At 39.5% G+C, this 118,471-nt stretch overlaps 5 protein-coding genes and 1 long non-coding RNA gene across 11 annotated transcripts; 4 read left to right on the forward strand and 2 right to left on the reverse strand.

Annotated features, from left to right (window-relative positions):
• The first annotated feature begins 2,243 nt into the window (after window positions 1–2,243).
• DNAJC9 (DnaJ heat shock protein family (Hsp40) member C9) lies at window positions 2,244–7,254 on the forward strand. The gene is made up of 5 exons (XM_063307474.1): window positions 2,244–2,447; window positions 4,005–4,145; window positions 5,183–5,437; window positions 5,924–6,010; window positions 6,778–7,254. The coding sequence occupies exons 1-5, from the start codon at window positions 2,268–2,270 to the stop codon at window positions 6,886–6,888; spliced, it is 774 nt and encodes a 257-aa protein (XP_063163544.1). The 5' UTR covers window positions 2,244–2,267; the 3' UTR covers window positions 6,889–7,254.
• A 3,786-nt stretch (window positions 7,255–11,040) lies between these two features.
• Window positions 11,041–28,284, reverse strand: FAM149B1 (family with sequence similarity 149 member B1). Of its 2 annotated transcripts, none has more exons than XM_063307484.1 (15): window positions 28,129–28,284; window positions 26,680–26,775; window positions 25,605–25,725; window positions 25,001–25,140; window positions 24,646–24,765; window positions 22,633–22,803; window positions 22,109–22,296; window positions 20,404–20,537; window positions 19,296–19,408; window positions 17,996–18,220; window positions 15,803–15,920; window positions 13,959–14,084; window positions 13,020–13,101; window positions 12,786–12,920; window positions 11,041–12,166 (listed from the first exon to the last, which is right to left on the reverse strand). In XM_063307484.1, the coding sequence occupies exons 1-15, from the start codon at window positions 28,176–28,178 to the stop codon at window positions 12,099–12,101; spliced, it is 1,887 nt and encodes a 628-aa protein (XP_063163554.1). In that variant the 5' UTR covers window positions 28,179–28,284; the 3' UTR covers window positions 11,041–12,098. The 2 variants fall into 2 exon arrangements, with proteins under 2 accessions (XP_063163554.1, XP_063163553.1); XM_063307483.1 differs by having other exon boundaries at window positions 11,041–12,169; window positions 28,129–28,283.
• Window positions 28,285–28,843: 559 nt separating this feature from the next.
• On the forward strand, window positions 28,844–44,181 carry ECD (ecdysoneless cell cycle regulator). Its single transcript, XM_063307482.1, has 13 exons — window positions 28,844–29,082; window positions 29,896–30,013; window positions 30,243–30,330; window positions 30,549–30,727; window positions 31,878–32,070; window positions 33,850–33,978; window positions 35,108–35,233; window positions 36,557–36,642; window positions 37,775–37,881; window positions 40,827–41,007; window positions 42,954–43,021; window positions 43,204–43,424; window positions 43,612–44,181. Exons 1-13 carry the CDS (start codon window positions 28,881–28,883, stop codon window positions 43,834–43,836), a joined length of 1,923 nt encoding a protein of 640 aa, XP_063163552.1. The 5' UTR covers window positions 28,844–28,880; the 3' UTR covers window positions 43,837–44,181.
• An 8,132-nt stretch (window positions 44,182–52,313) lies between these two features.
• NUDT13 (nudix hydrolase 13) lies at window positions 52,314–72,186 on the reverse strand. 3 transcript variants are annotated; one of them, XM_063307475.1, is made up of 9 exons: window positions 72,125–72,186; window positions 71,125–71,227; window positions 69,655–69,794; window positions 68,779–68,886; window positions 64,433–64,539; window positions 61,396–61,521; window positions 55,814–55,925; window positions 53,568–53,722; window positions 52,314–52,673 (listed from the first exon to the last, which is right to left on the reverse strand). In XM_063307475.1, the coding sequence occupies exons 2-9, from the start codon at window positions 71,211–71,213 to the stop codon at window positions 52,479–52,481; spliced, it is 1,032 nt and encodes a 343-aa protein (XP_063163545.1). In that variant the 5' UTR covers window positions 71,214–71,227; window positions 72,125–72,186; the 3' UTR covers window positions 52,314–52,478. The 3 variants fall into 3 exon arrangements, with proteins under 3 accessions (XP_063163545.1, XP_063163546.1, XP_063163547.1); XM_063307476.1 differs by lacking the exon at window positions 61,396–61,521; XM_063307477.1 differs by lacking the exon at window positions 53,568–53,722 and having other exon boundaries at window positions 52,556–52,673.
• A 9,406-nt stretch (window positions 72,187–81,592) lies between these two features.
• Window positions 81,593–82,490, forward strand: LOC134499507 (uncharacterized). Its single transcript, XR_010068156.1, has 2 exons — window positions 81,593–81,720; window positions 82,448–82,490. It is a non-coding gene; the product is annotated as an uncharacterized LOC134499507 (long non-coding RNA).
• Window positions 82,491–84,054: 1,564 nt separating this feature from the next.
• Window positions 84,055–117,699, forward strand: P4HA1 (prolyl 4-hydroxylase subunit alpha 1). 3 transcript variants are annotated; one of them, XM_063307479.1, is made up of 15 exons: window positions 84,055–84,132; window positions 92,471–92,588; window positions 93,980–94,076; window positions 94,563–94,714; window positions 97,098–97,235; window positions 98,007–98,246; window positions 98,863–99,071; window positions 99,172–99,348; window positions 100,630–100,700; window positions 107,020–107,119; window positions 108,528–108,581; window positions 111,903–111,968; window positions 114,384–114,452; window positions 115,640–115,736; window positions 116,372–117,699. In XM_063307479.1, exons 2-15 carry the CDS (start codon window positions 92,501–92,503, stop codon window positions 116,440–116,442), a joined length of 1,629 nt encoding a protein of 542 aa, XP_063163549.1. In that variant the 5' UTR covers window positions 84,055–84,132; window positions 92,471–92,500; the 3' UTR covers window positions 116,443–117,699. The 3 variants fall into 3 exon arrangements, with proteins under 3 accessions (XP_063163549.1, XP_063163548.1, XP_063163551.1); XM_063307478.1 differs by lacking the exon at window positions 100,630–100,700 and adding an exon at window positions 102,118–102,188; XM_063307481.1 differs by lacking the exons at window positions 100,630–100,700; window positions 108,528–108,581 and adding exons at window positions 102,118–102,188; window positions 108,635–108,692 and having other exon boundaries at window positions 111,907–111,968.
• The last annotated feature ends 772 nt before the right edge of the window (window positions 117,700–118,471 follow it).

The raw sequence follows: 118,471 nt of genomic DNA on the forward strand, positions 1-118,471 counted from the left end.
TTCATTCCTGTAATCAAACAACTGGTCTACAAATTTTCAATAGCATTTTCAGTATACATTTTAATGTGTATCTACTAACAGCACATACACATATATTGCAAAGAATACTGTAACAAGCTAAAATGAAAATGAAAGACATCTCATGATAAATAGGCAACTCACCCGCCCCCCGCCCCCCACCCCCCAAAAAGTACAATTTGACTGCATGTTTAATAAAACTCAACCATGAAGTTATCCACAGAAAAATCTGGTCGTCTTTGTTCAGATATTAGGATTTTAGGGCATAGGATGTGGACAAGATTGTCAAATCCAGTCAGCCGCCTATATGGGTAAACCTTCAACCCTCTTGGCTATTGTATCCAGCAGGAATTGGATATTTAGCAGAAACCAACAGTTGAAAGCTTCTAGTTAAGAGGAAGGGTGCAGGGACAGTATCCAAATACTAAAGGCGGGATAAAAGTATTTTAAAAATTAAGTGTTCCTCTTTCATTCAAGCATGGAGCTGGCAGAGGGGTTAGTGCTGGAGTAGCTTGTGTCAGCAGAATGAGTTCCAACATATTCCTCCACTCCAGAATCTTCGAGATGCTGCAACAGATTTGGGATTTGGGCTATTGGGAGGGAAATTCTAATGAATGAAGGACATAAAATTTGAATCTTGCCCATAGGCCTTTACTCAGCCAGGTGGCAGCATTAGTTGTCTACAGTACTAAAAAATGTTGCAGTACTTACTTGTCTGAGCTATTTGGGAGCTGGGATGAAACCCTTCTACGTGACAGGAAAAGTAAAATAGTGCACTACTGAACATGATTTGGAAAAAAAACAGTAAAGTAGGTAGCTTGGGGACAAAAAAATTATAAAACGTTTCACACCAGTAATGTCAGGAAACCATTACAACTATTACGTTGAAAGATTTCTGCTACAGAAGCTGCAGCAGTTATTACTATGTTGAACCTGGAAAAATGCATGAAAGGAATTTTATTTTAAAGCTGGGTGCTGTGCCTGCACCCTTCCTCTTGACTAGAAACTTTCCAACTGAGGCAGTCTAATTTGCATAACTTCTTAGATCTTATTAAACGCAGCCCTCAAGATGACATCCAGGGGCTGAGCTGAAGAAAGCCCAAATGCTTTTGCCTTTCTAAGTCAGGGAAAGCAAACTGGTATGGTAGCATTTTGGACTTTATCTCAGTGGCCTAGGTGGCTGGCCAAGAACAAAGAGTAATTATCCCAAACACCTGGAGTTTACTGGATATCTTGCTCTTACTCTGAGTTATAATCATTTTACTCTTTCTGAATTTGAAACACGAAGTTGCAGCTTTATTAGCTATATTGCAGAAAAACCAGTTATACTCTAAACCAGTATTTCTCAGCCTTGGCAACTTTTAAGATGTGTGGACTTCAACTCCCAGAATTCCCCAGCCAGCATGGCTGGCTGGGGAATTCTAGGAATTGAAGTCCACACATCTTAAAGATGCCAAGTGTGAGAAACGCTGCTCTAAACTGCTTTGCTAGGTGCAGTAGTTGAAGAGGAGCCTGTCGAAGTCGACTGATCAAGAGAGACTGAACCCCAAACCACAGGAAGTTCCCCATAGGTGACCACAGTGATGGATGCAGCCCAAATCATCTTGATTCAGACAAACATTCGCTTGGACTCAGAGTATTTGCTTTGCCTACGTTGCTTTGAGGATAGTTGAACCTTCTCCTTATCAGACTGTAATCATTATTTTGCACTTTAAAGGTCTCGAGGCCGTTTCCAGAAAAACCATTTCTGAATACTTATTTAGGAAATAGCTAAACCACGAAAAGAAAAGCAGCGAGCGAAGCCCCAGGTTGGAAAAAGCCCAGCTGCAATAGGCTGTCCATCAGCTCGGGCAGGCAAACGTTTGGCTCTCACCTAGTGACCGTCCGGGTTTTTTCAAGCACACGCTAGTCTGGTACCCCTAAACTAGGATTGCGCACCACGGTAAGGGCGACAGACCTTTCCTCCCCATTATTGCTTGGAAAACGAAAGCTTCGAGAAAGACTCGGTCCTGGAGCGCATCGCTCCCGATCGACTGGGCAGCTGGCGCGCACCTCCAAACGTTCCTATCTCTACGGTTGCGCCGCAAGTCCCTTGACCTCCTTTGTTTGCGACACCTCCTGACCCACGCCGTAAAGTATAAGAGGGCACGGCTGGGGGGAAACCCGGGTGCGCGCTGCCGAGGGGGGGAGGCGGGGCCGCAGTCGCGCGTGCGCACGAGTGAGTCGAGCTCTGTTTCGCGGGAAGAAAAATGGGTCTGCTCGAGCTGTGCCGGGAGGCCTTCGGCGCTGGCGACCTCTACCAGGTGCTGGGCGTGAGGCGGCAGGCGTCGGCCAATGAGATCCGCCGTGGCTACCACAAGGTCTCCCTCCGGGTGCATCCGGACCGCGCTGACCCGGCTGCTAAGGAGCGCGCCACCCGGCACTTCCAGGTAGAGCCGAGCCGTGGGGACGCTTGGTCTTCCGAATGAGCACCTGGCCTGTTACCGCGGGAAAAAGTTACGTCGGATCAGTACGTGGATGGGAGACCACCAGGAAATCCCAGGGCTGGAAGCTAGACTGGGAAGCTTTAAAAAAAAACATCGTGGAAGAAGCAGGGGCAAACTACTTATACTGCCCCCGAAGAAAGCTGCACGAATGTCTTCATGTGGTCGCCATACGTTGAACTCCAGGGAAGCTTCAGTCTTGCTTAAATAGGCGACAGCCTTGGTTAACCTGAAAGAAAGCTAAGCTGGGTTGGACCTGGTGGTTAGTGAGAAGACTAGATTGGAAAGCGTAATGACTATCCCAGATGTAGGTGATGGCAGGGCACTTCTCATTCTGTACCTTGCCTGAGACAGAGAAATCTGGCAAGTGAACATTTCCAGGCATTGTAGCAGGAAAGGGGTCCCCCTCTCCAAAAAATGGGAGAGAATATAAATTTTGGAGGTCTACCTAGTGTGGCGATTAGCCCTGTAGAGATTCCTGCTTGGCCGCTAAACTGTTAGCAGAGGTTCTCAGGCTAGCTTGGTTTGATGCAATCCCACAGGGCTGGGGTGAAGGAAAAAGTGGGGGGGCGGTGCTTGAGCCTTTGTGCCATTCCAAGCTTATGGCATAGAAGAGAGGAAGGGTGGTGGGGCGGAAATATGCCAGATACGCCCTATTTACGGTGGAACATTTTCTGGCCCATAAGGGCATTCTTACTGTATTTAAGGTTTGAACAGGAATTATGTCAATCCCACCACTAAATTTTAAAGACTAAGGCAGTGTTTCTCAGCCTCAAGAAATTTAAGATGTGGGGACTTCAACTCCCAGAATCCCCCAGCAAGCAATGCTGGCTGGGGAATTCTGGGAGTTGAAGTCCACACACCTTAAACTTGTTGAGGTTGAGAAACACTGGATTAAGGTTTCGGTACTTACCCTGTGTCCTATTTCTGACATCTACCTGTACCCCTGTTAAGAAACACTACGCTATAGTGATTTCCAGGGCTCTTCCCCTCAGTCGTAAGCTAAATGTAAACATTTAAGCCTCTGGACACCCCACCCCATACAAGAAGCAAGGGGAAACATAAATTGGCTTCATTGGGAACTTTTTATAAGATGCTTGTAATGGTCTGGCCTATCTGATTATCACCATCCTGTGGTTTCGGTATTTAACTTTGAATTGTGGGCTGCTTGGAATCAAATTATTGAAGCGGCATAAAAGCACTTGCAGTAAATAAATTAAAATGTATTTTTTTTAAAACTTGTATCAAAAGAAAAAAATAATCTAGGTATTTTGAAGATTCTTCTGTTTTGTTTTTAAAAAGAGTTTAAAAGTTACTACTTTAAATATTGCTTACTTAGAGTGGCCCCAATTTACTTACAAAATGATAAAATATTGGTAAAATATTTATTTGCTGCTAGGAAGAATGATAATATAGCATCCTTTATCCTAAAATGGGTCCTCTGGAAGAGGCAAGGTGAAGGCCATTTACTGGATTATTGAGGTTTCTCTTGTATCCTCCTAGATCCTGGGCAAGGTGTATGCAGTATTAAGTGACAAGGAACAGCGGGCTCTGTATGATCAGCAAGGGATCGTGGATGAGGAATCGACTGTGCTGACCCAAGATCGGAACTGGGAAGAATACTGGCGGCTGCTTTTCAAAAAAGTGGGTGTCTTTACTGGATGCCAGTTATATGACTGAATTGCCAGAATTAATGTTTCCAGGATAGCATTTTGTACATCTTAAAAAGGTAAAGGTTTCCCTTGACGTAAAGTCCAGTCGAGTCCGACTCTAGGGGGCGGTGCTCATCTCCGTTTCTAAGCCTTGGAGCCGGCGTTGTCATAGACCCTTCCGGGTCATGTGGCCAGCATGACGACTCGGAACGCCGTTACCTTCCCACCGAAGCGGTACCTATTGATCTACTCACATTTGCATGTTTTCGAACTGCTAGGTGAGCAGGAGCTGGGACGAGCAACGGGAGCTCACCCCGCCGCGCGGTTTCGAACCGCCGACCTTCCGATCGACAGCTCAGCGGTTTAACCCGCAGCGCCACCACGTCCCTTTTTGTACATCTTACTGTTGTGTAAATTTTGTATAATACGTGCATTCTGTGATGGGCTTTTATCGTAGCTAAAGCAGATTACTGGGTTGTTTTTTTTTTCATTGCTTTATTGTTCCCTGATAAGGCTTAGTTAATGATGGCTATAATTAAAGGGAAGCAGTTCTGATCTTTCTGGAATCATATGTAAGTGGCAGAAATTACTAATTTTTAAACCTGTTTTTGCCAAATTACAAGTAGCTCATTGATTCTGTTCCTTTTGCTCTGTAGAGCCTAGAAATCCTGAACTTACTAGTGGACATGTGTCTTGCATATGAACTTCCCAGGCTTAACATTGGCAACTCCAAATACAGTAGAACTGGAAAATATTCAGCTTGAAGCTCACAGGAGCTGCTTCCAGTCAGTTGGTTACATTACTGAACTAGATAGATTGCTGATTTTACTCCAGACTGTCTTCTCTGGATCCAGAGTCTACATATAGAGGATCTTCTTCTTTCACAAAGGCTTAGTTCAGATGAGCTTGAATAATAGGAAAACGAAAACCTTTTAAATAACACTGAATTTAGGATTGGAAATAAGTATTTCTAACTTGAGCTTGTTAAAAAAAAGTGTTTATGGAATTTTACTTTTTTTTATCAACTAGATAACTGTAAAAGACATTGAAGATTTTGAAAAGAAATACAAAGATTCCACAGAAGAGCTGGAGGACATTAAAGCAGCATATGAAGACTTTAAAGGAGATATGGACAAAATTATGGACTCTGTGCTATGTGTTGATCATACAGATGAGCCAAGAATAAGAAAGATTATTCAACATGCCATTGATTCTGGAGAACTTCCGTCTTATAAATCCTTTGTAACTGAGTCTAAGAGAAAGATAAATGCAAGAAAAAGGAGGGTATGTTTAACTGGTGATAAGATTTATTAATGAGGCTTGTAACAAAAGACATTAAATATAATTCTAAATATATCAGTGTATTTAGCATTCAGCATTTATCTTTACATCATTACCCTCATGTTTTTAAATCAAGGTGGAATTAGTGAGGGTGCTAATCCCCTTTTTGTCCTTTTTCCTAGTGATTTTTAGAAAGTGAAGGCAGAGCATAATGAATCTAAAATTAGTAGTCAATAAATTCTTACATGAACAGAATATAAATGTATGTTTATTTGAAGATTACTAAAACAGCAATTAAGATTTTGGACTTACTCCTCAGGATTCAGGTCCAGGTCCTCACTTTATCATGAGTTCATGTATGAGTTTAGCCACCTTGACTCTCAGAATTGTTGCTATGGGAATATTTCCTTAAATATTAAGTAAACTGCAGCTGATGATTTTGATTAGGAAATAAATGTATAGTTCATTGCAGTATTGTTACTGTTTCAGGCAGAACAAGAAGCTAAAGAGGCAGAAGAATCCAGGGAAAAAATGGGACTTGGTGAAGGAGATGATGACCTGAAAGTACTAATTCAAGTAAGGTTATGGAAAGATGCTTAAAGATCTTCGAAAAAATCTTTTCTAAACAGAGTGAAGAGTTCATAAAATGTCAAAATTTAGTATACAGTGACTCACATTGGGACAATGAAGAATTTTACTTCTTGATATATGGTATGGATTCTGGATTGACCTGTAACCTTCTCATACAGCAACATCTGGTAATCTGCTTCTGACCTTTTTAACATATTTAACTAACAGGCATCTTGATTGCAGTGGCTTATAGGTGTTGTCGTTTCTTCCCTTATAATTCTTGAATAATATTTTTTATTGTTTCAACAATCTTATTTTAATTCTGCATACATTATTTTAAATAATATATATTACGCTATTGTACCGATTCTGAATTATTTTGTTAAAAGTGCGCACCCTCTCCTCATTTAGCGGCTGCAATCTCTTCTATTGACTTTGTCATTAAGTGAAATGGTAGCTAAGGGAACACAGGACTGAGAGAGATGCTGTGAAGATTGTTGGTTGCTGCCGCCTCATTGAGATAAAGTTCTCTTGTGCACTCTGCCAGCATTACTCTCACTCTGGCGTGCATTGTTGTCAGGTGCAAAAATTTGTTTGTAACTGCACATTGGTCAGAAAATTTTTTACTACCATTTCTTACCATCATATTTGTGAATAGTTGCTAAGTGAGGTAGTTGCTAAATGAGGAGTGGCTGTAATATCTTTTATAATGGAAGCTAGTATAATATTTTTTTTAACATATTTAACCAACTTGTTTTTATTCCATTTAACAGAGCAGAACTGATAGTCGAAAAAAGGAAATGGATGATTTTCTGGCTCGGATGGAAGCAAAGTATGGAAACAAATCCAAAAAAGGAGGAAAGAAAACAACAGCTAAAAAATGACTGATTTTATAAATGTTCTTCACTTACCACTAATACACAGCACATTTTCAGCAATTAATTGATGTAAAACAAAAAAATACTATGAAAATGCTGTAGGACTTTAGGTACAATTAATGAATTTCCAGCAAAGTAGCTGTGAACATTTGGAAAAAAAAAAACCTTCTGTACAGAAAACTTGATCAAAACCTTACTATATTTACACAGAATAACATTGTTCATCTGTAGAGCTGAATTTAAATTCCTCTTTAAAATTTAAACAAATGATAAAATTGTTAAATTTTAATGTATTTTTCAGAAGTGAACTAAAAATGTAGGTGAAACAAATATTTGGAAACACTTTTTTGAAATAAAATATTGTTAAGTCAACTTTTCAGACACAGCAAGTAAAACTATTATCAGAACACTATTTTTAGTCCAAAATGTCCATAGTTCAGCGCTATACATAGGGACTATATATTTCAAAAATTTCTGACAACTCTGCAAACCAATTTCATCAGTGCTGCATGAACTGAAATCTTTAATGTTAACATAGCAAGATAGAGATCTGGGGGGAAAGAGTTTCTTAAATGCAATTAGTATTTATTTATCAAATTTGTCGCCACCTATCTCCTCCCACCAGAGGGACTCTGGGCGGTTTACAACAAAAGTAATCAATTAACAGTAAATATAATATACCAATGCAATAGATAAAAATATAAATACCATTAATAAATAACAATAAAAATAGAAGTAAAAATAAAGTCCAAGTGGCAAGATTTAACACAGTCCGTGTATGTGAGGAGCATTCTAGGGTGCCAGCCATCCCCAAGTGGAGCTACTCCCTTCTCTGCCCCAAGCAAGACGGCAGAGCCAAGTCCAGGTTCCTCTGGAAGGCCAGGAGCGATGGGGCCAACTTCACCTCGAGGTAGCGTGTTCCACAGGGCAGGAGCTACTGGACAGAAGGCCTGCTTCCTAGACCCTGCCAAATGGAATTCTCTTGCAGACATGGTCCACAACATGCCCTCTCTACGTGATCGGGTGGGATGGGCTGATGTAATGGGGAAGAGGTAGTCCCTCAGAAAGCCTGGCCCCATGCCATGTAGGGCTTTAAAGGTGATAACCAACACCTTGAATTGGACCCAGAAGCAGACTGGTACCCAGCGCAGCTCGCGTAGTTGAGGTTTTTTGTGTGCCGATCTAGGGGCACCAAAAATGACCCAAGCGGCTATGTTCTGGACCAGCTGTAGCTTCCGGATACTCTTCAAGGGTAGCTCCATGTAGAGCATATTGCAGTAGTCTGTGTGGGAGATAACCAGGGCATGAGTGACTGTTTGGAGGGACTCCCGATTCAGGAAAGGGCGTAACTGGTGCACAACATGAAGTTGGGCAAAGCCTCTCCCAGCCACGGCTGCCACCTGCTCTTCGAGCAGGAGCCATAGTCCAGGAGGAACCCTGATTATGCACCAGGTCTGTCTGGGGCAGTGCAACCCCATCCAGAACCAAAGATGACAAAAGTCCCAGATACGGAACAGCCGTTAATCCGTCTTACCAGGGTTCAGCTGAAGCCTGTTGTTCCCCATCCAGGCTCCCACAGCCCCCAGGCACAGAGAGAGGGTGGTCACAGCATCGCTTACCTCACCCGGGATGGAGATGTACAATTGGGTATCATCCGCATACTGATGATACCTCACCCTGTGGCAAGGGATGATCTCAACTAGCAGTTTCATGTCGATGTTAAAGAGAGGAGAGAGGACCGGACCCTGTGGCACCCCACAAAGGAGGGGCCGCGGGCTGGATCTCTCGCTCCCTATCAACACTGATTGGGACTGGCCCTGGAGGAAGGAGGTGAACCACCGCAGGACCAAGCCGCCCACCCCCAACTCCCTGAGCTGCCCCAATATACAGTTGTATCAGTGTCTGTGAGAGTTCTTTGAATTCTCTGGATATATCTGATATAAAGAAGAATATGCATTTTCATTCTGGTGTATACATGATCACAGATAAGGATCAGGCTGAGAGCAATATAGAGAGATTTGTAAAAGCGTAGAAGGCGGCACTGGCAGGTTGCCTAATCAACCGATCAGCTGCTCAAAATGAAGTCAGCTTTCCAAAATACAGCAAGCCTGAGCATTTGCATTACAGTTCCAATGACAGGTATTGCTTCAAGCATAGAGATTCATCTGATTTTTAAACAGAATTATTAACTGATTAAATTTAATACGGCCACCCAATCTAAAGGACTCTGGGTAGCCCACAACTTAAGAATATATACAATGGCAGCAAAACGTAACAACTCAGACTGAAAAACAACCATAACAATAAAAAAATACAACAAGAACTCCACAAATACGCTAAGCCCAGGCCTGGGAACAGAAGAAATGGAGAGAGGAGTATGGAGTTCCTCCCAGTATGGAGAGGAAAGCAAGAGGGTTTATGGGCATAAATCTGCACAACCTGCAGTCCCAGGGCTGTAACCAATCCGATGGCACTGCTGATTTTCAGTGGCAAGGTCTTCTAACCATCGAGAGACAAGCAGCACAAAAACAGACCTGATATATTCCAAAAACAAAGATGTTCTTCCATTTCTCAGAGCATGTCTGCATCCATGAAATTCCTCAACCAACTGCCTCCTTGCCCCATCCAGAGTAGCTTTTAGCTGAAGAAGTGCAGTGCAATTCATAGGCAGCAAAAGATTTATGGCTTAGTGCATTGCATGAAACCTGGGCTGTCCGACTTCTTCGGAAAGCTACAGCTGAAAGAGTGGCACGGTATTGTGCATAAACTTCGCCATTCTCTTACTGTGCCTTCGTGAAAAAAATACTATCAGCTTCTATTTCTTGATAGGAGAGGCAATTCTGCTTTACCGTGTCATTCAAGCTGTTTTTCCTAAGCAAAGTGATGCATGTTTGTGTGGCTGCTTTGTGGAGGAGTGAGGGAAATCAACATGCACAACTCAGAAAAGGAAAAGCAGTTCAGGGACCAAAATCAGGAAAACTGCAAGCCAGAACTTGGTAAAATCCAAAAAGCACTACCACTAAATAATGTGGTCTGTGACCAATTTTCCTGTTCTGGTCTTGAAGTAAAAGCCTCCAGAAATGCCATAAAATAACCCCCCCCGTTTTGCCTGTAACATTTTCTAACTAGGCTGTGGCAACAGAGGAAGAAGGGAAGGAGAAATAGAGGGGGAAATAGCCTGGGTATTTGCTGTAGAATGCTAATAAAATTACTGTTTTTTTTGGGGGGGGGATAGGCATGACTGGGGAGATCAGGACAGCTACAGTAGATCTGAGTCAGCAGGCTGATCCTGCTGTTTTATTCCATGGGAGGCACAATCCCAAGTGAAAATGCCCTGATGGCTCTAGCAGAAAGTTAGACAATATTGATATAGTTACTAAAGGAACTCCAAGCGGGAGCTGAATTTTGGGAGTTGAAGTCCACACGTCTTCAACTTGCCAAGGTTGGAAAACATTGCATTAGAGAGACAGGAGTATATTTGAGGGGTCACCTCTTCCCAATCACATCTACCCATCCCATCAGGTCCAGCAGGAATAGCATGTTGCAGACCCGGTCCATGAAGGAATGTCATCTGGCGGGTCCCAGGAGGAGAGCCTTTCCTGTCGCAGCAACTGCCCTTTGGAACTTCATTCCCGCTGAGGCCAAACTGGCCCCGACTTTGCTGGCCTTCTGAAAGGGCCTGAAAATGTGGCTTTGCTATCTGGCCTGAGGATCTGGTAATGTGGGCATGGAGCCTGAAGAGTGGCTGTATTGCTAGGGAGACTGAGTGTGCTCTCCTGCAAATTATGGTTTGTTTGTTTGAACAGCTTTTAAAGTTTTTTATAATTTTTGTTATGGTTTTGGTTATTTCGTTGTATTCTGTGTTTTTAACTTTGTACGCTGCTCAGTGTCACATATGTGAGATGGGTGGCTTTATAAATTTACTAAATAAATAAATACTTTTCTGAGGGACCCTGAGCTAGCTGTCTCAGCCTACCCTGTTACACAGGGTTGCCATGAAGTTAAAACTACATAGCACAACTTACCCACCTTAAGCTCTTTTGTGAAAAATAAAATAGAATGAAATATTTAAAAATATTCTGGAAATTAGCTTCAAGAAGTCACCATTTCAAAATCCAGGTGGTAGGCCCCAACCCTGATATTTAATTTCAACTCAAATACAGTCTAGAAAATATTTTTATTTGCATAGAAAAGATACTCCATTTTACAATTTAATAAGACTCTTTCCCTATCTTGGCTCTTTTACATCTCTCACATGGTATCAGGGAAAATGCAAAGTTACCTTTACTTTATATATAGCTTTAGCAGTTAATGGCTGGCACTTACTAGTTCATCTTACTAGTCCGTCTTTGTTGAATTACATTAAAATTATGTTAGACATTAAACACAATATTCAGTGTTGCTATACTTTCTCTATTTCTAAATAACATACCTCACTGGTCTTCTCTCCTACAAAATGTAGAAAGTATTATCTCTTCCCAATGAGAAAACCCTAAATGGTTAGATTTGACTGCGTGTTGAAAAAGTTTCTTATAGGTTTTTACCAAACTTTCTCATTTACTTAAAAGGGACATTACGTATTGAGTACAGTTGAAGAATACACAACTAAAGCAGTTCCCTACAATCTTAGCCAAAGTTAAAGTTAATAAAAATTGGTTAAACATGTATGGATTTAATTGGGAAATAATGGTATCCTGCATTTAAATACATTAATGAATTCAAAGATACTGTGTTTAATCCTGGGCACATTTCAAACATCAGCTTTTTCCGAATATGTGAATACGTGAACTAGCAATGACAACCTTCAACTGTCCAGGGAAACTACTGGAAGTGCAGGCCAAGCAATAATCAAATTTAATACTATTATAAATAATATTGCTAAACATATTGCTCTTAAGTATCAATAACTAGCAAGTCATTGAACCTTAACCAGTATTGCCACTGTATCCTTAAGCCAGAGATTTTGCAATAGAACATATCAACAGCATGATACTGGAGGTCAACAGGACACATTTAGTGCTCCATAAAACAGCATGACAGTTCTGCTGGCACAACATTCCAATACAACCATGTGGTCTTTGGCAGATGTTATACAAAAATAAGACTCTTGTAAAGAAAGATTTCAAATTCTTCTGTAAACGAATTTGATATTGCTGTAGTTGAATGCTGCTTTTAAAAGCTTCAGTAGATTCTCCCTCATCTTGTAGATGGATGGTTTACAATCCCTGTCTACTTCTTGATCCAGCTTCGCTGTGAGTTCTTACCGAACCATATGACTGAAGACCTACTAAGCAAGAATGAGATACGGCTTGAAAGCAACTATACGACTCAAGTCTACTTTGCACCTGTAAAAAACTTCATTACTGCCTGCAAGACATCGAGACAATAAGCCTGTTGTAGATTCTTCAAGAATGCATCTGTATCAACTTCTTGTGTGAACCAAATCAGAGTGGAAAATCATGTAGGTTCCTCTGCAAAATTACATGTTTGCGTTTTGTCAGGAATTAAAACCAGAACCAGTTGTGTTTGAATAAGAATCATTTCAGATATTAAGGTTCTACTGATTGAGCTCATTCTACCTATCGTCTGTCTGTGGGTTTATTCTTTCTCACGCGGCATAACCCAGCGGGATGGGTTACGATTTGTCTTTCTGAAATCACTGTGATAGGATTTGGCTGCTATCGTTTCTTGTTAGACTGAGTGAATAAATTGAGTTGGAGCAAACCCTGGGGTGTATCCTGAATGATCAAAATGGTAAAATAAGATTTAAAATGTTATTCCAGATTAATAAATAAACCTTAGGCAAAAATGACAAAACACATTTCAAAAAAGATGCCAAATATTTTATGACTTGCAACCAAACAGATGATGTACATTTCCAAATCTGTTTCTTTACTTCTTACCCAGTGGAGGATGATCTTCTTTGTCCTCCTCATCTTCATCAAGAAAATGACCAAGAGGCTGGTGGTGGAAAGAATTAATATAGGAAGAGCTAGATACCCCTAAACTGGCTCCCATTACACCTACGTTTGCAGGATCTGTAGAATAATAAAGATTTCAATATTAAAGTGGCTGTGTGTTAGTTGCTCTGCAGTAAACAGTCATTTTAAACACTTAGTATTCAATTATCAACATACCTGTACCAGCAGATCCTTTACTATTTCGTGGCTGATTTGCATAATCAATAACAGTGCAAGAACGACGATATTGTGATTCTGGCTAAAAAGGTCAAATAAAATTATTATGTCCTGGATCAAATCATACAAACCCAAAATATTCAGCAGACATAATCACCCCGACTGCTGCAGAACTCAGCAGAATCTTACTGGTTCCCACCCATCCTCACTGCACATAGTGTGCACAGAGGTAGGTCTCCAGGTTATTCTCTTAAGGGAACACATTCTGGTATTTGTTTGGATGCAAGTAAATCTCTCTGCTTGATCTGGGACATTTCCTGGGAAGGTCACATGCAGAGCGAGAACTATTAAGCAGTGGAACAGCTTGCCTCCGGGAGTTGTGGGTGCTCCATCACTGGAGGTTTTCAAGAAAAGATTGGACAAGCATTTGTCCGAGATCGTATGAGGATTCCTGCCTTGAGCAGGGGGTTGGACTAGGACCTCCAAGGTCCCTTCCAACCCTATGATTCTATTATTCTATGATCCCCGGTGGTCAATAGGTTTATAGGAACTGAAAGCCATGCATGCAAAGTTGAATTCAAGCATAAACATTAATCTTTTTTTCTACTTGACATACAAAACCCATGATCTGTAAATCCACTATGACTAAAAGAAACTGCATCCAGCACCAACTTCTGGTGGAAGAAAGCCACAGATCCTTAAACATAGTAATTTTTGTATTATATCAAACATTCTAATTCAACTATAGCCAATCAGTTATAGCAGTCTGGAAATCTGACCTGAACAAATAATGTTTGTACAATTAGAATAGGAAGCGTTTCAGCCAACACATTTTCCCTTCAGACCTCCAACAACCTGTGCATCTTGGTGTTTTCCTGAGAGGTCCCCAAAAGAAGGAATGCTAGATTCTAGCATAGATGCAATTTTGATACACCTTACCCAAAATGCATGTGATGTATTGGGCCTGGAGAAACTTTCAGGTAATACAAATCTCTCATGTACTGGTTGATGGTTAATTTCATCTGCTACTGCACTACGAGCCCGGTTGGCATTTCCCCGGGATTTCTGCAACATAAAGAGAGATAATTGGTTTTATATCCCAAAGAGCTATTGAAAAGTTTGGAGATAAGTATCAAATATATAGAGCAGTTCTAACTTCCAGATGCTTGGCTGAAGAGACGGTGCCCAGGAATATTTTATGCAACTTTCCTACCAGTTCCCTAAGTCTTGATTTAACCTAAAATCTAGAATTTGGGAAACAGGTGTTGTGGTTGTCTGTCTACTACCTTTGCCCAGGTTCAGTGCTGCCTTCAAAGTTCAGAGGGCCTTATTCAAGAGATACTGTATTTCTATATAGGAGGAGGAAAGTTGAAGGTTTCTGTACACATAATGCAAGTGTTTGTCATGAGTCACAGCAATCAGCCTTACTGGACAGTTGAGTTGAACTCCACCTAATTTGCAAACAATATCAACATTGTTCACAGTTTCTAGATCATCTGTTTCCCATAGCATCTCTCAAGGATTATGCATCCCATTATTGTAGGCTTTTATTAGCATATCTCAATGAGTATTTGTAGAAAAAAACTGAAAGCCACTAATGAAAAATTTCCTTCTACAAGTCCATGGAGATGGCTTAGAGAGAAGACAACACTCCATAAAGTCTTACATAATGGGCATTATGCTGGTGGTAGCATCTAACTGTCTTACCCCAGAATCAGTTGCCAACATACTCTGCTCATACAAACATTACTTATATTAAACAAAACTATACTATTCTCTAGGCTCAGATACCTCCTTCCGCCAAATTCTTATTCAGGAAGTCCATAATTTGTTCTTAAGGGGTTAGGATGGGGAGGAAGACCTGACCAGCAGACAACAACTCTGCTGGGAGATGAGTTTTGCCTGCAGAAAGCCACCACCAGTGGCATTCCTCTCAACAATAATGCAGATAATATATGACATTGAAATGGGACTTTCTGGAAATCTGGGGTGAGCTTTCGTTTTGCTGAATTCAAATCTACTTCATTCTACAATAGTCCTGGAGTGAGCACTTTAGCTACGTCACTCTGGAACTATTCTGGCTATTTACTGTGTCCTCCCTCTACTGTTTTCAATGGAGACGTTTTAAAATGGAAAAAAAAAAAGCAAGACTGAAAAATCTGGCAAACCCAGACCTTTTGCCCTGGGTTAAGTAAGCCATCTGGATTTAAGATAAAGCACCCCAAGATCTGTAAGAGCAGTAACCTATGATTTAGATTATTTAGCCTAAACAATTAGAAGAAAGAGCAACCTCTACTCTCCTCTGATCAACCCAATGCTTGCTTGTGTTTCTAGGCCAGCATTTCTCAACCTTGGCAACTTTAAGATGTGTGGACTTCAATTCCCAGAATTTCCCAGCCAACCATGAGAAAATCTGCCTTCTCTCCCAGGCATTAATGTTGTTAATGCAGCCTAGCCTGTGTGTGTTTTATTTTATGCTTTCTGAAGACTTTTTGTCTGTATGTTGTTGGAAATTTTTGCAGGGTGCCTCAACTATGTTTTTAAGTGACGGTTGTTATTACGTGATTTTATTTTTCTATTTGCCACCCAGAGTTACACTGATTGAGGTAAATCGCCACATAAATATGTTTAATAAATAAACACACACACACATACACACACACACACAGATCATTGTTTTGTATTTATATGTGGGGCAGAGTTTTAATTTTAAAATGTTACATTCTAAAGACTTTTTTTAATTGGAGATAAAGCAAGAAACAAAAAAAAGGCAGCTGACTTACCATTTGCTTTTGAGATGCTACATGTTCCGTCCCTTCTATGGTACTAATAGGAGGCAGGAGATTATTTCTGCTTAATGGCATTGGAGAAGGTGATGACAGCTGCTCATTTGCAGCAGAGCTGGCGGAAGAAAAAACAGCAATTACTAAACACTGTCCAGTTCTACTAGAAATGGCAAGGCTGACATGAACTTCGTTAAATGACCAAATTAAATACTGTGTGCACTGCAAATTGAAGCAGTGTTTGCTTGATGGCCTGGGAGCTGATGAGACTAAGCAAGCAGTGAATTCCACATTAGGTGCATTCCAATGGAGATGAGAAATGGAGAGTCTATCATGATTTTATCAAGGTTTCTTTCTAGTATTATATTAAATCGTAATACAAAGTAGCCAAAACCAATTTTCCCCTTACCTTAAGAACAAAATTATATATAAAAAGCATAACAATCATCTACAGCAGTGTTTCTCAACCTTGGCAACTTTGTGTGGAGTTAAAGTCCATGCATCTTAAAGTTGTCAAGGTTGAGAAACACTGATCTATAGGAAACTCCGCACCCTTCATTTTTAATTTCATAACTAAGTAATGACAGGGTTGCTTTTACTTAATTTGATTTCTGTCTTGCCTTTTGTTCAGAAGAGGACATACACAGCTCTTTCTCATCCTAGTTTTCCGCACAATAACAATCCTGTATGATATGTATGCTGAAAAAGAGAGACTGGTCCAAAGTCACCAAGTGAACCGCTGTGGCTAAGGGGAGAATTGACCCTGGATCACCCTAGTACCAATCCCTCTCTTGCAATTCACTTCAGAATGCTACCTTTTTATACTAGCATGTATCTGTTTCAGTCCTACCAAATATTCACAACTAAGCCTATTCAATGAACCGAGATGCAATTCTAACTAGTCATTGCCTGGAAGAAGTACTGTGATCCAGATGCAAGAAATATGCAAACAAAGAAAGTGAGCTATCCTTTGCATCTGAAGTCTACAGCATCACACAATGGAGCTAAACGCCTGACCCATCAAGCATTCAATAAGGTGTTTTCAACTCAGATTGAAACTGATGGGCCCAGAGAGGCTGTTGCAGAAGTTGTATCACCTTCTTTAGCTTTTTGCACTTACCCACCAAGTGAGCAGGTGGTGCATACTCCAGAAATAATCCATCAGTATATCCAAGTTGCAACGGGGACATATATATAGTACTTCTAGATTCATACTTGATTATTGCAAGGGATGATTATTGTACTCCCTGAGGCTGGAGAACAGAAGATAAACAATCTCCAACCATCACATCTCTTAGTTCTATACGGAACTCAAAGAAAGCACTAAACTTTCTAGTCCTCTGCACGTATTTACTGAAGGATGTATCCCTCAATGCCAGAGGTGAAAAAACAAGCTTTAGGGACAAAATGTAGAAGTAAAGAGCAAACAGTATTATGAAGAAAAAAATCAAGATAAAATCAAATCAAATTTTATTCTTAATGGTACTATATTAAAACATGAATAATAATCTAATTCTAATTGCACAATACTCTTAATCTGTGAGAAGACAACAGGTATTTTGCAAATAAATTATCTTACTTTTTTTTTTTTTTTTTTGGTTTCTACATAACTAACTTTGGGAAGTTCTCTTATGCAATTTAATCCTGTTTCTGTACTTAATAATGCCAATTTTCCATGACTACAGATTCACCTTCATTCCTTTTAAAAATATACCCTACTACAGGCATGGCTCAAGTTACAGTCACATTTTTCCCATTTCCTCTCCCCTTTCTTTCCTAGATTTTTAATCTGGTTGCCCAATCAGTAGTTCTTGGAATATGGAAAGCTTTCAATTATTTTGAAATCTTAAATTGGCCTAATAAAGTAATGCCTCAATATTGTTAATTTTTATCCCCAAGGTCAATACAGCTATTATTTTCTCATACTTGACTGTTTGTTCATCTACTCCATTTCTGATTTCCACAAATTTTGGTTCCATAATGGTTTTTAAATGTTTTGTATTGTTTTTAATGCTTTTAAATTATTTTTGTTGCGGTTTTTCGGCTATTTTGTTATATCGTTTTGTGTTTTTTAACTTTCTACGCCACTCAGAGTCATGTATGTGAGATGGTCAGCTATACAAATTTATCAAATCAATCAATAAATAATACTAGGAGAGGAAGGGATTCAACTAATTTTATGTATCAACATACAGTCGAGTTCCCCTGATGACTTCATCTATGGGTCTTGGGGTTCCTGAGCGAGAATGGCTGGCATTGATAGGATGCAAGGTACGTGGCGGTGGGTTACGCCTTCTAGCAGACTGCGCAGAATAGGATAGGGAAGAGGTGCTGAGCTCAAGGGGGCGATTTGGCCGAGCTCTGGTGGACAAGATAGAACTGGATCCTGGCCTCAAAAGCCATCTTTCATCGCTATCTCTAAAACCAAGAGAGGGAGAAAAGGCACAAGAATACAATGAACTATTAATCAACTTTCATACTATTTGGGTAAATTATTTAGATATAGGATGAAAATTGTATATCAGCACAAACAAATCATCTTTCTGCTCCATGAAGCCTACTTGCTTAAACTGCTGACAAATTTTGTTTCTGTTCCAACTAAGGCTGATTTAAAAGCAAAAAGATGTTAATCAGAGCTATTCTGGTTTAGCTACCATGACACTGAACAAATCCACAGCATATTAACTAAGAAATTTAAAATCTCATTGAGTTCAGTGTATACCAAGTCACAAAAGCTACCTGATCTTGGCGGATCTTAAAGCTAAGCAACATCAGACCTAGCTGGAGCTTAGATGGAAGATCACCAAGAAACCCCAAGAGTTATAGACAAGACTGGAAAGTTGAAATAATACCCTAGAAAATAACAGTGATAACTCCCTTCTGTATTATATGGGTACATCCATAGAGCCACCAGGAATCAAGCCCGATGCAAGGGAATCTTTATCTCTACACTATCTGTTACAATTTTATCTTTTTATTTAAATTTTAGCTCCTGTCAGTTATAAAATCTAATTATATTTAATGAACTATCTTCATTAAGGCATATAAATAAGGATCCCAATTCTACAACATAATAGATCATGTGTTTAAACAAAAGCATCTCACATTTTTACTGGTTTAATACAACCTAATACAGTGCTTCTCAACCTCGGCAACTTTAACATGTGTGGACTTCAACTCCCAGAATTCCCCAGCCCGCTATGCCGACTGGGAAATTTTGGGAGTTGAAGTTCACACATCTTAAAGTTGCCAAGGTTGAGAAATACCGATCTAATATAAAAAGTCTTTAAAATTAGACATGTTTTAACTAGTTACCTGACTAATTATTTGCAGAAGTATTCTGTTTCCATAGGATACAAGAAGAAAAAATATTCAAAGGTCAACTCTGAAATTATCTGTCTGAACAAAGATTGAGCCCTGAATACTTCAGATTCATCTTTATAACTGGAAAGCCAGCTTTACACAGAACAAACAAATTCTTGTTAATTCTTACAATATTTTGTCCATCAAGGGCAAGTTCCTTTGATGTAAAGGCATCCCATGAATTATCATCAAGCCATTCAAATTACGTTGTGGGCCAGCACTTGTACCTTGAGAAATATTTACCTGTAGATTACAAGAAATTAAATTAGGTCATAATTAAACAACAACAACAGAAGTTCATTCCCAGTAGTTCATTCCCAGTGGCCATTTCTATTAAAAAGGATAAGAAAAGAGAAAGTTATTTTCTACATTTGTAAAGGAACTGTTCCCAAGTATTATGCAATAAGCCACGAAGATAGATAGAAAATCTATAGAAATCAAATAAATAAATGCTTTAATTTTGGAAGAAATGTTGTTTATTCTATAATAAAACTTCACAAACAAGGTACTAATTGATCTAAAGCAATGAAGTAAATGTAACATAAATGCTTTAAGCTCAGATTTTTATGCCACCTTTGTAAGTAAATATTTATAGTAACATCATTAAATTCTACTCTTTGTAAGTACTGTCAACTCAGTCCCAAGCATGGGCATCTGACAAGCAACTGGGGCTGGCTGTATCTGCCTTTTGAGTACCATACATATGATAAGGTATAATGAAGATTATACAGGAAATGAAAGAGAAAGAAATAAAAAAGGAAAGAAACTGAATTAAACAGATCTAACACAGATTAAACCATGGATAGTATACTATTACAGGATTTACTCACATGCAGAGTATGCACAGCGACAATTAGAATATATTTTAAAAACTAATGTAGGTTAACTTTAAATTAGAGAAATCACATTCCTCTCTGATCTCCATTAAGCTGGGCAGTATCAGAGTTAACATCTCCTATGATTAATCAAAGCTTCACATAGTACTGTACTCTCAAAGAAACTGAATGCTTGTATTCCAGCTCTGTATACTTCAATCTCCTCAAAATATAAAAAAGAACATTTGCAACCCAAGAAAAAGTATTCTAAAAGTTGTGATAACATGTGACAAAAATAACATTTTGGAAGGACAACTGGTCAAGGCATTGCAAATTCTAATTTTCAGGCAATAAGTATGACAACTGTCATTGGCTAGTTTGTATCTCAGCTCTGGTACAAATCATGATACTTATTAAACTTACCACATTTGAAGGGATAGAGGGCATCTTGGTTTGTGGCATTCGAGGTAATACCAAAGGCAAAGGTTCAAACTGCATAAAAGGACTTCCTGAATCTGTCCTGTTTGTTTCTACAGAAATGACATTCTTCTCATCATCTATCAAAATCCCAAACAAACAGGAGGCATTATTTGGGTGAGATCCTTATAAGCAAGATTTTCAGATATTAAGAAAACCTATATCCTGATTTCTGTCATAATTGCTTAAAACACTACAGCAATAATTGACTGATTTAACACCTGATCATTTATTTAATACTTACTTAATACTTGATAATTTAACAAGTATCAATAGATTTTAAACAAATTAAATGTAACATGGTATTCTTGGTAAATTGGAATCAATAATGCAGTAAGTATTTTTACCGTTAGTTTTTTCAAAGCCCACGATTACGAGAAGTTGTAAGAGCCCAGCTGCTTAAAGAATGAAATAATGAGATCTCAGGGGGACAACACAGATTCCTTCTCGTATTTTAAGAACCTAATCCAGCCCTTGGCAGAAACAGCTAGGGGTGTGCACTAAACCGAATCTGCTTTCTTTCAAGTCCCAAACAAACACATCCCATTTCAGAAGTTCTGCTGAAACATTCCAGCTGGGGTACAATTCAGCAGAAACAAAACCCAGACTGTATATGCGTGGTTCTGTTCTTCAGCTGAAGTGCAACCTGCAAGGAACCTGGAATGATTTCTCAAGTGGGTTGGACAAGTCTGGGGTGAGTCACTCCCTCTTTCTCTCCCAGCATATTTCGTCCTCTGATCTCCACGGTGCCTGCCTCCCTCCCTGCTTCACTCAGCTGCCACTATCAAAGCCCCAGCATGGCATGTCCCGCTGGCCTTCCTTTTCCCCTTCCCTATTACATCCCGTGAGCGTACCCACCCCCTTTTCTTCCCAGAGCCTTCCTTTCCCTCCCTCTTCCCTCCCTTCAACTGCCCCCGTCACCAACATCCTTGGCTTTTTCACACTCTTCCCACCCCCAAAACACTTTGGTCCAGAACAACCACATTTTGGTTCAAATCCAGAACAAAACAACCCCATTTCATTTCATATCCAGGCCAAAATTTCATGTTTGGGTTGAGTTGTAAACCACTCAAAAGCAGCTGTTTGATATATGGAGTGATTTGTGCACCAACCATTTAGCCCACCCCTAGAAGCAGCTATTTACTTTCCCAAGAGAACTGTTTCTTGCAGACTGACACTACAAATGTCTTACGTAATTCTGGCAGGGTTAGAACAAGGGTGACAAGAATGTGAAGATAGGCTCTAGTTAGATTTGGCATCAGGGATTTCTAAATGCAACACTACCCTGCCTTATGAGCAGAAACATCTTCAGAGGAAAATACACAGACGGTTCTAGTCCAAAAACAGCTTAGAAGGATGGAATACAAATAAAATGAATTTGTCAAGCATAGCTTAAAACATTAATACTTAGCATTATTAAAGAAAGACCCAAATATAGCATCAAAAAAGCCCAATACTATTTTAACAGCTGTTGAACACTGTTAAGTACCTTCTTAAAATATGATTTACTGTATCAGACTGTATTCAGGCCAGTGCAATATTACAAAAGCACATACTTACTAATGTTCTATTTGTATTAAAAGGACATTTTGGAAAAGAGCTTTGGAAGAGGCATGAATTATACAGATAAAATTGCAGCCTAAAGACAAACCTGAGGTTGGACCTTCCCAGTGTCTGCAGATTAGCTGCTCCATATAGCCTAAGACTTCACTCCACACATCATCAAATACAAAAGAAAGAACGGCATCTCTCATGCAGCATGATGGCGAGATTGGAGGAAACCCTAATTTCCGTCTTTCTGATGAAAGTCCCATTTTCCATTCGTGCAACTCTTCTTCCCTTTGAAAAAAGCATGTAAATATTACAGCTGTACAATACTTAACCTGTTGACTTGCAGTTTCTCAAAGAGTTTCATCTGGTCCCTACGTCCGTTCAGCATCTATACGAAACTGCTAGTGGGTGGTCAACTGGATCTTCAGAGTGGGATGTCATTAGTCAACTGATGACCCTTAATTCTACTGCTGGGGCAGAGTTAAGATGGCGATGGAGCAGCAGCTTCCCTGCTGTGCTCCTTATGGTATTTTATTTGTTTTATCTGTTTTTACAAATAGCTTAGCTACACTTCTTAATTTTTATCTTGTTTTATTTTAAAAAGCACATGTATTCAATACCTACACATCTCTGCGGTCAAACGCTAAGTATTCCTCCATTATTCCTTCAGAGATAATCATTCCATCTTCCTCTTCTTCACTCTCAAACAAATTCATTTCAGAGATTTTTGAAAAGTTTTCTTCTTTACAAATGGGAGAAACAGAAAGGGGAACCTTTTTGCCCCAAATAGTAAACCTGAACAACAAACAAGGCTTTTTAATGGCAATAATCAAGAAAGTTCAGCTTCATTCTCTTCAATTTCAAATGTATAGAGAATCTATTGTTTGTTTGTTTGTTTGTTTGTATTTAAAGTTTTTATATCCTGCTTTTTTGTAGAAAATGGTACTCAAGCAGCTTTCACATTAAAAAAGACTGTCTCCACAAACACTGTGACAATTTCAGGCTTCACACAATGGAAAAAAGGAAGAAAAGCAGACCACTCTATACCGTGTATGTACCTCGATGTGTACACTACTTAATTAGTTTTAAAAATAAACAAAAGATTATAGTTCCATACAGTTTTTAAAACAAAAATCAAGGTACAGGTCATCCTCATTTAGCAATTGCCTTGGATAGTGACCATTCACAAATACAACAGTAATAAAGGGTAATAAAAATTTCATTTTCTGACCAATGCATGCATTTATGACAACAAAAGCCTTCAGTGTGAAAACTGATTTAGATCTGGTCAGTTTCAGGAAGCAGAGCCCAGGGGAGGGTTCTAATCAACTAATTAAGGTCACAGAGCTGAGCTTGTTAACTTGCCATTAGCATTTTTTTTACTGAAGAGCTGCACTGCAGAGAAAAGCAGCTCAGGTAGAGATAGCTTGTTTAAGCAATCTCTCTGTCCTGCAAGGGGGCAAAAATGGGGGCGGGGGGGGACCAGATCAGGCACAGGACATTGTACAGAGAACTTTATCTAAATGAGATGACAGTAAACAGCAATCTTCTCAGCCTTTCTCTCTCTGTTACTTGGTTTGCTTAGTGACCATGTCGCTCAGAGACCATTTCTCTGGCACTAATTGGAGTCACTAAATGAGGACTACCTGTAGACATAAGCTTGCAATATTCTGTTCAAATATATCCTGAATGGGATACAAAGAATGGAATCTGTCGATATTCTTCTCACATATGGAAGATCTTACTTTTTCCCTTCTTAACTGTACTGGAGAGGGAAAGCTTAGATGCAGTCATAATATGAAAGCAGCAAAAAATTATTCATAGCCTTTTTTTGAAAATATTAGGCTTTTGGCCATACAGACTTAATTTGGACAGCTATCACCCTCAAAATGTTCTAACTATCCTTAATCCAACTTTATTCTCTCACTTCTTCAGGAGCAGTTTTCTTAATTTATCCAAACAGCATTTGCCCCCACCCCCCAACCAAGTTTCTGCTGAGATTAAAATGATTATTCTGAAAATACTGGAGTCGGAATAACTGGTAGTTACAATGCTAGACTCTTCATTAATTCATTAGGTTGTATGCACTGTTTCTGTATTACTATGTACATGACATTTGATTATCCATTGGCATGGCAACAACTACCATTCTATCAATATTTAAGTTATTATCATTGTCAGGAGCTCAGATCCAAACAGCAAATCAATTACTAGCCCAGGGCTTTCTGTTTTTTCCCTCTGAGCAGCCCACTTGCAAACAGTAACTAAACTTTTGCTTTTTTTTTTCCATATAGCTTCTAATGAAATTATCTCCAATTTCAAAACCAGCATACCTTCTAATATAGACAGCAGGCAGGCAAAGAAGTTTCCGGATCGTTTGTAGCCAGGCCAATACTGTCAATACTTGTTAGGAATGTGGATCGTACATGGAAGGGATGCACTATTAACAAAAAAACTGGTTTGTACAGAAAACTTCTCAAAAAAGGAATGGTCTGAATAGTTGAATATTCACCTCTTGAAATGAAAACAAGGTTGTGATTTTAAAAAGTTCACTTTCTGCTGCAGATGACAAGGGCTTAGTTGGTCAAAAATAATAACTGCAATCCTTGTGAAGCGTTAGTGATCGCAGGCACTTACTCACTAGGATCTTTCTCTTGCGTGGGACTCACGTCTGATGAAGTTAAAGTGCTGCATGGTGAACTAATATACCATCCATAGCCTTCATCGTTGGGTATCACTACTTGTTTCCCTACAATCCTAAGGTCAAAAAGAAGATCATTAAAATATTAATTGCTTTGAGTAAGCTTATCAAACATTATCTGGTCTAAAAAGAACACCAAAGGCATCCAGCGATTATGCTAAGGCCACAACCCAAAAAAGCTGTTTGCATGTTACGAAGGACACCACCATAAATGTAAACACAGCAGCATCCAATAACTCAACTGTTCTCCAGTATACTGAGGCATCTAGTAATAATTTATATGTGAGATACCTGAGGTGAGGAAACCCTGACATCCATTGCTGGCACTCTTCTTCTAGGCCAACATATAAACATGTGTTTTGTTCATAAAGGATCTCATCAATGTCTCTGAATATTTGCTGAACTTGCCGTGTAGCAGCCTTATCAAATTCCTAGGGGGGGGCAGGAAGGCAAAAAATTTAGTTGAGAAAGATACTGACTTGTTTCTTGGGAAGATGTAAGACATTAATCATGTCCTCAGAAGGCTTTTTTCTTACAATATAAAGATCAAATTAATGTAAAATAAAGTCACCTAAAACAGGTGAGTGCTGGCTGAGAAGATAAACGGAGGCATCAGATGCTCAGCGGAATCTCCCAAGTTTACAGAACTAGAAAAAAACATTTAGAGGGAAACCCAATTGTAAATTGTAATAATAACGATCAAGGTCATTAGATTCTGGTTTTGACTTTTAAAAGGAGCAGAAATATTTCAAAATTCGTAGAGGCTATCTTCCAATCTGGTTTGTGAGCTCATTTATCAGGATCGATGTGTGAAAGCGTACGAAGTTCCTTATGAGAATCTAAACTTAATCAGCCAAATGACTGTTATAATTTAACATCAAAGGACAATACTCACATCATAGCCCCAAGAAAAAACAGAACTGTCTTCAGTGGAGGTGCCTGTGAAGCTCTGACAAGCAGACCATGAGTTTCCATTGTCTACTTGGTAGTTTGACTCTTTTGTACTTTCAGGCTCACTAAAACACATGTTTTGGGGGGAAGAGAAAAAGGGTAAATCAGTTTTAGAGAAAGAAATATGCACATTGATGACTTTAATTTTTTCAAATAAAATAGTATGTGTGTGTGTGTGTGTATATATATTATACTTATGCATAATTTGAAGTCTTGGAAAATATAGTGCATTTCAAATAAAATACATCTACATCTGAAGGCACATTTTCAGGGCATCGTAAATATATAAATGTAGAAAACGCTGTTAATAGTTATTTATTTATTGTAATAATTAGACAATGCATTGATTTATTACCTTTGTGCTATCTTGTTACAGTTATAGCAACTGTAATAATTAATTAGAAACATGTATCTATTTATTAAAGTGAAGTCATATTTTAAATCACTGCAATCCATGATTATAATTAAAAACCAGTGATTTATTAAAACACCATTAAAACAGGAGATCTGCACTTTATGAATAAATAAAATGTTTTATATGAACATTTTTTTAAGAACTGTCGTCTTATCCTGGACCAAGAACAACTCAGTTACAGTTATACAATTAAAAGTTAAAGTCAAAAAAATATTTTAAAAGGTTGATCCTCATATAAATATGTTCTACTCAATGAACTGGATGCAGATGAACAAGGCCTGATCTGGGAACACTGAAAAAAGTTGTACCTCATGCCTTTGCTGTCTAATGATGACAATTTAAAACGTATTTTACTTTATACATATGATCATTGCTGGCTTCCAGAATGGTTGTGCTCTATCATCATGGCTAAAAAATACAGTCCTGATTCATACACCGTGTGGCCTGTTTCTTTTGATTTTAGCATTACGTGCAAACACAACCATTTAACATAGCTTTTGAACAGAGGTGTAGAAAAAGGAAATGGAAGTGGATATAAGAAAGGCTCTTTTATAACCTTCTCTCTCCCAACCCTCCAACACTAATAACTGTACAATCCCAATACCTTGAAATATCTTCTTGACTTTCAGTGGATGGGTAACTGTCGTCCAGTGAGTCTGGCAGGGGATGATGTTCTAAGGTATTTTTTGTAAGTCCTCGACTAAAAATAAATTAAAATGTCATTTGCTTGGTGACACTGAATTTCTTCAAATCAATAAGCAACTAGTATTAAAATTAGTAGAAGGTGTTATAGTATTCTCATTAATTTTAACAGGAAATTCCTGGTTTATTAGCTAGAAACTTTTGCCCAATTCTCTCTTAAAGCACACTTATCAACAACCTAACCACAGTTGATGAACCTGAAACAGCTGAGGTTCACTCCAACTCTGTAGCAAAATCAGTCAGCTTATGCTATCCTGACTATGGAAATTTACTGTAGCCTGGTAAGTTCCTAATTTTCCAGGTGGAAAAATGCCAAAAGTTAATCTTCCTATTAACTTTTGGCATTTTTCCACATCTGATTCATCACCAGAATATGTGAACAACGAATGAATGGATGTCCTAACACTGTTATGTAAACATATATGATGTAGTATTATTACAAGCCTCTCCCCCAGAAGCATATTAAAACCAAAGATCTGGTTGAAACAACATGGGATTTACTCATTTATGATTTAGCATGTTATGTGAACTATTATGGCTTGAAAATCATGCCTGTACAAACCCAGATTAGTAAACTTATGAACTCTCTGCTTCTCATTGCATGTTGTGCAACTCAAGCCCCCTGAGATGTAAGCAATACATCATGCCTAAACAAATCATGCTTTAGTGCCCTGTGTGAACCTAGTTTTATTTTCCCTGAAGTGATAAAGGGAACTCTAAACAGTTTATGCCACTGGAGGTGGGAAATTTGCTGTGCATCTGCATATAAAAATTCCCTGATCATGAAAGTCTATAAAGCTTTTCTGTCTGCTAGGTGTCTTGCGAAGGGTAGTGCTCTATCCATAGGGCAGTGTTTCTCAACCTTGGCAACCTTAAGATGCGCGGACTTCAGCTCCCAGAATTCCCCAGGCAGCGTTTGGGAGTTGAAGTCCGCGCATCTTAAAGATGCCAAGGTTGAGAAACACTGTTACAGGGACATGCAGTCTGATACGGGACAACACAAGCACATCCCAACGAAGCTGCAGAGCTCGCTCCTCTCACAGGCCCCGTGACCCCGAAGACGACTGACCCCCCTCCCGCCCAAGGATGCGCCCGCCTGTCTTTAAAGCAGTTTGCACCAACCCGCGGGTGTCGTGCCGCCTCGAGCCGCTAGGGGGAGCTCTGTGGGAGTGCTCGGGCAAAGAACGTGGGAATAACAGAGAAGGATCAGACGGAGAGGGCAGAGAGAGCCTCGACAGGCCGCGGCGGGGCTCCCTTTGGAAGGCAGGTGGGCTCTCCGGAAGGGCTGGGAGCGCCGGGAAAGGCTCAGAGGGACCCGCGCCTTGGGTTTATCCAGGAGGACGTCACTCACATCCCCTGGGCGTCGGGGGGCACCGGCTTCCGGGTGTATCGCGAGATCATCCTCTCGCCTCAGCGCTTCATCTCGGTCCTCGTCGGCGCAGCCGGCTGGCCGGCTCGGCCCCGGCCGCCATGGCGACGCCCCCTCCTTCCCCTCCCTCTCCGGCCCAGCGGAAGTCTCCTCTCTATGGTGAAGGGGGAGGTGCAAGGCGCGGCGCGCAGCAATGACGTACGAGCAGCCGCTTCGTTGAGGCACGGAGGCGGTGGAGATGGCGGCCCTGTGGTGATTCCATGGTGGTGGGTTGCCCTGGGAGCAGGTCTGGTTCTTCTTGGCGGGTATACATTTTTCCTGTGGAAATTTACATATTGATCTAGAAAGAGGAAGTGGTGTGGATGTTTAATAAAAGTTTCCTTCCTTCTTAGGGCGCTTTGCAAAAACTTAAAGCAACTTGAAACCAATGAAGTAACTATTAATGTAGCTCTTAGTTGAACTGGAAGTAGTGCCTGTGAGGAAATGATAAACAAGGTTTCTTTTTTAAGGATGTTTCATTCAAAGAGTGACAAATCAGTTGGGTAGCAAACAGTTCATTCTAAATCGTGTTAATAGATCTTTCCTTAAGAGCTTATGAAACGAGGGTGGTGTGTCCTCTGTCGAAAAGCTTGATTTGACATAGTTATTGGCATTTTAATATTTGGGCGCTTGCTGCAGTGTGTAGAAATGGCTTTAAAATATTTCTCTTTTAAAAGGGGCCTGTGAGTTGCAGAATGGAGAAGCAGTTAAGTTCTGTGACTGTAGATGATGCAGTCTGTTACCAGTTATTCCTAATACATGAATCAGAAGACCTAGAACATCGTCAAGGCATTCTCCAGCAATATATTGAAAGAATACTAGCACATTTTGCCCCCATCCTGGTTTGCTATATTTGGCAAAATGAACCATTTAATTTAAAGTACAAACCTGCAAAAGGTAAAACTTGAGTTATATCTAATTATGTCTTTATATACACCGGCATCTGCTACTACAATAGTCTCTTTCTCCTTAAGCCCCTATGTAGCAGATGTATTGGAAAATGCAGGGGAGAAAAAAAAATAATTAGTCCCACTGTGCTAGTGGAAGTGTTCTTACACAGCATATTTTTTCAAGAAATAACATGACTATTGCTGTTTTTTCTGCTTCAAATGTAAGATGGCTTGAAACTGTTCAAGATTTGATTGTCATACCAAACATTTTTTAAAAATAGCCTTACAGTAAGTTATTTCATTATATATTTAACTGTTGTTTAAAAAGGTAAAATGAACAAAAAGTCTAAGCCAAAGGTGGTTAAACCATGGACTGCAAACAGTTCCTCAACCCCCATTTTTTCTGTATCCACAGCATCCCCAAATCACATGCCAAAATTGGGTGATGAAAATGCCAACTTTCAGCAGTGCGGTTTTCCACAGCAAGGCACTCATTTTTGGCAGCATTAAAAAATTGAGAAAAACACTTATTTTGACATTACAATAAGATAACCCACTATTGTTTGTTTTGGTATGTATGGATTGAATATGGAATGTTTTAGGCCCAGGCATATACTAAGTTTATTATTATTAATAATAATAATTTAGGTTCTTTGTATTAAGTTTCATTGCTTTTAATCCACTATTCACTGTCCAGAATCACTGTTGTGAGATGGATGGCTATATAAATTGATAAATAAAATATTGATACTAGGGTTGACTGCCAAACGCTTTCTGGAAATAGTCTAATAATAACATGATCTAACTTCTGTTCTTCTAGGAAATATTCCTGCTCATATTGCTGGTCTTACAAAGTTTGGTGATAATATTGAAGATGAATGGTTTATCGTTTACCTCATAAAAGAAATTACAAAAGAATTTCCAGAATTATTAGCTAGGTATTTTATTTGCTGCTTAAATACATGATGATTTTAGCTGTTCCTTGTGAATATAATTTAAGATGTTTATCTTTTCATTTCATTTCAGACACTTTACTGGAATAAAATTGGGGGGAGAGGGAATTTTCTGTGAATTAACAGTGCATTACAGTATGGTAGCCATATGCATTGAATTAAATTCAGATAAAAGAATTCCATGTTTATGAGTGAATACTCTTTATTTGAATAGAGTGGATGATAATGATGGTGAATTCCTTCTGATAGAAGCAGCTGATTATCTTCCAAAGTGGTTGAATCCTGAAAATAGCATCAATCGGGTAAGAGAGGTTTAAGAATGTCAGATATCTAAACAGCTAATTTTTAAGAATATATACTGTAATCTTATTTTAAATTTTTAAAAAATCATTTTATTATATTTATCTGTGAGATTTTGGAAGCCTTTGCCCTTTCAGTGATACAGACTTAATGACGATAATTTCTGGGAGACTGTGTGGAAAACTTTCAGCCTTAATAAATTAATACATATTTTTGTCAGGTATTCTTTCATAGTGGAGAATTATGCATAATTCCATTACCAAAGACTCCTGAAGAGAAGGGATTACTGCCTGCTATAAATCCTACAATTCCCCAAGTGCTGAAATTATTTTCTACCCATTCTGGGCATTTTGTGGCTTCAAAATCTATTAAAGCAGCTGTATATAAACGCATCAATGGGTAAGTAACAATCTGAAAAGATTTTCTTTTTGTTATAGTTGTATATACTTCACATGCTGATTCATACACATTTGTTTATGATAGTTGTTTCTGTTCTGCTGTTCACAATATAGATCCAGCTTGGAAGTAACATTATGCAACATTTTACTGAAATAAAAGTAAATAAAATGTAGCAAATTACCCAATTCTTCTCCCAAAGTATTGGTGATAGTGGCCTCCTAAGAATAAATAGAGGGACATGGTGGCGCTGCAGGTTAAACCGCTGAGCTTGCCAACCGGAAGGTCGGCGGTTTGAATCCCCGTGACGGGGTGAGCTCCCGTTGCTAGTCCCAGCTCCTGCCAACCTAGCAGTTCGAAAACATGCAAATGCGAGTAGATTAATAGGTACCACTTCGGCAGGCAGGTAACGGCGTTCCGTGTCGTCATGCTGGCCACATGACCCGGAAGTGTCTACGGACAAACGCCGGCTCTTCGGCTTTGAAACGGAGATGAGCACCGCCCCCTAGAGTCGGACACGACTGGACTTAATGTCAAGGGAAACCTTTACCTTTACCTAAGAATAAAAGATAGTTTATGTCTCCTTTGCTGGCTTTTCTAACACCTTCCTGCAGGACAGTTCACAGTAGTTGCATTATAGTATAATTGCTATGATAAAAACAGGAGAAAGTTCTGTTGACCTCTCGCTGTAGGCTGCTACTGCCAGATTTCTAGATGAATAATGTTATTAGGGAGATGGAAGTAGTATAACTATTGATATGCAGGCTTTCACTTGATTTTTTTTTCAAAAAGAATAAAATAAAGATCAGTTGAAAATCTGAGAGATTAGATAAAATATGAAAGTAGCACATTCATGATAATAGATTTCAGAGAATAGATTTTTGATACAAACAAGAAAATTTGATTTTTCTTTGGTTTGGGCAAACTTAGAAGGCAACCATCATAAGCAGCTTGAGTTTTCTAGGAAGTGTTCCCCCGTGTATGTATGTAGGTAGGTATGTGTGTATGTTAGCTACCTTAAATTATATAGGGAGTGCACAGGTTTTGATTTTTATATTTTAAAAGGGTGAGAGTAACCTAATATGAACAAACAGTTGCCCAATCAGAATTATGTCTCTTATTTTTTGTATGTTGTTGCAATTTTGTACCATAGGTATCCTGAGAAGATCCAGACCTTTCTTCATCGAGCTCGCTGTTACCTTCCAGCAGGCATTGCGGTAGTTCTGAAGCAACGTCCTGCGTTAGTGGCAGCGGCAGTCCAAGCTTTTTACCTTCGAGATCCCATTGACTTAAAAGCATGCCGCATTTTCAAAATCTTCCCCCCTGAGACATGTGTGATGACATCAGTAAGTGAGGATTAAGCTTCTCAGTTAGTCTTGACAATTAATTCACACCATCATATGTGATTTGCAAATGATTTATTTTTAATTAATTCCTTCCTTTTTGAATACGAGTCTAGCTGAACTTGTCTAATCTCCAGAAGCTAAGCAGGGTTGGACTCGGTTAGTCCTTGGATGGAAGATCACCAGAAAATCTCAAACCTGGAAGCTAGAGTAGAAATCAGAAAAAAATCCCAGAGGAAGGTACGAGTAGTCCTCGAAGTTATGATGGTGCTGAACAAGGACGCTTCCAACTGGTCCTCAAAGTTGCAGCCATTGCAGTGATCACGATTTGGGTGTTTGGCAACCGGCACACAATTACGATGGTCACAGCATCCTGCAGTTATGTGACTGCCATTTGTGACCTTCACTGCAGGCTTCTGACATGCAAAGTGAACGGGGAAGCTGGCAGGAAGCTGCAAGTCATTTAATGACTGCATGATTCGCTTAACAGCCACAACCAGAACTGCCATTGTAAGTTGGCGCAGTCAAGTGATTTTTCACTTTATGGCCATGTTGCGTAGCGACGGAGTTACCGGTCCCAACTTTAACTGAGGACTACCTGTAGTGACAAAGCACTTCTATATGGTTGCCAAGAAGGTAACATGGTTGTATCCAATGTTCCCTCTAAGCTGCCCCAATGCCATTGCATAGGGCTGATCCTTATTGACTCCCAAGCATGGACAGCTAAGCATATTGAGGGGCAGATCCTCACCTCCCCATCCAGTACTAATTCACACACACACAGACACCACTGCTCTTGGCACCCTTCCCTTGCTTCCTTCAAGTACCTTTGATCTGAGAAGCATCCATGCCTGCTGATTACAGAAGACTTGCAGAGGGCCCCTGGCTGAGCCTTCTGGGAAACCTTGGCGTCAGAGCTTGGCTAGAAGTGTGGAGACTGGAAAGGAATAACTGGGCTAAAGCTACCCCTGGCAGTGTCTTCTTCAAGCTGCCCGCTAGCCTAGGATTGCCCTGGCCAACCCAATTGCTGCTCAGAAGACATCATGAGTTGTGCCCTGCTTTCCTGGCTTTGGGGGCATGTGGGCTGTGTCCATGAAAGCACCAGGAGCCAAGGTCCTTTAAGTAGCAGAGATGCAAAACTTTAATTCCCTCAGAGGTTCTGCTGATTATGGTGTTACAGACTAAGGTTTCTAAAGAAATATCCATTGATTTTTTTTAAAAAAAGGGTTTAATAAAATTGTATTTTTAAAATGTGTATATACTGAAACTAAAAACATTAAGTAATCACAGCATTGGATCAAAATAATTGCATATTTGGGAAACCAGTTCTCTCTCTCTCTTGACTGTCTCTTCAAAGGAGCTGCTGGATACAGTATAACATTCCATTATCTCACTGGATTTAGTAGTCCCTCGTGTTGTCCGTAATGTGTTATGGTGTTTTTCCTGATTTCATTTTAATTGACTCTTGTATAATTCTTGAAATAATAGTACAGATACTCCTCATTTAGCATCTACCTCGGACAGCAACCATTCACAACTAACAATGATGAGGAGGAAGTAACTTTGCAACCAATGCCCACTTTTATGACCTTCGCAGGTCTGTAAAGCAAAGGAGAGCTGAAGTAAAATCGTAAAGTTTCACTTAGTAACTGGTTCACTTAATGACAGAGTTGCTGGTTCCAGTTGTGGTCACTAAACAAGGACTACCTGTTATAGGCCAAAGAAGATTCAAATAAGTTTTCAGACAAATTAATCTTTAATAAAGTGTTCTGATATTTTCAGGTTACTTTTACAAAGTGTCTATATGCGCAGCTGATTCAACAGGCATTTGTACCAGACAAACGGAGTGGCTATTTGTTGCCTCCTCGTTCACATCTTCAGTTCAAAGCATATGAACTAGGCATGAAACTGGTAAGTGTTTACCTTGATATTTTCACAAGGTATTAGTTTCAATGTACCAGAGAGAGAGAAGTGCGCGCGCGCGCGCGCACACACAATCACAGACCAGAATCCATACACAAAGTAAATCCATGAAAGAGAATACATATAACAGAATTTGGATAAGGCTTAGATTCTCAAAGCAGTATTCTGCAGTTGCATATGTCATGTTTGGGTTTCTGTCACTCAAAACTTAATACAGAATTTATCCAGGGAGGCAGGCATTTTTGGTCTCAGGACTGTAATAGTCTTACCTGAGTATCAGGATAAACTTACAATGTAAAACCAGGTCTTCTACCAATTTGACTTCCCCTGCTTTGCAAGGAGAAAGGCTTTGTATGGTTGAAAGGGTGTGTCTGCCCTGAGGGTCTGCCATAGGGAAGGCATTAACATGGGCTCTAGAAAAGACCCAGCAGTATTTAAGTAAGTGATTTTAAGTCATTTGCAGGATAATCTCATGACTTTGCACATAAAACATTTTGCTTGTTTCAGAATAAGCTGTTTGTTAGTTAACGTTAAATCAAAACCTTATTAAGATAATGCTTAATTTATCACATTATCCAGCCTCTTTAACTTGACAGAAAACTACATACACACTCTTCTAATATTCTATTTAAATTATTCATTAAAAGAATAAAATAAGAACTATAGGTATTCTCCAGATATAGTGGGACCCCTCCCCTTGCAATCAGTTGGATTATGACTCTAATTCTCCCTGTGAATTTTTACTCTGAATGTTCTTTTAAGATATTTCACCTAAAATTGCCCTCTGGCAGGTGGCAGCACCTAGCTGAGTTTGGTTAATCTTGACAAAATTAAGCAGGGTTGGACCTTGTTAATAGTTGGATGAGAGACCACCAGGCAGTTTTAGGGCTGTAGATTAGATTAGGAATAAAAAAGAAGAAAAAAAGTGATCCCAGAAGACGGCAGCAGAAGACTTCTGTATAGCTGCTAAGCAAAGAACATTGATGTTTCCATACATTGCCCAGGTGTTACGCACAATGCAAAGCAAATTTTGTCTTTACTTTGAACATGTACTGTAACAATTCTTACATTAAGGTGTGAATATTACACAAATGTTTTTTTCCCACATTGCTCACAGGCTCATGGTTTTGAAATTTTATGCTCAAAGTGTAGTTCAGCTTCTCCTGATTCCAAGAAACAAATGTTGAATGTTCCATTATGGGATAGCTTTCTCAGTGCCCTCCAGAAGAACAATTATTTTAAGGTGAGGTATTTATATGAATTGGAGGAAAACAACCTGCTTTAACTGTTCAATGAAATTATCTATTGCCAATCTAATGTCTCCATACTTTAAGCCATAACCTAGATTTACACTTTAAAAGTATAAAGGTATGCACACCACCTTGGGCTGTAAATATGGTGGTGGGATAGAAATCTAATAAATAAAAGATTTATTCACTGCATAATCATAAAGTAATAGTACTTTCATCGTCAGTGTTCAAAATGCAACCTAGCAATTGTCCCAATTGTTAGGACTCATTCTTCTAGACTACTTCTGGGCTTTAAAAGTGTTTATAGGAATCTAACAAGACCATTCAGCTTCATGTAATTAAGCCATTTTTGGACTGCATATTATAAAATGCTTGTTTGCTTCCTGTTGACCATAAACCTATATGCAACGCCTTATACACACATACGCTCACAAACAGAAGGTTGGAGAAGTTCCATCTACTCAAACTTTTGATTGGAGAGTACTTTGGAGTATTTCTTGCTTGTTTTCTAATAGCACGGTTCAGCCCTTGTTTTATCGTTTAATGTTTATGACTACATTCAGTAATCATGTCTTATTTGGATAGATTATATCATCGTGATATTTAGTGCCTTCTGTTACTTTCTTGAAAATGTGACAGTTGGGTTCTAACCTTTAGGCACAAGGAAGCAGTGATTGTTAGGGTTTTGCAAAACTCCCAAGAGCGACTTGATTTTACAAAGCTTTTATGGAAGCTGACATCAAGGCAGATTTGCAGGCAGAAGAACAACTCACTTTGATGGAGTGGAATGAATTGGATGGCTGTGAAGAATTTTACAGTTCTGGTGGCTTTTAATCTGCTGCTTCTGGGGGTTGGTTAGACAATACATAATGCTGGATGTTCACTTTTCTTTTAGAAGAACGCTGCGGGTGGGAAGTGAGGGACAGGCTCTATGACAGTGACAATATAACCAGTCATAAGTTTCATCATCTCAGTAACATTTGCAGCTGTCCAAATTCCTTCGGGGTAGGCGGCTAACATTGCTTTAGGTTTCATTCACTTTCTCATCTCTCAGCCTGTTTAATGTTGCCAGGGACAAGCTTTTCTCTCACTTGTCCTATGAAGGTCTGATTTAATTGCAAACAGAAGAGAATTTGGCTTCCTCAGACCTGTTAGCAGCCAATCAACAACTTTAGTGCTTTTGCAGGAAGTGTTTCACTGTCTTGGTATCATGTATTGTTACTGCAGATTAACAGATTTTAAAGATTATTCTGCATATTTGCTTGTGGATGTCTGACTAAAGAAGAATGCGTTGACTAATAGTTGTTTTTCCAAAGGGTGAAATAGAAGGTTCTGCTCAGTATCTTCATCAGTTGCAAATGGCAGAAAACTATTTTCTACAGACTGTAGCCAACCCAGAAAGGTGAGATAAAGTCAGTTGTGTTTAATTTTCTTGGTTTGGCATTGCTAATTTCTGTGCGTGATTAAATGTGTAAGTATGATATAAATATGTACAGTATTACTCAAGTTGGTGTAATACAATACTTAACAGCTATTTCTAGATTGCATTTCCTGCTCACGTAATCCAATAAATGTGCCTTCCCCAAAGGAAGCTGTGTGGTCTTCTAGAATCAGTATCAATACAGTAAGAAAGCACTGACATTTTATCAGTTTGAGTCAGATGCAGAAAATAGGTATTTTTGGAATTGCCTGGGAGAAAGGCGTATTAAACTCAGTTGGATTTACTTTTGAATAAATATAGAATTAAAATGCATTAAAATGGTAATATATTTAAACCATGTTATAATCTGGTTTATAACAGATTATATGTGCTGAAATAAGGTTTTGAGGGTAGCACTGTACAGTGTTTCATGGATAGATTTCAAATCACCTAGGAGAGAAATGGGTTTACAATTCAGACAAAAAAATTTTTCATTTATAACACTCAACTGGAGAAGTGTCCAATCCCAGTCAAAAGTAAACACTTAACAATAGTTAAACTTACACACAGGCCATAAAATCAATATACATCATGATAGAATTACAATCACAGTAAAAATAACACTTACATAGCTATAAAATCCTAAACCTGCTAACTTTGTTAATAAGATTTACAACAAAACAGCCCTATCATCTACCTTTTCTAACTCCTGTTTTCAACATCTGCTCACAACTACTTCCATCAATCAGTCTTAAGTCTAGTGAATTAGTGAATGCATTATTCCTAAACTATACTTATTAAATTATAAACTATAACAAATGTTATAACAAATGATGGTGCCTGGGCTTGAAGATGATGTTAAGCCAGAACCGAGCAAACCACACTTTTGAAACCATATTGATTGATTTTTTTCCCAGCAGTTTTGGTTTCTGAATAATGCATAATCATAACCTAATATTTAACCATTTGCTTTGTGAAAAGTTTGTTTGCTGGATGGAGGGCAGTTCTTTCTACTAGTGAGATTATGACTGGATCAGTTCTGGAGAAGTAATTCGAAACATTGATGATTCAGTAAATTTAATTCTGTACTTTGGTGTTGTGTTTCTGTTAATAGTTCAGCTGCTGTTAGCCCAGGAGAAGAAATTCAGAAAATATTAAAAACAAATTCCTTTAATTTGGAGGATTTGAGAAAAAACTCAAACATTCTACCTCCAGAGGATGGTAAGTAGTGGGAGAGTTTTAAAAATAATGATCAGAGTTACAGCATCCTGTAGATACATTTATGTGTTGTGTCATTTTATTGTTTTGTGTTTCTGTTATTGTTATTAATTTTGTTATTACTTAATTTTGTTTTTGCTGGTTTTTTTGGCCATCCTAAAGGGATGAAAATGATGTGTGCGTTAAATACCTTAAGGGTATTAAATAATTTTCTTCCTCCTTAGGACGCCATGGGATAATGTTTTAAGTGCTGCTGCTGAAATTAGTAAAATGTATGGGATAGTGATTTTCTTATTAAGTATCTAACTACAATTCCATGTAAGCGTAACCAGAACTGAGTTCAGTACAGGTAGTCCTTGCTTACCCACAGTAATTGGGGCTGGGAACTCCATTGCTAAGCAACATGGTCATAAGGCACACTATCATGTGACTTCACCAACTTATGATGGCAGTTCTGGCAGTCCCAGTTTCTGTCATTAGGTGGATCCTGCACAATTGCAATGCCCTGCGGTCATGTGATCACCATTTGCGACCTCCTGCCAGTTTCCCCATTGACTTTGCTTGTGAGAAGCTAGCAGTGAAGGTCGCAACTGGAGATCATGTGACCGTGGGACGCTGCAACATCGTAATTGTGAGCCAATTGCCAAGCACCCAAACTGCAATCACATGATCGCTGGGGTACTGCGACGGCCACAAATATGAGGACCCATCATAAATCCCCCTTGTTCAGTGCCATTGTAACTTTGAACAGTTGCTGAATGAGTGGACATTAAGCGAGGATCCCTGTAAGATTATTCCCAGATAAGCATGCAGTAAGATTACAGCCTAGATTGTACAACCAGAATCTAATGTACTCCATCTAATTTATTGTGTATTATTTTGATGAGCTTGGCATTCTTAGAAAATATGATACAGGAAGAGAAAGGAAAAGCATACCCTCTCCTCATTTAGCAACCATGTTCTGTTCCAACGACTTGGTCATTAAGCAATGCTAAGTGAACACATGGCACAGAGAGAGAGATGCTGCAAAGATCACTGGTTGCTGCCATCTCATTCAGATAAAAGTTTTGCCTGACCTGGTTTTTTTCTTTTCCTTTTTTTGCCCCCTCGCAAAATTGCTTAAACAAGCTACCTCTTCCTAAGCTGTTTTTCTCCATAGTGCAGCACATCCCTAAAAAGTGCTAACCCCAAGTTAACAAGCTCAGGTCTGTGACCTTAATTACTTGATTAGAACCCCCCAGCCAGCTGGGCTGCTGCCTGAACCTGACTAGACTTTAATCACTTTCACACTGAAGGCTTTTGTTGTCCAGCACACAACATTTGGTCCTAAATGCAGGCATTGGTTTGAAAATAAATTATTTTATTACTGTTGTATTTGTGAATGGTTACTAATTGAGTAGTCACTAAATGAGGAGTGGTATAAATGGAAAAGTACCCTGCTGTTCTTCAGTTACAAAGACAAAGAAAAGCGGAAAGTGAAAGGGAGTTCCTGCACTGTTGGCATGTTTTAAATCAGGTGATCCGTCCCACTCCCATTTTCCCTTCAGCTCACAATGTGAGTGTTATAACTATGGCCCAACACAGATGTGGTATTACCAAATCAAAATGAATTAGCTATTACTCTGCAAGCTGCTTCCTTGTCTTTTCTTCATCTGAACTTAACAACGTATCCTGTTATTTATCTATATTTCAAATTTCTATTACCACCCATCTCTCCCAAAAGGGGGAATCTGGGCGGTTTACAATAAAATCAAAAATTAAAAGGATATAAATACAATATAACGAACCAATAAATAAAGATAAAATAGATATAAAATCCAAGAGGCGAAGGTCTTATTTGTTGGGGAGAGATCTGTGCTACTAGTGACCCCCAAGAAGAACTGTTGCCCCTCCCACCCCAGGCGAGGTGGCAGAACCAGGTTATATACGATCTTTGTTAACACTAGATAAAATAGGCCAGAATAAGCTGTGCTTATCCTTGCCAGATCCAAATTTGATTACGCTGGTAGGAATTCTCTTAGGCTTATTTGAACCAGTGTTTATTAATTGCCTGTTGCAACAGCTAAACTAGAAACTGAATGAAATCTGTATGTAAATCAGAGCAGGCAGTCTTGCAAATATGCTCCTGACCCTTTAACCTGGAATAACATTGCATCAGGCTGTTCATCACGTTTATTACAGCCCTAAGGCCAGACACAATAAAACTATACGATAGCAACAACCTTACATTAATACATGCATAGAAAAACAAAAGCAATTAATATACTACAATCCAAAATTAATTAAGAATGAAAATACTAAAATGAATTGAAATAAAATACTGTTAAGAAATTCAAAATCTAAGTAATGGTGCATCAGGCTGTTGAATTAGGCATACAGCACCGTTTCTATCTTATTTTACGGCGGTAATCCCCCAAGTCAGTTTTAGTGACATTTGAGGATCCAGCAGTAGGGGAACCACTGTGTATTAGCCGGATATGCACGCAAACTCTAGGGGTATTCTGATCATTCTGAATTTGGCCCATAGCAATATGGCTTCATTCAAACACTAGTCGGTTCCATCACATTTTCTGCAGAAGCTAAAAGCATTTTTGGATGGTTCATCTTTTCCTAATATGTAATTTTATCTGCAGATGGATTTCGGGCCAGAGGACGGAGGGAGTGCATTCCACAGAGATAATCATTCTCACAGCCTTGAGAGACAAAGAAAGTTAGAGTAGCCCCACCTTAAGAGTTCCTGAGGTATTTGCCTTTAGGTTAGTTAGAATAGGTTTAGTCTGGCAAGAACAATAAAGAACTAGAGTTGAAATATCAGCTCAGTGTGGTTCTTTGCTCGGTCCCTTGACATCAGCTCTCCCAATATATATGCAGCCGTTTGCAGTTTTCACAGATGTCTGCTTTTTGTACAGTCAGCAGTATTATCCTCACACTACATGCTACTCTTTTAGATGACAGTTGGCTGGAGATTTCTCCAGATGCTCTGGATCAGATTCTTAAGGAGACATCTGGCATGAACAAATCATCTGCTGCTCCAGAGGAAAACCAGAACTATGACTTGACTGAGGTTGCTGAAAGCATGAAGGCTTTTATATCCAAAGTCTCAACGTACAAAGGAGCAGAAATGCCACGGTAGGTAGTCACATAACTGATTGGGGTGTGCTTCCATATAGTGTAATCATTTCTGTATTGATGGATTGTTAATTAAGGTTTTCAAGTAATCTTAGCAAAGTTTGAGAAAAGAACCCTAGGCATTGTATCAAATGTATGTCTATCCAAAATAATTGTTACTTGGAAAATAACTTAAAGCATTTACAAAATTACCTGCTTAAATTGGAAATGCAACTTTTAGTTATTTTAATTTCCTGAAACTGAACTTTATCTGAACTTGCAGACTTCTGCCAGAAAGGAGGTGGTAAACCTCATTATATATAAAATGTATAAAGTCGCCAGAATAACAGAATTTGATATAGATGATTTATAAATCTGCCTGATCCAGGCAAATTGTATAATAACAGTGTATATTTACTGTTGTAAGCTAATTTATCTTTTCTGTATGCAAGTTTGCCCAACCCTATTGCCATGATTAATACTGATGACTAACCCTTATTTTCTAATTGTGGCTTATTTTTTTTTAAACTTTTGTTGCAATATAAAGACACGCCAACAGTATAATCTGATACCTCTCTACTCAAAATGGTTGTCAGGAATTCACAGCTGAAAACATTCAGCAGGACATTTTTACATTTTAGCAGCTCAAGAGGGCTGTATCACAAACCATTTCTTACAATTACAATTTGGGCCTTTTTTCTGCCTTTCTCTGTATGTTCTTGGCTCTCATTCCTGCTATTTAGAGGCTTCTGAATTCCTCTCCACTATATAATTTGAGCTCACCCTTTTCCTGTTATCACAGGGTTGAATTTCCATCTCTGTTACGCCTGTTATATTTCTTTACTCCACCATGCAAGACTGCTCCTAATTTTTTCATTTTTTTTTCTTTGCATGCCTTATCTTGCACTTTTGTGTTGTCACAGGTTAGTGTGCATTCCCTCTTATCCCTTGGATCTTTCTGCAACCAAGGCTCAGCTGTGGATGAAGAAACCCGCTTCCATTTTTTTAACATTCACGTTCAGATGAAAACCTTTTTCCCACTCTGAATCTCATTCCCTCTCTCCTTCGCCCATACCTATTTTCTTTGGACATAATAATAATAATAGGATTTATATGCCACCTAACTCCCAGCAACTCTGGGTAGTTTACAGTTGTTAAAACATTTTTTTTTAAAGAACAATGCAAAAAAAAACACAGACCAGCACAAAACAAAGGAACAATGATGGCAAAGAAAATAAACCCAGAAGGGAACAGAAAGGAAGAAAGGGGTGTCAGTTCTCCGCTCCAAAGGCCTGGGCGACGAGCCAGGTCTTTAAGGCCCTTTGAAATACCAGCAGGGTGGGAGCTGTTCGAATCTCAGGGGGAACCTCATTCCAGAGGGCAGGTGCTACTACAGAGAAGGTGCACTTCTGGGGTCCAGGCAGATGGCATTGTTTAATCAATGGAACCCGGAGCACGCCAACCCTGCCAGATCAAACTCGCCAAGCAGATACTATCGGACACAGGTGGTCCCTCAAATAAGCAAGTCCTACGGCTGGTTATATCTCTTTCCTCTGTTATATTTCCTCTCCATTATTTGAGATAAGAAGATTGCACATGATACATTTTTGTCTCCAGAAGCATTAGTCTGTTTCAGCAGAAGTAAGAGCTAGAATAAATCTTGGAGCGTTTATCTGATAAAGGTTACTTTTGCATATGCTGCAACTCCATGCTGATTTCTTTACTTTCAGTGGGCTTATCTACACATTCAACCAAAAACAAAGGGGATGTTTGCCAAATCCCAGTGCATTTCTACCATCCCCATCTGTTCCAGAAAGCGGGAGAGGCGATGGGGTAAAAAGTCATTCTGTTCACAGAAGCTGTTGCTGATTCTAAGGAGGAAATCATGTCCAAAGTCTTCTGCAGTATATATTTACCTCAAATACAAACAGCAGCATAAAACGTAATTATGAATTCTTAACTTTCAGGTCTTCTGCTGATGCCCCTGTCAGTTTTGATGTTGACTCATTCACAGACGCTTTGGATAAAATACTGGGTGAGTTGCCTGGATGAGGCAAGGGGATTAGCAAAATGAAGTGATTTGAGATAAAGCTTCCTTCTCATCTCTGTGCTGGAGGCACATATATATGAAGGGCACCAGGTTTGGATACCTCATTTTCCTTCTCCCCAAATATCGCCTGTTTTTGGTCTTTTTTTTTGTTTCTGTGTTGCTTCCAGGGCCAAATTCAGAAGAGCTTGACTCTGATGACTTAGAAGAAGAAGAAGAAGAATTTGACTTCTTAGACAGCGATGAAGAATCTGCTTTAAAAGCTGGTACTCAAGGAGATACAGCATCTTGGAATGAAACAGCTGGAGGTCTCCAATCATACATGAAAGAAATGGATCATGAATTAGCGTCCACCACTATTGGCAAAAGCTTTACCAATCAGAAGAAAGGGGTACGTTTAACTTAGCTGCCTTTCTGGTGACTAAGAGGAAGGAAGAGCCATTGGGGTGACTATTTTCCATAAGTCAGCCACAATATGAAATTATGTAGCATGTCATGATTTTTTGTTGTTTGAAAGACATCCGAGTCCAAATGTTAACAAAAATTTCTTATATTTTCGTTGTCCTTATTTAACATAGGCGAGATCCGGTAAAGTATTTTCACATGAAGACCCTAACATAGATTTGGAAGGCCATCTGAGTAAAGAAGACCCTGATGCAACACCTGTGGACATTGACTTGAACCTTGTAACTAACTTGCTGGACTCCTATAATGCACAAGCTGGACTACCAGGACCCGTTTCTAACATTCTGCAGAGCATGGGAGTACATTTGCCAGAAAATGCAGACCACAAACCTCACTAGCGGTTCATTGATGCAATAAACTGGTTCCCTAGTTTAAAGGATACGTTGCTAAGTAAAAGCATTATTCTAAAAGAAACCGTTTTTTAATTAAGTTCTCAGAAGATGCATCATGCAGGCAGATTTAAATCAATGGGAGTATCATCATCAGCTACTTAACCACTCGCGGAATCTTTTCTAAAACAAAAAATAATTGCAAAGTGCTGACAAAATGGACTGCAAATATTTTTGTAAGACGTTTTATATTCTTTAAAATACTTGGAATTTTCTTGCAAATATCTTGGAACTTCTTTTAAAAAAACAGAAGAAACTTTGTCTACACTGTTTAATAAACATTACACAACTTTCTACATTGCGAATATCTTGAAGTGATATAGGACACAGCGAAACAAGTATAAGACAAATAATTTAACGAACACTTAGAGAAGCAAGTGCGTATTTTAAACCTCTGAAACAATGCTCAGCATTGAGAAAGGGAAGGCCTGGATGTAGAGTTAAATATTTTACAGGTGCCTCCAAATTAGCAGGAGGAGAGTATTAATGGTAGCACCATCAGAAAAGACTCCCTTGTGGATCTTAGTGACTGGCAAATTTTGGACACAGAATACTGGTTTAATAGGTACGAAGCAGGCAGCGTTGCTTATAAATAATGAAGCAGCCAAAATGGAACAAATATCTTTTTTTTTTTCAGTCTTTAAATGCTGGTGACATAGTTAATGTAATCTGCTACTGTTGCCATTACTTACTGATACTGCAAAAAAAGGTGTGCTCTTTAATAAGTTTTTTGTCTCTCAATTTCAGAGCTGAAACTGAATTTGCGTGTCAGCATTTAGGCTTCAACTTACATAAGCTTCAGGCCCAGTTTACTAAGGTTTCCAAACTAGATGTTGCATAAAATATTGCCATGAATCCAGTTAATGTGCAAGCACTTCCTTTTCAAATTTTACAAGTCGCCAAAGGATGTTGTAATCTCTCCAGATGACAAAATTCAACAGGAATTCAAATGGCTTTTTACAGATGCTCAGTTAAATGTAAAAAGGCTTGTCCTGTTCAAGTTGTCTTTACATTTATTTATTTAATTTTTATCCCACCTTTATTATTTTTTATAAATAACTGAAGGTGGCAAACATACCTAATACTCCTTCCTCCTCCTCTTTTTCCCACAACAGCAACCCTGTGAGGTGGGTTGGGCTGAGAGAAAGGGACTGGCCCAAGGTCACCCAGCTGGCTTTCATGCCTAAGGCGGGACTAGAAGTCACAGACTCCTGGTTTCTAGCCCAGCCCCCTAACCACTAGACCAAACTGGCTCCCTTTACATATATTCTGAATTGCAATTGTCTAGCACAGGGGTCTCCAAACCCTTCAGCTCATTGACCCCTTCATGAAGATTGTTCATCAACCCCCAAATATTTATTATATGAAAATAATTTAATACTATTTTAACTAATAGTACTATGAATAACAACAATAACAATCAACCCCTTGGATAGTCCCATTGACCCGTGGGGTTGATACCACTTTGTGGAACCCTGATCTAGCATGTCTTTCATTTTCTCAACTCATTTCCATTTGTACTGTTAAGGGAGTTGTCCCATCTATGTTTATTATCTAATCTTAGTCTTTTGGCACTTCTTAAACATTATTCTGACACTGTATATCTGGCTTTCCTTGAGCATTTAGCTGAAAATTTTGAAGATGCATATCTTATGTTGCTATTAATTTAATTGCTGATTCCAGTGAAAAAACAGCTACGACACCCTTTTAATTAATAACATGGCTATTTTTCCACCTAGAAGATCCAGAAATGCCAAAAATCACAACAGCATGTTAACTTTTTTTAATAAATTTAACTACAAAGTTGTTACTGTCAGATGCCAGGTGATATTAATGGAGATTTTATGTATTACTACGCACATGATGGTAGTAAAATTGCCCACTGGTGATTTTATGTACATAGACTTTATGTATGTAGATGGAGATTTTATATATTGCTACATACATGATGGTGCTTAATGTTGTCTCACCAATTTATAACCCTGATGGATTTTTTTAGTTCTTCTTAATGCAGACAGTGATCATCGACCTATTTGGTTATTACTAAGGAGTCACTTTTGCTCAATCATGCTTCCTCTCATGCAAAGCTACCAATATAGGGTGAGAAAAGAATGCGTATTAAACCCTTTTCTTTTAAATTATTTTAGTAATGATTTTATCTGGGAACTATTTGAGGGAGATAGAGTACATTTTTTACTTTATTCTTGCCCTTTTTTCAATTTCATTCTAAAATTTAGTTTAAGAAATATATTTGATTTTGTACAGTATAATATTTTATTTATATTTCAAATTTCAGCACCATCCATCTCACTCAAAGAGCAACTCTGGGCGGTTTACAATAAAACTAAAGTAAATACAGATTAAAATACAATAAAAACAATAGTCTTAAATAAAGATATAAATATAAAATCCAGGTTAGAGATGTTAAAAAGTTCTTAATTTAAATTCATATACTATTTATTGAGCTGTTTTATTTATATATATTAATTAGGATAGGTGTAAAGATGAAAGAGACACTGTTTTATAATGGCTTTTGACTATAACAAAGAACATTTCTTAGCTCAGCTTGCACATCTGAGTAATTATTGTTATACACTGGTACAGTAGGATGCTCAATGTTTAACTTTATTCTTGGAAATTTATTGCCTTGCCATATAAAATTGGAAACCACTGTGAATGTTTAGATGTTAATATGATGTTAATGAAGACTAGTTGTTTAATATCTGTGCACGTAAAATATACATGCTTTAAATAAGGAAATTAACAGAAAACTTCTGTTGAAAGTTTCTCTGTCCTAAAAAGTCCACCTGGAGGGACAGTGGGCCTTCTGAATAAAGGAAGATTGCTGACAAAGAAAGGAACAGAACCACTTTTTCTATGAGCTCTCGTTGGTTATCTTAGGATCTAAGTGATCTGGCATTTTGAAATGCCAAAAGGAATTGCAAACTTGAGATGTGTGGTGGAAGATTTGCTGTGCTATAAAATTAAAGTATTTCATCACCTACATCCCAGTGAAAGACCATGCCCAACACATCAACTTGTGTTTGCTTAAAACCACCAGAAACCTAAGCAGTAGTGAAGTTTCATCTTTTACCTTTCTAAAGCTGTTAAGAGCTAAAATTTCAACATCCATCAATAGCATCAGATTCTATTAAAAATAAGGTTGGATTGATAGAGATAATAGACCTTAAGTTTCTTTCTCAGGAAGTTTCATTTTCCATTTTAGGATTTCCTTTTGTAAACTGGATGAAAGGTGGTTTGGATTGGTCTGATTTAGAGTGAATCGTCTATCTTGAGATTCCCTCCCCATTTTCTTTTTGAATGTTTAGGCAGTCTGTATGTGGAGAACTTATTCTTAATCTGGGAATCAGTAAGTCCCCTATTTTCTTCTGACCTAGAAGGAGTGCAGTCTTCATATAAAATATGTTTCCACAATATAAGGCTACAGACATTCCCCACTATGTTCCAAATACACCCACACTTGGAACACAGCCACAAAAGAGTTATGCGACAAAAAGTAAAATATTAAAGCTCCTTATATTTATTATCAAAAACACTTGAACACCCCTTTTTAACTTTCCTAGGGTTGATCTAACGTAACAATGGTTCTTGCTTATGTCACAGCTGAAACAAACCTTACCCTCTTATTTATCAAGCAATCCTCGTGAATGATGGATAATCGTTTTGGTAGTGGGATCTGTCTCACTTTATAGGAGAGAAACAGAGGTACGGTACAGTATTAATTGAACCTTGTCAAGGAAAGGACAAATGCTGGGTCTTCACATTTTGCCCGGTAAGGAGACTGCTAAATTGTATGTGACCTCAATGCAACAGATTTAGGTTCTATTTAGGTTTCTATTATCTTACAGTATTTTAGAAAATGAAGTTTTGATCTTATTGTAGGAGCTAGAATCAATATTCAATTTTTTACCTGCAGCAAGCTTCACTTTTTTTCTGAAAATCTGGCAACCAGCCAAACCACATTACAGCAATAGCGTGCCATATTTGGATAGAAATACATAGTCATTAAGGAAGCCGTAACTTCACTGAGATTCAGTTTGGTGCAGTGGTTAAGGCACCAGGCCAGAAACTGGGAGACCATGAGTTCTAGTCCCAGCTTAGACATGATGCCAGCTAGATGACTGGCCTAGGAAGAAGGAAAGGGCAAGCCACTTACAAAAATCTTGCCAAGAAAACTGCAGGGAGTTGTCCAGGCAGTTGCCAGGAGTCAACACTGACTCGAAGGCATACGCATAAGAAAACTTCATTGAAGCAAATGAATTATAGTTGGCCATATTAAATGGATCTCTGAAACAGTTGTTGGCTTGGTCTGCAACCTATCAGCTTATGATTAATGCCCCATTTTAACCTTGCAATGAACAAATCTGCTTGAAACACAGACTAGAGAAAAAGAATAGAACTGTATCAACGATGATGAGGCAGCAAGTACAGCTGTTGACTTCTCTTTTCTTTTGCCTGGTAAAGCCGTAGTAACTTTTGTACTTGTTCTTTACAAGATACATTGGCAATCAACAGGTATATATCTCATTTTAGGAGTGTTATGAATTTTTTCTCTTTAATGCCATCCACAACTGTCCACCGAATTCCTGCTGGTGTTATTTAACTCCACCCCTTATTACTGGAAAAGTGAGTATGAAATTAATTCCTAATTAGAGTGCAATACTTGGGAACATCCCATCTCTGTATTCCAACATCATTTTTCTGGAAGAGTTTGGGCTCTTAGAATATCTTTTTTAAGTTCTGAACCAACCTCCTTCATATAGCTACCCATTATAATAGCTGAGTTCCATTTTGGATTTACCCTTCATGTTTATCTAGGATATATGCATGTTTACAATAACTTCAAACTGGAGAGGTAGCTATGCAACAGCATCAATGCGTACCCATGGATTAGAACTTGATCTACCATTCAATGCTTAAGCATCACTTAAACAATGCTGCAAGACCTAGCTGGACTGACTTTGGGGGGAGGGAGGGGGGAGGGAGGGGGGGAGACACTTGATATTTTTTAACATGGTACAATTACAGATGATTTAAATATTTTTTCTACTTTTAAATTGCCCTGAATTTTTAGCCTGAGTCATAAATCTAAAGAAGCAGTTATGTGGCACCCCTTGATACTGAACCATCTATTCCTGTAACTTTATTCTGAGGGCATTTTTGCAGTATTGCCTAAGTCAGACAACTGTTAAACATTCAGCATTGCAAGGACTATACAGGCAACATTCCCAAATGAAAGGAGAAATAAAATTAAATGGGTAGGTTTTTTTCAAATTTGGAATAAAAATCCAGTCCAATATGAGAGCATTCTATCATCCAAAAGTAACACCCAGGACAAGAAACAAAAAGGAGAAACAAAAAACATCAACTTTATTGTCTCAGTTCCTTTAAGATACAAGTGAGTAGCCTGAATCTTAGCTATGGTAACAGCTGAAAATACCATGAGCAACTTTCTAAAGGCAGCTTTAAATCATCTTGACAGACAAACAGAATTTTCATCACACACTATCACAGACGCAGTGAAACACAACTGAGGATCAATGCTTTTTTACTCCAGGAGCTTTATGTAATAATAACTGGAGTTATCAGCTCAGCTATCCACTATGCTGTAAGCTTTGGGAATTTATTATTTGCACAATTGTATCTAGAAAAAAAACTTTACAAAACACATTACTGGGAAAGACTTCAAACTCAGTGCCAGCTGACATAAAAGCATTATTTGAGGAGAATGATTTTTGTAGAGAAAAGTAAATATGAAAATATGTCGTCAAAATGGTAAAATCCATATAGGAATTGGCAGGATTAAGAAAGACTCCTAGACAAAACTCGGATTTGGTTTTATGTCAGACTCGCTTAACAAAAAATGCAAGAATTAAATGACCAGTTAACATCTTCCAACCGTTACATCTACAACTGGTTTATTTATAGTATTTCCATGTTCATCTTTTATTCTGCAAAAGAGCCTCCCCCCTGCTGTCATGCACGTGTATCACAATAACATTTGATCAAAGCAAGTGGGCACAGCAATCCTATGGCGGGGCTGGAAATATCCACAGATGGAGAAACCAGCTTTTGAGTAAAATGAAACTCATACCAGCGGTTTGGAAAAAAAAAACAAAAATGAAGCAGCAGCCCTGGTTTGTTATAGTTTCTATTTTCTTTGCTAATTTCCTTCCCATTGATTCCAAAATGCTTTTGAATGTTTAGAAACCTTGCAGAATGCAAGATCCAAATATTATAAAGAAATATTAAATGAGCAGGAAATAAGTTTGCCAGCACAGAACTGACATATGGTACATTTTCCCTGGTTGGCAGCGTACTTCGGAACTGTAAGAGATCAGAATTTCATAACCTCCCTCAATCTGCCTGTATCTAATTCCGTCATCTGCTGTGTTTTTATAATCCTGATATTGGTGAACCAGCAAAAAGTCAAGAACCATAAAGGTTTCTGGAGAAACAGAATGTCTGCTTTGAGAGCAAAGTTCTCTCCCCACTATCAAACAGGAAGCAGATACTGTTAAGGTGAAGATCATAGAAGGGGCATTCCCCCCGTGTGTGAAAGAAAAGGGTAATCTGGTGCTTATTGGCTACAATTTCTCTTAGAGTGGACAACCATTGGAATCATGTGGGTGTAAATGACATTTTCAGAAAATATTTCCTTCTGCAAAATGGCTGCTGCAGGAAGCACCGCAATTTTACAAAACAGCTGCCAATGAAGGAATGGGACTTGAACCCCAAATATAAAACTACTCCAACTGAGATTTCTGCTTCAACAGATCATACATTTCACAGAAAGGCAAAATGGTGAGACTCAAAAACACTAAAGCATTCAGTCTTCAAAGTAGAAGAGAGAGCTAGAATCTCTACCCCAAAATACAAAAGCGCTCCAGTAGAAGCCATATAACACACTTAACCAATTCTCTGGCTGCATTCACACAACTCAACCTGGTTACTGAATTAAACCATTTATTGTGTTTGTATAAAATACTGAATGACAAGCTACTCAAATGAGCTGCGTTTAACCCCTGCCCACAAACCAAGCCAAAAAGAAATTAACCAAGGTTAAAACAAAGCAGGGTTAGCAGGTTTGCTGAATGCAACCTGTAGGTCTTTAGCTGACTCAGTTAAGCATGTTGGGTAAAAGGTAACCCCCTCCATCCTCAGCCTGTTTTCCTTTCCTTTCCTTTCCATGACTAAGAACTTTTCAAAGATAAAGAATTCATGTAAACTCAAAAAATGCCTTTGAGTTTACATGAATTCTCACTGGAAAACTGAGAAAACAACTCTGGGTGAGGGACATGAATGTTCAGCACACAATTGCATAGTTATTTTCAGAGACAGGAGGCATCTGTTAAAATGGACAAATGCATGAACCCATTCTTCTATGACACTTCAATCACAAAACTCATATCGTAAATATATATGGAAGTCTTCATTCTATAACCTTTTGCTGGCTGAAAGTCACACTTGGGCGAAAGGGGACAGAGATGAGGACCACAACAGATGAGACAATGCATTGTCATCGTCATCAGGTGCATGGGTAGGACTACATTTTTTCATTTTTTCCCCTCAGATTTTTCAATGGATTTAAAGTATTAAGGCTTAAACCACCATTTCCATATATTTTCTGCCTCCAAAGGGAAGGAAATACTACCCTTGTAAGCACATGAATATATACTGAAATATTCCACCCTTGCCGGAGTGGTAGAGTTATGAAACCTCCAGTATGAGAGCATGATATAACAACATCTCTCTCTCTCTAGTCTGAGAGTTCATACAAAGGAGGGTGAAGGCATATACTAATCATAGACTGTCCATGTATCTCCCTTCCTGCCAACCTAGACCAAGGCCACTACATCTCACAAAGCTTGGTGTACTGTATAAAGCACATGAGTTAAATTCCCAGTAGAGGAAGGTCAACCATGTAAGATTTATACTAATGGCTCTGTGTACCTGATGAGTCCCAATAAGGACAAAACTGGTCATACACAGCCTCCTGGTGGTCTATAACACCATCCCCACCACCCCAAATTGGTAGCACGGTCAGGGCAGTTCTAGGAACCATAAGCAAGCAATTCAAGGCACAGGTCTGCCCGCTCTGATATAAATGGCTTCACTAAGAAATCCCAGGAATACTGCCATTTCTTATTAGCCTCCAGAGAGGAGCAGGCGTTTAGTCTGTTTTTGCTACATATTACTACCATATGGGGATACCAACATTCCTCATTCCAAGCCCACTCAGTGATTTCTATAGCCTATAGGCCAGAGTTCCTCAACCTTGGCAACTCTTAAGCTGTGCGGACTTCAACTCCCAGAATTCCCCAGCCAGCTTTGCTGGTTGGGGAATTCTGGGAGTTGAAGTCCGCACAGCTTAGAGTTGCCAAGGTTGATGAACCCTGGCCTATAGCAATGAAATCTCAAGACAACATGCTAGAAGATCTAGTGTGGTTTACCAGTAAATGCTCCACAGAATATGGAGGATCACTGAAAAAAATACATCAGATATAAAGTTACTATCGGCCCCCTGCAGATGTTTTAACACAGAATAATAAATGGGTGAATCGTGTAATCTAAGGAGATTGAGAAGTTTGCTTCTTCACCCATTCCTGGATCAACCGTCGAGCTACAGCTTGTTTAGGTGGCACCCAAAAAGAGGTACAGTCATCCTTTTCTTTGGAAGGCCTTGGTTCCCGTCCAAGTGCCTTCACCACTTCGTCATGGCTGAACCACCTGGCAGATTCAAGTTCCTGAGTATTGACTGTACACTGCAAATGAAATAATGGAAAATCAAAGCAAAATAAAAATGGTTGTGTTCTAGTGAAACTGTATTAGTGCATTAGCTCTAGCTACAGCTGATACTGGGTAGCAACACAACACAGTCTCAGTTCAAATCTCATCTTCATCACAAGTTCAGCACAAGGCAAGACTTGATCGCACCCATCTCCTTCCCCACACATAATGCAAGAACATCCGAAAACCTGCCCTAGAGAAATACTGCAGAGGCTGCAAGGTAAGACACACACATTAAGTGTTCTCTTCAAGCAAGAAGATCCATAATATAATCTAACAGCTATCCATGACGATTACAATCATTTGCTCTGGAGTCCTTGGTGCTCTCTGAGCCTTTTGTTTTCTTGCAGACGTTTCATTGCCGGACTAGGCAACAGCTTCAGTGCGAAGAGGGAGTGGGAGTGGGAAGAGGGAGTGGCAAGGCCCACTCCCTCTTCGCACTGAAGATGTTGCCTAGTCTGGCAATCAAACGTCTGCAAGAAAACAAAAGGCTCAGAGAGCACCAAGGACTCCACAGTTCAACCCTGAGGTATAAACATTCACTTCGATTGGTAATCATATGCTCACCAGGCAGCATGGATAGAAAAGTTGGGTTGGGGAAGGACACGATCCAGAATTGTTTTTCAGCAGTTTCATAAAATGTCAAAGAACCAAGGTGAATAAGCATTATTTGTCAATTATTCTGAATCACAGTGGCCTCAAAATGTATAGAATTATGATATTCAGAAGTCCCAGAAAGTAGTTGGAGTAGTAGTCCAACACATCTGAAATGCACCAAGTCAGGGAAAGCTGAGTTCAAGAAAGGTTACTTTATCATTCCAAAACCAGCATAAAAACAATTCAAGGTAGGATTCAACCAGCATTCTTACTTTGCTCTGTAGGGGATGCACTAATGCATGACAAGCTATCATGAGGGTGCTGTTTGGGAATGGCCAGTGCTGAGATGCAGAGTACCAGAGAGATTTCACCTCTAAGCCTACTTCTTCAGCAACCTCCCGTTGGACTGTCTCTTCTAGGCTCTCACCTGGGAGCAGAAAACATGATGAAGGACATCTTCATACCCAGTATCTTTGCATCTTTCTTTAGCTTTTATGGCATGAGTATAAAAACTCTTCCTGACATATAAAAGTGGAGTATCAGGGTTTTTTTTAATGGAATATAATATACTGAACATAAAGTTGACATGCCATTCTTTTCACCAATAAAATAGTGTCCATATGCCAACGGTCATTCAAAATTCCATGAAACCATGTTTGTGATGATGCTTGAAGAATTAGTCTGCTACCACCTTAGCACTACCTTTTAAATACTGATTTTCATAACTGATAATTACTTTGCTTTATTTCAAAAAATGTATTTCGTTTGCTTTGCTCTTCTTAATGCCACTTAGGCTAGCTCTTGCGTGTCAGCAGAAAAGCCTACTAGAAGAAATCTTAAATGAATTGTTTACATGTGAGCCACCCAGGGTTGTTTTAAGATGGGTGGCTATACAAATGTTTTAAATGTAAGGATTGCCTATTCTAAAACACCATCAGACTCATAAACAGGATCATAAAGATATCTGATTTATTAAAGAATAGTATGCAGGATCACAAAGAAAGCTGAGAATGGAAAAAGCGCGCCAAATGCAAACTAAAAACCCTCGGTGCAAATGAGATCCCTCCCCCCGTAGAATCTTCCCAGGCTCACAATCCCAGGTGCTCCTAACAGCTTCTGATGGTCTGCGGGAAAAGGCCTTGAGCAGAGCACATAACCCAAACACATTCCATTGAAATGAACACAGATACAGAGCTTGGCACAAGGTCTCACAGCAGCTCCCTCCCAACAGAAACGCGCGTCAGCACCATGGCATGTGAAACGTTACGATGTACAGCGCACGTTGAAACAGTGAACATGACATTAAATCAATAAATTTCTAGAAATGTAATCTAATAACACTGCCAGTTACATTCATGATTTAAAAGCCAGGATTTTTTCACAAAAGTACTTGCCTAATTTATTTTTAGAAGTAATGTAAAACCTATTGACTATTGTCTTATTTGTTGTTCTAACAGAAAAAAACTATAAAGATGCTTGATTTGCGTCATCAAAAGGGTTTGCTCAATTGACCAAGCACCTAACTTGAATGCTACGTTCACAAACTTAAACAGGTCAAGTAAAGATCTGGCGGGTATTATGACACAGCATACTAAATTGATCAGGGTTAGATAATGGTTAGATTTTTACTTTAGCAAATTCATTGTATGTGGTTAGTTTATGAGTCAGTAAGTTAAGCATATGGCGCAAGACCGAACAGCATTTCATTCATAGGTCGCCATGAGTCGTAACCGACTCGACGGCAACACGTTAAGCAAAGTCAGAAAATACATTAATTCAGTAACCAAGTTAAATATGTTGGATAAATGCAGGCTGTGTTTAAAAAGTTGAGAATTTAGATAACAATACCTTTAAAGCCATACAGAATGACAGTCACTCCACTGGCTGGTTATTTTCTGGAGAATAATTCTAGTGTTTTGGACCATCGAAAAAGCTGGGTTCATACAACATGCTACACCAGAAATCATGGTTTACAAACCATAAATACTGGGTAGATAAAGCATACTAAGCCAAGACCAAACAACCACATCATGCCGCCTTCCTAGGCTAAATGATTTTATATTAAAAACCAATGACTAAAATAAAACATATTCCCCCAATCTAGTGTCCTGAAGATAGATTGAGACTGACACACTCCAAATGTTGGGATTGAGCTCTCAGAATTCCTAGCCAATTTGCTCTCAGTATGAGAGTGGCAGGTCTAACAAATCTGAAGGGCATCAGGTTGAAGAAGGCTCATCTAACACAAATGTTTCTGATTTTCTTAAGTTCTAAATCTATCAGGGTACTTCAAGAGCTGACTTGATTTTCTCCTTTTCTTAGATTCATTTCGAAGAAATGCAAGTACCCATTAACTTGCTTGGCCAGTCTGAGCATTATGGCAATTACATGCAACGTAATGAGCTGGTTAGTTAAGGCTCCCAAAGCTTACCATATATCATCCCTGCTCTGAGTTGGTTACCCGCTCTGAAGCTAAACTGTAACCTATCATTAAAATACTGTGGACGTGCTATCTTACCCACATCACAGAAGCCAGCCAAAGCACTATACATCCCTTTAGGAAATGACGCTTGCCGTACAAGAAGGCATCGACTCCCATCAGACACCAGCGTAATAACCACTGGAGACATCTAAAGAAGGCACAAAACACATCAAGACAATGATTGTACCAAAATAACACAAGTGTGGAATATGGGACCAGCAAGAGTGATTTCTAGAACAGTGTCCACTTCCATTTACTTGCCTCTTAAAGGCAGATCTAGGAGCAAAATAACGACAGCCAGAACACGTAATCCTGCTATCAGGATCAACCTTAAAGTTTTTGCTAGCCAAAGGGGGGTGGGGTGGGGGGGAAGACTGATGGTCAGAGTAGATGAGATAACTGGGCACGTAGAACTATATCTCAATATATGTTTTTCTAAACCCATCCATGGGGACACAGGTTCTGACCAGAGACTACATCACAATGCAGGAACTAAATCAATCAATCTGGCACCTTTTTCCTCTGGCAAATACACACACGGATACACACATAGTACCCTAATTTGTCCTGACAGCAAAAATGCATCTTCACACAACCCTTACCTGTATGCCCTCTCAGTCAGCACCAACCCTGTTGGTGTTCAGGAAAGCTAACAAGACCTGGCTGTTCTACAAAGCCTTGGGGATTGCTGGGGATTGGTGAGTTCCCACTTTGCAACAGGTAATATTTTCTGCTTGGAACATCTTCCTCGACGTGTCAGTGGTTAGGAAACTGGCCTTTTGGCTATCTTTTTTTCTTTTTTAAATTCTTTTCTATTTTACTTTGTATTATTGTAGGCCTTCAGCAAAGGATCGTTACCTTGCCGTGGTGCTGGAGCTTGAGCACCTCAATGATGCCATGAGCTAAACTGTGAAGGGCCACCCAAGACGGGAAGGTCATGACAGAGAGGTCAGACTAAATGCGATCCCTGGGGAAGGTAATGGCAACCCACCCCAGTATTCTTGCCGTGAAAACTCAATGGATCAGTACAACCAGAGATATGTCGGTATACCATTGGAAGATGAGACCCCCAGGTTGGAAGATGGTCAAAATGCTACTGGGGAGGAACAGAGGATGAGCTCAACTAGCCCCAGACGTGATGACGCAGCTAGCTCAAAGCCAAAAGGAAGGCTAGCAGCTGATGGTGCTGGTGGTGAATGGCGAATCCAATGTTCTAAGGATCAACACACCACTGGAACCTGGAATGTAAGATCTATGAGGCAGGGCAAATTGGATGTGGTTATTGGTGAGATGTCAAGATTAAAGATAGACGTTTTGGGTGTCAGTGAACTGAAATGGACTGGAATGGGCCACTTCACATCAAATGACCACCAGATCTACTACTGTGGACAAGAGGACCACAGAAGAAATGGAGTAGCCTTCATAATTAATAGGAAAGTGGCTAAAGCAGTGCTTGGATACAATCCAAAAAACGATAGAATGATCTCAGTTCGAATTCAGGGCAAGCCATCTAGCATCACAGTGATCCAAATATACGCCCCAACCACAGATGCTGAAGAAGCTGAAGTAGAACAGTTCTATGAGGATCTGCAGCACCTACTGGACAACACGCCTAAAAGAGATGTTATTTTCATCATGGGAGACTGGAATGCTAAGGTGGGCAGTCAAATGATACCTGGAATTACAGGTAAGTATGGCCTGGGTGAACAAAATGAAGCAGGTCATAGGCTGATAGAATTTTGCCAAGACAACTCACTCTGCATAACAAACACTCTCTTCCAACAACCTAAGAGACAGCTTTATACATGGACTTCACCAGACGGACAACACCGAAATCAGATTGACTACATCCTTTGCAGCCAAAGGTGGTGGACATCTATACAGTTGGTAAAAACAAGACCTGGAGCTGACTGTAGTTCAGATCACGAACTTCTTCTTGCACAATTTAGGATCAGACTAAAGAGATTAGGGAAGACCCACAGATCAGCTAGATATGAGCTCACTAATATTCCTAAGGAATATGCAGTGGAGGTGAAGAATAGATTTAAAGGACTGGACTTAGTAGATAGGGTCCCGGAAGAACTATGGACAGAAGTTTGCAGCATTGTTCAGGAGGCGGCAACAAAATACATCCCAAAGAAAGAGAAAACCAAGAAGGCAAAATGGCTGTCTGCTGAGACACTAGAAGTAGCTCAAGAAAGAAGGAAAGCAAAAGGCAACAGTGATAGGGGGAGATATGCCCAATTAAATGCAAAATTCCAGAGGTTAGCCAGAAGAGATAAGGAATTATTTTTAAACAAGCAATGCGCAGAAGTGGAAGAAGACAATAGAATAGGAAGGACAAGAGACCTCTTCCAGAAAATTAGAAATATCGGAGGTAAATTCCAGGCAAAAATGGGTATGATCAAAAACAAAGATGGCAAGGACCGAACAGAAGAAGAAGAGATCAAGAAAAGGTGGCAAGAATATACGGAAGACCTGTATAGGAAGGATAACAATATCGGGAATAGCTTGGACGGTGTGGTCAGTGAGCTAGAGCCAGACATCCTGAAGAGTGAGGTTGAATGGGCCTTAAAAAGCATTGCTAATAACAAGGCAGCAGGAGACGATGGCATCCCAGCTGAACTGTTCAAAATCTTGCAAGATGATGCTGTCAAGGTAATGCATGCTATATGCCAGCAAATTTGGAAAACACAACAATGGCCATCAGACTGGAAAAAATCAACTTATATCCCCATACCAAAAAAGGGAAACACTAAAGAATGTTCAAACTATCGAACAGTGGCACTCATTTCACATGCCAGTAAGGTAATGCTCAAGATCCTGCAAGGTAGATTTCAACAATTCATGGAGTGAGAATTGCCAGATGTACAAGCTGGGTTTAGAAAAGGCAGAGGAACTAGGGACCAAATTGCCAATATCCGCTGGATAATGGAAAAAGCCAGGGAGTTTCAGAAAAACATCTATTTCTGTTTTATTGACTATTCTAAAGCCTTTAACTGTGTGGACCAGAACAAATTGTGGCAAGTTCTTAGTGGTATGGGGATACCAGGTCATCTTGTCTGCCTCCTCAGGAATCTGTATAACGACCAAGTAGCAACAGTAAGAACAGACCACGGAACAACGGACTGGTTTAAGATTGGGAAAGGAGTACGGCAGGGCTGTATACTCTCACCCTACCTATTCAACTTGTACGCAGAACACATCATGCAACATGCTGGGCTTGAGGAATCCAAGGCTGGAGTTAAAATCGCTGGAAGAAACATTAACTATCTCAGATATGCAGATGATACCACTTTGATGGCTGAAAGCGAAGAGGAACTGAGGAGCCTTATGATGAAGGTGAAAGAAGAAAGTGCAAAAGCTGGCTTGCAGCTAAACCTCAAAAAAAACAAGATTATGGCAAACAGCTTGATTGATAACTGGCAAAAAGAGGGAGAAAATGTAGAAGCAGTGAAAGACTTTGTATTTCTAGGTGCAAAGATTACTGCAGATGCTGACTGCAGTCAGGAAATCAAAAGACGCTTAATTGTTGGGAGAAGACCAATGACCAATCTCGATAAAATAGTTAAGAGCAGAGACCTCACACTGACAACAAAGGTCCGCATAGTTAAAGCAATGGTGTTCCCCGCAGTAACATATGGCTGCGAGAGCTGGACCATAAGGAAGGCTGAGAGAAGGAAGATAGATGCTTTGGAATTGTAGTGTTGGAGGAAAATTCTGAGAGTGCCTTGGACTGCAAGAAGATCAAACCAGTCCACCCTCCAGGAAATAAAGCCAGACTGCTCACTTGAGGGAATGATATTCAAGGCAAAACTGAAATACTTTGGCCACATCATGAGAAGACAGGACACCCTGGAGAAGATGCTGATGCTAGGGAGAGTGGAAGGCAAAAGGAAGAGGGGCCAACCAAGGGCAAGATGGATGGATGATATTCTAGAGGTGACGGACTCGTCCCTGGGGGAGCTGGGGGTGTTGACGACCGACAGGAAGCTCTGGCGTGGGCTGGTCCATGGAGTCACAAAGAGTCGGAAGTGACTGAACGAATAAACAACAACAACAACAAATTATTGTAGGCAGCTCAGAGACTTACTGGAACTGAGCAGCCTATAAATTGCAGAAATAAATATATCAATAACATACATTTTTCCAGTTAAGGCAAAAAGCAACTTTCAGTAAGAGACTGAATCGCCAGAAATACTAGTCTAGGCAGTTGAAGCCTTTCTGTCAAGAACTTTTCTCTTCAAACTAGCTCTTAGAAAAGCGTTTGGTTCTAGCTGGCCAAAAAACTCACATTTTTAATACATATTGGGAACAATACCTTAAATTTGCTTCTTCCAAGTTTCGCAGCATGAACCCATCTGCCTAAAGAGCATTACTGAATTATTTTAGAATTTATCTTTGGGTTGGTCTTCCTTTCCTTCTGCAGGTCTTCTTTCACGCAGATGACAAGCAGAAGCTGGGGAAATCAAACTATTTTGTTTCAAAATATTATTTGGGGACCTACACAGAAGGATTTTGCCAATTTGGAGCCAATTTGGATCTAATCTGGATCTAAGAGAGAGTTCATTGCTAACTGGCTTTGAAAGCTAAATGTTGGATATTTTTTTTCTTTAGCTTTACTGTAATTTACTTGAAATAAAAACAAAGCTAATGTTTTCTTTGTAAATTGCTGCTTGGTAGAACCTGTAGGCAAAGGATTTTCCCACTGTTGGGAACCTTTGCCTCAGTACACCACCAGCCTCCTGGTTTCAAGGCAGTCCTCCCACTGATGCATGTTTCAGTGTCCTAGTCATCTAAAACACATATTCACTCATTCATTCACATATTCACTCTCCTTCATTCCAAAGACCACAACAACCACAACAAAGTTACAGAAATCACAACATGCTATTCTTCCATCATCACAGCTCACAGGAACAATTAAACGCACTGGTGGAAAGGTGGCTTGGCAACTTGGCAGTTCCCCTTGGGGGAGAATAGCTAACACTTCATTTCCTTTTCATTTTGGATGGAGTGGGTGAGAGGATTTTTATTACCCTGGCACCACTGAGAGCTTGCGGCAGGGACCAACAATGCTTTATTTGCTCACTAATAGGAACACCAATTGCCTTGTGGAATTCTCTGCGTATATATATTTTTTAATCCATTCAATCATATCCGATTCTCAGAGGCTGTCTGGACAAGTCCCTGCAGTTTTCTTGGCAAGGCTTTTCAGAAGTGGTTTGCCATTGCCTGCTTCCTAGGGCTGAGAGAAAGTGACTAGCCCAAAGTCACCCAGGTGGCTTTGCACCTAAGGCAGGACTAGAACTCCCGGTCTCCCAGTTTCTAACCTTAACCACTACACCAAACTGACTCTCTATTCTCAGTGTTTAGAGATCAGCAGAAGTGATAAATTTGCTTTAGACAGATTGGGGAATGTAGCTAGCAGTGATGTGGAAGTACCCTTAACTTAATGAAAAAAATAATAATTTTCTTTCCTATTCTGCAAGAATCATCCTAAGGATAACGCACAATTAGTGTAAAAAGTGTATTTACAGAAAGGTATGCCTGTGCGTACAAGTCTAGCTAGCTGTCTTTATGGCTCTAGAACACGCCTTTTCCATTCAGATGCCTACCTGTGGATAATAGATGATTCCATTGTTACGACAAATTCGTTTGCTCCCAGCCAAGTTCTTCACTGTGGGCTCTCCAGTTTTGCCACAATATTGGTTATTATCATGCCACCGAAGGAGTGCCTGAGACTTCAAATGTTAATTCAGTGAGTCAGGATATGAAAGGCTCTGATGAAAGCTCGAGAAGAACTGGATCTCTTTCCAGTTCACATTTCCACCATGAAAAGCATATAAATCAACATTTACTTTAAAAATTATCTGATTCAGATCATATATTGTATCTCTACAAGAATCCTACGTTATTTTATCTAGATGAGCAGATTAGGATTTGCCAAGGCTAATTAAGTGAACTTCATAGCAGAGTGGCAATCTTTGATTCTCACAAACTGGCTCTGAATTAAAATTGTGGACTACAGGTAGTCCTCACTTAACAACCATTCATTTAGTGACAGTTCAGACTTACAATGGTGTTGAAAAAAACGACTTACAACTGGTTCTCACACTTACGACTGTTGCAGCGTCCTCACGGTCAAATGATCGTGATTTGGGCAACTGGTTCACATTTATGACCGTTACAGCATCTCGTGGTCATTTGATTGCCATTTTCAACCTTTCCAGCCAGCTTCTGGAAAGCAAAATCAATGGGGAACTGTGTAATTCACTTAACGACATGTGGCTCGCTTAATGGCCACAGTGATTCATTTAATGGCTGCTGCAAAAAAGGTCATAAAATCCGGTTGGATTCACTTAATGACTGCCTTAGTTAGCAACCAAAATTCCAGTCCCAATTGTAGTCGTTAAGTGAGGACTACCTGTACTTTTTTGTTTTCATATTTGTATATTCTCAGCATTTAACTTTTAAAATATCTATGTGAAAAATCCTTAGTTATGGAAGAGCACGACAGTATCCCCAAAGCATCTGGTAAACTGACCCCATGTTGAGAGACCTGGAAAAAATGGACTTATTTCCAACCCCCCACCTTCCATGTGAGTCCATCTATACAATGGCCCAACTGCTGAAAACCAGACTCTGCTTTTATAATCAGATCATTTTAGAGATAAATTCCGATATACTGGATATACCCAGGAGACATTAGATGATGCATTGTCCATGGCCAAAGCAAGAATCTCTCCAAAGAAGCTTGCTTTCATTTAGCCCAAATATTCTATAAACTGAGCTTAGTGTTTAGAAGAGAAACTGGACAGAGGAGGAACAGGAGGAGGGGGTCTGCTTATCCACATACATGCAGGAGATCTGGTTTATCTCTCTACACTCTCTGAAGTCAACTTTGACCATGTGCTGAAACCCAAGATATCAGGCAAACAAGTAGCAAGTAAATACTCTAGCTAGATTGATTCCATTGATTTTACTTGGAATTGTCCGTTTGATTCTTGCTTCCCCTCTTAGATTTCCCCTGTCCCAATAAATTTCCTTTTGTCTTTAGAGATCTGGCTTCATTGACTTAATGAGGGGATTTCTCAGTAAAACCATCTTCTCAGTGCAAGACCGCATGAGTACACAGTTAGCTCTTGTGGTTCAGGACTGGCACAAGATTTGTTAAGTTCTGCCCTTCTGAGTCTCAGACAAGAAAAACCTTTCTGTTTCTCCTAGGGCTGTGCTAAAGAGAGAAGTCCTGGGTAGAAGTGCTAAGAAATCCCCTTCTGGGCCGACTACAGGGTTTCAGAAAGTTTAGCCTATCTGGTAGAAGCCTGTGATGAGTACCTTAAGTGGGAACCCTTGCAAAAAGAGGCTTGCCACTAAGGCTTTAAATTCTCCCCCTTCCTGTTTTTTAGGAAATAAATTATTCCCTAAGAGATTCTTCCCCATTTCTCCAGCACTTATCAGTGCTTCAGAATCATGAATAGCCCATTTCTGGATGCCACATCCACTTGGAAAATATCCAAATCACTATTTGTTATTGCCAGGCCTTCATTGGGCTTGAGCCTGGTTTGCAGCACGGTGATGTCACTTCCACTCAAAAATGTGGTCAACAGCAGCTGTCACCATATCTAAGCAGGACACATTGAAGCTGAAGAGGTGAAATCGTATCTTGAATACCTGACCACATCAAAGTGAAAGGTGTCATGAGTACTGATGGCGAGCAGGAGGGGGCCCCTATCCCGGGGGGAAAACGCATGCGTAGTACTGAGGAGTTAAGCAGCCATTCAAAGAGACACAGATCAGACCTGCCTTAACCTTTGGGGTTTATCTGTCTGGGTTTTTCCCACGCTTCTTCAGTTTGTTAGGATTTTCTGTCTAATGTAGCAGTAATAAAGTACTAGAGACCTATTCCTTGTCTCGGCATGGTTCCTGGCTGTTAGGACAAAAGGTGTCATTATGGTTAAGCTGTAATGATTGTGTTCAAGCACCGCACTTAAGCCATAATGGGATTTGTTTGGTTTTCGCTTTAAAGTCAGCCCCCGCAATTTGCAATCTGTGGTTTATCACTTAGTGTGGTGTGTGAAGCTAGCCACCAGGCCTTATTTAACAAACCACAGTTAAAGGAATAATGGCCGAATACAATGAGCTATTAAACAAAAATAAGAGTCAGTTCTGGTCTTCTTGTGTTCATACGTTCTAGTAAATCAATGGAACAATGCACTAGGTATCTCTGATTTGACATGAATCTCATTGGGGAAGAGCATGACACACTCCAGGTTCTTCAATTAATGAAATTGACCTACTCCAATCAACATCTCTGGATGGTATTGACAAACTGAGCTATTTTGATAAGAAGCCAACAGACCTCCTCAAAGAAGGCCAAAGAAGAGTTAGAAAAGGAGGTGGTTCACAGAATTGAGAGGAAGAAGATGATAAAAAGAGAGAGAGGGAGGGAGGGAGGGAGGGAGGGAGGGAGGGAGGGAGGGAGGGAGGGAGGGAAAGAATAAATTCAGGCAGTCATAAACTGCCAACATCAGAAGCTGAATTTCATAACTTTCTTGGGAAACGCTGCTAATTCTTTACCAGCAAGATTCCAATACTATATACAAGTTCACATACATCATATGCTTTTACAGTATTTTATGCATAAAATCATACCGTGGAAACCAAAGATGCATCTTCCTCCTCTAATTGGAAGAAAGCTTTCTGTAAATCTGCAAAGGATCCATCAAGTTCAGATTCAACAGCAGATCTTGACAAGGATCCTAGAATTCAATAAATCTGTGGGAATCAAACATCTTGATTATTACCCCCTCCCCACACCCTTTCCATGCATTAAACCACCAGTGTTGTAGAGTCAGTATTACTGCTGATACAGCCAACCAATAATCATTACAGAAGTATTCAGGTCAGGGATTCTATAGCAGACCTAAACTGTGGTGTGAGCAAGATTAGTGGCCCTGGCAATTATCTTCTTTATCACAGAAATGGAGATCAATGGCTCACGTTAACAACAAATAGGCAGATGCTGCTCTTCTCCCTACTTTCTGTTACACATCCTGATGTAACCCACAATTATCAGGGTGACAAGCAGAAAAGACAACAGCCAGAATCAGAATCAGCTGTATTTGGTGAAAACACACAAATAATTAGACTGGAAATCAAGTTTGCAAACGTCTCCAAATTATTCAAGACATCGGAAAAATCTCCCTCCTAAGCGAATGAATGAGCATCAGCATTGCACGTGCGATTCAGTGTATACAAGGTTGAAGAGGAAATGTCACATCCACCTTGAACTATTCTGTACAGTTTTGGTCATTTCATTTTAAAAAGGAGAGTGGACTTCTGAATTTCGTTCTTAAAAAAAGTATGACTAAGCAAAGACATGGCGGAGGATTATGAAAGCATAATGAGGGCTTTTTCATCGCTCTTTCAAAATACTGCAAAAATGCAAAATAGCTTTCTTTCAGAGAACCAAATGCACAAGGTCCAGAATACCACAAACTAGTTCCAATGGAGAGGATTTGCCTCCAGAAACCAGGAATGATCTGTTCCCAGATGGACAAATTTGCACATCCCTAGTATGTGAGATTTAGTTTCACACCATCTATAGCAGTGTTTCTCAACCTTGGCAACTTTAAGGTACGTGGACTTCAACTCCCAGAATTGGGAGTTGAAGTCCATACATCTTAAAGTTGCCAAGGTTGAGAAACACTGATCTATAATGTAGCAATGTTTGTTGTTTATTCGTTTAGTCGCTTCCGACTCTTCGTGACTTCATGGACCAGCCCACGCCAGAGCTTCCTGTCGGTCGTCAACACCCCCAGCTCCCCCAGGGACGAGTCCGTCACCTCTAGAATATCATCCATCCATCTTGCCCTTGGTCGGCCCCTCTTCCTTTTGCCTTCCACTCTCCCTAGCATCAGCATCTTCTCCAGGGTGTCCTGTCTTCTCATGATGTGGCCAAAGTATTTCAGTTTTGCCTTTAATATCATTCCCTCAAGTGAGCAGTCTGGCTTTATTTCCTGGAGGATGGACTGGTTGGATCTTCTTGCAGTCCAAGGCACTCTCAGAATTTTCCTCCAACACCACAGTTCAAAAGCATCGATCTTCCTTCGCTCAGCCTTCCTTATGGTCCAGCTCTCGCAGCCATATGTTACTACAGGGAACACCATTGCTTTAACTATGCGGGCCTTTGTTGTCAGTGTGATGTCTCTGCTCTTAACTATTTTATCGAGATTTGTCATTGCTCTTCTCCCAAGGATTAAGCGTCTTCTGATTTCCTGACTGCAGTCAGCATCTGCAGTAATCTTTGCACCTAGGAATACAAAGTCTTTCACTGCTTCTACATTTTCTCCCTCTATTTGCCAGTTATCAATCAAGCTGGTTGCCATAATCTTGGTTTTTTTGAGGTTTAGCTGCAAGCCAGCTTTTGCACTTTCTTCTTTCACCTTCATCATAAGGCTCCTCAGTTCCTCTTCACTTTCAGCCATCAAAGTGGTATCATCTGCATATCTGAGATTGTTAATGTTTCTTCCAGAGATTTTAACTCCAGCCTTGGATTCCTCAAGACCAGCTTGTCGCATGATGTGTTCTGCATACAAGTTGAATAGGTAGGGTGAGAGTATACAGCCCTGCCGTACTCCTTTCCCAATCTTAAACCAGTCCGTTGTTCCATGGTCTGTTCTTACTGTTGCTACTTGGTTGTTATACAGATTCTTCAGGAGGCATACAAGATGACTTGGTATCCCCATACCACTAAGAACTTGCCACAATTTGTTATGGTCCACACAGTCAAAGGCTTTAGAATAGTCAATAAAACAGAAATAGATGTTTTTCTGAAACTCCCTGGCTTTTTCCATTATCCAGCGGATATTGGCAATTTGGTCTCTAGTTCCTCTGCCTTTTCTAAACCCAGCCTGTACATCTGGCAATTCTCGCTCCATGAACTGCTGAAGTCTACCTTGCAGGATCTTGAGCATTACCTTACTGGCATGTGAAATGAGTGCCACTGTTCGATAGTTTGAACATTCTTTAGTGTTTCCCTTTTTTGGTATGGGGATATAAGTTGATTTTTTCCAATCTGATGGCCATTCTTGTGTTTTCCAAATTTGCTGGCATATAGCATGCATTACCTTGACAGCATCATCTTGCAAGATTTTGAACAGTTCAGCTGGGATGCCGTCGTCTCCTGCTGCCTTGTTATTAGCAATGCTTCTTAAGGCCCACTCAACCTCACTCTTCAGGATGTCTGGCTCTAGCTCACTGACCACACCGTCAAAGCTATCCCCGATATTGTTATCCTTCCTATACAGGTCTTCTGTATATTCTTGCCACCTTTTCTTGATCTCTTCTTCTTCTGTTAGGTCCTTGCCATCTTTGTTTTTGATCATACCCATTTTTGCCTGGAATTTACCTCCGATGTTTCTAATTTTCTGGAAGAGGTCTCTTGTCCTTCCTATTCTATTGTCTTCTTCCACTTCCGTGCATTGCTTGTTTAAAAATAATTCCTTATCTCTTCTGGCTAACCTCTGGAATTTTGCATTTAATTGGGCATATCTCCCCCTATCGCTGTTGCCTTTTGCTTTCCTTCTTTCTTGGGCTACTTCTAGTGTCTCAGCAGACAGCCATTTTGCCTTCTTGGTTTTCTCTTTCTTTGGGATGTATTTTGTTGCCGCCTCCTGAACAATGCTGCCAACTTCTGTCCAGAGTTCTTCCGGGACCCTATCTACTAAGTCCAGTCCCTTAAATCTATTCTTCACCTCCACTGCATATTCCTGAGGAATATTCGTGAGCTCATATCTAGCTGATCTGTGGGTCTTCCCTAATCTCTTTAGTCTGATCCTAAATTGTGCAAGAAGAAGTTCATGGTCTGAACTACAGTCAGCTCCAGGCCTAGTTTTTACCGACTGTACAGATGTCCGCCACCTTTGGCTGCAAAGGATGTAATCAATCTGATTTCGGTGTTGTCCATCTGGTGAAGTCCATGTGTAAAGCCGTCTCTTAGGTTGTTGGAAGAGAGTGTTTGTTATGCAGAGTGAATTGTCTTGGCAAAATTCTATCAGCCTATGTCCTGCTTCGTTTTGTTCTCCCAGGCCATACTTACCTGTAATTCGAGGTGTCATTTGACTGCCCACCTTAGCGTTCCAGTCTCCTGTGATGAAAATAACATCTCTTTTAGGCGTATTGTCCAGTAGGTGCTGCAGATCCTCATAGAACTGCTCTACTTCAGCTTCTTCAGCATTTGTGGTTGGGGCGTATATTTGGATCACTGTGATGTTAGATGGCTTGCCCTGAATTCGAATTGAGATCATTCTGTCGTTTTTGGGGTTGTATCCAAGCACTGCTTTAGCCACTTTACTATTAATTATGAAGGCTACTCCATTTCTTCTGTGGTCCTCTTGTCCACAGTAGTAGATCTGGTGGTCATTTGATGTGAAGTGGCCCATTCCAGTCCATTTCAGTTCACTGACGCCCAGAATGTCTATCTTTAATCTTGACATCTCACCAATAACTACATCCAATTTGCCCTGGCTCATAGATCTTACATTCCAGGTTCCAATGGTGTGTTGATCCTTAGAACATCGGATTCGCCGTTCACCACCAGCACCGTCGGCCGCTAACCGTCCTTTCGGCTTTGAGCTAGCTGCGTCATCACGACTGGGGCTAGTTGAGCTCATCCTCTGTTCCTCCCCAGTAGCATTTTGACCATCTTCCGACCTGGGGGTCTCATCTTCCGATGGTATACCGACATATCTCTGGTTGTACTGATCCATTTAGTTTTCACGGCAAGAATACTGGGGTGGGTTGCCATTACCTTCCCCAGGGATCGCATTTAGTCTGACCTCTCTGTCATGACCTTCCCGTCTTGGGTGGCCCTTCACGGTTTAGCTCATGGCATCATTGAGGTGCTCAAGCTCCAGCACCACGACAAGGTAACGATCCTTTGCGGAGATGTAGCAATGAGGGACAGGTTATTAACATCCACGCATAAAAATTCTAACCTAGGTCAAGAGCAAAATATGGGGTGCATTCTTCTGAACAGCCAACCAGCATGGATTCTTCTATCACCTCCTCATTCTGCTGAAACTTTTGCAAAAATCTTTTAATTTCTGAAAAATATTAGAATAAGGGGATGCATTCAAAGATACAATCACAACCACTGCGATTATTCATTGACATATTTACAATCTAGGATAGTAGGCCTAAAAGAAATGCACAGCACAGATGCTTCATCACAAATCTGGATTAATACGAAAGCAATGTTACAATAAAGTTTTTTCCAAAGGAATCCAATGAATTGCAGTTTTACAAGAGCACTGAGATTTAATTTTCTATTAAAGATCTCCAGCTCCCTTCCTGCATCCTCATCGCTTAAATTGCTATCATCCTAGGCTGCTGGCAAGTAGAAAACAAGGGCATCTTTGACATTCTGTAACATTAAGTCTAGGATGCCCCTTCCTGTAACTTAATGTTACAGGATGTTTTTTCTAAGTAGACTCTGATTGCATGGTAGAAAAGTCTTCCTAGCAGTAAGAGAGGCTTAACAGTGGAGCCAGTGATTCAGAGTGGGGAAGGGCTCAGCATCATTGGACATGTTCAACTAGAGGCTACAAAGCCTTGATGGTTTAAATCCCCCTTTCCAAATCTATGATTCCTATAGATATAACGCTGATCAGGAATATCAGCATTAATCTGGTAGAATTATGTCTGATAATGGTGAAAGGTGAAAGGTCCTCTGTGCAAGCACCGAGTCATGTCTGACCCTTTGGGGGGATGCCGCTTTCGCAACGTTTTCTTGGCAGACTAGAGTGGGGTGGTTGGCCATTGCCTTCCCCAGCCGTCACTGTATTATGTCTGATAATACAGAAGCTAAATACCTGCTGCCTTTATCTTTGGGGCTAATAATGCTTTTCCTTTTTGCTGCACAAAGGGAGATAAGTTGTAAAACAGGAAGAAAGTTCCGGAGTTATAGGCTTGCCGACAAGCATCATCATCTTCTTTCAGCTTGAACATGTATCTGTAATTGGGAGAGGATTAGGAGCACCACACAATTAGACCAAACAATCACCTTCCCTGTGTTCATTCAGCTGCTGGCTGAGCTAAACAACGCAATCTAGTCCTGTTAGGTCTGTTCAGAAGCGCAGTCTTGTTCATAAGCTGCTGGCTAGAGCACCAAACCCTCAGCGCAAGCTTTCTTTGCTGTTCTCTGTACGCCCTTGGAACCTGACCCCTTTTTTTTATAGCTGGCCAGTGTGGGAGTGCAAAGAAAATCATGGCAAATCTCAAAGGCCTCTTGGCTTCAGGACAGAAAGAAGAACCCTGAAGAGTTTGAGACAAGATGAGGCAGGACTACCCATCCTGCAGCTCAAGAAGGAATACTGCAAATTATCTTTGCAGTCTTTCTCTGGAGCAGCAGCTGAGCTTCATGGGGCTGCCCTTGAAGACCACCCAGAAGCTTTAGTTGGTCCAGAATGCAGTGGTCTAGGTAGTTAGGAGCGCAGCTCATTATGCCCATGTGACTCCACTACTCCACAAGTTACATGGCTCCCTATAGGTTTTTGGGTACGATGCAAGGTGCTGGATCCCCTTTAAAGCCCTACACACCATAGGATCAGGTTACTTGTGGGATCACCTGCCCCCAAGAACATTTACTCACCCCACACACCCATAGGGAGTGCATGCTCCAGGTTCCCTCCTTTAAATATTGCTGCCTTAGGGAACCTAGGGCGTGTGCCTTCTCAGGCTACCCCTCTGGAATGATCTCCACCCCGAAATATGATAAGCAGCAACTCTGCTTGTCTTTAGAAAACCCACTAACATGTGGCTTTTCCTCCAGGCATTTGGGTCCAGTTGAGTGGAGTCTCCTTTTGGTTGAGTAATTACTGCATTTGGTCACCATTTTATATATTGGATTGTTCTTTTTTAATGCTATATGGGGGGGGGAGTGTTGCTTATTGCTTGTTTCTGTTGTACGTCACTCATAGTTTGAGATGGGTAGCCCTATAAATCCATTAAATCAATAATAAACAAACAAACAAACTTCAGCTTGCAAAGAGCTGCACAGGCTGCACAATGTTGTGGAGACACAAGAGGGCAGCACGGATCATAAATTGGCACACGTGGAAGGGAATGATTATGTTCAGCAGGGTTTTATCTTCTGTATATAAATACAGGAATATAGCCCAAAGCATTCTGTGATAGAATCTACTACCATACCCACAAACTTTGTAAAACTTTACTATAATGTAGGATAATTCTTAATTTATCTCCTTAGCTGATATATTTTGAGAAGACTTGATTTAAGCAGACTATGTCTCAGATTTCTCACGGGCTAAGAACAGACATACCTCATTCGCCTGACGTAGGTTGAATAAATCCGGTAACACAGAGCTGACGTTCTTCTATATCCCACTTGACATGCCAAAGCTATTACCATCTTGCATGCCACAACTGAAAAAAACAGAGCTATAAAACAAGTTGTAAATTACCAGTTTCCTAACCTGATCATGGAAGGAGCAAGCCCATTCATTCATTGGGGAGGAGGATAAGGAGAGAAATACTGCATGCCTTTTGACACTGGAAGACCAGAAGAGGCAGTGAGCAGCTGCTCACAGACACTGAAGCTCAAACTGTTATTATATCTTTCATTACCTTCCACTGTTGTTTAGGTTTTAAGCATTTTTCATTATTACTAAGAACCTTTTAATGACTGAAATATAGTAACAAAAACTAAATAAACTTTTGAATTCTCTCCCTGGAGATTCTACATGAACTTTCCATTTACTATCCATAGTTTTACCTTCCATTTCCAGTCAATAGTTTGAGCGTTTCTCTGAAACAAAACACAAAAACAAAAAGGTCCCCACCACCATTGATTACACCAAACTTTTAAGACCAGCAAAGCAATCCCAACCATTTTCATTCAGGATAAAATCGCAAAAAAAAAATGTAATGCAGTATCTCCGGCTATGTCTTTAGGGCTGCAAAGTTAACCAAGTGAAGACTTCGTTTTTTTCAATTAACTATCATACAGGCTATGAAGATAAACTAACGAAGCAGGCGACGGAAAGCTTTCAGCAGTATGTAATAGTGGAATGGGGGGAAAAAACAGAGGTGGAGATCCTTACTTTGGAAGTAAGGGCTATTAAACATATCAATACCCCCCTAAAGTTTAATCCGCGAAATGCTGAAAAGCGTGGCTCTGTTTTCAAAAGCCAAAAAACACCGAAACGCACAATCACGGCAAGAATGAAAATTTTAAATATAGAGCTGAAAAGGACCAGTCTGATCAATCATTTGGCGCACTGTTTTTATAACAACGATAGTCAAAATACGCCTTTCACTTACTAGCCTTCCACTTCCTACAGCTTCCGTCAGCAGGAAGTATTGCATGGCGGTTCCGCCACGAAGGAAATACTCGGCTGAGTTTCTATGGTACGGCAAACCACATTGCCCATAACGCCTCTCTTTGTCCCAAGACGTGCGAGCGTGTGTGTGTTAAATGCTGGAGATTATATAGGTTGCAAATTTCCTAAAGGGCTGCTTAGCGTCCTCCTAATTTTTCCGTAGGATAGGATTAAAATAGCAAAGAAGGAATTATTAAAATCGTAGAATCAACACTGCAGATCCCGGAGCGTTTGCACGAGATAAAATGCCAAAAAGCAAATGCTGATTCTGTTAGCTGGTTTAAAAACAGGCTGCTTAGGAATGTAAAAGCGAAGTGAGCTGCAAATGGTGATCAAGTCTGACGATGTATTTCCATTGCCACAGACTCCAGCGCTGAACTCTGCTGTACGGGATGCTCCAAATGTTTCCCGGATAAATGGAAGGGCTGTAGCTTCACCCACAGGCTGAATCGCCAAGAGAAGTTGCTGCCAGTCACTGTAGACCACTGTTTCTCAACCTTGACAAGTTTAAGATGTGTGGCCTTCAACTCCCAGAATTCCCCAGCCAGCTGGCTGGGGAATTCTGGGAGTTGAAGGCCACACTTCTTAAACTTGCCAAGGTTGAGAAACACTGCTGTAGACAATACTGATTTAGATGGAAAAGCTAACTCAGTATAAAACAACTTGTCAAGTCTCCATGCTAGAATATGGGATTCTTCTCATGCCAAATCTTTTTTAATCAATGTTAGGTAGGTAAAGGTAAAGGTTTCCCTTGACGTCAAGTCCAGTCGTGTCCGACTCTAGGGGGCGGTGCTCATCTCCGTTTCAAAGCCTTGGAGCCGGCGTTGTCCATAGGACACTATGGAGGTCATGTGGCCAGCATGACTCACGGAACGCCGTTACCTTCCCGCCGAAGCGGTACCTATTGATCTACTCACATTTGCATGTTTTCGAACTGCTAGGTGAGCAGGAGCTGGGACGAGCAACGGGAGCTCACCCCGCCGCGCGGTTTCGAACCGCCGACCTTCCGATCGACAGCTCAGCGGTTTAACCCACAGCGCCACCGCGTCCCCAATGTTAGGTACTAAGCTAATTTAAGAGAAAAATATGCATGCACAGAACAGAATGGAACAATACACTGCACTTTCAAATATAATGGTCATAACAAAAGTATTGTTAGTAATAACACTGAAAGAAAAAGAGGACCCTAGCAAATTATGTTATAAACAACTCCAAAAGCTTTAACCATATTGCCCAAAGTCTTCTTGCTACTTTGTAAAAAAATAAAACCAAACCCCATGTAACCTAATTCAAATATTGGCAGACAATACATATCAACAGTCCATAGCTGCACATCGGGTTTAGCTTTCTTCTTCTTGTGCTGTCTGATAATTCTGTTAGCCAATCCCTATGCCCCAAAATCTGTAGTTCTTCGTATCTTGATAGATTCCAAACAGAATACCAGGAAGAACATATACTAGAGTCTTTGAGATTGTGGCAGTTTATGTATTTCATAGACAAAGAACATAGACATCTTTAACATGCAGCAATCGATACAAACTCATAGTAACAATTCTAACAATGTCATCCCAATCTGTGACAGTAATAGGACAAGACCAAACCATATGAGTTAATATTGCATCTCCAACAGCAAGGCAGTTATAACCAACCCTTAAGTCTTTTTATTGTATTCATATCATTTTTAAGATTGTAGGAACCTAAAATAGTTTCCTTACAAACTGTAAGGATCGCTGTACTCAGATCCCAAATATTGTAGTCTCATACATCTCCATTGTAAAAAAGGAAAGCTCTTTATTTGAACATTGAAGTAAGCATTCCAAGAGAAAGCTGCAACTGTCAAAATTGGCACGCAAAACCTAATTAAAACATCCCCTTCTCAATGAGCGTATGTTCCCCCCCGCAGCTGGCTCAGGCCATTGCAATGACCTTGGTTCCCAGCGCTTCGGCTCCTTTTGGAATTCCCCCCTCCTTCCATCTAGCACAAACAATCTTGACACGTGTCGAGGCTTCTTGGTCTGACTGGCATTGGCAGGAACCAGCAATCAAATGCACTGAGTTCATTTGATTGTACAGTCCTGACACAAATAGTGTGAAGTTGACAGATTTATGGAACAGAATGTATAGCCAAAAAATCCCTGACGAAGAGCACACAAGAAATATACTCAACAATGGTATTCACTACGGGTGCAAAGCACAGTAACATCCTAAATGACAACTATTTATTTTCTCACTTGATACCCTGCTCCATCACCACCACAGTGTTCCGAGTTCAGCTTAAAATAGATGTCACCACCTATTTTGATTGCTTTTTGCTTGGTTGTTTTAGGAATCTGGGATTTAAGTTGGGGGAGTGTGTAATGTTACAGTAGGTAATTTTAATTGTACCATAGACATTACATTGTTGTGATTATAACTCGCCACAATCTCTCAATTGCAGCAGACAGAAAAGTAGGATAACCAAAATAAAGAAATTCTAAGAGAATCTAGAGACTGATGCACTAAGCTTCTATATAGATCAACTAAAAACTGAAATATGTGAATAGTCATAAAAACATAAACTGTGGCAAACCTGGAGTGCCTACAAGTAATTTCCCCAGGTACCTATAAAATTCACTGCTGATGCTTGTGATTCATTCTTATATTTAAATTATGTTTAGCTGGTGGCTAAGGATGCTCTGTAATGAAGTATTGGCCTGTGGCCACCTAACATCTTTATTTTGCAGATACATTTTTAATAAGCAATTCTCAATCTGAAAATCAAATTAAAATGGATTAAATCCATAACATAACATAAAACATAACATGGTATCCATGCTTTGTAATGCTATTCCATGCACCCTCCATTTTCACTGTTAAGAAGCCAGGAGGCTTTGGAATGACTGCAGGAGAGGTGCAATTTGACATCCTGAGATGAAGAAGTCTGGAGCTGGGAATGGGAAGCGTTGCAGGAGGAGCTAAAATACTGGGATGATAAATGAGTGTGTGTGTGAGTGAGAGAGAGAGGGAGAGAGCATGCATGTATTAGGAGGTGATCCTGAACAAGAAAGAAATAGCTGACACAATAAGTTAATATTATGCATCAGGAGTTAAGGATGAAAGAGAGCGTTTGGGACAATTTACCCCCACATCCAACAGCTGCACAAGCACCCTCTGTGTCAGCCGTGTTTCAGAGGGATTCCATGTTGATTGGCTGCATCTTCATAGAATTATGTGGCTCCAAGAAAAACAGGGCTTATTTAGCAGAACATTTCAAAGGCACGTTCTCACATTTACAACTTTTCTAGCTTCCACACCAATTAGGCTACTCCATAGCTTCTAATCAATGAATGTAAGAACATTCTGCAGTTTCAGATGACATTATTTTATTTGTATTAGGGAGATGGTGGATTAACAATCCAGTTAATAGAAGGTAGCTGCTAGCAGGCATTTCTTCATGTATGTGGGATCTCAGTGTTTCAGTTACATACCTGTCAAACTGTAGCCAGTGTTGATCTTAACCAATGAAGGGTCAATTCAACTTGAAAACATAATCATATTCAAGCAAAGACAAGAACAAAAGTAAAGAAGTACTTGTACATAGGTTTTGTTTGACAACCATGCTGAAATAACATTTGTATGCCCAAGCACTCTGACTAAGTGTGTCCATTTGGAGGGGGAGGTTGAAAAAAGACACAATGACAGCTGTGACCATGTGATCAAGGCCCACATCTTTTTTATGTGTTTCACATGCAGTATATGCTACAATTACACATTTGTCGCTGCCCTTTTGACTTTTATACAAAAATAAGTAGGATCTTTTCAAAGTATATTGGTACCATGTCATCCCTTTATGTGTTTTACCTTCCAAGACAGAAATAAATATTGTCAAGCATTTAATTAGAAGGCACATCTTCATAAAGCAATAAGCTATTGAGGCGATATATGACACACTTATTAAAATGATGTACGACACTGCAATAGTTTCTTATGAGCTAACAGGATTAACTGAGACAACCACTCACATTAATCTCTCCTTGGTGAGGAGAAGAGAAGCTAGAGTAATTTCGGTTATAACTGCTATAAAGACTTCCAGCTTGGTTAGCAGAAAGATATTTTCACTTATTAACATATGTATAACCTAACACAGCTAACTTGAAACGATATTTGCTTTTCTCTGGCAACCTGCCAAAGAAAATGATTTTACAAGCCATAATACCAGAATTCAGTCATTAATCGTCAATCAGCTGCACATGAAAAGAGGTAAAGAAAATTTTATATAAAGAGAAAAAACTAAGAGTTTGGTCAATAAATATAAGCTATTGTGAGAAAAGTAAGTTTTCAGATGAAAGGTCCCGTTTAGACCAAATTGAAACATAAAGGTATGTGGCAACAATCTTGGAAGCTATTTTACACCAGCTTCTGCAGCTTTTGCTAACTTTTATCAGGACATTCCTAGAGCATCCAATGAATCCCTGTATTCAAGAAGTTTGCTCCCTCCCTTCTTCCCACTAAGACAATGGTTTTCTTCAGAGTAGATAAGCAGGGCAGAAAGTAACTTGAGATCTATTCCTTATGAATATGTATATACACCTGCATCATCATATGAATATGTATGCTTACATCATTTCCTTTTCTGTAATGTATAAGGATCAATGCATTTCTTTTGTCTGCAGGGGAGGCACCCACCATCTTGGTGAGAACCCCTCCAGCGCGCAGTATATCAATAAACACTGCAGTCAGCCTTGATTATCTTTGCTCTGAGTCCTGTGTTGATTCCACAGAACCTGGTGTGAGAAGTGGGATCCACAAGTTTGAGCTGTGACTGGGGACGACAGCAGGGTGCCCTTTCAGGGTGAGTGTTGTTGTTTGCCTGATCCCATGTCCCCTTCCTGCTGCCACATCAGGACATCATTACAAATGGTGGTCAGGCAGACTGTGAATGGTGCCTGTGTGTTTCCCCTGTATGGGCTGTGAAAGAAAGTGAATGAATGTGTGAGGGATCACAAACAGCTGATCCTCCCCATAGGTGGATCTAAAGGATTGAACTAATCAAAGCAGGGAAAGAAGGAAAAGCCCGCAAAGAGACTTCAGCTCCAGAAGCAGACAGAGATCTTGGCAGATAAGATCTCTGGAGAGTTGAGGAAGGAACCAACAGGAAATCTTCAAACAAAGCATGCTTTGAGAGAAGCTCCGTAGGCGGCTCCTGTAACATTTATGAAACAGAAATTGGGTTCAGAAGTAGTTAAATACATGGAACTCAGTGGTCATACTGCACAGGGCAGTGGAGAAATACACTGGACACCTTTCATGGCAGGACAGGTGGCCGCAGTGGGGCTCTTTTTGACTCGAGACTGCTGGGGGCAGTCTGAGTGCAAATTGAGATGATAGTTCAAAGACTGTGCCTTCCATCCCTTCGCTTGATCTGCCAGCCCCGTCCTACTTCCAAAGGGATGAGGATGACCTGACTCCAGTCTTGTGTCCTCCAGGGAGGAGCCGTGGGAAGAGAATGGGAGTGTGGGGCCCACAATTGTGTGGGTGCTTCCACCTGTAAGACCTCACCCATTGCAGAGGGAGTTGTAATCAGCTCTGACTGAGCAGATCAGGTATTGGAGAGGGGAGTGCATGGGCATGGAGGAGAAGCCTCAGGAGCTTCTCGCTTTGCTAGAAAATCAACTAGACTGCAGACAATGGAATCACAAAAAAGAAAAGAAAAACAACAAAAAAAACCAACATGAAAAGCTAGCACAGCTGAAAGCGGCCGATACCACCAACAAGCTTGTTTAAAGAAAATTCCTGCAGGCTTGGGATGCCAGACACCTCTCGGTTCAATTTGGAATGGGTAAGAACCAAGCTATTTTTCCTTTTGAACAAAACTGGGAGAGATTTTTGGAAGACTAGGTGAACAAAATTGGCCAGAATGGGGGACTTTTGATTGTTGTCAGCTGAAACTTTTAAACTTCTTTTGTGAGAAGAAGAAGATGAAAATAAAACTGAGCTACTGATGTCATTGGGCACAACTTTTGGATAAATCTTGACCCTCCAATTCAGCAGCTGATTGTAACACCGTCTCGAGTCCTTCTCCTTGTAATTTGGCCAAGATACAAAAGTAACTCTATCACGAGTACCTGAAGAAATACCATTGTTCAGAGCTCTGATGAAACTCATGCTACGTTTTATACCAACCACTGAAAGAACTTTGAAACATGCTCAGAAAAAAGATTTTAAAGCTATAGCATTTTTCTTTTTGTGAATTAATTTGCCACTGACTTTTGCAATCAGGTCAAACCTTGCAAGGCCCTTACTTGAAACCATCAAAGATAGTAGAAAATTGGGTACATAGACAGATTAGTACCATGCCATTACAGTCAGAATAATCAGCAACATCCCAAAATATATACTCTTGTTTATTTTGCATTGTTTGTTTGTTTACTTATCAAAATAGTCACCGCCCATCTCCTCCCATCAAAGGGACTCTGGGCATTATATCTCTAAATGAGGATTCTCAACTGTAGGATCACGGAGCAACTCAGAGGGGAGTCACAAATTGTTTAAAAACTTGATCAGCTTTGCAAATGGAGAATGGAAACACCATTTCTGGCCTTGTTCTGTGTTTTCTCTGTACAAGCCCCAGGGGGCAGTTGTGTTCTTGCAAAATTTGAGAACCCCATGAAATATAGGTGAACATTTAATGATTAAAGTTATTAATATATTTATTTTGCTCAACCTAACTATAATTAAATAATTAGTTTTATTCATGGGAGAGTCACAAAAATCAATTTATCATTTTAGGGGGTACCCAAAAGTTTGAGAATTTTGTTTCTAAATGTTTGAGAGACTTGCACCAATTAAAGAATTATCTTTTGATGATGATGAAGTTGTTGATGTGAATACTTCTTTGTGCTTCTCCAAAGCATTCACATATATTGTTGTCACATAAGTTGGTGGTTTTATCTCCTTTACTACATCACCTGGAATGAACACACTTAACCCTAAATGTGGAAAATATTCCATTTTACTTCATCCCAGGCATACTTCTATCTATACTTCATGTGTATATACAGTACTGGCCAAGTATAATTTCTCAGGACCAGGTATTATTTTGGTCCTTAAACAATCATTTTCTAATTCTTTAAACAAAGCACCTGCAGTTTTCTGGCTGCCAGATTTATGTTTATAGGTAGTGTCCATGTAATCTTCAGGGATTTAATGGTACATTTACCTTCTGATGAAATATGACATGTCTGTATACTGAATACAATGTTTTGTATTTATGAGACTTATCTCTTCTTCCTGCTGCTAGCTGAACACTGCACCTTGTTCTTTCTATCTGTATACAAGAAATTTTGTTGTTGTTGTTGTTTATTCGTTTAGTCGCTTCCGACTCTTCGTGACTTCATGGACCAGCCCATGCCAGAGCTTCCTGTCGGTCGTCAACACCCCCAGCTCCCCCAGGGACGAGTCCGTCACCTCTAGAATATCATCCATCCACCTTGCCCTTGGTTGGCCCCTCTTCCTTTTGCCCTCCACTCTCCCTAGCATCAGCATCTTCTCCAGGGTGTTCTGTCTTCTCATTATGTGGCCAAAGTATTTCAGTTTTGCCTTTAATATCGTTCCCTCAAGCGAACAGTCTGGCTTTATTTCCTGGAGGGTGAACTGGTTTGATCTTCTTGCAGTCCAAGGCACTCTCAGAATTTTCCTCCAACACCACAGCTCCAAAGCATCTATCTTCCTTCTCTCAGCCTTCCTTATGGTCCAGCTCTCGCAGCCATATGTTACTACGGGGAACACCATTGCTTTAACAATGCGGACCTTTGTTGTCAGTGTGATGTCTCTGCTCTTAACTATTTTATCGAGATTGGTCATTGCTCTTCTTCCAAGGATTAAGCGTCTTCTGATTTCCTGACTGCAGTCAGCATCTGCAGTAATCTTCGCACCTAGAAATACAAAGTCTTTCACTGCTTCTACATTTTCTCCCTCTATTTGCCAGTTATCAATCAAGCTGGTTGCCATAATCTTGGTTTTTTTGAGGTTTAGCTGCAAGCCAGCTTTTGCACTTCCTTTGTTCACCTTCATCATAAGGCTCCTCAGTTCCTCTTCGCTTTCAGCCATCAAAGTGGTATCATCTGCATATCTGAGATAGTTAATGTTTCTTCCAGCGATTTTAACTCCAGCCTTGGATTCCTCAAGCCCAGCATGTTGCATGATGTGTTCTGCGTACAAGTTGAATAGGTAGGGTGAGAGTATACAGCCCTGCCGTACTCCTTTCCCTATCTTAAACCAGTCCATTGTTCCGTGGTCTGTTCTTACTGTTGCTACTTGGTCGTTATACAGATTCTTCAGGAGGCATACAAGATGACTTGGTATCCCCATACCACTAAGAACTTGCCACAATTTGTTCTTGTCCACACAGTCAAAGGCTTTAGAATAGTCAATAAAACAGAAATAGATGTTTTTCTGAAACTCCCTGGCTTTTTCCATTATCCAGTGGATATTGGCAATTTGGTCCCTAGTTCCTCTGCCTTTTCTAAACCCAGCTTGTACATCTGGCAATTCTCGCTTCATGAGTTGCTGAAGTCTACCTTGCAGGATCTTGAGCATTACCTTACTGGCATGTGAAATGAGTGCCACTGTTCGATAGTTTGAACATTCTTTAGTGTTTCCCTTTTTTGGTATGGGGATATAAGTTGATTTTTTCCAATCTGATGGCCATTCTTGTGTTTTCCAAATTTGCTGGCATATAGCATGCATTACCTTGACAGCATCATCTTGCAAGATTTTGAACAGTTCAGCTGGGATGCCGTCGTCTCCTGCTGCCTTGTTATTAGCAATGCTTCTTAAGGCCCATTCAACCTCACTCTTCAGGATGTCTGGCTCTAGCTCCCTGACCACACCGTCCAAGCTATCCCCGATATTATTATCCTTCCTATACAGGTCTTCTGTATATTCTTGCCACCTTTTCTTGATCTCTTCTTCTTCTGTTAGGTCCTTGCCATCTTTGTTTTTGAGGAACTTTTATAATTATGAGAAAACATTGAATAGAATGGCACTTCTGACTTTTAGATTGCAAGTCTGAGAGTTTCTTGTTTTCTTCTAATTAATTAAACTAAGTCTTCATATTAATGGCCTTACAGCCAAATCCAGACCACTTTGAATTTGGGGCAAGGATAGAATTCTCCCACCCTCTGTTCCTTTGTGTATGTTGGGTGTGATAAAGGTCTCCTACAATGTAAGATAATATGGATCTTTCTCCAAGAAGATCCAATGAACTTGCAAATGCTTGTTCTTCATTTTAAAAGCTGATGACCTCTTTATGGTTAAGTATCATGCCAAGAAGCAACATCTGAAAAACAGGATTACATTGGCTGCACAAATGAAATGGTGAAATTGTTTGCATGGACCCACTATAACAAAAATTCCAAAGAATAATAATTGCAAATCACAATTACAGCAAAATAGCTAGATGTTCTTGCACATGGAAGGCATCTTAGACCCAGGAATGGATGGTCCTTTGAGTTAATCTACACGTGGCATGGAAGAGGATCTGCATCTACAGTACAGGTAGTCCTCATTTACCAACCACAATTGGGATCAGCAACTCAATTGCTAAGTGAGACATCATGTGACCAGGCGAGACTTATAACATCTCTTCTTCCATCATTAAGTGAATCATTGCAGTCGTTAAGCAAGACATCAGATGACTGCAACTTGCGATTTCACTTCTGCATTCTCCATTAATTCTACTTGTTGGAAGTCAGTTGCGAAGCGCCGAATGGCAATCACGTGACTATGGGACGCTATGACAGTCATAAATACAAGGATTGGATGCAAAGCTGCTTTTTTTCCAACTGTTGGAACTTCAGATGATTGCTAAACAAGACAGTCAGTAAGTAAGGACTAGTTGTGGTACAAAAAATATCAGGGGCAGTGAAGTAGGTTGCAAGGATATGTGGTAGCAAGTTACTAATCCTTCCATCTTGCCTGAAAGTTCCATTTTCCCACCCCCAACTACAGAAGGGGACCAACTGTCAGCAGGTACCTGGAAGAAGGATCTGTCAGCCTCACTGTGTAGACCAATCCAAGAAATTAATTGAACTCGAAGACTAAAACTATGTTTATTAATATTGGCTATAGTAATGGAATCTTGCAGGTTGGATTGTGCTTTACTCCACCCACCCACCCCTTATACTCATGTGAATTAGAGAGGTGTCTGCCTGAGTCTTTTGCACATGTCTTCTTCTTGTTTTGGACTTAAGCCATGTTTTTCCCCTTGTCGCTTTGGTAACAGATCTGGCCTATCTCTGTCAAGGTCATCTTCCTAACTCTCTACAGCAGCCTTTCTCAACCTTTTGACCCTGGAGGAAGCCTTGAAATATTTTTCAGGCCTTGGGGAAATTTACATTCAGGCTCAAATATAGGCCAGAAGTTACAAAATTATGATATTTGTTTCATGGGTATATATGCATTAACAGTGTTCTTAAACTCAGAATAAAGAATGAAACTTACCTCTTTAATGTGAAGTTGCCCAAATTTGAAATATTTTTTTAAATAAATCATTATCTCCCAGGGAACCCCTAGTGACCTCTTGTGGAACCCTAGGGTTCCATGGAACCCTGGTTGAGAAACCCTGATCCACAGGATCCAATGTAATGATTTGGTTACAACTGGCCTGGAATGGCAGAATCTCTTCTTGTCTCTCCTCAACCATGGAGGTATTGGGTGACTTAGAACAAGTCATTATCTTTCAGCCCAAAACCTTAACATGACTCCTCTGTATGCCACATTAAGCTCTTAGAAAAGGGGAAAAAATATACAAATAGATATTTTCTTACATGATGCTAATAATGTCATACTTTTAATTCCTTTTTCCTTGAGATGGGTGCTTCAAGCAGCTGATTTGGGGTGCCATGAAAAGACAATAAAATGTTATTGATTAATGTATTACTGTTGCTAGCTTTGCTTCTTTTAACTGCATTGAAGGGGGGTGGGGGGTGTCGTAGATTCCTGCTTCAAAGGACAAAGTAATGATATGACTAATTGTCTGAAGTTTTGGCTTTCTCTGCTTTTCAGACCCAGCCTCAGGACCATTTGCAAAGTTAACATACCCTTCTATAGAATGTTGGGCTACCATGCTATGCATTTCAATTTTTGTCTTCTAGCCAGCTTTGGATAGTCTATGTGGCATGTGTTATTAGCCCAGACCTGCAGTGCCAATGTTAATACTTATTAAATAAAAATAGAGGTCGCGGGTTCTCCACCTCTGGAGGTTTTTAAAAAGAGGCTGGACAGCTACCTCTGATGCAGTGCTTCTCAACCTTGGTGGCTTGAAGACGGGTGGACTTCAACTCCCAGAATTCCCCAGCCAGCAAGTCTACCCATCTTCAAGCCGCCAAGGTTGAGAAACGCTGCTCTCATGGATGGTTTAATGGGTTTTCCCCGCACATTGCAGAGGGTTGGACTAGATCAGAGTTTCTCAACCTTGGCAACTTTAAGACGGGTGAACTTCAACTAGCCAGGCTGGGGAATTCTGGGAGTTGAAGTCCACCGTCTTAAAGTTGCCAAGTTTGAGAAAACTGGACTAGATGATGCTGGTGGTCCCTTCCAATTCTGTACTTCTAACCCCCACTGACTTAGTAGCTTCCCAATTATAAGACTCGCCTGCCGAGAAACCCACCCCAGCCTCACCCCACTTGAGCCCCGCTCCGCCTGCCCCTCCTCTCGCGCGTTTCCTCCGAACGAAGAGGGTCAAGCAGGCGGGGCGGGGGGGACGGAGGCGCCGCTCGCGCGTGCGCAGCTTTGGGGGCGCTGCTGTGTGTGACCGGCCTCACGTAGCGCTCCCGCGGCTTTGCTTGCCGCCGCGTTCCGAGGGCCGCCTCCGGAGGCCGGTGGGCGGGGCCCAGCCCGGAGAAGCATTCCGAGAGGGGCCTGCTGGGGAGCGAGCGGCGCGGGACGGAGCGGCTGCTTTTCTCCGAGGTACGTGGCCGCACTGGCGGCTCTGCCTGCTCCCCGACCCTCGCCTGGCCAGCTGAGTCACAGCGGCGGGCTCCGGCGTGTCGTTCCCCGCTGCCCAGCAGGGCGAAGGCCGCTTGCCTTGTCCCTCCTGCTTCGCCGCGGGGGAAGCCAAGTCGGATGCGGGGCGAGCGCGCGGCTGGGTTCTTCCTTCGCTTCGCCCGCGAGAAACTTCCCCTTGGAGACGGTGCCCCGATTGTTCAGCCCGCCTGCCCGGGGTGTCTTTTTCAGGAGCCTGGGCACGGAAGGTCCCCGGGCTTTCTTCGTCCTCCTTTTCGCGGATGCTCTCGGGCGCTTTCGCTTCCTTTTTTTTTTTCTTTGCAAAGAGCTCCCTTAGTGGGAAGCGCCGGAGATTTGTTCCCCGGAGTTGGTTGGTTGGTTGGTTGGTTGGTTGGTTGGTTGATCGATCGATCGATCGATTGATTGATTGCCATCAAGTCGTTTCGACCTGATCGATAGATGGATTTTCTCTGTGAACCCGGAGTTGGGCCAATACCAGCACAAATGCCGCCGAGGAGCGTGCGAGCCCCCGAGTTATCGTTTCCTGGGAATAACTCCCTGACTTGTCCACTCTTGTCGAGAGCAAGCAGAGACTTTTTTCCCCTCCCTTTATGCCCCGAAGGAGAAAGAAACCTGTGGCTGACGTGGAAGCGGGTCCTTTATATTAACTCCCACCCTGTGCCTGCTCGAACTTTTTTTCAGCCTTCCTTCGAAGTCAACAGTTTAGAGTTCTTCGTTTTCCCAAGAAACTTAACGGTTAAGTGCCCTGCGGGAAGAAATCCGATTCTTCCTAGAATCTCCATCTCTCCTGAGACTCACGGGGGGAAAAAAAAGGTGGATTATCCAGTTCTTAATATTATTGGCATTGCCCTGATATCAGAATGGATGCAAGGCTGAAAAACCGATTTTTAAAAAAAAATCGCTTAGCTGAACTAGATCTGAAAACATTGCTTTCAACATTAGCCAAATCAGTTTAGTAATATGATTCCTTTTTCGAAAAAACAGATTAAATACACCTTCTAGAAAAGGCACTGGACTGGTATTTGCAGAAATTCTTAGCAGACAATTCCTGTGCTGGAGACTGTAGAGTACTGAAAATCGATATTTGGGCAAATAAGGAGGAACAAATGTAAGAATGGATAGAAGAGCTAATAAAAAAGGATGGCTTACATAGTTAAAAAAGTTAACCCTTTCTTGTCCAGCTGTATATTTTTTAGACTTGGCTAAGAAAGAATTTTGAGTCCAAGTGTCCATTGCAGTTCATGATTGGGGAGGGTGAAAGACGTGGCAGTAGCATTTTTCCATCAACCTTTTGCTCACATCAGAAACTTCTGGCAAGAAACTATTTGCCCTGTTACTATTTGCTTGCTAAACATGAATAATATGTACTTTCTTTCCAATGAAAAAATCTATGCTTTCAGAAATGTGTAATTATGTAAAACAATTTTTTTCTTAAATCAGGCTACTTTGGGTAAATCTGGATAGAAAGGTGGGTGTATAAATCCAAATTAAAAATAGGATAAAATCATTTACTGGACTTTCTGTAGTATTTGATTTCCCTCCAGATGTTTCATAATACTTTTCTGATAATGTTGTATTGCATCATACTTGAATGATACCAAACTAAATTGAGTTTTGAGTTACTGAGGATTTGAGTGAGATTTCAAGAACATAGAAGAGTGATACAGTTTATGTCTCATAAAAAGTTGTATGGACAGGGCATCATTGGTTGACTTCTTCACAAATTCCATTAACTCTCAGGTTGATTTAAACTTGAAAGGGCAGATGCAGATTTTTTTTTCTTGCATAAAAGGATCTGAAGATACTATGTAGCTAAGTCATGAAGCATTCAGTGTAATCTTAGTGCTCTTTATCAACCTTGTGACTGTTAATCCAGGGGTGTCCACAGGATCTGTTCAAACGGTTGGGACAAATGTTGGGACTTCAGCTCCCAAAGTTCATTGGCATATGGATTGGACATGCTTGGTGGGAATTTTGAGAACGTTAGGCTCAACACATCTAAAAGGCAACCATTGTGAGAATGCTACTATTTATCTGGGAACTTCTGAGTAAATATATATTGGTCTAGTGGTTAAGGTGCTGGCCTAGAAACCAGGAGACTGAGAGTTCTAGTCCTATCTTATGCATGAAATCCGGCTGGGTGACCTTGGGCCAGCCACTCTCTCTCAGCCCAACTCACCTCACAGGGTTGCTCTTGTGGGGAAAATAGGAGGAAGGAGTATTAGGTATGTTTGCTGCCTTGAGTTAGTTATAAAAAATAATAATGATAAAGGCGGGAGGTAGGTAGGTAGGTAGGTAGGTAGGTAGATAGATAGATAGATAGATAGATAGATAGATAGATAGATAGATAAATAACTTTTGTGTTCCATTTTGGAAGATATTGAAAGTATATAAACCATCTTGGACTATAGAAAGAGAGCAAAGACATTAGAATAATCTAGTTGGACACTTACTCCCCACTCACACACTGTTCTGTTTGAAAGAATAGGAAAAACAGGCAGGCAAGTGAAGAAGACCCCCATGTCTGATGGAGCTAGACTGCTTCCTAGCTCCTCCACTGTCTTGGTGGCCTTGTTGGAAGGTCTTGATGACCAACTGTCTTTTAATACAGTTTTATTTTGACTTCATTAATATTGTCTTTCTTCATTTTTTTTCTAATGAATTCAAATAATTACAGACAAGGTATTTATACTGTGCAATAAATAATAATTAGGATTTTTATTTACAAACTGGTTTTGATTTATTTGGAAGATGAAGAAAGAAAAGGTGCTAACCCAAATGCCGTATTACAAATAGCGTTTGCTCCATTTAGAAAGGCTTAATGCATGACTACGAAGTTGTTTTAAAAAGATGAAACATCCATTGAGTCTAAATTGATTACTGGAGTCTTCATGGATGATATCCGTGTGGTTTTCTTGGCAGCAATCCAGAAATGGCCTGCCAGTGCTTTTTTCCAGGATGTTCTTCAGCTTCCCAGACTAGGCTATAGCTCTCCCATCCAAGTACTAACCATGCTTAAACTGTTCAAGGTGTACTAAAATAAAGAAATAGTACCATTGCAAATACAAATTTTCTTAGGGTATAGATGATATGAACAGATGGATTGCATTGAAGATATAACTAACTTTGAAACTGATGGGCTGGAGCAATAAATAGGTGAATGAATATTTTTCTATTCCATTAAAGGAAGTATCCTGTCCTTTCAAATTGCCCCTTGAAAATACTTAATCCCCGAAAATGGTTTGTTAAAAACCACTACCTTCAAAATGCTTCAGGACTTTCTTCGAGACAGAAAATACCATTGGGAAGTATATTTAAGATTGTAGTAAAATACCGTTCTCTTAATTAGAAACTGAAATATGTTTTCTAGTTTGCTGGCGTGGTAATTGCTTTGAAAGGGCAGATTGTATATGTGATCTGTCTAATTAATTGAAGACTATAAACTTGCCAGTATAGGTAAAATATATATCCAGAGCCCTAGTCTAACTTGACTCTAGGGGCCCATTCTCTCATTATGTCTAGCCCCTGCCCTCAAATGATGTCATCCTCCTGCCAGAGAGTCATTTATTAATTTATCCTGCTGTAGTCTTGCCATTCTCAACTCATGCATTAGTGGTCTCTGCAGGATAAGGGCAGAATATATCGTTATACCTGCATTGGCTTTCATGTGTGGTAGGACCCAATAATGCAGCTTTTCCTTTGCAGGTAGCCGAGCTAAATACATGCAGGAAGCTGTGTCATTTGAGTGGTCAGGCACGCCTTGTGTGGAGCGACCGGATTTAGTAATGTGTGTGTGGGACAGAGTAATAATAGGAGTTTCTCAAACTGTCTTCACCAACCTTGGTGCCCTCAAAATGCATGAGATCACAATACTCAGGACTCCTAGCCAATGTGATCTCCACTGATTAGGAATTCTGAGATTTACGATCCTAATACAGGGGTAGTAAACCTTTCTGATGCCCACAAACTGGGCATAATATTTTGTGGGTCTCCAAGCTGTAGCGGGCAGAATGACAAAAGTGGGCAAGGAGGTTTTTTCTCTTGAGCTTTTTGTGGAAGACTTTGGAGTGGCTTGTTTTATAAATCATGGTAAGCCTATTTTAAGGACATAATACTATGTATTGTGTGTCACCCACTCAAAATCACAGGGAATCATGCCACCATAATTCAGAGAAGGTTTTGTGAACAAGCAAACAAACAAAAGCAGGATTTCAGAGTCTTAACGTTGATTACGATTATACTAACACATCCTGTGTGCACCAGGTTGGAGAAGGTTGACTTTGATGTCCATGTGGCTTCTGTCCAGAAAATATATATTAAGGATAGAGCAGTGGTACTGGTGGCTTAATGAGGAAGCAGAGGGTTAAATGTTTACAGTAAAGAATCCCAGTTGCCATGAGAAAAGACGAGACAAATAGAAAGGTGTACATGAGCATGAAGAAGTCCATGTGGAATGGAGGAAGATAAAGGATGACAGGATGGGGATGATGAAGTGATGGTTGGAAAACTTTAGACTTTGATGTATGTTCTGATTAAAAGTCATTCTGATTGCATCTTTTAAGTTTGCTTAGTAGAATTACTTTTTCCTAACAATAACTTTTCTATACTATACAATATTTTACATTGTATGCCTGGAAAAAGTATTTGGAGAGCTTGGAATAGAAGGAGAAGCATGGCAGGACTGGTCTCATTATCATTAGCTAGTTCAGTGCTATCAATAACTCCACTGATCCTAAACTAATTTTAAGACTGGGTCTGGTGACTAATGAAGTTTAAGTACTCAACTGTGGTCTCAGTAATATTTGAGAACCTGCAGAGGTGAAGAGTTATAGAGTTGTCCCAATGTTGCAGAATATGCTGCAAATTACTTGCAGTTCTGGGTGAAAACACATTGTTATGCTTAGCAAAAAATAGGATTTCAGTGTAAAATTCCATAATAAATTTCTGGGAAAGAAAAGTGTAAAAGTGGTATAAAATCTCAAATGGTGTTGCTGTTGAGAATAGGTGGTCTCTAGTGGACATTAGGCATCATGATTGCATTGTACCAGCGAGTGCCTGTTTTAATGAGGCATCATAAAAGCTCTGGAGCATAATGAAAACATGATTTGCATAAAGTTAATACAGGAAAACTTTGCTTTCTTTTGCCAAACTCATCCTATAATACAATTTTTATTGAAAGTTTTAACAACAATAAGAACTAATACAAACTAAAATAGAACAAAAAAGAGAGAAAGAAAGAAGGGAAAAAAGAAAAGCTAAAAGGGCAGAAAGAAAAGTAGAAGAAAAATAGAAGAAAAATGATATAAAGAAAGATACAAGGAAGTGGCTTCCGATCTTCTTCACAGCAGTTATAAGTACAATTATATTTTAACCTCTCTCTCTAAAGTTACATTCTGACTCTCTTCTTTCTATAATCTATCTTGTCTAATCATCAAAATCATAAATCATAAGTTCATTTTTTTATGCAAAAAGCTAGTCAACAATAAATGTAGGTATTGTCTTTTCTCTAATCAAACAAGTCAATTTAGCCATTTCAGCCAGTTCTTTCATCTTCACCAACCATTCCTCTGTTGTAGGTATTGCCAGATATTTCCATCTTTGTGCATACAACAATCTTCCTACAGTTATATATTAAAACATATTCCGTGGCTCTTTTCTAATTGTTTATCCATCAGTCCCAGGAGAAAAAGTTCTGGTTTCAACTGAATGTTAATCCTTAAAATCCTCTGAATTGCTGTATGCATTTGAGCCCAAAGTTTTCTAGCTTTTTTACACATACAAGCTTGATAAAATGACCCTTCTCATTCACATTTCCAAGATAAATTTGAAGTACCTTTATACATTCTGGATAATTTTTTTTGTATCATATACCAACAGTACATCATTTATAAAAATTCTCATTAAGATTATAACATAATGTAAATTTCAGTGCTTTCAACCACATATTTTCCCATTGTTCCATTTGTATATTATAACAAAAGTTTTTAGCTTACTTTATCATACATTCTTTGACCTGTTCTTCTTATGTTTCAAATTTCAATAAAAGTTTATACATTTTAGAAGTTACATGTTCATCATTTGTACACAATTCCATTTCAAATTCTGTCTTACATTATTCAGTACTATGCATTCTTTTGACTACTTTAAATCTTTCTAATAAGAGAACCATTGCCAACTATATCCCTCTTGATTTTATTTTACATTCCCCTTGACAAAATTCTAGTATCTCATGATAACTTAGCCATTTGTGGTTGCCTATTATTTCTTGTCTATAAAATGCTTGTGCTGAGAGCCACAAAGGTGTTTTTGGGCACAACTGGGTTTGCATCTATTCCATACATATTCTCAGTATGGCATGTCTAACATAATGATTTTTAAAATCTACATTAACCTTGACTTTATTGTATCGCAAGTATCCATGCCATCCAAATTTCATGTCATGTTTTTCTAACTCTAAAAGTCTTTCAAGTGTTCCAAGGCACCCTTTTGTCTAGATTCATAGAACTCTAAAGGATTTTCCTCTCTTTTTTCCTTAGAAAGCAGAGATTTCATCATCAAGAATTAATCTGGTAGTTGTGACACCCAAGAGTTTGTGGACATCTGGTTGAGGCTTTGTCTCTAAGATGCACAGCTTGAGACTCTGAAGATACATGGGATCCCTGAGGAAAAGGGAAAATGATTAAATACTTGACAGGAGAATAATAGCATATTTAAATTTCATTACTGTAAATACAAATGTAAATAAAATAAAATCAGGTTTAGTTCTTGTCTGTCCCTTTGGGAACAATTTTGCTTTTGGTTTGCACCGTTGTTTTCAGCGCCCTGAAATTACCCAAATTGTTTAGGTGTTAGTTGTTGTCCTAACAGCCAGGAAACACGCTGAGACAAGGAACTGGTCTCTAATGTTTATTGCTAGTACATAACAGGAATCCTAACAAACTGAAGAAGCATGGGAAAAACCCAGCCATATAAACCCCAAAGGTTAAGGCGGTCCCGATCTGTGTCTCTTTGAATGGCTGACCAATTCTGCAGTGCTACGCATGCGCTTAACAGTCTGGATGGGAGCCCCCTGCTCGCCATCCTTACTCATGACAGTTGTGGCCAGTTTATATGGATGGGTATAGGTACCCCAGAATCAGAACCCCCTTTTTAACAAGATAACTTTCCCTGCCTTTGCATGGGTTAATAGCTGCATCATTTCTAAATGCCAGAGTAGATAGGACAAAATCAGAGATGCTTTTATAAGAGCTTGATTGAAAGAATGAAAAATGTCTGAAATAATAAGAGAGGAAGCTAAAGAGAGAGAGAGCAAAATATATTGGATGAGCCTTAAATGGTTCTGGAGATAAAACATTTCTTGTGTGTAGGGACTGTGGTATGATTTGATAGGACTGCAGCTGGAATAAGCCATTAGCAGAAAACTTGTCTTTTACAGAAGGTACACAATGCGGTAAAATAAGTAAAGTCCTTACACTGACTTTTCCTAAACCAAGGCCATTTATTTATTTATTTTCTATCCCATCTTTATTATTTTTATAACTAACTCAAGGTGGCAAACATATCAAATACTGCTCTGTCCTTCTATTTTCCCCACAACAGCAACCCTGTGAGGTGAGTTGGGCTGCAAGAGAGTGGCTGGCCCAAAGTCACCCAGCCAGCTTTCAGGCCAAAGGCAGGACTCTCAGTCTCCTGGTTTCTAGCCCGGCACCTTAACCACTAGACCAAACTGGCTCTCCATTTAATAGATTAACTATTTAATTGTTAGCTGATTACAAGGTTGCTTAAATTTGACCATAATAACATTAAATCACCTGTTCTGTTAGAGAGGAGTAGGGAGAAAAAATTGAGTTCCTACCATGTATCTCCAGAAATGTTTAACTGTAGCTTTGATTGATTCATGTGATAGCTTGTTTACTGCATTATTCTGGATTAGATAATCTAATGTACTGAGGGGAGAAGCAGTGCTATGCACAGATAATAGGAGGGCGTATCTAGGAACTGATTATGATCTTTAAGTGTACTCTGTACTACACAAACAAAGCTTGAATTTGGATTTCAAAATATTTATTTTCACCCATGAATTTTACTAATCTTAAACACCAAAGTCTTTAATTACAGAAGGAGGAGGTAGAAGTCCTACCAGTACAAATTTTGAAAGATTGCTCTGGACAAATATTGGTGCTTGATACCTTAATGTGATATATGTGTTTTGTAGAACGAGGGGGAATAGTTGGGATAATCCAGAAATGAACCTTTCATCATAATTATATTTCTTTTTTAGGTGTGTTAAGGCAACACAGTAGTAATAACTATGGCAGTCTCAAGGGAGTGGTGTCTTCTAGTTCTTTGGGTTCTGCTGGCTTCTTCTCAAGCTCATACAGATTTCTTCACTTCAATCGGTAAGTGATGCTTTTAAGCATTTCTAAGTGATTTGGTAATAACAGTACCAAAAGTGTGGTAAATTAATTGCTTTGTTTGTTAGTTATCCACCCCGCTCTCTGCTGAAGGCTAGAACATGATAGTCACAAAATTAAGTGTTGTATAAAAATACCAGCAAATTAAAAAAATGCCATAGGTTTAAGCTCTCAAGAAGCAACAAAAATATATTGGAAGTTCTATTACTAGTTGTTTACTTGAATAATTGCATTTGGTTATATTTTAATATTGCTTCTTCCTTATTTATAAAGGGAGAACTACCTAAGAATCATAACACCTGTGTGTTAAGATCTGTTGGTGACATTTTTGAATTGGTTGAATATATAGTGGTGAATTTGCACTGGCCCACAAAATGGCTGGACGTATAACCCGACTTTATAAATATATGCAGGAAGCATTTTGCCTACAATTAATTTCATTTCAATCGGCAATCGGTAAATTACAAAAAAATCTTAATTTTTGCTTCCTGTGTGTACATGTCACAGTTCTGCTTGTATGGTACTTCTGACATTCACTCTGTTTATAAGAATTAATATTACATCAACATTTAATTTGGGCATATTATTTACGTTAGAATGATTAAGATGACTATACTTTATGGCTGTTTATTTAATAAATGTGTCAGTTGCCTTGTAACTTGAACTTATAAAAACAATATAATTCATCTTTGTCCATTTCTGATAGTAAATGTTAAAGTAGATGTGCTTCAATTGGCTGGCGGCTTTATAGTGGAATATTTGTGGTTTCCTGTTTTACCTGCTAGGGTTGCAGACTTAATATCTAGGATTAACCTGAATGAGTGTGAGGCTGGGAAAGAGTAAAAAGTAAGGTTCTAGCTATGTGCTTACTAGCCAGTATGAAATTCTAAAATCATGTTTCATTGGCTTGCCCATGAAATGACAATATGAGCTACAAAAAGCAAACAGATAATAAGACCTGCAAAACTATCAGTGAAGATTAATATAGTATAAAACTGTCACCAAGAAACTGGCTCGTGCAGAACATTCAAAATCTATAGGGACAGTACGCAGGGGTAATTTAATTTAAGCAGATCAATATGAAATTATTTTTGCAATATTTGCAAGACATGGGTGGCAAAACAGAATGCTGCCTTATACCTTGCATTCAGCTGTAAATTATTGGTGTAATACTCCTCTTACTTAGCAAAATAGGAAAGATTAGTTTAAAGCTTCCATAGTGAAAAGAACAATGCTCCTGACGTTTTTTTTTTTCAAGAACCAAGAGAGAGTAACTGCAAATTTACTTATTTGGGCTGGTTGGGTTTTAAAACTAAAGTGTTAGAACTTCATAATAGTGTTCCTGAACATACTGATTGTATTGATCTGTCTTTTAGGTCATATGACAGACCTGATTCATACAGAGAAGGACCTGGTGACATCACTGAAAGACTATATCAAGGCAGAAGAAAACAAGTTGGAACAGATAAGGAAGTATGTAATTCTTTGAATGCTAATATTTAGCAGCATCCCTCTTCCCAAAGTGAAAAAAATGCTAAATAATTCATGGATTTTTTGAGGGTGAGATTATATCTACCATTTTTGTAAAAGCTCACTGCAAATCTCCAGAGATAAATATATATCGTGAGTAACAGCATATCAGTAAGTCCTCCTGAGGTTCATTCCCTCATTTGTTTCATATCTTAGGAAAAAAATACCAGAGCACTGTTAAAATCACTTGGGTTAGTCAATCTCTCTCAGCTCAACCTTTCTCACAGTGGATAAAATAAAGAGAGATTTTCACAGAAGCCGCTTTGAACTCCTGGATTAAAAATAGGGTATAAATATTAACTCAAAAATGTGTATCTCATGATAATGAGATGGTATTTTTTGTGTCTGTTTGTGTGTGTGTGTGTAAGCATTCATATTATCCATGGCACTGGCGTAACAATTTACTAAGCTTTCATTTTCTCTGCTTAGGTGGGCTGAGAGGTTGGATAAGCTGACAGATACTGCAACAAAAGACCCAGAGGGATTCTTGGGACATCCTGTGAATGCCTTCAAGTTGATGAAGCGACTGAACACAGAGTGGAATGAGCTTGAGAATCTGGTCTTGAAGGACATGTCTGATGGTAGGTTTTTGAAATCCTTTGAAGCAGTCGATCATTAAATGATTGGATAGCCAAGGAAGTCTGGATTTCAATTCATGCCTTAGTGATGAGTTCACTGGGAAGAGTCCCAAGTATGCTTAACTATAAAAACTGATTTGGTATTAGATCCTCCACCCTAAGCAGTGTAACTAACTACAGTTGAATGTATTGTCCAGATGCTGGGAGGAAGGTTACTTCTGGCTGGAAGTGACAGGATGTAACTATAAGTAAATTTAGAACAAACCATGGCAGTGTTCACTGATTAGTTCTGGATGGAAGCCCCTTTCTTCCTGAGAGAGGAATAAAGCAATAAACTCAATATAACAAACAACAATGGCTGGTTTCCTTAGTTAGATGAGATTGGAGTTACATCAAGTATAATACTACAAATTATTGATGAATGTCATCGTCAATAATCTATTTAATTCCTTTGTGGTTAACAGCTCTGGCCTCATAACATTCACAAATTCACAAGAAAAGGAACAACTGAGTACCTTCTTTGCCTACAAATCTAAACATTCTTCTAGTTGGGATGCCTCCTCCTTCCTTCCTTGTGAACCTGCCTTTCCTGGCCAGGAACAGTGTTATGTGCCTCTTTACTGACAAATAAGTGTTCTACATTAAGTATGTTGAATTTAATTTAACTGTTGAATTATATTTCCATAAACAATTCAGTTGTAATAAAGGAATTGTAAATCAATCTCCCTCCCTCCCTCCCTCCCTCCCTCCCTCCCTCCCTCTTTCTTTCTTTCTTTCTTTCTTTCTTTCTTTCTTTCTTTCTTTCTTTCTTTCTTTCTTTCTTTCTTTCTTTCTTTCTTTCTTTCTTTCTTTCTTTCTCCCTGCTTCTGGAACCATCCCTTTTTTCCCCCTGGAAAAGGGTAGTTTATATATTCTGGATGCACTTTGTATATTTTCAGAAGTGACTCGTTCAGGACCAGAAGTAGTTTTGGGGGCTCAAGACATACTTCCGAACAATCCATTTTTGAAAATAACAAGAACCATCTTGGATTCATTGGTCCATTTTGGGAAATACATGGGATATTCCAGCTTGTTCTGAAACAAATGTTTTGTATATACTTGATTATAATTGAATTTTTAGTAATCTAATACTTTATGGCAAAGTCACCTAACTAAACAAATATTTAAATTTAATATAGCAAATATAATTAATTTATGAACATTCCAAAGTATACACTATAGCTTTTATAAACTTGAAAAGAAAAACAGAATGATTTTAAATCTGTTTAAAAAAATTGTTTGCTTTAAAAATCTTCCCCTCCTCCCGGGGAGGAATAGAAACTCACAGAGAATTTTTTTTCCTGGTTTCCAGATTAATAAAAATTGTGCTTCTTTATGTGTATTTATTAAAGATAGAGAGGACTGAAAGCCAGAAATTCCAGTGAAAGCAAAGGAGGTTCATAAGATAAGATAAGATAAGACTAAGATAAGATTAAGGTTAAGGTTAAGGTTAAGGTTAAGGTTAAGGTTAAGGTTAAGGTAAGGTAAGGTACGGTAAGATAAGGATAAGATAAGATAAGATAAGATAAGAGAAAATATTAAGGATATGTAAAACATACTGTTTTCTGGGAACAATGGAATATTCTGTTTTTTCTTCAGATGTGCTTCCAATTCTTGAAGAGTTGCTTCTTAAAAACTGCTGAAACACCCCCGAGAAGGGCCAGATAGACATGGACTGGGGGGGAAACAGGAATGTTGGGTATTCCTCCAAATGTTTTGTCCTTAAAACAGTCTATTTTGTACATCCCTATAAATTTATACCACTCCTCTGTATTGTATCCAGAAATAGCTGAAGAAATTGTTACAGAACTATAACAATATTTTTTTAGTGTTATTACAGTTACGTAAAGTACACATTTGAGCCATAATCCATTTTGTCTTACAAACTAATATTAATAGAATATCTGTAGCTCAAGGTTGAGCTGTGGCATCCTTGGTGCTCTCTGAGCTTGGTTGTTGGCTGGCAGATGTTTTGTTGCTAAATGCTGAAGATGTTGCCTAGTCAGGCAATAAAACATCTGCAGGCAAACAACCAAACTCAGAGAGCACCAAGGACTCCACAAACTAATTTTACTTTCATTATCAAAAAGAAGATGATTTATAACAAGAAGGCTGCATGCATTGCAGTTATCCCCCCCCAAAAGAATCTGGGAGTGGATCCAGATTTAGTCATGCCTAAAGAACCAGTGAGCAAGTCATAAATCTGGAAGCAACCTAAAGGAGGAGGAAGAGGGTAAATTGAGGACAAAGATGGGGAAGAAGGTATACAGATGGGAGACTGGTTGGAATTGCAATCCATGCAGAGGAACTGAAAACTACAAGAACCTCTTTTTATTTTTATTTTTAGGGTTTATTTCCAACATGACTATTCAACGACAGTTTTTCCCTAATGATGAAGATCAGACTGGTGCTGGCAAAGCTCTCTTGCGACTCCAAGATACATATAATTTAGATACTGACACAATCTCAAGGGGAAATCTTCCAGGTAAAGTAAGATACAAGCATTAAGGGGAAATGACAGCTCAGACAACTTTCTTGGGTTTCAGAGGGACAGAGCTCATTCACGTATGTTTTGCAGCTAGAGGGAAGTTCTAAATGGCCTGATAGTTTACTGCCCCTGTTAGGTGCAAATGATGGTCCTCCTGTGATTTGCAACTTGCAGTGATTTTTTTTTCCAGATTTGTTTTGACAGGATTTGCTTCCCTTTGATCTTCTGTTTTTTAAGAGGCCAGTTGCTCTTGCATGATGAAAGGCATATCTAGCCTGTGTGTTAAAAATTCTGTGTGAGAATGCTCTTCTTCCCTTTCTCAAAACCATTAGGTGCTTCTGTCACACTATTCTTTTGGGACAGGTAGAACTTATGAAACAGAAAAGCAATAGAGAGCTTTTAAAAAGTCTTCTGATCATCTAAAATCTATACTAATCAAACATTCAGTAATAGATGCACCACTGAATTATATTTAAGAATATCATGTTAGAAAAATATAACGTTAATGTAAAAGCAAAGAATTACAGAAAAGTTTCCAATTTATAACACTTTATCTGAAGAATTATATTTGAATATATCCAGCTCATCACTGTAAAATGAAAAAATATCAGTAGAGAAAAATAATTAAGTAACTATGGTAGTCTATCTAGTGTCATCAATGAGGAAGTAAGAATTAAACAGTGTAGCTGGAGGAAAAAAGCGTAAGTGCAAAATCACATGATTTCAAGAGGTTTTTAACAGCTGTTTCTGGATTCTTATTCCCATTAGGCGTAAAACATAAGGCACTTCTAACAGTTGAAGACTGCTTTGAGTTGGGAAAGATTGCATACACTGAAGCAGACTACTACCATACTGAATTGTGGATGGAGCAAGCTCTAAAACAGTTGGATGAGGGAGAGGTTTCTTCTATCAACAAAATTTCGGTTCTAGATTACCTGAGTTATGCTGTGTACCAGCAGGGGGATCTGGATGAAGCAATGATGCTCACCAAACGGTTACTTGAACTGGGTAGGTTAATCTTGCTTTTATTTAGCATGTTTGCACCACTTAACTTTCATCCCAGACATTTTCCACTTGGGTGTACAGACTTTTCAAACTGATTGATGCAGTGGAGTGAAGGACAGAATGCTGCTGGGAATCACTGTACTTACAAATGGTTTAAGGAAGCATTAATTATTTTTGCCATGTTTTGCCATCACTTTATGTGTCATTTGCTTCTGTGACTTACTATTTATATATGAAAATGTGCATATATTCCAGCTGACATAAGTGGATTAGAAGCTGAGATATATTTATTTATTTAGCAAATTTATACGGTCGTCCATCTCACAAAAAGTGACTCCAGGCGGCATACAACAATTAAATAAAACAGTACATTTTTAAAAACAAGCTGTATTAAAAATATAAAACAATCAATTATTAAAAATACAAACCAGCAGGCACTGGAGAGAGTAGATATTAACAATGAAGGAGCCATCTTAAAATGTCACCAGTCCCCTGGGATATATTTAGATTTTATCAGGCCTGAGCAGTGACAACTAAACTCAAAAAACAAGTAAAAAAATCTCTTAAAAATAGCCTTCCTCAGTAGAACTAAACAGCCATCTGCATGCTTTTCCAACAGATCCAGAGCATCAGAGAGCAAATGGAAATCTGAAATACTTTGAATACATCATGACTAAAGAAAAAGAAAAAGAAGCAAACAAGTCTGTTGCTGAAACAGATGAGCAGACTGGAAAAGAAGTTAAAACTCAGAGAAGAGGGCCTCCCAAAGATTATCTGCCAGAAAGACAGAAATATGAAATGTTGTGCCGTGGTGAAGGTCTTAAAATGGTAATTCTCCCTTGTATGCAATACCACTATCACAGAATATTTGTTTATGAAAAGTATGCATTGGGTTACTAACGCTTGACACTTCCTTTCAAACTTTTAGACTCCTAGAAGACAAAAGAAACTGTTTTGTCGTTATTATGACGGGAATGGGAACCCGAGGTACATACTAGGACCTGTCAAACAAGAGGATGAGTGGGACCGTCCTCGGATTGTTCGCTTTCTTGAAATAATCTCTGATGAAGAAATAGAAACTGTCAAAGAGCTTTCCAAACCAAGGGTAAAGAATCTAAATTGTCCACACTCTTTAAACCATGCTACCAATGAATGATTCCCTTGCCCCAGTTCTTGCTTCTCGATAGCAGCTGTCTGTGCCATGCTAAATATTCTCTTGCAATCCTAATCTTAATGGCGTCTTCATGTTATTATCTGGTTAGGCAGCAGCAGAATGAATTGACCAATAGTCTGACCTAATTTTCTCTGAACAATTGTTGCTTGTCCAACAGTTACGTTGGGTAAAATCTAGGCATGCCTTGCTTTGGAAGGCTGTTGTGGAAAGCTGTAATGAAAAGCTTAAGGGTTCTTTACTATAGGTGAACTGGCAAATATTACTACCATTCATACTATTTTTAATTTTTGTTATGCTGTCCCTTTGCCAAGACAAATTCTAATAGTAGATTCAGATATACTGTAATTCTAATGATAGTATTAGATAATTATATATGTGAATATACAGTAGTGTATATTCTTATTCCTCTGTGACTAAACCATCATGCAGCGAGTTACTAGAATGTATGTCTGATTGGTCCATACCATATCAGGGAATTTTTCAAAGAGATTCTCATCTACTGAAAGTTTAAGGAAGCCTGGATTTAAGATTCTGAATTGGAAAGCTGTCAGTAAAGTTTTTCTTCTGGTCTCCTGTATCAGATAGGAGTTCTTTTATAATTGAACCCAAGGATTCCCTTTCTTTGGAAAAAGGAAAATTTAGAAATGATGCATTATTTAACTTACGATGCAGCTCCATCCTACTATGCTGAGATTGGCTTCTGACGTGCTTCTCTTTCTTTGTCCATGTCACTCTGTAAGCAGTTTTGTGTATGTGCTGGCTCAGCCAAAGGCAGTCTGTGAGTTTGAAGTTGTGATTTAATTTAGCTGGCTGTCCCCAGTGATACCTGTGGGTGATTTTTCCCTGCTTTTATTTTGGGGCACCAGAAAGGTAAGTAGAGTGTGCAGTGCTCACTTGCACTCTGTAACACTTCCCCACTTCAGAATAAGAGTGCAGCGGCTTGCTGCTTCAAAAAAGGCCCACATTGTTTCCTTCTAGCACACTACAAAAATGTAGCCTTGGCCTGGCAAAAGATTTCAGTATTGTGCTTAGTATTGTTGTTTTTATTTGCTTTATATTCCACATTTCTTGTTTGCTGGTGGCGGTTCTTGTTTCTCAGTGGAAAAGAACCCTCCTGGAATTGGGGCTCCGCCCTCAGGTTCTGAATGGTCGGATTAATGTGATGCAATATATACATTGTAATGCAACTATTTTGATTGGTTCGCTTCACAGCTGAGGCGAGCCACCATTTCAAACCCCGTAACGGGAGTCTTGGAGACCGCACATTACAGAATTAGCAAAAGGTAAGACGTTACTTGCCATACATCCTGTCCTTGTAGCAAGACCTTCTGCGGTGCTCGTTTGTGTAGAAAGTGGCCAGAAAAAGCTGGCTTAAAACTTTTCTGGCCGTTTGTGCTATTCACAGACACTGTAACACTGTGTTACTGCTGAGTTTCTCAGACACTTCTTGTAACCAGAAGTTTTGTTGTTATTTGATTTTTTAGGGCATGTTTCTAGACTATTTCTATATGCCTGGTATAACTTACAAAGAGATTTCACGTTGCCTTCTGCCTTGTAGTTTGAAAGTTTTCCCATCAAAACCTAACTTCTTTTTGTTTTGGAATGATATTTTTCATGATCATATAGGCATGCACAATAATTTGTTTACAGAGTTTTCTACTTTCTGTATACGAAAACCAGTGAGATGCTGTCTTTACAAGGCTGCAAATGGACTTTCTATGTTAAAATATGAAGTGCTTCTGTATATCCATTGTAACATTGTAATATTATTGCCCTTCTTATGGTTAATTCCTGTTTGGTTTTATTGAAGCCATGTATACTGTTAAGTTTAGCTTGGTATACATTTATGTACTGTTTGAATCTCAAAATACCCTATTTGCTTACATGAATTCCTCTTAATACTGCTACTAGTTATTACTCAATTGTTTCTCATGTGACTACTGAAAATGGGGAGCCCCTGCATGTGTTTATACACAATTTGTATAATTTAAATGGTAAAATAATTCTACCCTGCTGTTGTGTGGAGCTCCAGCATATCTTCTATATTGGGAATTGCCAATCTCTCTGGCTAAAATGCAGCTGGTTCTGATCAGACATTGTTATAGAGACAAAATGAAATGTTGTGTTTATGTATCGAGACTTTTTGATTTTGTTAATTCAGTCCATTTATTTATTTCATTTTAAATGCATATCCCACTTTTTATTTGAAAACGTTTTCTTAGTGGGGAGAGAACATTTACAGATATTTATAGTGTATCCTCTGGGCCCATCAATTATTAGAATACCCTTTCAGAAAGTTTCAATATGTAACCTATTTTTTTTTTTTAAAAAAGCTTAACATTGCGCACACATTTTAAGAAAGAATAACTGGAGGCAGTTGAAAAGATGAAGTGCATTTAGCTTCTGGATCCTAAGAAGTTCTCTGTGAAACTTGGCAGATACAAGTGGCTTGCATAAGCTTTCCATTTGGGGAAGAAAAAGTGAAAGGACAATCTAACCAAAATTGATTAAACCAATTGAAATAAATTGAGACTTAGCAGTAGCAGTAGCTGCTGCAGTCCTTTAAGCATTCCTGCTGATCTGAGCATTACATTCCATCCTGACCAATCAGAACCCTCCCAATTGCCTGTGGCTTGGCCCAGAAGCTTGCTACTAGAGTGAGCCCTTGTCCTTTCTCTTTTTTTCTTTTTCTTTCTGTAGCTGAGCCGAGCTACTGTGCATGACCCTCAGACTGGGAAACTGACCACAGCACATTACAGAGTCTCTAAGAGGTAAGGGGAGACTGTGACATCTGAACTACTGTGGGATTTCTCTATCAGTGTTTGGTGTCAAAGGTTGGGAGTGGGGTCCTGTGCCTCATCAGTAGATACAGCCTTAAAATGAATTGCTAGCACTTGTGGCATTGAAAGTTTGGAATGTTTAAAAGACGACACTTTCAGATGTAAGTGCTAATCCAAATTAAGTTGTCAAAGCATGTCCTTCACTCCCTTCCATTGGAATCAGTGGGGCTTTAGCGTTTTTTAAGCCAGTGTATTTAAGCATCCAGCGTATTACTTCCCTGCATGATCCTAATAAAACTAACATATTGAATTGTTTCATCTTAAACACAGTCCATGTGAATTGCCCAATCTGGTGCCCGGACTGGGGAGACTATACTATATACTGTACCATCTGTTTGCTTTTTAGCATGATGTTGCAATATCTGTGTTAATTTTAAGACTTCTTAAGCACATGACAAACAGGAAGCCATATGTGATAATGATAGCTTGACATTCCTAGTTCAGCATCTATTTTTAAAGTGCACCGAATATATGTAATTCTTAGCTACCTTTTTTAAAAATACAACTGCAGAATATTTGCAAGGAGGTATTTTAATAAGCCACTGAATGTGGAGCATGATTTTTTTACTGTTTCATGTTTTTTACTGTTCAGTTTAAATCTGATTTTTTTTGTCATTTTGTGAAATACTATATACATTGAAAAAAATTACAGCAATACATTGAGAGCTAAAGCTTTCCAAAGCAGAAGCTGCATTGGATGCTAGAACAATTCCTTGATTTTTTTAAAAACCCACCCACTAGGAACCCAAAATAACTCCCTCTTTTATTTTTAAGAGAAGCCCACTTTCCTTGCCCAGGCATTCCAGTCAATTTTTCCTAGCTAACAGTTTCCGTATTATAGTATGCCCTTGCTGATGACAGGACTGCTGTTCATTCGGAAGTATGTGGCAGGCTGTATAAATTGGCCCAGCATTCTGAGCCAAGCTATGTGCTGTACCAGAATAATTTAGTCAGTCTAGCCCAAATTTCTGCAAGATGCCACTAAGGATGTATGCTTCTAAGAAATCCAGTTCATTCTCTCCTGAAACTCCTACTTCTCTTTAAGTAAACTTTTTTTACATCTGGGGAGACAGCATTTAGATAATACTGTTGAAGTGTTTTATAAGATCCCTTCTTAGTAATAGAATTTTAGACATTTTCAATAGAATTGTGGATTCTTGAAAAGAGTGAAAAGTAACATTCATAATTGCAGTGACAGAGAAAGGTATACAGGTCTGTTGAATATTGGTTTATTTGAAATTGGAAGAACTGAAACATAGTTATGACTATTTACACTGGACTTTAAATTCAAAACTTTTCAGATGAAATATTTATAGCACATGAAATATATAACAGCACTTGATAATATTTAGCTAGCATTACTTTTTGAAGAGATACGGAGAAGACATTTTACCTTCCAATACTTTGAGCTGAAATGAAATGTGTTGATTTAGTTTTCTGGAGAAGGAAATAGGATATAAAATTGATGAAATGAAGCCATTAAGCAGCTCAAACTTTTAAGATAGGCATTTAAGACTGAACTGTAAGGTTCAGTTCTATAAGATGGGGAGTACATCTTACAGTAACTGTAAGATGGGAAGGAAGGTGACATATACCACCACAGAGAAACAGTGTAATAAACTTATATTTCAAGTAGTTTTTCACTTTCCTTTTGGCCAAAAGAACACTCAAGTTGGCCTGCAACAGGACCTCACAATTTCTGGGGTAATGTAGGTTGAAGCAGTAGTGAGTAAGTGGAGCTAACAAGCTAGTAATAGGGAGGCTTCCTGTGTAACAGCTTTATCAGGAAAGTGTTGTATCATATCCAGATATTCACTGATTGAAGCAGGATTGAAACCAGACTGCTTCCAAATGCACACAGGGAGCATGTGAAGGTTCATATGGGGTAAGGTGCTCTTTGATGTAAGTCAGATCCAGTTATTTAGCACTTTGTGAATGTAATAACCAGTACTTTAAAGTGAGTCTAAAAGCAGGTCAGTAGTCAATGCAATACCAGAGTAATTTAGAAAGCCAGTTCTCTGCTTGGCCTATTGCTCTTCCCCATTGTGCCAGGGCCGTACGTTGAATTACACTCCCGTACAGATATACTGGGAGCAAATCCTATTTAAATGGATGGGACTGACTTTTGAGTATACACTGTGGATGGACAAATTGTAGGTTGCTGATGCCCAACAGAACAGAATAGAATAGAATAGCTTTATTGTCATTCCAGTATGCACTATACACCAAGTGCATAATAAAACAAAATTTCGTTGCAGTTGGCTCACAAACACAATCAGACACTAAAATAAAAATACCATAATTACTATAAAATATACATTCTTTACACATTCCACATTCCACTTAAAGAAAAAACTTGTTGAGTATCCAGGAGTCTAATAGCCTGGGGGACAAAGCTATTACCCAATCTGGCTGTTCTACATTGGATGCAGCGGAACCTTTTCCCAGAGGGTAACAAAGAAAACAGGCCATGATGAGGATGGGAGGAGTCACTGACGATATTTCGAGCTCTGGGCAGACAGCGTGCACATGCTATATCCTGGATGAGAGGCAGTGAGACCCCAAGTATCCTCTCTGCTGCCCTCACCACCCTCTGCACAGACTTCCTGTCCGAGGCACTACAGCCTCCAAACCAGATGGAAATACAATTGCTGGAGCTATCTTATTTTGTTCTCTGTAAGAAAGGAGTAGTGTGAGAAAACATTCATTTTTTAAAGGTTAGTTGCTAGGAGGTATTGAACTATCACCATGATAGATCAACCAGGAGGCCCGAGTACAGTGCACAAGCTGTTCATTGGTTAAACATGGAGTGTACTCCATATTCATTTCTATAAACATCTTGGTTGTTATAAACTTAACGTCCCTCTTTAGGAGATAAATCTTGTTGATAACGCTTGATGTAATTTCATCTTGTTTTGTTGTAGGAAATTCATTTTTTGTCTGCTTTGTTTCATATACTAACAATACACTAACAATGTGCCAGCAGCATACTAACAAGTGCATTAACTGAGCATTTTAAAAAAGTCATTCTATGTTTGGTAAATGTTCAACTACATTTCCTCCATACTCTTGGAGATTCTGTAATCTCTGTTGGATCATACTCTGTTACTCTTGATTAGAGATTTCTTGTGATCCTATGGAAAGGAAGACAGTAGATCCGCTGGAGTAAAGATACGACTTAATTCTTCCAAACCAGCAGAATGTGTTGAATTTCTCCAATGCTTCAGTGGTCGCTGATGACTTGTAAAAGTAACGCTGGGTTCACTTGCAGCTTTGGGTCATTCAGTCTTTTTGAAATGTACACCCCAGAATACATGGTCATTGGTGATACTAGATTATCAGATATAAGGCAACAAACATTGCCATCCCATTTTACATAGGAGTCCTCTGCTTTTAACAGCAATATGCAAGCATACATCTGACAAGTATAGCTTCCACATCTTGAAATATTTTTTTTATCAGTTCCTAGTTGCTGGAGAAGTGCTATAAGCAGAGTAATGAAAAGAAAATACAAACAAAGAACAGCTTCAGTAGCATAAAACCTAGCTTTGAAAAGGGTGATCTGAAACAAGAGCACTTCAGACTAAAACACTTTCTTTTAAAGAAAAGACCCTGCTTTCATCAGAGAAGGCAGTGGTTGGTCAGGAATAAAGACAAACTTTCCACAGAAAGTTCCATATATAGCTGTGATGTCAGTTTTTCCCCATATAAATTAATACTTTTTGTGGACCCTGCTTTTTAAGTAGAGAAGAGACTATATACTTCTCTGCTTAAAACAATATTCCCTGTCATTCTAATCTTAACTATAAATGGAAATCAGTGATTGAATATACATGTATAAATACTGCTACAATCTTAACCACTACCTACAAGTAAGTACAAGTAAAGATCAGTGAAATGGTTTGAGGTGACTGTAGGATGTTCTGCCAAAAGCTCACATCCAAGTCTCTCTGCAATGTGGAACTAAAAAAAAGTAGTTGTTTATTAAAAGTACTCAGCCACTTACAGACATCTCACAAGCACAAAACAGGATTTAGTCAATCCAATCATTGAGGTGGTTGTGAATATTTATATAGGTGTGCAGATACTTTCAGATACTTCTTTCCAGAATGCTTATCTGGGGAGGCATCTTTATTTTCATAGCCAAGGAGAGATGTCTTTATTTTCACAGCTGGTTGAGCAGCTAATCCATATATTTAGTGTTCAAGGAAAAGAAAAAGAAGAGAGAAAAGAAAGTTTGCTTCATAGCTTTCAATAGAGAGGTGGCAATTATGATAAGAATTGGATAAGGAGTAGATAGTTAAGTAATGTTTTTTCCCTTTCCAGTATAGTTCACAGTGAAGATACTGTGTTGTTCAGTAGACTAATGCAACATATGGCATGCAACATATGGGATCCTGGGTTCACTCATTTACTCCATTCATGTTACACCAGAAATCCCATACAGAAAATAATACCTTCATCACAGAATATACTTTCTCCAAAGGGTCACAAAATCCTTTTGCAATGTAGTGGAGATCATGCTATCTAATGCTGGACTCAGAAGGCATTTTTTCTGCTTAATCACGGATGTCCTCTAGCTAAAGGAGACTGAATCACATTAAATGTGAAACAGGGTGCAGAGTTAAAAATACGTCTTGTATATCACATTTAGGTTACATCTTAAAGACTTCTTGCACAATTAAAAATAGTTTCTGATTGGTCATGAAAATTAATACCCGAACCTTACTGTTCAGGAATAATATTCTAATTTCATTTTTAGTGCCTGGCTCTCTGGATATGAAAACCCCGTAGTGGCACGTATAAATGCAAGGATACAGGATCTAACAGGCTTGGATGTTTCCACAGCAGAAGAGCTCCAGGTAAGTTTGTAAAGTAAATAAAAGTATGTGACTTCAAGAAGGATTAAAGAACAAACACCTACATGCCCAATCCCCACACTTTTTGTAAGTTGAGGATCTTGTCTTCATTGTTACATAGCCCTAATCTTGTATTTCATTGGCATTGCCTAAATCAGGGTTTCTCAGAAGCCTGGGGTTCTGCAAGAGGTCACTAGGGAGTCCCTGGGAGATCACTATTTATTTAAAACATTATTTCAAATTTGGGCAACTTCACGTTAAAGAGGTAAGTTTCGTTCTTTATTTTTAGTTTAAGAAGACTGTTAATGCATGCGTGTGTGTGTGTGTGTGTGTGTATAGGCCTACCCATGAAACGAATGTAATAATTTTGTAACTTTTGGCCTATATGTGAGCCTGAATGAGCAGGGGTTCCTTGAGGTCTGGAAAATATTTCAAGGGTTCCTCCAGGGTCAAAAAGTTGAGAAAGGCTGCTCTAAATATATGATACTCATCACAGGGGTTTTTTTAATTGTATGGCATAGCAGTACATGTTCATGCTGCTTTTTTTCTTGCTGGGAAATCCTTGTGAGGTCCAGCAGCCAGATGTGTAGACTATTTAGCCGTGACAAGTCACGTTGCCCGGGGTGCACCATGAGGAGGCTAGTCTACATTGCACCGAATTGGGCAGCCCAAGGTCACCCAGCCGGCTTTCGTGCCTAAGGTGGGACTAGAACTCACAGACTCCTGGTTTCTAGCCCAGCACCTTAACCACTAGACCAGACTGGCTCTCTTCATCACAGGTGAACCTGTTTGACTCATCAGTTTTGTGTTTTTCTTGTTCTTTTCTTAGAGGAAAAAGAAGGCAAAACAGCAAAAATTCATTTTATACTGCCCCTGAAACTTCTCCTAAAGTGATTTTCATTTTTTTTTTTTAAAAATACAGAATTTAGTTGATGCCAACCCTTAAATGTATAATCAAACCCAGTTCAGAATTTGAACTTTATGGTGAGTGAAGTTCAAAGAATAAAAACAAAACCTTCCATATTAAGTGTTTCAGTACTGTAAGTTTGCATCTGTAAAGACAGCTGAAATAAAATGTTCAGATTGTTGTGTTTGTGTGTTATTTGCAAGTCTACTCAAGTCTGCAGCGCTGCTGAATAGAGCATGCTTCAGCTTTTGCAGTCGCCAGTGCATCACTTTCGGGCAGGGTTTCTCAAACTTGGCAACTTTAAGAGGTGTGGACTTCAACTTCCAGAATTCCTGGCTGGCTGAGAAACCAAGGTTGAGAAACCTTGCTTTAGGGAGACTTCTTCACGCTGAAGACTTAACCTGTTCTACTGTCTTTCAGCCAAATTTCCCTCTAAAAATGAAGGAAATGTATGAGATCACACCTTAGATGTTTTACTGGGTCTTTATGCTTCTTCTACTATAGGTAGCCAACTATGGAGTAGGAGGCCAGTACGAGCCTCATTTTGATTTTGGAAGGGTAAGTCTTTGTTTGCCTCTGTGCTTCTTATGTGCTGTGTTTCTTTTTTCCAGGTAGCAAATTATGGAGTGGGAGGACAATATGAGCCCCACTATGACTTTGCTCGGGCAAGTAAAATGATGGGTGAAGAGAAATTTTTGCAAAACTTAGGCTTTTTGGGCACTGGCAAAAAGGTCTTACAGATAGTCCTCGCTTAATGACTATTTGTTTAGCGGTGGTTTGGACTTTCAATGGCACTGAAAAACGACTTAGGGCCAGTCCTTGCACTTACAACCATCACAGCATCTCATGGTCACATGATTGCAATTTGGCTGCTTGGCAACCAGCTCACATTTACGACCGTCGCAGTGTCCTACGGTCACATGATTGCCATTTTCAGCCTTCCCAGCCAGCTTCTGGCAAGCAAAATCAATGGGGAACTGCGTGATTCACTTAGCAACCATGTGGTTCACTTAATGACCATGTGATTTGCTTAATGACCACCGCAAAAATGGTTCTAAAATCGGATCGGATTCGCTTAATGTCTGCATCGCTTAGTGACTGAAATTCCGGTCCCAATTGTAGTCATTAAGTGAGGACTACCTGTACATCTGTGTTAAATTTGGGGAGTTATCTAATCCATCTGAATGGATCAAGCCTCCTAAACCACCATTTGAACAATAAAAATTGCAATTAACTATTAAGTGAAGGAAAGAATTAAAAGTGTCATTTCATAGAAACTGCTTTACAGAAAAAGATGGCTGAACCATTTGGAACAATGATAAAGCAGTTTTATCTTGTAGTATCAGTGGCATGTAGATGAGTGGTGAGCTTTTTTGTTTTTAATTATATTTATTGTATCAAATTTAGCTCATTAAAACAATCACAGTTTGTAATCCTGGTTTAGTGCTTGATCAAAAAAGTCAAATGATTTTGAAGTGTCAGTATATCTGCATTTTTAATGCCTATTTGCATTTTTTTCTTGGTGAAGCTTGGTGAGCTTTCTTTTAATCCAAATGTTGTGGATAAATTCAGATGGTGATTTACTGAGCACTTGTGTAAAGTAACTTTTTCAATTAACATTTTTCTTGAATCAACCTCTCAGAAGTAATTAAAAAATTCTTGCCTTAACACAAGATAAAACTTTGATTCACTCTGTTGCTTAAAAACCTCTGATGTACTTTCCAAATCAACAGTATATTAACTTGCAATACTGTATACTGTACATTTTTGTGTTCATGCATGAATTTAATTTCTGCCCTAATATTTTTGCAGTGCACCTATGAATTTCTACAGTGTTATGTTGTAAATTCCACTATGCTACATAGTGCCCAATTTATTTCATTTTAATATTTTATTTATTTAATGGAATTTTTATTCCAGCCACTAACAGAATTTGTCAGGATTACTTACTGTAAAATAGTGATTCATAAGAAAGAAAACCATAAAATGTAAAGTCAGTGTTAAAACTGGTAGTAGAAGATAAATGTAATAAATCATCATCAGCTGAAATGTCATGAATCAAAAGATACCCCAGCTTCTATACAGGTAGTTGTCGACTTATAACTACAACAGGGACTGAAAAATTTGTCATTAAGTGGTGCAGTCATTAAGCGAGGCATCACATGACCGCACCTGATTTTGCTATATTTTTGCGGCAGTTGTTTAAGCGAACCACATGGTTCTTCAGCGAATCACATGGTTCCCCATTGATTTTGCTTGTTGGAAGCCAACTGGGAAGGTCGCAAATGGCAATCACGTGACCCCGGGATGTTGCAGCTGTCATAAATACGTGGCGGTTGCCAAACACCCAAATTTTGATCATGTGACTGCAGGGACACTGCGAGGGTGATAAGTGCAAGGACTGTCGTAAGTTACTTTTTCCAGCACTGTCGTAACTTTGAACAGTTGCTAAACAAATGGTCATAAGTTGAGGACTACCTCTAGCTTCTAAAACAATTAAAGATTAAGAAATAGTGAATAGAAGGTCTAAGTCTGGTTCCAAACATATTAGAGTGCAGGTGTCAAACCTCCGAGATGAATGTATAATAATAAGCCACCCCTAAAACGTTTCTCTCCCACTAGCGGAGGGCTTCAAATGAAGTTCTGTCCCGGAAAGTATTCATAGAGAAGTGTTTCCTGAAGATGAGGTGGTTCCAAGCCATTTAAAGATAAGATCTGCCATTTAAGTTGAGCATAGGGCTGGAAGTCATTGCATTACTTAATAGTACTTATGGAAGAAGCACTGCAGACTATTTGAAACATGTGCATATGAAAGTAATTAGGTTTCACCAGCATGAAAAAGTTTATCTTGTAATTCTAGGCTGAAAGACATTCTGTTGCATTGGCGTAACTTGCTTAAGCTATCAAGTACAATTTAGGTATTTGGTTGACTTGAATTGTAGTTGGTGGACAGCAAACAATCCCTTGTTGTCTGGATTTCTTTAAATTATTTTTGGATGTAGGAGAGGTTGCTTCATAGGAACTGGCACACTGGAAATGGTTTGTGCACAAAGAGATTCGCATATGCCAGCCCCATTTACTGATTCCTGCTTCTTCGTGGGCTTTCTGAAAAAGCTCCTGTGCTTTAGAGTAGCATTTCTTAGAGTAGTATGCCTGTGGTATTGGAATAGTAGTACCTTAAGTAGACTTCATATCACAGCAACTTTTCTAGTCTGACTGTACATCCAGTCAAATTTGGCAAATTGAACTGGGTTTAACAATGTCAGCAGGCGATGATTAACGATAATTGCATAATGAATTCTCCAAAACACATCAGATCTTGTAAAATAGGAAAATTAGGGTATAACATCTGGTAGAAGATTATCCATGCTCTGTAACAGGCATTAACAGTGTAGTGGCTCAGTATGGCTGGAATTTTATGAGGTTGCCAAAAAGTGAAACATTTCAGTGACCTTGGGCAAAGACAACAAAAATGCATAGGATGTTGCTAAATATCTCTGGCATTGTTGGTTTGGGCATTGTGGGGGGGGGGTCCAAAAAAGTTGCTGGTCAACTTCATGAACACAGGCTCTCTTATCCAACCCTAAAAAGAAGAGAGCTTTCAACAAGTAAGTGGTACACTTAAACAGATTTCCCTAATGTTCAGGAATAACAAAAACATGCTTTGTGCCTTAAGAATTTTGTGTTCTAACTATATCATCCAGCTAGTCAAAAGATTTATTACCTGAATAGAAAAATTTTAACTTCAAGGAGAAAACCCTGCTATGGTTTTTTCTTCCCTTTCATACATTCCAAGAAGAATTATATTCAGAAGTGTTTCTTCTGTGTGCCATTGTTGTTTTACTCATATTATAACACCATCTATGTCTTTGAACACAGAAAGATGAACCAGATGCCTTTAAAGAACTGGGTACAGGCAATAGAATTGCTACGTGGCTATTCTATGTAAGTAAGATAAGACATTAGGATGTCCAAACTCATAATGCAGCCAAGGAATTCATCTCAATGAGAGAGAAAATATGAGTTGCTGAAGAATACACAGAGTTTTTTGTATTTTTCCAATTTAAGTTATGACACCATAGAAGTACAAGTGTTTTATACAGTGCACAGTGAGCAATTTGGGAGAAACATTGTGTATGTTACAGTACATCATGAGTTACATTTTTATAGTAAAAGGAATGGACTGATTTTGTAAAAACTGTGTCCCTAGCTAGACACTCTTTATTGTAAATATCCTGTAAGAACACAGTAGGTGTGCTTGATCAAATCAAAGGTTGTCCCATCCAGCGCAGTGTGTATCAGACTATGCTGGTAGACATATTCTGAGTCAGAGCATTGGTACATTTAATTAAGGCTGTCAACTCTAACTGATAGCATTTCTCCGAAGTCTGTCAAGCAGAAAGCCACATTTTCCACAGTGCAAGACTTCAGTTTTAACTTTTAATTGACGATTTAGAACTTCCTTCTTGTGAAACATTTGGTTTACCATTGTGCTGTGCACTAAGCCATTATTCTGTTAGCATGGTGACCAGCCAAACGCTTCTGGGAAACCCATCAAGGAAGCATGAGCAAAAGATTTCCTCCTGTTGTTGTTTATTCGTTTAGTCGCTTCCGACTCTTCGTGACTTCATGGACCAGCCCACGCCAGAGCTTCCTGTTGGTCGTCAACACCCCCAGCTCCCCCAGGGACGAGTCTGTCACCTCTAGAATATCATCCATCCATCTTGCCCTTGGTCGGCCCCTCTTCCTTTTGCCTTCCACTCTCCCTAGCATCAGCATCTTCTCCAGGGTGTCCTGTCTTCTCATTATGTGGCCAAAGTATTTCAGTTTTGCCTTTAATATCATTCCCTCAAGTGAGCAGTCTGGCTTTATTTCCTGGAGGATGGACTGGTTGGATCTTCTTGCAGTCCAGGGCACTCTCAGAATTTTCCTCCAACACCACAGTTCAAAAGCATCGATCTTCCTTCGCTCAGCCTTCCTTATGGTCCAGCTCTCACAGCCATATGTTACTACAGGGAACACCATTGCTTTAACTATGCGGGCCTTTGTTGTCAGTGTGATGTCTCTGCTCTTAACTATTTTATCGAGATTTGTCATTGCTCTTCTCCCAAGGATTAAGCGTCTTCTGATTTCCTGACTGCAATCAGCATCTGCAGTAATCTTTGCACCTAGGAATACAAAGTCTTTCACTGCTTCTACATTTTCTCCCTCTATTTGCCAGTTATCAATCAAGCTGGTTGCCATAATCTTGGTTTTTTTGAGGTTTAGCTGCAAGCCAGCTTTTGCACTTTCTTCTTTCACCTTCATCATAAGGCTCCTCAGTTCCTCTTCGCTTTCAGCCATCAAAGTGGTATCATCTGCATATCTGAGATTGTTAATGTTTCTTCCAGAGATTTTAACTCCAGCCTTGGATTCCTCAAGCCCAGCTTGTCGCATGATGTGTTCTGCGTACAAGTTGAATAGGTAGGGTGAGAGTATACAGCCCTGCCATACTCCTTTCCCAATCTTAAACCAGTCCGTTGTTCCGTGGTCTGTTCTTACTGTTGCTACTTGGTCGTTATACAGATTATATGTTTTTTTCAGCAAGTAGGTATTGGAAGTCATATTGGCTCTGATATTGGAGGTATTCATAAGAAGGGGCCATTGATAGTCTCATAAGCACTTCCTTTAGCCTGTCCTGAATCTCCTATCACTCAGCTTCATTGGAAGATCTCAGTTCTTGACTTGAGAAAATGGAAAAAATACCTCTTGATTGACTTTCTTTATAACTGTCATGTCCCCTTTCATTCACCTTTGTTCACTTTTTCCTCATTACGTTGTTGTTTCAGACGATTCATTATCATTTTTTGCCCCTTTTGTAGTCTTACAACATTTTTATGCCCATCACAAAAGTGCAAAATACACCAAATCAGGTTATATCATAAACTTTACAAAGACATTGGACCTTGGTGGTTTTCTTTTTTTTTATTCCTTCCCTCCTGATTTCCCCAACATGGAATTTGTCTTCTTTAGAGTAAATGTGCATGGGGCAAACATTTCCTTTGAGTTTTCCATCACAATCTCAGAGGCTTTTTCCTTGGTCAATAACCCAACAATACAGTTTCCATCAGCTGCATATGGTCAGCATATACGGTATGTATCCCTATGGAGACTGAACTATATTTGCCACCTTCCCAAGTGAAGAATTTTTGGAGCCTTTTGCTGTCTTTGAATGTTGTTTTCTTTCAATTAGCATAAATAATTTGGTGCCATCAAAACTCTGCCTACTTGTTTACCAGATCATTGGTGGAACTTGTGGGGTTACTTTCTGATTATGGTCAAAAGAGAGTTGTCAATGGATAGTCTCTTTCTCCTTTTCAGATGAGTGATGTGGCAGCAGGAGGAGCAACCGTATTCCCTGAAGTTGGAGCTAGTGTTTGGCCAAAGAAGGTAAGTAGAAGGTGTGCACATAAGGTGACCATGCCTGACCATTCCATCCACTTACCTCATAAAGGTTCTGGTGTCTTTTCCTTTTGGCTAAGAATCAAGACAGAAAGGTAGAGTTGGGTTTTGGAAGTAACACCTTTAGAGGAAACAGGACAGCTGCAGGCTATTAGGTCTCATTAATGAATGGTGAATGAATGTAGTTATGCCCAGTTCCCGAAGTTACAGTTGTTGCCGCACCCCCGTGGTCACATGATCAACATTCGGGCACTTGGCAGCCCGCCCGCATTTATGATTGCAGGGGCTGTTCAGCTCTCCCCACCCCACCTATCTCCTCCCCATCTGTGCCCTTTTGGCCACCTTGCACTCCGCCGCCTCTGCCAGCCCTGCTGTCCAGCACCTTGCTTCCAAAGCCTCACGAGACAGCCACACACAATTTGGACAAGGTGGCATGTGTCCTCGGGAAGAAGGCCTTGTGCGGCCAGCAGCTGCCTCACTAAGGGCCAGGCCGGGCATGCCTCGTCAGCACGGGAGGAAGAAGATGGTGGAGGTCAGCTGGGGCTGGCAGGATGGCAGGGCCAGTGGAGCCCAGGGAGCACAGGGCTGGCAGAGGTGGTGGAGTACAGGGTGGCCAAAAGGGCAGAAATGGGGGAGAGGTAGGCAGGTGGGGGGAGTTGAAGAGGAGGCAGTCCCAGAGGAAGCCGCCCAGAGTCACTTTTTGAGATGGGCGGCTGTAGAAATCGAATAAACTAAATAAACTAAATAAATAAATAAAGTCCCTTACCTTACTGAGGCTCGGGGCTGGGAGGGACCAAGGCAGGAATGGCTTGAATTGGGGTGGGTCCTTGCCTAACAGCTTGGCGGGATTCGGTTAATGATAGCAATGGGGAGTGCCGGGATTGCCATTGCTAAGCGATGCTGTCACATGATGTCACGCTTTATGACTGCATCGCTTAGCGATGGAAAGTCCGGTCCCAGTTACTGTTGTTAACTGAGGACTACCCATATTTTGCATACCCCCTGAAATGTAGCATTTGAGGAATACTAGAAACCAAGGCAGGGGGTGATGGACGGTGCTTTGCCACATCCTTTTGGCCACTTGGAGAGTATTTACTTTTTGTACGCCCTCTTTTGTCTTGCATTTTTCAGACGTTAACCATGGAATGAATTGCTGCTACTTTGTGTTTTATCAGGGAACGGCGGTATTTTGGTACAATCTTTTTCCAAGTGGTGAAGGAGACTACAGCACCAGGCATGCCGCATGTCCAGTATTAGTTGGAAACAAATGGGGTATGTATGAAATTTGAAAGACAAGATTTTGGTAGTCACGTTTTAAATCCTATATGGAACGTCCTTGAAATGTCCCAAGTAAAAGGACTTACTAAACACTCTACAGGGGGTGGGGGGTTGTCAGAATGGAAACACACTTGCATGCTTTTGTTTTTATTTTGCTTTCTCCCATTGCAAGCAGTGAAGTTGTTTAGTCCACATCTTGTGACGTGGGCTGTGTGGAAATGGATTGGGGGTGGAGTATGACACCTAAGATATGGCCAGAGCTTAGCACCCTAATTCTCCTCATCCCAATAATAAGTATGATACAATTTATCATGATACTTTTATGGTTAGATTGTTCATTAACTATAACCAGGTGTGGATTACCAGTATGGTGAAATGGTTATGGTTTTGGACTAGGACTGGGGAGAACCAGGTTCGTGTCCACCCTCAACCATGAAAGCTCACTATCTAATTTTGGGTCTGCCACCACTTTCAGCCCAACCTACCTCTTTAACTAGTTGCTGTAGGGAAAAGTTGGTGGGGAAAATTGGAGGAACAAATGCTGTACACACTGCCTTGAGCTTCTGAAGAAAAATCAGGATGAAAATTTAATGAACTAATAAATATATCCTTTTCTTCTTTTTTTTTAGTCTCCAATAAATGGATCCATGAGCGTGGGCAAGAGTTTCGAAGACCGTGTGCCTTATCAGAGTCTGAATGATACCAATCCCCTTTTATTTTTTTTAGTGCAAATTACGTTTCCCTTCTTCATTGCCTTGATTAACACTGATAGTTTACACTAATACTCCACACCAACTTTTGTTTCCAGTGCCAATCTATGGACAAATATTTTATCTATGGACAAAGTATTTTTGCAAATATACCCATTTAAATGTTTTTATCGAGAAATATATTTGATTTCTAATGTCCGTCAAATGCCATGGCTAAAAGATCCTTCTGTAGAGACACAAAACTTGTGGAGAAAGCAGGATGGATATATGAACTTTTCATCATCTGTCAAGGACTTTGCTTGGATGGTAAGATATTATATATCACGTCTGCTTCTGTTTCTTCTGTTTTGAATGCCTGACCACTTCTGTAAAACTGTCCTAAGAGCTTATAAGCCTGATCGGATTGACTTCAGAGGTTCTACTCAAAGTTAAGATCCTGGGCCTTAACTTCAAATTGCCTGTTCCTGGCTGGTTTTACCAGTGCCATAAAACTTCAGACACAGATTCCTCCCCAAATGTATTTTTTTCTTACGCCTCACAAATAAATTGAGCTGATTCGAAGAAATGGGCCATTAATTGTGCACACGTAAATGGCTTGAACAGAACTGCGGTTCCTCTTTTTCTGCAGCTGCAGATGCTGGAGGATACCTTTGCGGGGAGGGTGGTAGAAAATGACTTTTTTTTAAAGGTATGACTCATCTTTTAAAATTTCGTTGTGATTCAACATTATAATTTAAAATGTACTGCTGCTTTTTGTTTATAATGAATAATAATCCCCATGAAGGCATGGAAACAAGATCAGTTTTGACTTAAACACCAATTACTGTGCCTTATTTAGGGAGTCTGAATTTGTATGAAATCATTGTATGATAAAACGTATACTTCCATACCAACAATACCAAACTTTATTTTCCAACGGAGGGGCTTTGTGAAAAAGACAATATATTTATAATACTAAATCTTTTGAAAGTTTTTTTGTGGTGTGGAGAATGGTTATGTTGTGAACCCCAGGTGCATGTTGTCTCTGATGCAAGTCTTTAAACTAAGTCTCTGCTCACACAGGATGGTGTCTGAAGTATTTAGCACACATAATTCTGAAAAGCTTATATATATACATACACACAAGCTCTATTTTTCCATTTCAGATTTTATTCAATGTTTTTGTAGAGGCCTCCACTAAGAGTTTTTAGCTCTCTTAATCTTTCTAAGAGTTACAGCTGAATAAAGAGGGATGATTAATAATTTCATGTACATTGATTTTCAGTAGTTGTTAAATCAGTATTTCTAAACAGCAGAAGCTGTTGTGCTGAACCACTGAGAAGAACCTCTTGCTTCACTTGAACTTACTTAGTTCTAAGGCCTTCCAACTTAATCCAAGATTCATCTAGGAGCAGTAAATATGACCTTGGCCCTGTAGCATGACGATCAAATAAGGCTCGCTTTCCCAAATTGCAACAAGCTGCATTTTTAAGTAAAATCATTCAGTGTTGAGTGAAGTTTGAAGGAAAAATGACTCTTATATCCATTAATGCTGCTGCATTTTCATACTTGAAAAATAGCCAGATCAGGTAAAAGACAAACAGAGGTGTTGAGGGGAGGGTGTAAAAAAAAGTCTAGATGGCAACTGTATGATAATGACCACTATCTTGACCTTTTTTACCACCTCCTGCAGATACCTCTGAAAGCAACATATAATACAGATTTTAGCCATGAAGTGAGTTCTCCCATCTTTGTAATTCAGATAATGCACCAAAACATAGTGAAACAAATGCTTTCACAGTTCCTCTTGAGTCCCAGTGGTTCCATTTTCTGTTTCTAAAATAAACTGTATTTATCTGGGTTTTCCACACCCCAGCTGATTAAGCCTTTTTTTAGTGCAAACTGCTTCAGGGATTGGGAGAAGGGAGCTTAGTTCATGACACTGCAAGAACAACAAAGTCCATCAGCCTTTATTTGCTGGAGTTTACTATATATTTGCAGAACATTTTCTGTCTTCTGAGTACAGCCCTAGAGAAGAAT

Source organism: Candoia aspera, chromosome 6 (assembly GCF_035149785.1).
Source record: "Candoia aspera isolate rCanAsp1 chromosome 6, rCanAsp1.hap2, whole genome shotgun sequence".
In the NCBI taxonomy this organism is placed as follows: domain Eukaryota; kingdom Metazoa; phylum Chordata; class Lepidosauria; order Squamata; family Boidae; genus Candoia; species Candoia aspera.

Bases quoted from the DNA above. Each gene is read 5' to 3' on its own strand.
- NUDT13 (XM_063307475.1), bottom strand. From the start codon at position 71,213: ATGGTAATAGCTTTGGCATGTCAAGTGGGATATAGAAGAACGTCAGCT. The intron at 68,887-69,654 runs GTATTTAGCTTC...AATATTTTTCAG, and splicing joins CCCAAAGATAAAGGCAGCAG to AAATTAAAAGATTTTTGCAA. The intron at 55,926-61,395 runs GTAGGCATCTGA...TGCCTTCTTTAG, and splicing joins GAATCATCTATTATCCACAG to ATGTCTCCAGTGGTTATTAC.
- P4HA1 (XM_063307479.1), top strand. From the start codon at position 92,501: ATGGCAGTCTCAAGGGAGTGGTGTCTTCTAGTTCTTTGGGTTCTGCTG. The intron at 98,247-98,862 runs GTAGGTTAATCT...CTTTTCCAACAG, and splicing joins CAAACGGTTACTTGAACTGG to ATCCAGAGCATCAGAGAGCA. The intron at 115,737-116,371 runs GTATGTATGAAA...CTTTTTTTTTAG, and splicing joins ATTAGTTGGAAACAAATGGG to TCTCCAATAAATGGATCCAT.
- ECD (XM_063307482.1), top strand. From the start codon at position 28,881: ATGGAGAAGCAGTTAAGTTCTGTGACTGTAGATGATGCAGTCTGTTAC. The intron at 30,014-30,242 runs GTATTTTATTTG...TTATTTGAATAG, and splicing joins TTTCCAGAATTATTAGCTAG to AGTGGATGATAATGATGGTG. The intron at 32,071-33,849 runs GTAAGTGAGGAT...TGATATTTTCAG, and splicing joins AGACATGTGTGATGACATCA to GTTACTTTTACAAAGTGTCT.
- DNAJC9 (XM_063307474.1), top strand. From the start codon at position 2,268: ATGGGTCTGCTCGAGCTGTGCCGGGAGGCCTTCGGCGCTGGCGACCTC. The intron at 2,448-4,004 runs GTAGAGCCGAGC...GTATCCTCCTAG, and splicing joins GCGCCACCCGGCACTTCCAG to ATCCTGGGCAAGGTGTATGC. The intron at 6,011-6,777 runs GTAAGGTTATGG...TCCATTTAACAG, and splicing joins ACCTGAAAGTACTAATTCAA to AGCAGAACTGATAGTCGAAA.
- FAM149B1 (XM_063307483.1), bottom strand. From the start codon at position 28,178: ATGATCTCGCGATACACCCGGAAGCCGGTGCCCCCCGACGCCCAGGGG. The intron at 25,726-26,679 runs GTATTGGGATTG...CATGTGTTTTAG, and splicing joins AGTCAAGAAGATATTTCAAG to TGAGCCTGAAAGTACAAAAG. The intron at 19,409-20,403 runs GTAAGTTTAATA...TGTAATCTACAG, and splicing joins CCTCTATCCCTTCAAATGTG to GTAAATATTTCTCAAGGTAC.